The sequence below is a fragment of the Mus musculus genome, chromosome 11 (assembly GCF_000001635.26).
Source record: "Mus musculus strain C57BL/6J chromosome 11, GRCm38.p6 C57BL/6J".
In the NCBI taxonomy this organism is placed as follows: Eukaryota; Metazoa; Chordata; class Mammalia; order Rodentia; family Muridae; genus Mus; species Mus musculus.
Window position 1 is genome coordinate 4,344,994 of NC_000077.6, and position 144,179 is coordinate 4,489,172.

At 42.4% G+C, this 144,179-nt stretch overlaps 2 protein-coding genes across 14 annotated transcripts in view; both read right to left on the reverse strand.

The window, feature by feature from the left end:
* Window positions 1-807: 807 nt before the first annotated feature.
* On the reverse strand, window positions 808-96,205 carry Hormad2 (HORMA domain containing 2). Of its 7 annotated transcripts, XM_011243777.3 has the most exons (12): window positions 96,088-96,205; window positions 95,884-95,947; window positions 90,009-90,096; window positions 82,251-82,392; window positions 79,763-79,826; window positions 79,278-79,314; window positions 76,596-76,616; window positions 75,711-75,737; window positions 67,220-67,287; window positions 64,014-64,165; window positions 63,597-63,850; window positions 808-1,673 (listed from the first exon to the last, which is right to left on the reverse strand). In XM_011243777.3, the coding sequence occupies exons 3-12, from the start codon at window positions 90,057-90,059 to the stop codon at window positions 1,569-1,571; spliced, it is 921 nt and encodes a 306-aa protein (XP_011242079.1). In that variant the 5' UTR covers window positions 90,060-90,096; window positions 95,884-95,947; window positions 96,088-96,205; the 3' UTR covers window positions 808-1,568. The 7 variants fall into 7 exon arrangements, with proteins under 7 accessions (XP_011242079.1, XP_011242082.1, XP_011242081.1 ...); XM_011243780.3 differs by lacking the exon at window positions 95,884-95,947; XM_011243779.2 differs by lacking the exon at window positions 95,884-95,947 and having other exon boundaries at window positions 96,023-96,092.
* Window positions 96,206-135,873: 39,668 nt separating this feature from the next.
* Window positions 135,874-144,179, reverse strand: part of Mtmr3 (myotubularin related protein 3) — a 113,997-nt gene continuing 105,691 nt past the window's right edge. For 3 of the 7 annotated variants that reach the window (XM_006514845.4, XM_006514846.4, XM_017314807.2), the window contains 5 exons: window positions 142,241-143,639; window positions 140,886-140,996; window positions 140,370-140,458; window positions 139,678-139,704; window positions 135,874-137,946 (listed from right to left, as the gene is read on the reverse strand). In XM_006514845.4, the coding sequence (XP_006514908.1) occupies window positions 137,775-137,946; window positions 139,678-139,704; window positions 140,370-140,458; window positions 140,886-140,996; window positions 142,241-143,639 (1,798 nt within the window). In that variant the 3' untranslated portion in view covers window positions 135,874-137,774. Of the gene's footprint in view, window positions 137,947-139,572; window positions 139,705-140,369; window positions 140,459-140,885; window positions 140,997-142,240; window positions 143,640-144,179 lie in introns of all 7 variants that reach the window. The other 4 variants (XR_003949519.1, XM_006514848.4, NM_001373897.1 and 1 more) reach the window with 4 other exon arrangements.

Below are 144,179 nucleotides of genomic sequence, written 5' to 3' on the forward strand. Positions count from 1 at the left end.
CCTCTTGATGCTTTCCCCAAATTGGTCTCAGATCTGCCCTCTGAAGAGACACAAAACAAGCCTAATCCCTCTACTAGACATCCAACCCCTTTATGTGACTCAGGCTACACTTCCATCAAGGATCTAATAAGACCAATTACCTTTCCCCTCCTGCTCCTTTCAGTGGTAGACCAGGCTTATATGGATCCACTTTAATATGCAGGCAGGGAAAACCCAATCCCCTCTTCTCCCACAGTCCTACTTAGTGCTTCAGTCAGTACTCAGTCCTGGGTCCTCAGAAACAGAGGAGAGCCCAGCAAAGAGCAGCGCAGCGCTAGGCAGGCAGGCTACCCTGACTTTCCTGTTATGTAACACACACTCCTCCTGCAGACTAAGGGACACCTGGCCCAGAGATCCTCTTTTGTTAAAGCCACAGAATCTCAACCTGTGAGTCAGAATCATGAGACTTTCCCCCAGGACAGTTTGATCAGTTCCAGTTAAGACAGAATGTGTGATGGGCACTCCAGGTGCTGACAGCCTCATTACCCTTAGGAACATTCATTTAAGTGAAAAAATTACAAAGTGCAAAGTTTGATGAGTAAAAAGTATCTTGCAGGCCCAGTGGGATAAGGGGGCTTGCTGCCAAGCCAGAGGACTTAAGTCCAATCCTCAGAACCCACATGATGAAAGGGGGAGAACCAACAAGTTGTCCTCTGATTATCACACATGCATCTGAAATACACACGCACACAGTGCACAACATATTTAGTATCTAACTTATTTATCACATCCATTTAAGTTCAATTATTAAACCCCATGTTACATAAATTATCAAACAATTCTGTAAGTCATTTATTATTCATATCACATTAGTACAAAAGCCTATCAAAATTCTTCCAGAATATGGAGGGGACAAATAGCATCACCTGCAAGTTACAGACAGATAAACTCAAGTATTTTGGAGAAAATACACAACATAGGTCTTACAGGGGAACCAGGCTCCTGAACTGCATGTCAGCTGTTTGGGATTGGCCAACAGCACAGGGCCTGGGGCAGGGCCTGGGGCAGAGCTGAGGAACTGCACAGGGAGGGAGGGCATCTGGATTCACATGCTGCTGATCAACTTTGTGACTGAAATCAACATATAAATCATGCCTGGCTAAGCACCTCCACACATATCCTATGCTGCGCTGTGTGAGTTTTAGTAAAGCTATAGAAGGATTCCAACTCACAGGTTCTAACAAGTCAGAGTATTTCACAGAGATACCTGGAGAATTTAATTATGTAAAGAAAAACCCTTTACTTGAAGAACAGCAGCTTATTTCTTTCCAAACTAACTGCTGTGGTTTTTTGCAAACACAGAGCGTGTCTCCTCTCTAACTCGGCCGCGAGGTCATCCCATCCCAAGGCAGCTCTGCGATCCAGGTTCCTTCTGGAGAAGTGAACCTAGGGCCTGCTCAATAGCTTAGCCTTTCACAGACTGAGGAGAGAGTGGAGCAAAGCCGTAGGAAGAAAGAAGGCTTGGTCATTATCCTGTTACAGCACTTCATAGATTTTTGCAAAACAGGTGTAGCAAAGGCACCTAAGTTTCATTTTCTGTTAGGAATGAAGACTGTCACTGGTTCGCTGACCTTCTTCTTCTTTCTGGAACTTTCAAAACTTGGCTCAATGTGCACAAAATTCATTCTTTGGACCTGTGAGAGTCAGAGAGAGGTACATTAAAGCGGAGATGTGACACCTCACAAGACATCTATAAAACAGGAAGACCAATCACGCATAACCGATCCAAACCTGCTTTCCTGTGGGCTTGCTTGGCCCAGATCATAACCCTGCTGCCAGTATCAGAATCTGGCATTCCAAGTTTCAGGAGCTCCAGTCCCCTGGAGGCAGCCAGTTTCTGGGACAGTTTCTTGGCTCTCTCTATTGAATTCAGCACATCCAACTCTGGAGGGGAGGGTTGTTGATCAAGGTGTGGGGCCAACAAGGAGCAAGCACGGGTCAGGAGAGATCTAGGGCACTGATTATTTTAGAGGCAGACATAATGTAAGTCCCTCTTCCAGCCAGCAGAGACACACAGCCTTGTCTTTTCTGCAACTGTTTAGACCAACAACTTAAAAAGACAATGACTCCTTTGCTGAAGAAAAGTATATATTATTGATTACAGGGAAGTTGATCGGTGAATTATCACTAATTATCATTCCCATTAGTTAAAGATCTTGGGACTTATTTTGGCTCAACTGAATGAATAACTGGAAGTATATATATCTGTCAGGCAACCTCTGATGCTTGGAGTTCCAAGAAAAGCATAAAAGACATTTGTATATTATTCGGCCACTAGAAAGGAGGAATTTGCCGGGCAGTGATTTTATAAGAGGGCTGAATCTCTCATCTCAGAAACCACAAACTCCCTTTAACCTTAACTAAAACACTGACTAATAAAATAGTGAAAGTAAGCCGGGCGTGGTGGCACACGCCTTTAATCCCAGCACTCGGGAGGCAGAGGCAGGCGGATTTCTGAGTTCGAGGCCAGCCTGGTCTACAAAGTGAGTTCCAGGACAGCCAGGGCCACACAGAGAAATCCTGTCTCGAAAAATAAACAAACAAACAAAAAAAGTGAAAGTTTGCTTATCAAATAACTCATGTGTTTATATGTGCAGAAGTGTGAAATGGCTTGCTCTAAAGAAAAATGAATAGCAACATGAAAACACAAAGCACAAGCCAGCTTTTTCACCTATGAGATGAGTGTGTGTAGTTTGGCTGTAAGAAAAGCATTTGATAAAGCTCATCCTGTCTGGGACGCTGGGACGCTGGGACGCTGGGACGCTGGGACGCTGGGGCTCTGACTCTTCCATCACTCCTGGGAGCTCATGGGAAGAGAGGAACAACGGCTGAACAGCTTTAAACGACCACTTCTCCTGGTGCTTTAACTAAGCTTACTCGTATTTTCTTCTATTTCCAAATAAATGAGTTTTATTTTAAACTGTAGGACTACAATTTTATTTCATGGAGCTAATCAAAATACCTTCAATAATTTATAGTTTTATGGCAACCAGTGAAGCCTGCGGATTCTCAATGGTTTATAGGAAACTGGCATGCTCAAAGGCAAGCATGTTATCAGTCAGGGGCCACTTCCACATAGATAAATGATCTATATGAATTGTATAAGCTAACACATCCACACAATATCCACACAAGGTATATCCGACTGGTTACATTTGTACCTTTGATGCCAAATGCCAACTGGTCAAGCAATTAGGCAGGCTAGATATATCACCTGTAAACACATCAGATAGGAATCAAATGATTCCAAATGCATTTATATTTAATAAAATGTTTGTTTTTATTTGTGTTTGCCTGGATATATGTGTGCACACCACATGTGCACCTGGTTTCCGAGGAGACTGAGGATCTCCTCAGATATACATGAGATATTGCATCAAGAAATCACATATAAGGGTCCTCCAGAGAGACGTCTCCATGGATAAAAGCACTCGCAGAGAACAGCGTTTGGTTCCCAGCACCCATACTATGACTTACAACTGTCAGTGACTCCAGTCCCAGGGTATTTTGGGTGCACATCACTACAGCAGTTGATGTAATACACCTGCACTATGTCCCCAGCCTTGCCATAGTTTAAATACACAGTTCTTAATTTACTTCTTAGCCAGGCATGGAGGCTCCTATCTCTAAGCACAGCACTTGGAAGACTGTGGGAGGACTGTTGTAAGTTCAAGGGCAGCTTGGGCTTCAGTGTCTCAAAGAGACCAAAAATTTTTTTTTTTTTACTTCTCCTTAATATCTCTTTTTTTTTTTTTAAAAAATAGGTATTTTCCTCATTTACATTTTCAATGCTATCCCAAAGGTCCCCCATACCCACCCCCCCAATCCCCTACCCACCCACTCCCCCTTTTTGGCCCTGGCGTTCCCCTGTACTGGGGCATATAAAGTTTGCAAGTCCAATGGGCCTCTCTTTGCAGTGATGGCCGACTAGGCCATCTTTTGATACATATGCAGCTAAAGACAAGAGCTCCTGGGTACTGGTTAGTTCATATTGTTGTTCCACATATAGGGTTTCAGATCCCTTTAGCTCCTTGGGTAATTTCTCTAGCTCCTCCATTAGGGGGCGTGTGACCCATCCAATAGCTGACTGTGATCATCCACTTCTGTGTTTGCTAGGCCCTGGCATAGTCTCACAAGAGAGAGCTATAACTGGGTCCTTTCAGCGAAATCTTGCTAGTGTATGCAATGGTGTCAGCATTTGGAAGCTGATTATGGGATGGATCCCTGCGGTATGGCAGTCACTAGATGGTCCATCCTTTCATCACAGCTCCAAATTTTGTCTCTGTAACTCCTTCTATGGGTGTTTTGTTCCCATTTCTAAGAAAGGGTAAAGTGTCCACACTTTGGTCTTTGTTCTTCTTGAATTTCATGCGTTTGGCAAGTTGTATCTTATATCTTGGGTATCCTAAGTTTCTGGGCTATTATCCACTTATCAGTGAGTACATATTGTGCAAGTTCCTTTGTGATTGGGTTACTTAACTCAGGATGATACCCTCCAGGTCCATCCATTTGCCTAGGAATTTCATAAATTCATTTTTTTAATAGCTGAGTAGCATTCCATTGTGTAAATGTACCACATTTTCTGTATCCATTCCTCTGTTGAGGGGCATCTGGGTTCTTTCCAGCTTCTGGCTATTATAAACAAGGCTGCTATGAACATAGTGGAGCATGTGTTCTTCTTACCGGTTGGGACATCTTCTGGATATATGCCCAGGAGAGGTATTGCGGGATCCTCCGGTAGTACTATGTCCAATTTTCTGAGGAACCGCCAGACTGATTTCCAGAGTGGTTGTGCGAGACCAAAATTTTAAAACCACAAAATGTTTCTTGTACACTCAGACTACTAAGAGGCTACCATGATTAGTTACCAATAGAACCCAAGGAATACAGAATTTACATGGGCCTGAAGGCTTAGAAGATATACTTTCTACTGTATGAGGCTTAACTAATTTCCACTGCTGACTTAGTAACATTCTACTTAAGAAGCCCAAGAACAGGATTTGCCTCATGTACAGATGGAGAGCCACTTCATCTGAGAGTGTGTGGATGGTATTATGGAAGGTCTTTTCTTTATAAATGACTGTTATTATTTCCTCTATAGTCGCCATCTTAAAAATGCTTATTATTTGAATATTGTCCCAGAATTTTCTTTTTGGCTGTCTTTTCTGCTTCCTATTCTCTCTTTCTCTTTCTTTCCCTCTTCCCACTCCTCTCCCTTCCCCCATCTATGAGGGATTTTTAATCTCCTAAGAATCAATTACATTTCATAAGCTAAGAGCCCCACAGTTACACGTTCAATTCAGATCTCTTCTGAACCACACACGTGCATGTGCATGTGCATCCCACTATAGTCTCTACATGGTCATTGCAAAGACAACTCAGCTGCACTACAGCTGAGACTGGAATTTATCACCTGATCCTCTAAGCATGATGCCAGTCATTGGTCTTGCCTAAGGTGATCAAGGTAAAAGTCTGAGATTGGTGGAGAGCTCATGAGGCCTCAACCTTAGGCAAAGAAGTACAGACAACTATGGAATGTTGAGTGAGAGAAATACTTTTCCTTAGAGAAGAGCACACAAATTGGTTATCCAATACCAAATGATCAGCCCTGAAAACACACATACCAACAACAACATATGGACTGAGCAGGTTGTATTTATATATTTAGGAATATACACACACATATATATAATATATAATATATATTAATATAAAAATAATCCTAGTCATTCTTTCAGGATTGAGTCTTGTGAAGAGTCATTAAGCACATGCTACAATATGATGCAATGGTGTGCTGTCCAAACAGACATCCATTCTTTCAGCAAACACTGTGCATAAGACAGATCTAAGTGGACAAGAGATGGGACCCCAGCTAAGGATTGTACAGTCTGCTTACCTTACTTTTTGTCTTAGATTCTTCCAATGGTCTCACACCAGTCATGGATGTCTGCTTGGCAGTGGTGCTCGCCCACTCTGGCAGACTGGGTGAGAGGTTACTGGATCCCTTGAGTAAGGTCACATCTGGCTACAACCATGTGCTTTGATCTCATAGCCTGTCCCTTTCTAATTCTAGTTCTTTGCCTAAAATACTCTTCTCTCTTATATCTTCACTTGTAGATTCTGATTCTGGGGAAAAATTATTTCCCCAAAGAAATTTTGCCTGTGATATTATTATGGACATATATTTAGTTTCTACAGTTTCTAGCTCCTAATTCCTGCCTCAGGGCATGTCACAGAAATTCAAATCTTTGGTCTTTCTGACCTACTTTTTCTGATAGTAGATGCTAGACAAAAAACAGCAGATATTACCCTCATTTTAGAAAATGACCTGCCTCAACTGAGACCAGGGAGACAGGCTGTAACAGCCTCTGTCATCTAGTCTGTTAGCATTACAATCCCGAAAGGACAAATGCCAGAGAGAGCATGGGAGCTCTATGCCCCTTCTCCTATACACCACTCCATGCACCTTCTAACATCCATTATAAACACAGCGTTCACCCCTAAATTTGAGGAGCCAGTCAAACAAATTAGTTGAACTTGAGGGGGTGTGGGAATCCTAAATTGTGCCAATAGGTCAGAGGCACAGGAGAAAGAAACAATGTGCAGCTAGCAATTGGCATCTAAATGTGTGTGCCTGGGGAGTACAGATGGTGCACTGGGGACAACTTTAAGTAGATAGTGTCAACTGAGTTGGAGAATACTGAATTAGTGTCTCCTGTCTTAGAAAGGATTGCTTGCTTTTGGTGAAGAGAAATCCTCATATTTTTCAACATCCTAAAAGTCTTCTTTGTCGGAGCTAAAACATGGCTTAGCAGGTGAAGTGCCTGCTGCTCAGGCATGAGGACATCAGGCCACCCAGCACTGTGTTAGAGCTGGGTACAGTGTCTGCGATCTCAGTTCTGATCCCTGGAGCTCACTGGTCTGCTAGGCTGGCTGAATTGGTGAGGTCCATGTTCTAGAAACCCTGACTCAAAAACAAAGTAGAGAGAGTAACTGAGGGAATAGCAGACACCGACTTTCTGCATGCTGTGTGCACATACATGCTCATGTATACTGGCACACAAATGAACACACATATGCATACATACATACATACATACATACATACATACATACACACATACATACATAATGTACACACACAGAGGGAAGAATAAAAGTCTTTTATGCTGATTGAGTTGTGAGAGCAAAAGGAAAACAATCTGCTTTATTTATCCAAACAATCTCAATTACATTACGTTTCCCAATCACACCATCTACAGAATTCTAGATGGGGAACAAGGCATTTTAGTCACATTTGTATCAGCAGCATCTAGGAAGTGCCTTCCATGTAGAAAAGGCTTAAGAATAAATGAATCTTCAAATAGCACCGTTTGCAATGTAGAAGTGCACTAGGCATGGAGTGGGTGCAGGATGGTGGCTCTCCACATAGTTGTAGTCTGATGATGACTTCAGTGTCAGTGGTGATGGACACAGGTCAAACACGAGCGATAGTTAGAAGTTAGGAGGCCGGCCAATGGGCTATGGCAGTGAAAGGAATTAGGTATGTCAGTGGTAACTCCTAGATTTTAGTTGGGCTAATGTGTAAATGAAGGCGCTATTCTCTTGGCCAAAGAACAATGTGGGTTTTGAACCTGGTGAGTGTAGACAGAGTACCTGCAAAACTTCCTCAGGGACTATACTGAACAGCAGATGGCTGAGTGTCAGGATAGAACTGAGGGTTGGAGATGTAATCTGAGAGTCAGCTGCCTGAATAATTAAGGCCCTGGGTGTGGAAGTGTTCGCCTATTGGGAGAGCAGAGCGTGAGAAGGGAAAGGGGCCAGGACACAGCCTTAAGGAATTCCAACACAGAGATTAGCTGTAAGAGGAGCCAACAAACAGGCTGAGAAAGGAAAAAATGACAGCTAAAATACTAGCAGACTGTTATGTCAAGAAATTCAGGGAAGCAGTGCTAAGAACAGGGAATGGGGCAATCAAAGGCGGTGGTCAGCAGCAGCAGTGTTGCTGACAGGTAATGGATGGCGGGCACTGGTGTGTGCCCTGTTCAGTCAGCTTCCTGGAGGCTACTGGGCACACTGAATTGTGGAGGTAGAAGTCAACTGAAAAGTGAATGACCTCAGGGAAAAAAACTGAACAAAAGTACACAAAGCTTTATGAAAGTCAAAGGCCTGGGGAATACAGAGAACTTAGATGAGAGATATTGATTTCCATCTTGAAGAGTGAGCAGCAGTTTCCAGACAGAAGGTAGTGGTAGACACAGAGGGAGGAGGTCACTTGAGGCAGAGTTCAGCATATTTAAAGTTGCTGAGTTGTGAAAAGACAAAGAAGAAAAGGAAAAAACCGACAAGGAAAGTACATGGGACAATGGGAAACATCCTTCTATCAGAGCAGCTCGCAGGGCTAGGTTTTATATATCCTCCATTATTACTCAATATGATGTTAGTATAAATTAACTTATCAAATGATCTCCCAGTGTCAGCCAGCTGGAAGCCAGGTTTTTGGAAAGAAAACAGACATATTTCCATATAGCAAGAGTGAGCAGTTCAGGCCACGGTAATTATCTTGCATCAGGAGGTTGGGCTGTGTGGGGAAGCAAGGGATGGGCTGCCCTAGGCATCCAGGAAATACACTGAGAACTTTACATGCCTTGGTGAGAGTGCAATGGATTTGAATGTTGTTTACTTCAAACTTATTTTTCAGGTCCTATTTGGCCATATGCCTCTCCTATAAAATGTGATTTCTCTGGTGTCAATTCACAATGAAGCCTTAACTCTAGAGTCTCTGGACTTGTCATTTCCTAGTCACAAAATGCCCTGGTCCAGAGAGTCTATGTCCCTATAAAGAAGTGTGGCATTGACATTTGTTTGATTCTTCTCCCGTTTATCTTTTCTGGCATCATAAAAGGATTAACAGCAATTTAAAATAAATGATATTAACATAAATGTAGACTGTGTTAACATTGTAATGAATGAACAGTCCAAGGCAAATGCTTACAGAGGATGCTTATCTCCAACCTCAGGGGAGCTATGGAAACTGCCTATGTGTAATTTCTCTATTTTCTATCATAAGCAGGGTTCTGAATATGACTTTTTATTTAGGAGATGAATGTGTATTCTTTATAGGGCTATAACTAGATTAATTCCATTTAACTCAAGAAGCTATTATATCAATCATCTTTCTATGTTCCCTAAGATAAAAGTCTCACAGTGAAGTCAGGGGTGGTGGTGCACGCCTTCAATTCTAGCACTCCCGAGCCTGAGGGAGGCAGATATCTGTGAGTTCAAAGCCAGGTCCTACATAACTAGTTCCAGACCAGCCAGGGATTCATGGTGAGACTCTGTCTAAATAAATAGAGTTTTATAAATACAGAAGTTGATAAATGCTTTTTGAGCATCCTTTCTGTTGCAGACATTGATGTAAGCACTACAAATTCAAAACTGATCAAAATGTGCTCTATGTCCTTAAAGCGAGTCGGGGAGGGAGAACAGTCAGAGAGTTGATGGTGGTCATGGTGAAGGCGCAGGACGCACTCCAATAAGATATGAGCCAGTTTTCTTCAGGAGACATGCAAGGCTTCAAAGACATGAAGTCTGAAGTAAGAATTACAGGCAGACAGCGTCAGTAGACACATGGCATAAGAAAAGGGTTGGGGACAAATAGAAAAAAAAAAAAGAATTATACAGAATCAACAAAACCAGGAGCTGGTTCTTTGAGAAAATCAACAAGATAGATTAACCCTTAGCCAGACAAAGCAGAGGGCACAGAGACAGTATCCAAATAAAATCAGAAATAAAAAGGGAAACATAACAATGAAATATATCTTAAAATTACTATTTTGTTTGTTGAATATCAACAGTTGAAAATATTAAAATCATGTCCTACAAACATTGTGGAAATATTATTGATACTTTTCCTCACTGTGCTTGAAATTAGCATTTTCTTAATGTTTAACTTCAAAGAATTTTTGCTATTTTGAAATTTTTAAAATATACTTACTGATAAAATAATTTTTATCCTAGAAACACTGATAATTTTTTTAAGTAAACTGATTGTTAGACACTGTACACAGAGGGCTGGAGAGATGGCTCAGCGTTTAAGAGCACTGACAATGTACACGGATATATAATGTGTTTTAAATACTCTCTCACTGTGTCAGGTGGTATCATATAAGGGCTTTTGAATTTATTTTTTAATGATTCGTTTTTAATATTTTATGCTCTTTTACTATGCTTAATTCCCAAAGAATATTTTGTATGTTTTGAAACAATTTAGTATTCAATATTAGATATAGGATTCTCAGTTATGGATAGTATTAAATATTCATTAATGATATTTTTAGGGTATGAAAGGATATTGAATATAAAAGTTGAACAAAATTTTTATGCATTATTTGATTCTCAAAATATTCAATATCATTAACATGTTTGATGTATAAAATGCATTTAAATAATAGACAAATTTCAGAAAAAAAGTACAGGGTTGCAGAGAAGACATTGCAGACAGCCGGAGCACAGGTACAGGGTAGGAAGCAGCACAGCCACACCCCTGGGGACTCTGAGAATGTGTTCAATGAGACTAACAGGAAGGGGTGCGACGGGCTGAGAATACCATCTCTCAAGTGTGGACTTTGTCCTAACACGGTGTGCAGCTAAAGGGTTGTGAAGACACATGTCTGGGCAGCAGTGTGAAGGGTTGCAGGGAAGGCTGAGCTGAGAAGCAATGATACTGCTTTAAAGGAGGAATGCCTGAGGAGGAGCAAGAGAAGCTGCAAGGTCCTGGCAGAGCAGCGAGGGGCTAGAAGGCTGAAAGAATGACAGCCTCCACTCAAGCCCAACTTGACCTCACTATTCACTGGGAGCAGCACAAGGATGGGAAGCAAAGAACACAAAAGGACAAAGTTACCCATGTTGGTAATGCTGCTGACCAAGACGAGAGCCAAACAAGACTAAGGGTGTGGGGGCCAGACAGAGGTGACTAGGACGGGTGCCATGAGAGTGCTAACGCTGCAAGAGTAGCTCCTGGCAGAGGAATCAGCACTAGGGACAGACACTGAAGGACGTTCTCTCAACAAAGGATGGGATAGTACTTTTCTGACATTTGGAAGTACAGAGATACAGTTAAAGATTTCCTCCTCCTCCTCCTGCTCCTCCTCCTCCTCCTGCTCCTCCTGCTCCTCCTCCTCCTCCTCCCTCCTCCTCCTGCTCCTCCTGCTCCTCCTCCTCCTCCTCCTGCTCTTCCTCCTCCTCCTCCTCCTCCTGCTCCTCCTCCTCCTCCTCCTGCTCCTCCTCCTCCTGCTCCTCCTCCTCCTCCTGCTCCTCCTCCTCCTGCTCCTCCTCCTCCTGCTCTTCCTCCTCCTGCTCCTCCTCCTCCTCCTCCTGCTCTTCCTCCTCCTCCTCCTCCTGCTCTTCCTCCTTCTTGGCTTTGTCTTAACGTGTAGTCTTGACTAGAACTTGCTATTAGCCTGGCCTCTAACTCACAGAGATATGCCTGCCTCTGCCTACCTTGATTATACTTCTTCATTGGTAATGGAGTTATATTAAGACAAATCTTCTATTTACTGAAAATATTCTTAGGTGAAAATGCATTTAAAACACCTAAGTTAGTGAATGTCTCAGCTTAGCTGCACAATATACTATAGAGTATCATCTGACTGCATGGGCATCCAAGAGCTGCAACTCGTGGCCCTGTTCAGCAGCACAACAGAATACAGGGAAAGGAGCCAATAAAAGATATGTAAAAATAATGGCCAGGTTACATCACCTTCAGCCTACTTCCATCTCCCTGGAAATCGGCCTCTTGGTGCAGTCCCAGGGTCCTCCTAGTTCTTCCCTTCTGCCCCCTTTCAGTCTTTCTTTCTAGCCCATCCGCATTCCTTTGTAACTCCCTGTGAACCAGCAGAACTTCTTTGTTTAACAGAGATGCACAACAGCCATACTTGGCTGGGACACACAGAACTGTTACACTTGACTAGGACCCAGATTGGGACAACAGCAACCAAAGGAAGGTATGCATCCATCAAAGGCCACCCACCCATTGAAGGCAAGACCAGATAGCTACACCAAGAAACACCTCAAATATCATAACACCAGATGTCTATGTCCCAAAATCACAAACATGAACCAAGACAATATGCCTCCTCCAAAAGACAACGACACTATTGTAACAGGCCCCAATAAAAGTAATTTAGCTCAAGCACAACACAAGGACTTTTAAATAACAATTATGAGGATGTTCAAGGCCCTTAATATTATTATAAATAAGTGTTTTAATGAAGATTGTGAAAAGGAAATGATGAAAACAATATAAAACATAAAAGCAGAATTCAGTAAGGATATAGAATTACTAAAAGTCAAAGTGGAAAAAAAAATCAAAGTGAAAAACTTAGGAAGCCAAGCAAAAGCCTTGTAGGTAATCCTCACCAATAGATTAAAAGACATGGGGGGGAAATTCAGGTATTGAAGACAAAGAAGAAGAAATGTGTTTTTCAGTTAAAAAAATATTAAATGTAAAAAAAAAATCAGGCACAAAATATCCAAGAAATATGGGACACTATGAAAAGACTAAACCTGTGGGTTAATAGAGAAAGAAGAAACCCAGGTCAAAAATCAATCAATCTATCTATCTATCTATCTATCTATCTATCTATCTATCTATACACATATGCACACATATATTTTAAATAAAAGCATAGAATAAAATTTTTTCCAATCTAAAAAGATACTCGGAAAGATAAAAAAAGATTTAGAGAACACCAAATAGAACCATAAACAAAATTACCCACAACACATAATAATGAAAACACTAAAAGCACAAAGCAAAGAGATGATTTTAAGTAGGAAAGGCCAAGTCACTATAAAAGCAAGCCCACTAGAGTAACATCTGACTTGTTATTGGAGACTCTGAACACCAGAAGCGCTTAGACAGATGTCTTAGGAATTCTGAAAGACCACAGATTACAACCCCGACTAACCAGCTAAACTTCCCATCACAATTGATGGAGAAAGAAAAAAAAAGTTTCAAGGGAAAAAAAAAAACAAATTTAAACAATTTCTGTCCACAAATTAAATTCTACAGAAGGCACTAGAAAGAAAAAAAATCTGTCCGAAATAAAAATTAGTGACACCTGAGAGGGCAAAAATGATAAGCAATCGCAGAACAGTTAATCAAACAAAGAGGAGGGGGATGTGAACTCACCTAAACAAAATAATAGAAATTAATAAACACTGCTTAAAAATAACTTTCAATAACAATTGTCTTAATTTCCTAATTAAAAAAAAGACACAGGAAAACAGGATCTAACTTTTTGCTCTACAAAAGAAACACACCTCACCACCAAAGACGCCTTTATCTTAGGATAAAAGGATGTAAAAAGATATTATAAGTAAAAAGAACCAAGAAGCAAGTAGGCATAGATATTTTAATATCTGAAAAAACAGATTTCAAACAAAAACTAATCAGAAAAGATGGGAAGGATACTACATATACACTAAAAAAAAAAATCCACAAAGAGTATAATTCTAAACATTTATGCACCAAACACAAGGATGCCCAATTTCATAAGTGAAACACTACTACAGCTAAAAATATATATTGATCCTCACAAAGTGATGATGGGTGATTTTAATACCTGACTCTTTGCAGTAGATAGGTCATCCAGAAAAAAACTAAATGTAGAAATGGTAGAGTTAAGTAACATCTAAATCAAATGTACCTAGCAGACATCTACGGAACACTTCACCCAGATATTAAATATGCCTTCTCAGCAGCCTTTGGAACCTACTCCACACTTGATCTTAGGCAAAAGGCAGAGAAGCGATTGGAACCTACTCCAAGACTGCACATATGAGGACACAAACCAAGTCTCAACAGATACAGAAAAATTGAAATAACACCTTGCCTCTTATCTGATTACCTTGGGTATCAACAAGAATCAAAAGAGCAGAGTATACAAACTCAGGGAAGCTAACTTACCACTGAATGAATATTAGATCAAGAAAGAAATCTAGTAGGAAATTTAAACTTTTAAGAACTGAATACAAATGAAAACAACCTAAGGGACACATTGGGAGACAGTTCTAAGAAGCAATTTCATAGCACTAAGTGCCTATATTAAAACAAACAAACCACAAACCCTGGAGAGATTTCATATTAATAACCTAAGCTCTATGAAAAACCAGAAAGACATAATATTCAAAAAGAAGAGATGGGAAGAAATAACAAAACTCAGGGCTGAAATCATGAAAACAAAGAAATTGGGGCTAGAGAGATGACTCAGCAGGTAAGAGCACTGACTGCTCTTCCAGAGGTCCTGAGTTCAAATCCCAGCACCCACATGGTAGCTCAAAACCATCTGTAATGAGGTCTGACACCCTCTTCTGGTGTGTCTGAAGACGGCTACAGTGTACTTTCATATAATAAATAAATCTTTTTAAAAAAGAAAACAAAGAAATTACAAGTAATTAATGAAGAATTGGCTCTTGGAGAAAATCAGCAAGATTAAAAACCTTTAGCCAAATTAACCAAAAGACACAGAAAGAGAATCTAAATCAATATAATTAAAAATGTAAAGACACATTAAAAATGGTGTCATAAAATATTATGACACCAAGGAAATTCTAAGAATCATAAGGATATACTTTAAAAAGTTGTATTTCACCAAATTAGAAAACCTAAAAGAAATGGATGTATTTCTTGATAGATGAAAAAGTTAAATCAAAATAAAATAAACTGTTTAAGCACACCCCTAGTGAAACAGAAGAAATAACCAACCCTAAAAATCCCAGGGCCAGGCGGATTCAGTGAAAGCTACCAGACCTTCAAAGAAGAATTAATGCCAATCCTTCTCAAAGTATTCTGTAAAATAGAAACTGAAGGAAGATTTAAAAACTTATTTTAAATAGATCCATTATTACTCTCATACTAAAACCATGAAAAGACCCAACCAAAAGTAAAATTATAAATTAATATCATTTTGAACAAAAATGCAAAATTTTTCAATAATTCAAGAACATATCAAAAAGATCATCCACCATGATCAAGTGTGCTTCATCCAAGAGATGCAGGAAAGGTTCAATATAAAGTAAATGTAATACACTACATCAATGATTTTAGACCTTCCTGATACTGCAACCCTTTAGTACAGGTCCTCATATATTGATGGCCCCCCAACCATAAAATTATTTTGTTGCTACTTCATAACTATAATTTGTTATAAACAGTAATAGAAATATCTGATATGCAGGATATCTGATATACAACCCACAGGTTGAGAACCACTGTACTACATTAAAAGACAAAAAAATCACAGGGTCATCTCATTAGATGCAGAAAAAGCCTTTGACAAAATCCAACACCCTTCATGATAAAAGTCCTGAGGAGACTAGGGCTACAAGGGGCATACCTCAACACAATAAAGGCAATTTACAGCAAAACCATAGACAACATCACTCTAAATAGAAACTCAAAGTATTCTTGATTAAAATCAGAAACAAGATAAGGATCTCACGCTTTTCATAACTATTCAATATAGTACTTGAAGTCTTAGCTAGAGCAGTAAGACAACTGAAGGGGGTGCAAACAGGGAAAGAAAAGTAAAACTATTCTTATTTGCATATGATGTGAGTTTATATATAAAAGGCCCTCAAAGATTCCACCAGGAAACTTCTAACACTGACAAACACTTTCAGCAAAAGTAACAGGATATAAAATTAACACAGAAAAATCAGTAGCCTTCAGATATACAAATGACTAATAGACTAAGAAAGAAATCATGGAGACAGTATCTTCCACAACAGTCTCAAAAAAAAAAAAGCCATCTTGGGATCTAACAGAGCATGTGAAAGACTTGTGCAATAAAAATTTTAAAATATTGAAGAAGAAAATTGGAGAAGCCATCAGAAGATGACCTCCCATGTTCATAAAGCAGAGGGGTTAATATTTTGACAATGGCCATCCTACCAAAATCACTCAACAGAGTCAACACAATCCCCATAAGAATCTCACTATAATTCTTCACAGAAATTGAAAAAATCAATCACCAACTTCATATGGACACACAAAAACACCAGGATAGCCAAAACAGCCCTAAATAACAAAAGATCTTCTAGGGATATCACTATCCCAGATTTCAGTTGTACTACAGAGCTATAGTAATAAAAATATCATGGTATTGGTGTAAAAACAGACACAGTGATCACTGGAATAGAATGGAGACCCAGGCATAATTCTACAAACTATGGGCACATGATTTTTGACAAAAAGTCCGAAATACACAATGAAGAAAAGACAGCACCTTTAACAAATGGTGCTGGTCACACGAACTGCACATAAAAGGATGAAAATAGACGTAATATCTAACATCCCCAGCCAAACTCCAAATGGATCACACCTCAATTTCAGATCAGACATCCTGAACCTGACAGACAGAAGGTGGGGAATAGGCTTGAACTCGTTGGCAGAGGAAGGACTTTCTGAACAGAACACAAAAAGCACATGAAACAAAAATGCCTCTGCAGCAAGCAACACCATTCAAAGCATCAGCCTACAGAAGAGGAAAACTTTACCAACTATACTTTTGACAGAGGGTTAGTATCTCTAGAATGTATGACAAACAAACAAAACAAGAAACCAAAACCAACCAAACAAACAAAAAAACACCACCAACAACAAAAAACAAATAACCCAACTGAAAATGGGGTATAAACCTATATAGAGAATTCTCAATGATGAAATGACTGAGAACACTTTTTTTTTTTTTAAAGTTCAACATCATTAGGTCTCAGGGAAATAAAAAAACTAATTTGAGATTTTACCTTTCCACAGTCAGTTTGACTAAGATTAATTAATTAAGACAGCACACGCTGGTGAGGGTGGGAAGGGAACACTGGTGGGAGTGCAAACTGATATACCCACTATGGAATGCATGTGTGGAGGCTTATCACAGCGCTGAAACTGGCTGGGTAGTGGTGACAAGTGCCTTTAATTCCAGTGTTTAGGAGGCAGAGGCAGATGGATCTCAGCGTTTGAGGTCAGCCTGGTTTACAGGGTGAGTTCTAGGACAGCCAGGGCAAAACAGAGAAACCCTGTCTTAAAAACAACAACAAAAAAGCTGAGATTAATCTACTGCAACCTAAAGCATTTTTGAGCATATTTCCAAAGGACTTTTCATCTTACTTCAGTGATACTTGCTCACTCATGTTTATTGTTGTTGCATACATAATAGCTAGAAATTGGAAACAGTCTACTACTATATATCCATCTACTGATGAATAGGCTTTGAAAATATGGATATTATTCAACATTGGATATTATGCAACTGTTAAGAAAAATGAAAGTTGCAGCTAAGTGAATGGGATTTAAATCAATCATCCTGAGTAACCCAGACTCCCCAAAACTAATTATTCATATTTTCTCTTTTTGTGTGTTTTAGCTTTTAATCTTTAGACATATGTGTTTTCAATTAGAATAGTCATGGAGATTAGGTAGCTAGTAAGGGACCAGGGGAGAGAAGGGAATCTTTCAAGTAAGAGAAAACAGAATATAGTGTTATAAGGAAATAAAGGCAGAAACTAGGATTAAATGGGGAAGGACTGGAAGGCAAGGTAAAGAACGGAATATGAGAAGAGATAAATGGAATCACCATACAAATGGGGGAGACAATGCCCCAACTAGACATCTTACATCACACATGGTTATTTAGCATTTGCATATCATCTTCTGTGAACTGTTCTTGAGACAATTTATTGACTGAGTTCTTGATTAGGTTTTTAAAAAATTGTTAGTTCATTTGGAATTTGATACAATGTGTTTTGATAATTTTTACACTCCTTTCCATTTCTCTCAGACCAATTCCCTTGTCTGTACAAATCTGTGTCTTTTAAAAAACAAAACAAAACATCAAGTCCAATGTATGCTGGCAACATATACTCTTGGGTGTGTCGCTATCCACTGGAGTGTGGTCACTTTACCAGGAGTCACACCCTTAAAGAAAACCGACTCTTCCTATCCTAGAAGATATCTATTGTAATTAGCTTAGAGGTAAGACTTCATGTTCACATCCCTCTCAATGTTGGGATTTTGTCTAGCTTGAGCTTGTTCAGAACTTGTGCATGCTCTCACAACAGATTTGAAGAGATACCATGACCAAAGCAATTCCTTTTTTGCAGTGACCCCAGAGTCCTGGGAGAAGAGGATGTGATACAATGTCTTATTCAAGAACATTCTCTGTTTCTTGACTAGTCAGTGGGTTTCTTTTGTCATCTACTGTAAGAAAAGTTTCTCTGATGAGGGTTGAGATATGCACAAATCTATGGGAATAAGGATAAGTTATTGGCAGCTGGTTTAATACTTTATCTGTTTAGCAGAATAATAGTGGTAGGTTTTCCTTTAGGGCCTGTGACCTGTCTAGCCACAAGATGCTGGCTTCCATAATGGTGCCAGTTAAATCCAGGAAGAAAGTGATCACTTCCAGGATACTCATGCCGTTTATTGCACCAGAGGGCAAGTCTTGCCGTAACAGCTGAGTAAGCTTCCATCCACTTGTCTCCTCTATTGCATGCATGGAACCCTCCAGGACTGTGAAAGCTAGTCAGTACAGATGAAGATCTCAGGTCAGTATCAGCTTGATTTCTCTGTAAGTCAAGTACATGGTGTCTTCAGCAACAGGGCCTTACCATCAATTTCTGGAAGGCAACCAAGAGCACTGGCAAAAACCTGTAATGAAGAGTTCTGGAATCTATGAGCCCTCACTGGCCAACGACTACAAAAGATGAGTACTCTTAACAACTCTAAAGGAGGAAATTTACCTACCTCTGGCACTGGGCTTTTTGTTAATCTGTGTGTATTGGCTAGTTTTGTGTCAACTTGACACAGCTGGAGTTATCACAGAGAAAGGAGATTCAGTTGGGAAATGCCTCCATGAGATACAACTATCAGGCATTTTCTCAATTAGTGATCAAGGGGGAAAGGCCCCTTATGGGTGGGACCATCTCTGGGCTGGTAGTCTTGGTTCTATAAGAGAGCAGGCTGAGCAAGCCAGGGAGGCAAGCCAGTAAAGAACATCCCTCCATGGCCTCTGCATCAGCTCCTGCTCTCTGACCTGCTTGAGTTCCAGTCCTGACTTCTTTCAGTGATGAACAGCAATGTGGAAATGTAAGCTGAATAAACCCTTTCCTCCCCAACTTGCTTCTTGGTTATGATGTTTTGTCCAGGAATAGAAACCCTGACTAAGACACTGTGGTATCATTATTGTCCTGTTACAGAGTAACACCATTTTAACTCTTTTTCTACTGTGTATGCACATATTTTAGGAAGCATCTACAGTAGTAGGCCTCATTACCTATATTCCTTCCTCTACCCTGCCCTCCCATATCCCACCATCCTTAGCCTTCAATGGCCCATCATTCCCCTTTAGAACAATGCAGTCTATCTCCCCTCCCCTAGAAGCTACACTCCATCCCCTTCTCTTAGAAGCCGCCCATGTCTCTACTTGTTTCCTGACCTCTGTGAGTATTCCAAATGAAACACAAATATTAAAAGATTCAAGCTAACATCCACAACTGAAAGGTGTCATGTGACATTTGTCTTTCTGAGTCTGGGTTACCTTAATCAGAATGGTGTTTTGTTTTTTGTTTTTTTAGCTCTATTACTTGTGAATTTTGTAATTTCATTTTTAACAGTCAAATAATATTCAGTTACATAAAATCCCAGCACCGGGCTGGTGAGATGGCTCAGTGGGTAAGAGCACCCGACTGCTCTTCCGCAGGTCCAGAGTTCAAATCCCAGCAACCACATGGTGGCTCACAACCACCTGTAACAAGATCTGACTCCCTCTTCTGGAGTGTCTGAAGACAGCTACAGTGTACTTACATATAATAAATAAATAAATCTTTAAAAAAAAATCCCAGCACCAAGAAGGAGAGTGCCCATAAAGTCCTACCCCTAACCAAGAAGCTACTTGGCAACTGATACCCGCTGGGAGAGGGAAAATTAGTTCTCTCCAGCAGCACCACCACATCCTGCCAGAGTCCTTGGCTTTTGTGTGTGCTTTTTGTTTTGTTATTTTTCTGTTTTATTGGTTTTTGTTTGTTTAGATTTTTGAGAAAAAAAGAATGAAAACATGAGTTGGGTGGAGGATATCAGAGAAGTTGGGGAAGGGAAAATATGATAAAATATATTGTATAAATTTGTATAAAGTACAAATTTTAAAAATTCCATTGTGTAAATGCATTTCATCCATTCATTGGCTTTGAGTCTTTTTATGTGTGGATGGGTATATTTTAGGAAGCATCTACAGTAGTAGGCTTCCTAATGATTTGTTTCAAAAATCTTTAGTGTTAGTTATCTTTCCCAATAGTCCCTCCTGTTTCTATTTCCTGGCCATTGTAAATACAGCATCAATGAACAGGGATGAGCTAGTGTCTCTATAGTAGAGTTCTTTGGAGATAGGCCCAAGAGTGGTATAGCTAAATCATGGAATAGATATATTTCTAGCTTTCTGAGGAACTTCCACACTGATTTCCATAGTTGCTGTACCTGTCTGCACTCCAACCAGCAGTGAATAGTGTCCCCTTCCTTCAGACCCTTATTCCTTGTGTTGGCCAGTTTTGTTTTGTTTTATCCTACTTGGCAAAAATGAGAGCCCACCTTGAAAGGTGAACCCCAACTGCAAAATGTCTCCTTTAAACTGGCCTGTGTGCAAGTCTGTGGGGGGCATCTTCTTAACTACTAATCGAAGTAGGAATGCCCAACCTTCTGTGATTGCTACCATTGCTGGGAAGGCATTTTAATTGTATAAGAAAATTAGCTGTGGGCTCAGAGGTTAAGAGCACTGGCTGCTCTTCCAGAGGACCTGGGTTTGATCCCAGCATCCACATGCTCAGAACCGTCTGTAATTCCAGTTTCAGGGGGGAATCTGATGCCCTCTTTTGACCCCTCGGGTACTGTACACACATGATGAACAAACATAATGCAGGCAAAATATTCATACATATTTAACACAAATATACAAAGGAAGCAATAGCTGTAAGTCAGAAGAAGCAAGCTAGTAAGTAGCATTCCTCCATGGTCTCTGATTTGGTTCCTACCTCCACCTCTAGCTATGGCTTCATTCAATAATGGATTGTAACCTGTAAGTGGAAATTAACCCTTTCCTCCCCAAACTGCTTTTGGTTATTATGTTTACCAAAGCAACAGAAAGAAAATGAGAACATTCATCTTTGTAGATGTGGAGACTGAAGCTCAGTCTATTAAATAAACAGAATCCAGGTCTCCTGCTATCAAACTCATTGTTCATTATAATTTGCTTCTTCTACCCTAAAGAGGGGGAAAGGTAGGAAATTTTAGGGGAGGTCATCAGAACTCTTTGTAGGTCCTGGGCTTCTACTTGGGATTGGCCCTTTCTTGAGGACTCTACTGTGACCTAAACACAGCTAAAGTGGAATTTTTGCTCTTCTTTTGCACCCGTTTACCTCATGACTCTTAAATGTCTACTCATCATCATTTCCCTGTCATCAGAAGTGGCCTACACAGCATTCTGGTAATGAGTAAACGGAATGACATAGACAGAGCCCCTAAAACGGCATCTCACCCATCAAGTCATTCAGTGACTGACAGCTGCAATCACTCTCACTGCCTCAAGACTCTCCAGCCATACTGCATCCTTATGGCAGGCTAACAGTTGGGTCCCAAGAGATGCCTATATCCTAACTCTTGAAACATGCGAATGTTCCTTTACATGAGAAAGGGGAGGAAGGAGATACTTGCCAATGTGATTAACAATCTTGAGACAGGGAGATTATTAGTCCTTTAATTACTCAGGTGGGTTTAAATGATCCTGTGTACTTAAAAGAAAAAGACACAAAGGGATATGAACACAGAAGACAGCAGTGAGCCACAGGCAGATTGGAGTCTCTATGGAGCGGAGCTATGGTTCTTTTGAGAAGCACTCTCTGTGGATGTCACACAAGTACAACATACATGTAGAGCTTTCTAGGGACACAGTGGTAGCAGAAACATAGACACTATTAAATCATGTTTCCTTAAGACACCAAGATTATTACAAAAACAATTGTTCTCAAAATTAGCTATCATGTTAACATGATCCTGGCCAAAATTCCAATAATATGCATGGTGGAACCCATTACATGGCTTCTAGTAGTCATACATTAGAGAAAATTACCATAAGGACGTTCAGAGAGGAGAATTGTGAAAGGCAAAGAGTTAAACTTCCAGATACCAAAACATACCATAAAATTAGAATAATTTGAGCATGATAACAATATTTCAAGAGTAGATTTATACCAACTATAAAATATCTACTCACACCTAAGAACACGACCTTTCAGTTTTAGCAGGGCAGAGCAGACTGTTCAAATGTTATCAATACAGTGGGGAAAGTCTTTAAACTACGAAAAACTTCAGCTTGCTCAAGGAGTCAAATATTTAAGAAAAGAATCTTAAACAATATGAGAAGTAGATATAGAACATTTTGGTTATAACAGTATTGTGGAGAGGTGAGGTTTTTACTTTGTTTCTTTTTCTTTCTTTCTTTCTTTCTTTCTTTCTTTCTTTCTTTCTTTCTTTCTTTCTTTCTTTCTTTCTTTCTTTCTTTCTTTCTTTTTCCTGGTAAGACAGGGTCTTTCTATGTATCCTTCATTAGCCTGGAACTCACTTTGTAGCCCAGGCTGGCCTCAAACTCACAGAGAGAGATTCCCTATTACATTTGCCCTCACAGTCCTGGGATGAAAGACATGCACCACTATGTCTGGTAGAAAGAGTTTCTTAAGCAATATATGAAACAGTGAAACAATGGAAATATGTTCACATTCATGAGCTGTAAGACTTAATATAATCACTGTCATTACTATAGATTCAAAGCGAAACCTTTCAAAATCCTAACAATAGGCCAATGAGAGCTCAGCTTGTACAGATGGTTGCTGCAAAGCCTGATGAGCCTGGTTGAATCCCTGGAACCAATAAGGCAGAAGGGAAGAGATGAGATGTCATCTAACTTCTACACGTGCACTGTGACACACATGTACCGCCTCCCCTACTAAATGAGTGAAAAGGAACCTAGTAACATTTCTTACATAAATAAAAACAAAAGCTATTCTAAAATTTATAAGGAAGTATAGTGGCATAGTTTAGTAGTGGAGCATCTAGCATAAAGAATATGTACACACCAACGTTTATAGTATAACTCACAACAACCAAAGTGGAAACCACGTACATGTCCACCCCAGTCAGAGTTTCTATCGCTAGGACGAAACACCACGCCTGAAAGCAACCTGGGAGGAAAGGGTCATTTGGCTTACACGTCCTAATCCAATCACTGTCCATAATAGAAGGAGGTCAGGTAAGGAATTTAAAACTGCAGAAACCTGTATGCGGTAGCTGATAGCAGAGAACACGGAGACCAGCATGTATATCTGTATGAGGGTGACAGATTCTCTGGAATATTAGTTGTGAGCTGTCATGTGGGTGTTGGGAACTGAACAGAGGTCCTACTGAAGAGCAGCCAGTGCTCTTAACCACTGAACCATCTCTCCATCCACTCAGTCTGCTTTCTTATAGGGCCTAGGACCACCAGCCCAGGGATGGCACCACCCACAATGGGCTGGACTTTCCCCCATCAATCACTAATGAAGAAAATGCCTTACAGTTAGATCTTATGGAGGTATTTTCTCAATTGAAAGTCTCTCTTTCAGATGACTCCAGTTTGTGTCAAGTTGGCATAAAACTAGCCAGGACAACATTCACAGATGGAGAGATGTTATATATACAATACACAGCATTATTGAGTCTTAAAAGTAAGGCATTTCTTATATGACGGATGGTTTTCAGGGCTGAGGGATGATGGTGAAGACAGGGAAACTACTATTTCATGGAATATTGTTTTTAATAAGGACATCAAAGATGGGTGGTGGTCATGTTTACATTGCAATGTGAATATACTTGTTGCTACTAAACTAGACACATAAAATAATATTTAAGTCTCACAGCATAGGCCTGCAATCCCAGCTACTATGAAGACTGAGTCCTATGGATCACAAGTTCAAAGTCTGCCTGGGCAATAGTGTGAGTCTGTGGCCAGCCTGGGTGGCAGCAAGACCGTCTCGAATATCTTTGTAAAGGCCAAAGGATCTAACATAGTAGTACAGCACCTCCCTAGCATTAGTGAACCCCTTAGCTCAGTAAGTAATCGGAGTTAACTTTTCAGTTTAACAGACTGGTTATTTGACCATCTTCAACTCAAACACAAACGCCCATGATGTGTTTTTAAAGATAGCACCATAAGAGAAAACACATCTCTTGTTGCAGCACAGTTTGAACATGACAGTCTATCAGCTACAGAAACTTCATGAGGGGTCAGTTCTAGAGAAATTATTCCATATGTGCACAGCCATGTTCAAAGACATAGCTAAAGCACTGTTTTTATGAAATAAAATTTTAAATTAAACCATTAATGTATCAATTTTATTGTAGTTAACTTTGAATACACACACACACCTGTCATGGTGTGCAGGCGGAGGCTGAAGAACAACTCTGTGGAGTCACTTCTCTCCTCTACTTTGACAAGTGTTCCGGAGATCAAACAAGCTGTCAGGCCTCTGTGGAGGTGTCTCTACCCACTAAGCAATGTTGCCAACTCAGAAAAGTAAAACAATAGGTTTCCAAAAGCAGAAATCTAAGGAATACTATGTTGCAGTTAAAAGGAAGGCAGTTTATCTAAATATGCTGTGAGGAAAAACTTTCTAAGTAAGTAAAACAAAGTTTTAAAGACATTACTATCTGATTTTATGATGTACAGAAGGCAGCAGCTCTCACTGAACTGAGAGCTCACTAATGCTGCAAGACTAGCTGGGAACTCTGACTGGGTACTGGGGATCTGGGCCCAAGCCCTAATGTGAGCACAGCAAGTATTTTCCTGAGTAGTTCCCTCTCCTGTACCCAAACTAGCCAGATTGTGTGTGTGTGTGTGTGTGTGTGTGTGTGTGTGTGTGTGTGTGTGTGTGTGTGTGAAGTAAAGGGAAAGGTAATGAATGCCCACAGCAGTTGTTGGATAGTCTATAAGAATATGTTCAAGCCTAGGGCTGGAGTAACAGCTCAGTGGGTTGAGACCAGCGGCTGGGATGTTCTTCTAGTGGCCTCAGGTTCAATCCCAAGCATCTCCTTGTGTCTCACGCCATCTGTACTGCAGTCCTGGAGGAGCTGACCCTCTCTTCTGGCCTTCACGAATGCTGCCTCCCAAGTGTTGGGATGCCTCACTATTCGTCTTATTTTAAAGATCATAAGTTATTTCCAAAATGTTTTACTAGATACTTTTCAAGAAAAGTCAGTTATTTCCCTACATTCCAGTAGCTAAGTAATTGATTTTGAATTCTGGTGGTAAAGATGGACACAAAAAGCATATAAACTTATAAAAAAGAAAGAAAAGAAAGAAAGAAAGAAAGAAAGAAAGAAAGAAAGAAAGAAAGAAAGAAAGAAAGGAAGGAAGGAAGGAAGGAAGGAAGGAAGAAAGGAAGGAAAAGAAGAGAAGAGAAGAGAAGAGAAGAGAAGAGAAGAGAAGAGAAGAGAAGAGAAGAGAAGAGAAGAGAAGAGCAAAGCAAGGCTGGTGTTTGGTTTGTGGGATGAACACAAGAAACCTACAGGTGAGGAATAACACAATGACATCTGTGTTACATCTGACGTGTTGCTGATTCTTCTAATAAGAGAGTAAGGTTGGGTGTGGTGCTACAATCCTTTGATCCCAGCACACATGAGGCAAAGGCAAAGTTCACTGTGAGTTTGAGACCAACCCGGTCTACACAGTGAGTTCCAGGACATCCAGCACTACATGGCTAGACCCTACCTCAAAGAGAAAGAGACAGACACTGAAGACAAGTGCTGAAAGACGAGCAGGCACCCAAACAATATTTTTTTAAAAAATATTAAATTACATGTATTGATCGAGGAGGCATGCCAAAGTGCTCCTGTGGAGGTCAAAGGGCAGCATGCAGGAGTAGACACTCTTCTTCTACTGCGTGGGTTTTAGGCTTGGTGCAAACACCTTTATCTGCTGAGCCACCTCACTAGCCCTAAACTTATTTTTTTTTTGAAAAAAAGTATTTATTTTTACTTTATGTGTATGAATGTTCTGCCTGCCTGCATGAGCACGAGCACCCATGGGAGCCAGAAGAGGGTATGGGATGTCCTGGAACTAAAGTCACATTGGGAGCCACCATGTTGGTGCTGGAACCTGAACCTGGGTCTTCTGCAGCAGCTTAAGTGCTGAGCCAGCTCTTCAGACTCACACTCAATATCATATCAAAGTTCCCGACACAAACGAAAGCCAGGCATGGGGGTTCACCATGGGGCAGTGCTCAGAAAAGAGGCAGGGGCATCCTGAGCTCTAGGCCAGAGTAGGATATACAGTGAGATCTCTCTCTCTCTCTCTCTCTCTCTCTCTCTCTCTCTCTCTCTCTTTCTCTCTCTCCCCAACTCTCAGGAGGCAGAGACCTGCCAGCCAGTTTAAGGCTAGCTTGGGCTATGTAGTGAGATTTGGTTTCAAAATCAAAATAAAAACCACATACCACCCCAAATTGAAAGAAAACACTGGATTTTTTTTTTTTAATTAAGTTTCTGGGCTGGAGAGATGGCTCAGTGGTTAAGAGCACTGATTGCTTTTCCAGAGGCCCTGAGTTTAATTCCCAGCAACCACATGGTGGCTCACAACCGTCTGTAATGGGATCCGATGCCCTCTTCTGGGGTGTCTGAAGACAGCTACAGTGTGCTCATATACATAAAATAAATAAATATTTTAAAAAGAATAAAATTTTGAAATAAAATTTAAAACAATTATACCTTTTTCTTGATCAAATTAATACATTTGAATCACTTCATATAATCAGTGGATTTTTGTGCCATTAAATTACTACTACTTAATTTTCCTGTTTAAATTTTTATATTACTTACTATCCCAATAGTACATTTTTGAAGTCTGTAACACAGAGGTAATGGAAAAGTGTGCAGTGAGGCTGGACCCTGAAGTCATTCAACTCCCCTCTAAGAGATGACCATGACTTGACATTGTCAGTTTCTTGAATCTTTGCAGCAAGTACCTGTTCTCAATTTGAAGTCATTGGTACAACTAAAAACTGAAACTGCTATAAAAATCATTTTATTCTCTCCAAATTGTTGACATAACCTGTAGGAGACATGGTAAGTGAGAGCAGTCAAGCGGAGGTTGGAGCAAGCAGTCACTTTTGGTCCTGAGCGGGCAGCTCCCCTCCTGCAGATAGTTACTCCCATGTAGCAACCACAGGGTCTCCTCCTAACTAAAGGAAAGGAGAGAGCCAGAGAGTGGAGGGAAGGGAGGCTCAGAGGGCAGAAGGTTTGGAGTAAAAGGAGCAGGGCACGGTGGCAGCAGGAGAGCAGGAGTTAGCACTAGAGCATTTCAAGGCAGTCAGAAAAAAGACACAGAAGCCACAAACTCTAGCCACATCTAGCACAACTAAAGTGAGGAAAGGGCTAAGAAACAGTGCCCGCAGTGTGCTTTAGGGATGCAGGAGGGCAAGGGATGGAGGAGGACTTTATACCTTAGCCTGGCGCTGGCTGGCCCTGCCTAACAAAGCTTTCCCTGACTCATGAAACGTGAGCTGAGACTATGCCAGAGCAGTGCACAAAGGCTGCAAAGGAAGTCTTTTGGAACCAACATGGAGGGGAAAAAGTCCAAGGAAGCTGCAAAAACACAGAATGCAGAAATAATGATAAGAGAGCCACCACGGTCACAGCTCAGTCACAGCACTGTCCGAGCTGCATGCTGAAGGACGATTACAAGCATTTTCAAATCCTTTACTGTCAGGTTAGCACTAGGCTGCTAGACTCAGCTCAACTCAAGGGACCTCAGTTATACTTCTATGTGTTTTGGTCCTCCAAGCGTGCAGGGATCCAAGCATGGAACCTTGCTGCACAAACATCTCAAAGTTATTTTGCTGCTGCTGTTTGCCCTTCTGAGAATAAACCCAGGGCCTTACAGTAGACAAGCATTATCACTGAGCCTCAGTTCTGGCTTTGAACACTAGTTTTTAACACACACACTTTCTAATCCCAACACTAAGTTTTGACTTGATATACAAAGACCATCCCTTTGGCTAGTATTCCCAATCTAAGAAACACTGTTTGCAATGCTTGGAAAACGTACTTAAAACCCAAGGCTGTTGGATGCGCACTGCAATGCAGCTGTGCTTTCAGAACACAGCCACATTATACACTTCACCATGACATATGTTTTCCAGCCTATAAAGATTTTCCATGATGAGGCAGGGCTGCTCAGTTTCCAGTTAAACACGATTTAGATTCCGAGCCCTTTCACATCAGCAGAGCTGAGAGCTGAGTGCTGCTGCGGGCATGGGACACACTTTGGCTCTGAGGCTTTCAGGATTTACTGGTTCACACTGGGAAGCTTCTCTGATTTCTACCCAATATCTCTCAATTAATTTCCATGACCAAATTCAGCCAAGTACCAACATCTACCAAACGGGGAAAGAACATGACATGGGATGTGAAATGGGTTTCTGTGCCACGATAGTTCACAATTCTGAGTTCTAGGAATCCTGCTGAGGAGTCACCTATCCAAGCGAGATGAAGAAAGGCTTGGCCAGAGGTCTGCGCTGCTCCCTCCCCTCCCGTGCTTCCCACTGACTGCACTGCAGCTGACCTTTTGAGTTTTGATTCTGTGGGTTAGAGCTGACTCCTGGCAAGTTTTATAATTTACTCAAATTTTGGTGAACATTAGTTACTCTTGGATTTCCACTATAGTAATGAAAAGTAACTGGGGAGTTCCTTACAGGCAGATAGCTCAAGAGCTATTACTATCAGCGCCTCCTTTTAAATGTGTGTGTATCACACCATTTCTTTAAAGAATGTAACCTGTTACCTACAGCCGGAGAACGACGAGAATCACTCAAGTCAAAATAGCTTTGACCATAGCAGGAAATCTGTATCCAAAAATGGTGCCTACAATTCATTCTTGGGCACAGCAGAACTGTCAACTCTTAGCTTATCTACTATGGAGGTAAAATTCTTTGGTGATGTGAGGGACATTTAAGTACAGCCTTATTATAATGAACTCCAATATCCAAAACTGTTCTTATTTTGTGTTTGTACCACAGTAAGAGCCAAGATTTTAAGCTCTACTAAAAACAAAACAAAACAAACAAACAAAAAGACTTTATCTACTTATGTTCATTTAAAAAACTAATAGTGATATATTTTAAAATATCATACAGTTAATATATTTGGAGTTATTTAAAATTTATATTGAGAAAAACATGTATTTTCAGTATTGCTGTAGACAAACATCTACGTAAGGCTGTTCAATTGATTGTTGTTTTATATCAGACAACTTTTATAATACTCATTTTTATTGTTACAATATTTTATACATTTTAAAGATGTGATAAAACATGTAAGGTACTGCAGATTTTGAAAGGGGCTTTCCGGGAGGAGTGGGTTTAAAAGGGAAAGAAGAATGTGATGTAAGTCTATTTACTCAAAATATGTTATTAAATGTTAACAAAATTCAGATAAAAAATAAAATAAAATATAAGATAAAAAATGTGTGTGTATGTTTGCATGTTGTACATGTGGAGATCAGGGGACAATTTACAGTTCTATTCTTCTACTATGTGCGTCCCAGGGATTGAACTAACTTGGTAACAGGACCTTTGCTTGCTGAGCCATTTTGACAGTTTTGATGGCCTTACTGCAGATATTTTCACACATAAAAGACTTGATACTTAAAAGATTCTCATGCAATATTACATATGTAAAATGAGATCCTATCTTTGCAAATCTTTGACATAAAGGTTAGTATATGTTGATTATTCAATACAGATCAGTTAGTTACATCTAATTAAACATTATCTCATTTCATTGAACAAGAGGTGAGTATAAAGTGAAGTAAGTTACGAGTTGGTGTGGTGACTTAAACTCAGCTTTACTTTGACATGGGCATGGGGTGTTTGGGTGTGAGAGCATAAGGGATCTCTGAGTAGCAAGGGGAAGTCCATCTCCTGTTCAAAGTTTCTCACTTCCAACTCCAGCTGTGATCTTCTACTTTCCCATAAATACAGCAGGGAGGTGAACTACACATGCCTGAACATGCTGAGCCCACAATGTAGAAAACTCCAAGAGGGGCTGGTGAGATGGCTCAGTGGGTAAGAGCACCCTACTGCTCTTCCTAAGGTCCGGAGTTCAAATCCCAGCAACCACATGGTGGCTCACAACCATCCGTAACGACTCCCTCTTCTGTAGTGTGTGAAGACAGCTACACTGTACTTACATATAATAAATAAATAAATTTAAAAAAAGAAAAAAAAATAAAACTCCAAGAGGAGAACTGAGACTGGAGACACTGAGTGCCAGGCTGCATATGAACACAAACTGGGACATCCATTCCAATCCCACCAGGACACAGGGGACACTGCGAAGCCAGCCCTCTGGTCCTTTTCATGCTATAGTATATAGAGTAAGAATGGGGAGCTGGGTTCCAGAACTGACTTGCAAGTTTCTACACAGAAGGAAAAGAAAAGAAAAAAAAAGCAAGGAGACTCATATTTGCCATGCAGCAAACAGGGATGCTTTGAGGATTAATGACATAATGTCTGAAAAGAGGCTGGAGTTCCTTGGAAAACAGACTCTACATAAATATAAAGTATAATATTTAGGCTTAGTCCACCACGTGAGACCTGGTCTTTGGCTTATGAGGTCATAAGCAGTTTGTAGGATGTGCTCAAGTACCCACCCAGCAGGCTTTCAGGGCCCTCCTAAGTGGACTGCCCAGCTAATATGAGCCACCTGGCTGGAGAAAACCAGAGCCAGTTTTCCTTCTCCGTGGCTCCCAGAGGATACGGATGTGGACTGCTGATCCCATAGAGCAGAAAGGTAGAGCCAAGACAGCACTTCCACAGCATCTAGACCAGTGCTTCTCAGCCTTCCTAATGTTGCCACCCTTTAGTACAATTTCTCATGTTGTAGTGACCCCCAAGCATAAAATTATTTTTGTTGCTACTTCATAGCTGTACTTTTGCTACTGCTACGAATCATAAATGTAAATATCTGCTATGCAGGATATCTGCTATGCAGGATATCTGCTATGTGACCACTAAGAAAGGCTGCTTTATCCCCAAGGCTCCGACCACAGGTTGAGAAGCACTGCTTTAGGATTTCCAAGGAATGCAGCAGGAGTCTGGGTATGTTGTAGATCAGCGGTAAGCAAAATCCATATCATGCTGGATTAAAAGAAAGACTAATTGATTCTCACGAGGAAAATGAGGTAAGAATAAGAATGAGAAAGCTTCTTGAAATGGTTGCTTATACACTGAAAATACATGGAGGCAAACTTAAGGGCATTAGCTTTTTCCTGGGCTTGTTCAATGTCTTTGACTAGAGTACACTCTACTTCCTCAACTCACTCTATACCAAGGTTATCAGGGCTATCTTGTAGACACTTTCATTAATGTTCCAACATAGACATTGATTTGCAAAATCTTGTGGTATAACTGAACAGCAGTTATACATACTATTATGTAAAATAGTTGCATTTCTCAGTCTTAAAAGACAAGGTAAATTGTAGTCCAAAGGCTCCAGACATCAGAGAATACCCTCTTCAAGATGTAAGGTTCATAAATATAACTAACCATTAACTGCTCAATAGTCATTCTGAGACTGTTGTAATGCCACAGTATTTGAACAGAAGGTGAAAAACTACAAAAGAGCCCTTTATTTGCTTGTTTTGTTTCTGCATTTCTTTCAGTTGGCTGTTCTTTCAGCAGTTTGACTTTTCTGATTGGTATGGTATTGCAGACAGACTAAAGTTCATAAACACACAGAGAAAATTAAGGTAAAGGGAACAGAAGTGGTATAGCCTTCTCATGCATTAAAGATGTAATTTCTAAATATAATATTGACCTTAATTCTTCGTCTCCTTCCCAGCCCGTATCTGCCGGGTGCTGAGGTGGTGTGAGATGTATCTAAGCCAGGCAGTCTGCATGAAAGAGAGTGGACCTGAGCAAGAGAGAGATGGGTCCTCACAGAAGGCAGGCTTGCTGTGAGGAGTCATATGGTAAGGAGGGTGTGTCACAAGCAAAGGTGACCACCATCTGGGTATCACAATATAAACAGGATTACGAGGCCTAATCCTCTTTTTTTACTTCTATGGAAAAAAAAAAAAAAAAAAGGCCTAGCTTAGAATGCCAAAGACCCAGCAGGCTAGGGAGGCAATCTGGGTGGAGTCAGGAGCCCTGGGTGGGAGGGGTGACACAGGTATTTGTGAGTATGTATGGAAAAAATGAGCATAGGAATTTGGTTATATTCCAGGGAAGCAACTAAATATGTTATGGATGATAGGAGCCCAAGTTCTCACAGATGGAAAAATTTTAAATATGGAAAGTGAGAAAACCAGAATGATCTTTATAGTATTGGACTGGCAGCATGAAATCATGGACTTCCACTCAGATACGCACATAGAGATGCAAGTGTGTGTTTGTGCTCAAGCACTTGTGCACTGACATATTCTCCATCTCTGTCCACTGAGAGAGCTCACACCTTGTTTACTAAAAGAAACTACTACATATCCAGAGGTTTCAGGAAAAAAATCTGATTCTGGGACTGGAACAGGGAAACTATAAATCTGGAACAGCTTGTCAGGGCAGAATGCAAGTAGCTAGTAAACAATTACAGGGACACTAGAGCCTCCCTGATGGGATAATTACTAATATCAAAAGACTATGAGCATCAAAGCAGACAGCAACGGGTGAATTCACACTGGATTCACAAGTGAGTAAATGAGAAGTTTGATGAAGATAATGTAGAGTTCCAGAGGACTCTATACTGATTAGTTCTAAACGGTTAAAAAAAAAGACTGACTTTATTATAGAGAAGCCTAACAGATACCACCCTATTCAAATCACCAAGGAAAAAGTTAACAATGGGACAAATCAAAATCATTTGCTACTTAAAGTAGTCATTACTCAACACCACTCTGGAGTACTTAAACACACACACACACCCTGAATTTAATCCTGAGGACACATGGGTCAGATGCATACGGGACGATCAGGGAGACAGTTCTATTGAAACATGCCACAATCAGTGCAATCAAGGAAAGACTTCCTAACTAAAGGAGGCTTAAGGAATGTAACAACTAAATAAGAATAAAGTCTTAAGGAATTCACAGATCTAAATCCAAGTATGAGATTAGGAGTCTTTTAACATAAATCTGTCCTCAGCCTACTGGTCATGAATAGTTCTTACATCTTACCCATTTTGGCATAGCAATAAATATAACCTTGGCAATCATTTTGGTAATTTTGCCAATTTTGCATAAGTCAATTAAGCTCTGTCTGACCTGGACCCTTCTGTAATAAGGAACAGTATTAGGAGAGCTGGGGAAACTGGGGTGGAGTCTAAGGGCCACATTACAGTTATTCTACAAGTTTATCCTAGCACGGATGGTTGTACTGTCACTATGGAGGTGAATGGTTTTATTTCTAGGAATTGCTTAAGTTTTCTAGGATAATGAAGCAACTTGTTCAGGGAAAAAAAAAATCTGATTTGTGCTGAACCTGCAGATTTTTCTGCAAACCTGGCATTATTTCAAAATAAAAGTAAACATATAAAAATGTTGATTTTTAGGAAAATATTTTAAGGAAAAGGACTTAGCATTTTCTGCTATATACATATTTTAAATAAATATTTTGGGAGGCACTAACTTGTCTCTAACCTACCTACGACTGCTCTGTGATGAGTAAGTGAGGTGTCAAAAGCACTGTGCCAGGGACAGGAGATGAAAAAGAATGGGAAGAAATCAGAAGGATGTCAGGTCACAGTCTGGGCTGGAGCCTATCAGGGACTCTTCCTCCTCCTCCTCCTCTTCCTCCTCCTCCTCCTTCCTCTTCTTCCTCCTCCTCCTCCTCCTTCCTCTTCTTCCTCCTCCTCCTCCTCCTCCTCTTTCTTCTTCTTCTTTTTTTTTTTTTTCCCGAGACAGGGTTTCTCTGTGTAGCCCTGGCTGTCCTGGAAGTCACTCTGTAGAGCAGGCTGTCCTCGAACTCAGAAATCCGCCTGCCTCTGCCTCCCGAGTGCTGGGATTAAAGGCGTGCGCCACCATTGCCAGGCCAGGGATGCTTCTTTAAAAGATGTCTCAGGTCAACTAAACCAGGCAAGGGCAAAACTAAGAGCAAAGAGATCTCGGAGGTGCCATGTGCTGTCTGTCTGAGTGGCAGCAGTGAGTGAGAAGTGGTTTGATGTGAAATGTACCTTGTGTGGAAAGCAACTCAGTGGACCCCTGATGAGCTAGATGTGGGTTGTGAGTGTGAAGAACCAAGGGTGGCTCCCAGGGTTGCTTGTTTTGTTTTGTTTTTTGAGACAGGGTTTCTCTGTAGACATGGCTGTCCTGGAACTCACTCTATAAACTAGGCTGGCCTTGAACTCACAGTGATCCACTTGGCTCCCAGGATTTTGACTGATGTAACCAGATAAAAGATAGTATTACTTACTGAAAAGGAAAAGATGAAGAGGTGTGAGGTTAGCTTTATTTGTCAACTTGATACAATAAGAATCACTTGGGATGCCAGTCTCAGGGACTGTCAACACTAACCTGGGCAGTGTGCATGCTTTCTCCCCTCAGCTGCTTTCTATCAAGGTATTTTATCACAGCAACAGAAACAAAACTAACATGAGAAGTGAATAATGTTAGGAAAATGAACAGAACTGTGGACTAGACAATGGAGCTGTCGAGATGAAAGTCTGAGTAAACTGGGCTAAAAACAACAGAAAGCAGAGAAGTAGACACAGAAGAACTAAGGGAATTGTCATGCAGGATGAACAGAGTTCGGATAAGTGGTAGAAAAGGCATTTTGGACAAGATAAAATACATTTGCTAAAATAGGGAAGCATAAATGGACTTGACTGTTTTCTCATGCCAGTGAGAAACCAACCTAACTACAGGCAGCAGAACGTGTTGGGCAACAGTGATAAAAACACAGGTCAGGAGGAACCAGACTAGGAGCAGCCTGAAGCTGGGCAGAGGTGTTTAGACTTGATGTAGTAGGAAATGGCAGTCATGAGATCTTGGTGACTAGGGAAGTGATCTGAGGAAAGCTATAGTTATGCTAAAGCAGATGAGCTAGCTGGTGGTGGTACACGTTGGAGAGGAGGCTGCAGATGACGGTCTGGACTTATGTCATGTGTTCTCATTAATATCACACTAGAAAGCAAAGGCTTGGGAAATAAAAGAATATATCACCATCATCATAGAGTAGATGATGATATGTCCTTTTATCTTTAGGAGGGGCCGTCTCAGGAGGGGAGGGCTGTAAGGAGAGAGTCAGCACAGCAACCAGAATGCAGCTAACCAGGGTCACAGGAAGGTTACACTTCTTGTCCCCACTGAATGTTAGACCAGCTTCTTTAAATTTCCCTTACAATTTCCAAGACTAATTTTTGAACAATTTCAGATTTATGTCATAAAAGCAAGTGGAAGAATTTGACTTCTCTGTCCTTAAAAACCAACAAGAAATTATCCCTTTTACTATTTTTTGTTTCAAAATTGAGCTTAGAGTTGTTCTGAAAGCTCTGAAAATATTCTGTAGGAGGGAGAATTTTTTTTTAAGGTTGAAGTCTTTTCAGATAATATAGATTATGCTATCCAGTAGCCTTCTACCCAGAAGACATTTCAAATAGAAGACAATGTATTAATATTGTCTTCTCTGGGCCATTCACACTTACTATCTAAATATATTTGTGTTATTTTTACAGTATTTTGGGGGTAGTTTTCGTGTTAAATTTTATCTAAACTTTGGCAATTCTCAACTCTGTATGAAGCTTATTTATATATTTATTTCTTCAGGTCAAAATGGATAAAAATACTTTATTTCTAGGTCCTCTAACTATTTTTTGAAGTATTTTTTTAGAAATGTATTTACTGTCTTCTGGACAGAATGGTGAGGAAAAACCTCACTAGAATGAAAAGGATAAATTCAGAAAGCAGAAACTTAAAAGGACAGAAAGCCTAAGAAGACACTAGCTGGGCTAGAGAGATGGCTCAGCAGTTAAAAGCCCTGGTTGTTCTTCCAGGGACCTGAGTTCTTCTCCCAGAACCTACTTCAAGTGGCTCACGATTGCCTATATCTCCAGTTCCAAGAGATTGCCTTCTTCTAGCCTACACACACACACACACACACACACACACACACACACACACACACACGACGGGAGGGGCCTTTACATCTCATGTCTGTTTAGCTAAATAGCATACTTTTGTGGACACTGATGAAGAAAAACAAAGACTTTAAAACACAGATGTTGGGAATTCTCCCAAAGATTTGAACAAGTCATTATATAATGAAGGCCACAGCAAGCTTCAGAACTTTTTTAAGTCTCTGAACTCTTAAATGTGAACATAGGAGCTAGAGAGATGAGATAGAGAACAGAAGAAACAAACACTAACACGTGGATGGGAAGGAGGGAGACAGACTCGTAAGCTGGACATAGAGGTATATGGCTGTAATCCCTGAACTTGGGAGGCCAAATTTGAGGTTAGCCCTATTTAAATAAATAATACAAATACAAGAGCCTGAAGACAGACTAACACACACAGAGACAGACAGACATACACAGACAGACAGACAGACAGACAAACACACCCTTTAAAAAACCCTCCTAGACTGAATACATGTAATTAATATTTTCAAAGATAGGAGACAAATCTATAACCACAAACAAGAACAGGATGCTATCAGAAAGCTGTATTCAGAGAAAAACAACAAAGGTCTTGGAAATGAAAATATAGTCTACAAATGAGAAAGAATCCGGAGTGTGTTGAGAGTTCTCTTTCCCCAGGACAAGAACAGTAGAAATATGCAAAACTGATTACAAATCTTTTAACAAACAGAATACCTATACGAAAGATCTGATATCTATATGGGGTTCCACAAAGAAGAAACATGAAATGAACTTGATGAGACATTGTTTTCCTTAAGGAAATAATTCAAGAAGGTTCCCAGAATTGAGGGAGTGCCCTCCCTCAATGAAATGGGTCACTATGTAACCAGAACAAATAATGTATAAAAATAGGCCTACATCAAGGGAAGCTGCTATAAAATTTGAAAACCTTGAGGAACAAAGCTTTCAGACAGGAGTGATCAGATAATGAACAAGGACTTAGAATCAGAAAGGTCTGAAACTTCCCAAAAAGCAGCAATACAGAAAGCTAGACCACAGAAGAACAACGTCCCCCAAATTTACCAAGACAGATAATTAACATGCTAGATTTTTATTTCCAACAATATCCTTAATCAAACATACGGGTAAAATGATATTTCTAGGACATGTAAGATCTTGATATCCAAGACTGGCAGAGTACCCGGAAGCCGGTCAGGGAAGGCTGCAGTGTGAGAGCAACAGCAGGCAGAAACCCTACAAGCTGACCAAAGAGGAACCAGATGGTTTGAGCAGCACTGTGCAGCAGGACTTTCGATGCTGGGAGGCTTTATGTTAATGTTGTCTAACATGGCGGCCACTAGCTAGAGTGCTTCAGAAACGCAAACACAGCCATTAATGAGCTGAAGCCATTACTTTATTGACCTAGCAAAATTGACTGAGCCGATCCTTCTCTGAGGGACATGATTAGTCCTACATTTGTAGCAACTATAAACTGAACTGTAACCATAACACTATGAATTAGGGTTTAAGATGACTGTTGCTCTTCCAGAGAACCCAGGTTTGGTTCCCAGCACCCATATCAGGTGGCCTACAACTGCCTGTTCCTCTGGCTCCTGAGGGTCAGATACCCTTTTCCTGCCTCTGAAGGTACCACACACATGTGCACATGTATTCAAGACACACATACACAAAAACAACCAATCAGTATTTTAAAATAAAAAATACTATGCTTTTACATTCAACTGCAGGCAGATGGATCTCCAAATTCAAGGCCAATCTAGTTTTCACAGAGACTTCCAGACCAGTTAGAGCCACACAGTGAGACCCTGTCTTAAATTCAGTGGCCTTGAGGAAAAACACAATGAAATGAACCATAAAATTAAACTATTTGAAGTGTATATCTCTTTCTGTTTTGATAAATGATAATCATAGCTACAATGATACAGAATATTCATTATGCTAAAAAAAAAGTTCCTATATGTCTCACTATGTAGCCCTGGCTATCCTAGAACTTATGCAGACCAGGCTGTTCTTGAACTCACAAAGAACTGCCTGCCTCTGACTCCCAAGGCCTGGGATTAAAGGGTGCACAACTAGACCAGTCATAGTTTACCTTTTAAAAATTATACTCATATGTTCTTTTGTTTGACTTTATTCTGACTTATAAATCTCATACCTATATTTGCCTGTATCAGTTGTTTCTTTTTCTTGCAAATTATAATTCACTTTCCAAAGACATCACCAATTTGCTTCTTTGATGTACTCATGACATTTGTGTTATTTCCAGTTACTATAAATAAAGTTGTAATGAATGTACACACACAAGCCTTTATGTGGTTATGTGTAAAAGGAGTAAAAATTGCTGCAACATATACTAAGTCCATGTTTAAGAATGCTTGGTGTCCCACAAAGCTTAAGACTCTATGATTTTGGCCTTTTGTTTTGTTTTCTACAATATGCTTCAAATATGTGTCTCTTACTGTACATTACAAATTCACTGAACTATTAATGGCCTCTTATCTGCTAAACCTAGCCAGTAAAGATTTAAAGTTACAAAGATAGTATGTTTAAGATCTATAGTTCATTTTGTGATTCTCTCCTTAACAAACAAAACAGCCGGGCAGTAGTGGCGCACACCTTTAATCCCAGCAGAGACAGGTAAATCTTCAAGGCCAGCCTGATCTACAGAGCAAGTACCAGGACAGCCAGGACTACACAGAGAGCCCTGTTTTGAAAACGAAACAAACAATGAAACACTTTCTATAATTTCCTCATTATACTTAAGTTTTTCTTTAAATCTGTGACCATACTTATAATAGCTTTCTTATTGGTTCATCTTATTGAGATCTAGTCTACATAAAATAAAAATCCTCTGATAATTCTGATAAATGGACACACATTAACAACCCAATTAGTCCTATTAGCCTATTTGTACTTACGCCTCAGATGAAGCTTTCTAATTCATTTCTCTAATTTTCTCTGCAATCTATTGTGTAAGAGATAACTTCTCATGTGTCCATGGAACGGCTCTCCAGCAAAACTGGGAAAACTGTTATTAAGAAGTTAAAGTGAGTTCCAGGACAGCCAGAGCTATACAGAGAAACCCTGTCTCAAAAAAGAAGAAGAAGAAGAAGAAGAAGAAGAAGAAGAAGAAGAAGAAGAAGAAGAAGAAGAAGAAGAAGAAGAAGAAGAAGAAGAAGTCGTCTCAGTCATACTTGGTGGCAATGCTTGTAATCCTAGCCTTCAGAGGCTGAGGCAGGAGAATCACATATTTGATGCCAGGTTAGGGTCCATAGAAAGATGCTGTATAAACAAAGTAAGGTCTACAGAAGTATCACAAGGGTGTACAGCAATGAAACACATTTATTCAAGAGCAGCTACGAGAAATTGCTAAGAATGAGAACAAAACTGGTAGGTACTAGAAACCAAACCATTTTCTCTACCCTCTCATCTCAGTAAAGCGTGGCCTTCATTTCATTCTATCCCATCATAAACTGGTGCAACCAAGAAACAGGGCTCTTTCCTCTAAGCTCTAACACTGGAAGCTGTCATCATAGACAGAAATATCACTTGGTGTAAGCTCCGAGAGTGTACAGCCATGTAGCAGCATCTCTCTCTCCTTTCACCCATCTGACCTGGATGAGCTTTGGGTACAGCATCACTAGAATTCTGCAGCCCGTCTGTTGCTCAGACGTGTGAGGCAGCAACTGCCTCCATGATGATGAGAGGCGAGTCAGGCAGACCTGAGTTTACTGTGCCCACGCTACCTTGCACGGTTCTGCTTTGAATGCAAACACCCTCACAGGGCCCTGGGTTTGAACAGCTGCCGGTCTTGTTTTGGGAGGTTCTGGAGTCTGGCTGGCAGAGTAAGAGTTATAGCCTGGCCCTCCTTTTAGTCTTTCTTTCTGCTTCTTGATCCACCAAATGTGAGGAGCTTCAGAGTATCCCACACCATCACACGTGACATTCCCGGACACTTCAATAATTGTCTTCATCAGAAGCTGGGCCACAGTGATGGGAAATACTAACTCATCTAGCCACTGAAGCATCTTGCTACTTAGAGAGCTTGGTACTGTCCTCACCTCTAGCCCCAAGACTAAGAGGCAGAGACTATTTCAAGTAAGTTAGATAACAGCCAAAAGAGATTGGTCGGCTTACTGGAGCTACAGGTAGAAGACACTGTAAGATGATTCTTTTATGGGAAAACAGATCACTTTTTCTGGGGTCAGGGCAATTTTCAAACATAAAACCCAGAAACATCCCTTCCAATGAGTTCAACTGAACTAAACTACAAATTTGAGATTGAGGGGTGGAGAGCACTGTTAACAGTAATTCAATCACTATCAGTTAGCTGAGTAAATGTAAATTCTGAGTTGAGTAAAAACTGCTCTCATTCCAGGACACCTTTAGTCCTAGAGCTTAGGAGGGAGAGATAGGTGAATCTCTGAATTTGAGACCAGCCTGGCTTTCACAGAAAGTTCCAGGCCAGCCAATGAAACACAATGAGACTATCTGAAAACAAAACCATTGACATCACTGACAATAACAACAGAACAACCCACCATTATCTCAGAGTGACTATGGATAAACCCAAGTAAGAATATCAGAGACAGTACTGCAGATGAAAAGTCCATTTGACTACAATCATCTAGCCAGTCAGTAAACAAACAAACAGCAATAATCAGCCCTGGTGAGTATAGAGTATATATTGAGTTGCTACTTTATCTAAAAGGCCAAATTTCTAACAGAAAGCTGAAACATGCAAGAAACCATGGCCTGACCTGGAAAAGATGCCAACTCAAGCAGATGTCAAATAAAATATAGGGCTTCAAGATGCCCATTATAAATGTGCTCAAAGAACTAAAGGCAACAGAATTATAAGCAAGTAAAATACAACAGCATTGCATTAAATAGATGATATTAATAAAAAGATAAAAATTCCTAATCAAATGCTAATTCTGGAGATAATGGAAATGAAATATTCAACTGGAAAGGCTCAGCAATAGATCTGAGCTGGTGAAGAAAGCGATTAGCAAGCCTGTAGACAGAGCAATATAAATTAGGATATTAAAAAAGAAAGCAGTTTAGAAAACAATGACAAATATTTGGGTGATCCACCAGGTTATAATAGAGCTGTAGCATACCTAGTGAAGACAGGGATGAAGAGAAAAGAAAAGTGCAGGTGAAAAAGAAGCAGCAGCCAGTGAACAATGAACAGTTAGCAAAGGTTTTTGCAGGCTCAAGTTCCTTTAAAAGGTTACGAGCAAAACAAAACAAAACAAGAACTAAAAACCTAGATAACAAACTGAAAGGTTTTCATCAATGAGGAACATCTGTGGAAATATATATAGGAAAATAAATAAAGACAAGGGGCAACAGGTTTAAAAATGATACATACATTTAAAAATGATTTGTGCTTTATGGTCTTTTAGGAAGGATCCTACAGGACAGGGCAGTCACAGGAGTTGGCACTCCAGAGAACTGCTGACCCTGCAGCCCCAGAGAAGAGAGCGCAGTGTGAGAGGATGGCAGGAAGATGTGTATCAGCGAAGCACTGGCACTAATGACCTATGTGGTCCCTAGGCTCATGGACAAGGTTGTGGCTTTGCTTTATTTTGTTTTGTTAGTTTTTTTGAGACAGGGTTTCTCTGTGTAGCCCTGGGGATCCCAGAGCTCACTCTGTAGACCAGGCTGGCCTTGAACTCACAGAGATATTCCTACCTCTCTCAGACGTAGTTTTTGTTTTTGTTTTTATAAACGATGTTTTTAAATTTTATTTATTTTTTTAAAGATTTATTTATTATTATAAATAAGTACACTGTAGCTGTCTTCAGACGCATAAGAAGAAGGTGTCAGATCTCATTACGGGTGATTATGAGCCACCATGTGGTTGCTGGGATTTGAACTCAGGACCTTCAGAAGAATAGTCAGTGCTCGTACCTGCTGAGACATCTCACAAGCCCCTTTATAAATAAGTTTTAAAAATAATAAAAATAAATTTTAATAGAAAAAGTTTCAGGAATATATAGGGGAAAAATCTACTATGTAGTTTATGGATGTATATATTAAACTGAATGTTACTATAAATAAGTTAAAAAGGTTTTTTAAAGTTTATAAAGGTAAATGTTAAAGTAAACTAATTGATCATCCAAAGAAGAAAAAACGTTTTAATAAATTTAGAGTAGTCTAAGTGTAGTGTCAGTCAACAGTAGGCAGAAGGGTGACGACGGGGGTGGGGGTGGGGACTTTCTCTGTCACTCATAGCTCAGGTACTGATACACCAAGAGCAGCCTGCAGCTAGGCACACTTCTTCGTGGAATGGAAATCCACCATTCTAAAATGTGCCACACCATATTCTCACTGTACCTTTTCACATTTGGATACGTACACAGTCCCCACTGTGCTGTAACTGCCTCAGCATCAGAACAGTCCCATCTCGCCTGGCATGTAGCCTGTGACAATAGTAATACCATACTGTTCAGCTATGCTGTAGGCTGCCTCATTGGGGTTTGCTGAAGTAGATTGTGTGATATTCAAACAACAATGAAATCACCTAACAAGAGTTTCATCAGAATGTATGTCCATCTTTTAGCAATACTAAAACAAAACAAAACAAAAACCTTAAGCTAAAAGCAAGAGCCCCAGTTATTTTAAACAATCCAAAGAAAACAAAGAGTATTGTAAAACTGCTCTTGAATTCAAATTTCAAAAGCAGAATAAATGCATATTTTTCTTTCTTCTATTAAATAAGTTATATAAAATAGTATGCACGTGATATATAGTTTTATTTAAAATACAAATAAATGTATTCTTTTGCTTGTACTGCACAAAAGAGCTGTGTCAGTTAGAAAAAGCAATCCTCATGTCAAATAAGCTGAGCTCAGAAAGGCAGTGTCACTGGCTTTCCTCACGTGGGAAGCATGAGTGACAGGAAGCAGAAGAGAAGTACTTTGGAGGAGAGAGGGAGCAGGAAGATGAAGGGGGTGGAAGGAGGAGAACAGTAGTGAATGTGAGCAGCACACAATGAAATGCATTTGTAAATGTCACAGTGAACCTATTACCTTATATGCTAATTAAAGTTAATTCATGGAAAAAAGGAGACACTGGGGGCTGGTACAATGGCTCAGCAGGCAAAATGCTTGTTGCACGAGCATGAGGACTGGTGTTCTAATCCCCAGAACCCATGGAAGAGCCCATACCTGTGAACCCAGCATTCCTGCAGTGTTTGGGAGGAGAATTCCCAGAAATTTGCGAACCACTGGCCATAGCATCAAATGACATGAGACCCCACTTCAAACAAAGCAGAAGAGGGGACTGATATCCAGTATTGTACTTGACCTGTACAAAAGTGTCATGGTACACACACACACTAACACACACACACACACACACACACACACACACACACACACATTAAAGAATAAAAGGCACTGGGAAAAAAGTTGCACTTAGCTAGGGAAATGGCATGGCTACAGAGTAAAGTAGGAAGTGTAATAGTGGTTGTACTTTTAACATTAACCAGTATACTATATATAAAACAATAGTACAAAAAGAGGAAGAATACTGGATCTGTATAAGGGTGACATCGAAATACCACACTGGAATTGTGGTATAAACTAGTATGTGCTTGAAACGGACACTAATCAATTGGTGTATACACACACATATGTATGTGTGTACTTTATATATTTTCTGTATAGTACATATAACCCTAAAGCACTGATTAAAAATAACCCAAAATATTTTGATAACTATAAAGTAAATTTAAATGCTTCATTCACTTCATTGAAAGAAAAATAGTAAAGAATAAATAAATGAGCAAAAAGATATTAACTACACAGGAAAAATTAAAATAGCAATTATAACTACAACTGTATTAATACAAGCATTAAATGCAACTAGATTAAACAACCAATAAATAGTTGTTGACAGTGACCATTACTGGAAATAATAAAGGAAATTTTATGATGATAAAAGAGTTAATTCATTAAACAAATATACATGCACAATAAAAGAATATCAAATTTCAAGGAAACAAAAATGTATACAATCAAGGGGAAAATATGCAATGGAATAGTAGCAATCATAGACCTAGATACTCCAGTTTCAGTAATGAGTAGAATGACTGAACAACTGAAGAGAAAACCACCTCAATATCATAAGCCAACAAGACATCTTCCAGCATAAACTATGTTTGATATTCTTTAAAACAAACTTTGATAAATTTTAAAAAATAGAAATAAAAAAACAAGTTTTCTAACTGCAATGGAATGAAATAATAAACTAATAAAGAATCAAATTTGGGGCAATAAAAAATATGTAGACATTAACTTCATTGAGGGCATGGCACCATGTGTCTGCTGTCATCTCAGCACCTGAGAAGTTGAAGAAAAAGGATTATGAATTTTGAAGCCACTTTGGGCAGCACTGTAGGTTCTAAGCAAGCTTGGCCTACAGAGTGTCATCTAGACTTATACAAAGAATAAATCAGGCTAGGTGGTGGTGGTGGCCTATGCCTTTAATGCCAGAACTCCAGAGGCAGAAGCAGGTAGGAATCTGTGAGTTCAAGGCCAGTCTAGTCTACAGAGTTCCAGGACAGCCAGGGCTACACAGAGAAACTCTTGTCTCAAAAAAAAAAAAAAAAAAAAAAAAAAAGAAAGAAAGAAAGAGAACAAAAAAATCGGCAGATTGGAGAGACGGCTCAGCAGGTAAAGGTGCCTTCCAGCCTAATGACCTGAGAATGATGCCTGGAACACACAAGGAGAAGGAGAAAGCTGCCCCTGCAATTGTCCTCTCACTTTTAAATACACACACACACACACACACACACACACACACACACACACACCAAGTAAAAGTAAAAAGTTAAAATATAAACAAACAAGGCTGGAGATATGGCTCAATAGTAGAATACTTGCCCAGTACGCAGAAGTCTCTGGATTCAATGCCCCGTACTGCAAACAAACAAACAAACAAACAAACAAACAAATAAATAGACAAACAAAACACAAATACAAAATCAACATGCTCCTTTGTAAAAAATCAGTTCTTTGAGAATCGCATACAATAAATTTGATTTACCCTTTCTTAAACTTTTCTCATATATACCTAACCCTTGCTTCCCTTTCCACCCCATCAAAGACCGTTTGTGTTGCCCAAATCTGCAATCAACACTCTTAAATATTTAAATATATCAGAGAGAAATCAGAAAATACTGTGAAGAAAATTAAAATGAAAACACAGCAAAGCTCACACAACTAATACATGACTCACAGGGAAATTTATAGCTGCACATGCAACAGAAATCTCATGCCTTTAATGTATAAATGTGTGGCCTACCAAAATGTGCCTATCATTTTATTTTTTATCATAAAAGAGACAACAAACAAAAAGGCAAGCAAAACCAGGTGCCGGGTGGGATGGGGGGGGGGGGGTAAGGGCGTCATCACCGACACAATGCGGTGTAGCTGTCTCTTACATATGGAAATGTCCTGACAGCACAAAGACAAGAGTCTTTAAAAACACCACCTTCATGATGAACAATGATGACCACATCTGAGATAACCTGACAACTATCTTTTCCCCTTTGGCAGCAGACAAGCTAAATCTCATACAATCAATGCTGTCTTCTATTCCCGCACCCCCTTTTCTTCCTATTTAAGGCTTTTCTTGGTAGTTTGTTCTCTGTATCTCAGTCATTTCTGTACTTGCTAGATCAAAGCTCCCTTGTGTCCAATATGACCCTAGTAACTGCAGGGAAGTACACGGATATGATACGCAAGAGCTGTTTAACTTGGAACCTGAAACTTGATCTCCAGCTGAGCAGTTGCCTGGGTCTTCTCCAGAGTGGCCATCCAGGAAGTTGTCTCCGGATGTCCCCGAGACTGCCAGTTCTTCCACCCTAGAGGCAGAAGTTCCCTCTTCTTTACCCTTTCCTGCACTTGGATGTGGGAGTTGGGCAGTGGAATACTCCACCACTGGGACCTAGTGAAGTTTCTGGACTCCAGCTTTGTCAGAACTCCAGGGTTTAAGTTCTTTTCATCTTTTTCTCATTTAAGACTCTGGTCCCATAAGACCTTCAGAGGGCCAGCCATCTGAGGACGAAAGTCACTGGCTAAAAGTAGTTACTATGTCATCTGACAGGTTCGTGTCTTCAGTCATGGATTGTTGTTTAATGTGGTTTCTTTTCCCTTTTCTCTTCCTCTCTGTTCCTTCTTCCCACTGCTCCCATGTCTTAGAACCCATCTGACTGACAAGAATCCCTTGACCCCTCTCTGAGTCCTTTCAGAACTAGGCCACCCTTTCCAATGCCGTTCCCCTTGCACGACTTGCATGCTTTCTCCATGATGCCGCCGCCTACCACCTCAGGCACCTTGTTTGCTATTCTAATTTTGTATGTAAATTGGATTGTGATTTGGGTTTTGATTGGAATGAGAATGAAATTTAATATCTGTGGGGCTGAAGAGAGAGCTCAAGAATCAGTTATCTGTGGACTTGGGGGATGGCTCCGTGAGTAAACTGCTTTCTGCACAAGCATAAGGACTGAACTTCAGGTCCCCAAATTCCATGGAGAAGCTAGACAGACATGGTGGCCCATTGTAGTCCCAGTTCCTGGGAGGCAGACAGGGAATCCCCTGAGCCAGCCAGCTAGCTAGACTAGTTGATCAGCAATCTTTGAGTGCCACTGAAAAATCCTGCCTCCATCAATAAAATAGAGACCAACTGAGGAGACACACATCAACCCTGGACACACACACACCAACATACACAGTATTCATTCTGCTGGCTAGATTTTAAGACAGCTCCATACAAGCTCAAGTCATCTGAGAGAAAACCTCAATGTCTTCCTAAGATCAGGCTGCAGTCAAACCTGTAGGGCATTTTCTTAATTGGTGATTGATGTGGGAGGGCCCAGTCCATTGTGGGTGGTGTCATGAGTGAGCTGTTGGTCCTGAGTTCCATAAGAAAGCAGGCTGAACAAGCCATGAGGAGTAAGTCAGTAAGCAGCATCCTCCATGACCTCCTGCCTCCATGTTCCTGCCCTGTTTGAGTTCTTTCCCAACTGCCTTTGATGATGAACCATGTTATAAAGTAAAATAAACCCTTTCCTCCAAGGCGGCTTTTAGTCATTGTGTTTGATAACACCTAAGATACCCACACATATGTGAACATATATACATACATGTATTCATTACCTGATAGATTTTCTTAAAACTAGAGAGCCAGGATAGATTCCTTTAGAGAGCCAGCCTGTACCGTCTCAAGCTACTCTTGTCCTGTTGTCACAGATCCATGAACATAGCGTGTGTGTGGGTCATTCCTGGGTTTTATACTACATCCCTGGGCCACTTACTGTGAGTCATTAGATTTACAGGAATCCTGGGCTCTAAAAGAAGGATTCTTTCTCTAAAGAAAAAAAAGAGATAATTGTCTTTGGCTTTGTTTTTGAGATAGGGTCTCACTATGTAGCCCTGACTGACCTGGAATTCAATCTGCAAAGCAGGCTGGCCTCAAACTCACAGAGATCATCTGTTCCTGTCTCCCAAATGTTGAGATTAAATGTGATGGCATATGCTCTTAGTCAGAAAAGATGGCTCCTTAATAGCTTTCTAAATTCTTAAGCCATTTTATATCTGAACTGCTGCTGCAAGAGACAAGAAAAACGGGAAATCTGTACATACAGATTTATGTTTGGTTATCCAAGATCCAAAACTTAAAATAAACAACTATAGCATCTACATAGTTTACAACTATCATTTAAAAACAATCCTTGTTCAGAAGAGATAGGTAGTACATTGTATATGGCCCACCCTATGGCCCACCACCATGGCTGGACTCAGGATCTGCTGACATCCTGTCTCCATAGTGCTTTGCTTCCTCTGCTACCACCACTTCATGTGGCACCACTCCCCTTCTGCCTTGCTCTACTCCAAAGAAGGTAGCCCTTACTTCTCCTGTGGGACTCTTACACAAAACTGGAATCAACTATTGAAATTTTCTCATTTAGGGCCATATCCGATCAGAGAGGTGGGTGGCTTTCATTACAGTATATGTCTTCTTCCCCATTTCAGAGTTAGGACATAAAAAGAAAAAATTGTCAAGCTTTTAGAGAAGTCCAATAAATTCCAGGATGAACTCATAAAAATCATAGTTTCTCCTATCCTTCACCTAATAAAAAATGTAATGATAGCTTTGGTTTGTTGCTCTATAATATCTATAAAGACTAAAACTGAGGCTGAAGAGGCAACAGATAAATTTGTTCTTACTCATCTAGGTCACAGTGTATATAGTGTAGGATCTGCCTTCCAGAATGTGGAGGTTTAAATGAGAATGGCTCCATAGGCTCATGTGTTTGAATGCTAGGTCTCCAGTTAGTGGAAGTATTTGGGAAGGGTTAGGAAGTATGGTCTTGTTGGAGAAGGTGTGGTCTTGTTGAAAGAGATATGTCACTAGGGGTGGGCTTTGAGGTTTCAAACTCAGGCCAGGGCCAGACTTATTCTCTTCCTCTTATGTGCTTATAGATAACATACAAGCTCTTAGCTACTTCTCCAGCACCATGCCTACCTGCTTGCACCATGTTTCTGGGCATAATAATAATATGGTAACCTTCTAAAACTGTAAGCTAGACCCCAGTTAAATGTTTTCTTTTACAAGCTACCTTGGTCATGGTGTTTCTTCACTGCAATAGAATAGTAACTAAGACACAGACAAAAACAGCAACACCCAACTCTAAGTGGGATTACAGCTGTGATGCCCACAGGGAATAAATGTAGCATTTCCCTACGTGTCTTGCCAAGGGTATAAAGAAGTAGGTAATGAAACTAACTTATTAAAGGTCTAAGAGGTTATACAGTAAAGGAATGAAAACCCAGCTCTATTCTTTTTTGTCTGGTTTGCAAAACAGGGTTTCTCTGTGTAGGCTTGGTTATCTTGGAACTCAATCTATAGACCAAGCAGATCTTGAACTCAGAGATCCACCTGCCTCTGATCTCCAAGGGCTGGAATTAAAAGTCCTGTATTACTATACTCAGGTATTTTTCTTTTTTCTTTTTTTAAAAAACAAAAACAAAACAACAAAAAAAAACCCATGTATGTATTGTGTCATTTTCCATGTGGTAGGCCAAATCACTTGACTGTTCACTGATTAATGGATCTGTTTATTCTGTTCTGACTTGACCCACTGGGCTGTTTATCAAACCAAACTTTTTGTCTTGCTTGTGAAATTGGTATTCAGACAACACCCCACCTCTATGACCACATTATATAACTAAGACTGGCCTTGAACTCTTGATCCTCCTGATTAAACTTCACAGCTGGGATTACAGATGTGCACCATCTTGCCTAGATTCCAAGCCAATTTCTTTATGTACTTTCTTTATGTCCTGAAGCACATCACCCCTCTGTTAGTAAGGGATCTATTGACTAAGCAAGGAAGAAGCAGTTCATTAACTGGAAGCCAAATTTGGAGGTTCCTCCAGCCCAGGGAATTCATTTACTATCCTCTTTAAACAGGAGAAGATTCTCTTCTTTGAAGGAGTACTTGATTCAGTGAAGCTCACGCTCTGGGATACCACCAACCCAGGGCATACAATTAGCTGTCCCCAGGTCAGATCAAATTAAAACATTGGGTCCAATACTCTTAGAAAAGATTATCCCATTTAAATCCAAATGTCTTTGTGGAATACAGACCCTATTGAGAAAATTCTTGGCCAGTAGCTTATTCAAGCATGCCAATCTCCAACATAACACTCAACAATCCCACTAAGACACCCTCTGGAAAATATCCCCATCAAAGAATCTCAGGGATATAAGTGAAATTGTTGTTTCCATCTATTTCTATAGGCCAGAAATTCTAGACCTTATTCAAATACCAGCTAAATATTTTATTGTTTTCTTTTAAATGACATCTTACTTTACATACCATTTTACTCATATACATGACTTATCTTTAAATGGAAGAACTCCAAAACTCAAGAAGCTATCCAGTATGCCAGGATAGTATTGCCTTAGGAATTTAGGGACAGTCTACTTGTTTGGTAATGCTTTAGCCCAAGACCTACTAACATTACAATTATAAAATGGAATCCTATCTAAATACAGTGATAATGAGGTATTGATATTACCACTAAGATAAATCAGGCTACTGTATCATAGCTACTTTTTCCTTCTTCTTTTTTCTTCTCTCTTCTCTCTTCTTCTTCATGTGTGTGTGACTGTGTGTAAAGAGCGTGTGTGTGTGTGTGTGTGTGTGTGTGTGTGTGTGTGTGTGTGTGTGTATGTGTGTGAGACAGACAGACAGACAGAGAAACATGTAGACAGAGACAGTCAGAGTCACTCTGTAGTGTGACTGGCTGGTCTGGTACTTGCTATGTAGATCAGGCTGAACTCTAATCTGTTTCTTCCTCTGCCTCCCAAGTGCTGGTGTTATAGGTATAAACCACTATACTTTTAATTTAGTTGCTGATTACCTTTCAAAAAGTTCAGCATGTAGGATTCTTACCCTAGAAGTCTGCACACTAGCCCCCAATGGAAAGCAGGCTTCCATTTTGTTGTCTAACCCCAAGTCTACAAGGCATCTTTGAGGGTTTCTAGGAATTAAAGGCTTTTTGCTGAATATCGTCCTAAATGATATGAAACTAGTGAGAAGCATTAAAGGGGATTAGAAAAAGCCTCTGTGCTGGTCTAAGAAGATCAAAGGGCATTTGACCAACTGAAGACCAAACTAAGTTGCACACCTCCATTTTAGGTCTCCTCGGTTCCTGAAAGCTTCCATGCTTTTTCTATATGGTGTGCCAGGTTTGACTTTAGGGATTTTAGCCTATAAACTATGACACATCCCAAGACCAATGATCTATTCTCTATAAACAACAAGATTTAGTGGCTCAGTGATAGTCATGCTATTTAAAAGCAGTAGCTACCTAAACTACTTTTAACTTTTAAATTCTGCTTGTTTAAAAGGCTTAAAAATTAATTTTGGGGTAACATATGAAACTCAAACTTTACCAAGTTCAGAGAGTTTCAGAAATCAAGAGGCATCACCGAGAACCTATCAAGCCCTGCATGTGTGCTAAAACTTGAAATTCAACTATCATGCTTCCAAGTTTGTCTCCTCTAGATTATCAATATATACAGATCACTAAACCTTTTCCAGCCAATCATATTTAAAAATATGCTTCTGGATAGCTCCAAGGCTGGCTGTTTACAGATGACAATAGTTTTACAAAAGCTATTAAAGGAATAGGCTGATGCTGTAGCTACCTGCCATACTATAGAAGCAAATGCCCTTCCTCTTTATGCCTCAGTCCCCAAAGCAAAATCCCATTGCCCTTACTCAGGCCCTATAGTGAGGCCAAGAAAGACCTTAAGCAGCTACATAGGCTTGATGTAAGAATTCCTACTATCGTATGTCTATGGCTTCTGGAAAAGAATGCTAAAGGCTGAAAGTTCTCCATCAGTATAGCCCTTTACATAAGTGAAAGAACTTACTAAAAGGAAAATTAATAGGATGAATTCTTTTTATTGGATATTTTATTTATTTACATTTCAAATATCCCTTTTCCTGGTCCTTCCTCCCCGCAAAAATCCCCATCCCACCCCCCCAACCCAATAGGATGGAATCCATTTTTGTTTGTTTGTTTGTTTTTTGTTGTTTTTCGAGACAGGGTTTCTCTGTGTAGCCCTGGCTGTCCTGGAACTCACTCTGTAGAACTCAGAGATCTGCCTCTGCCTCCCAAGTGCTGGGATTGAAGGCGTGCGCCACCATAGAATGGATTCTTAACAAGCCAAAGTGACAGATAAGATTGCAAAGCATGTAGCTAAAACCCAAGCTCTCACACAGGATCCCACAGAAGCACATAGTCCCAGATTTTCCTGACCTAATCAGAATGCCAAATGCCCTTGATCAGGTGTACAAAAATGGAGTAAGTGGGGATTCTGTATCAATGGACAAAAGACTGACTGCAGAGGCTAGTCACTCACCAGGGACCTAAGGAAAAGCTACTTTCTTATGAAAAGCACTTATAAAATTGTTAAAGAAGTGTTTGCACCTATCAAATTTGCATACAAAATAAGCAAGCTTTAAACCCACTCAGCGGCTCCACAATTTGAAAAGCCTCTCTAATACCTGGTACCTAATAAGGGGAAATTGGCTATTAGACTTTACTCAAAAACCTCCTAAAGATGGATATAAACATTTATTAGTGTTCACAGATATTTATTATTATTATTATTTTGTTTACAGGTATTTTTATAGGATGGATATGTTTTCCCTACTATATTAAAAAGGCTCTAGAAGTACTGAATGCCTCTTACAAATGCCTTTTACTTAGGCTGTCAATGTCCCTGCTAGGTGATAAGTGGCTTTCTTTTGTTGAAAATGCAACCTTTCCCAAACCCTTGGGGTTAATTATAAACTACATTGTGCCTGGCATTTCCAGGCCTTAGGAAGAGTGGAAAATGTCAACTATTACTTAAACAGACTTTAGACATACTACTCCAGGAAACTCAGGGCCCTGAATTATGCTATCACCTATTGCCTTCTTGAGACTATGAGCCATCACAGGCATTTGCCTAAAATTAAACCCTTCCCAGATGCTGTACAGAAGGCTCTTTTTAACCACCACTTTTTGTTTGAAGACAAACCACACTTGTCATATTCTATAATATACTATTAATCTAGAAAAAAACCAACAGGTTCTTTTAGAGTATAAAAACAAAATCTTGCCGGGCGTGGTGGCACACGCCTTTAATCCCAGAACTCGGGAGGCAGAGGCAGGCGGATTTCTGAGTTCGAGGCCAGCCTGGTCTACAAAGTGAGCTCCAGGACAGCCAGGACTACAGAGAAACCCTGTCTCGGAAAAAAAAAAAAAAAAAATCTTGCCGGATCCTATGTGGGCTGCACACAGAGAACCAAAAGATCTATGAAAGGATTATACCAAATGCTGGCTTCTACCATGATAGGAGCCATTAGTCACTATTAGTCCACTGCTAATTGTTGATCTGTGTGTATTTGATAAACTGTAGTCTTCATTTTCTAGACTCTGTCAATTCCAAGTCAAGCTGATATTCTGCCTGCAGCTTTTAATCCATATTAGATGCCTGATGCAAATACTATGTCCCACTGGAAAAAGACATTCCATTCCTCTAATAGATAAAGCAAACAGTCCCAAATCAGTTCTGAGCAGTTCTGGAGCACAAGCCTCCACTCTTCAGAACTCCCTTAGGACTACAGAGAAAGAAAACCTCAAGGGGGAAGGAAGTAGAAATAGGGGACAACAAACACAGGTTCTCACAGTCCTAATCCACAATTCATAGACCTGTAACCCACCAAGAGTCGCTTCCTCTCTTGCTAATGATAATATATGCCCACCCTTTGTCTCCTTATCATAGAAGGAAAATAGCAACAAACCACTGGATCCAGGGTAATGCTTAGATACCTGCTGTGACAAAGTGATCACTCATCTGTTTACACAGGAAATTCCTTACACTAAAGAAAGAGATCATGTAGAGATTGTGTGTGTGTGTGTGTGTGTGTGTGTGTGTGTGTGTGTGTGTGTGTGTGTGTGTGTGTGTGTGTTGTGCTGTGTGTGCTGCTTAAAGATCAAACTCAGGGTCTGTGCATCTAGGTAAGTGTTCTACCATATCTCAAGTCCTAGTAAGAGATTTCCTCAAAATCCATCCTCATATCTAATGAAAATGGCCAGAGTGCTGATCATTCCAACAATTCAAATACAATGCCTGTTCTTCTCCGTTGCTTGGCAACTGGATATCCTATAGCGAGCATTGTTCCTGTTTTGTAGCCCCCTTTCTCTATCTAGTTAAAAAGACTGCCTGAAAATTAGGTCTCTACATCTCAATTTTATTTCTGATCACCAATACTATAAATACACACATTAAGGAAAAGGGGGGACGGAAAGAGATGGCTTAGTGGTTAAAAGGTGTTCTTTCAGAGGACCTAGTTTGGTTCCTAACACTCACATAGTGCCTCACAGCTGTCTGTAAATCCAGTACCAGGAGATCGGATGCACTCTGATGGTCTCTGCATGCATTTCATGTATGTGGTGCACAAATGTACATGCAGACAAAATACTTACATATACAAAATAAAAATAGATAAATCTTTAAAAAGAAAAAGAAAAAATGAGTTGGGACATGAATGATAAGGTGTATGTTTAACATACATAAGATCCTGGGTTAAATCAATCCACAGAAGCAAAAGGAAAAAAAAAAAAGGAATGGCTGAAAACTGAGGTAGCAGGATCTTCAGGTCAAGGCCAGCCTGGACACACAGTGAGTTACTTCCAGGCAAGCCTGGGTTATACCCAAAATCTCAGCTTAACCTTCTACCTTAACAAACTGAGGAAAAGGCTGAGCATGCTGGGACACACCTTTAGTTCCAGCAACTTGGAGGCAGAGGCAGAAAGATCCTGTAATTTGAGAATAGTCTAACCTACATAGTGAGTTCCAGGGTAGACAGAGCTATATGGTGAGACCATAAAAATAGGAAAACTTTCTGTCATTCACATCGTCTCTAATATTCTCATAACATATACTTGCTGTGTCTTCAGTTAGTTCTCAGAGCAAAAACTACATCTTCTGTATCGTTTTCCTCACAGCAAGGCATCTTTTTTTGTTTGTTTTTGTTTTGTGTTTTGTGAGACAAGATCTTTCCACATGAATCTAGCTGTCCTGGAACCCACTATGTAGACCAGGCTAGTTTTGACCTCACAGATCCACCTAACTATGGCTTCCAAGTTCTGGGATTAAAGGCATGAGCCACCATTGTCTGGCCAAGACACCATTATTTTTTGGTTTTTGTTTGTTTGTTTTCAAGGTACCAGTCTTAATACAGCCCAGTAAATCTGAGCATGAAAGAGATCTCAGAGATCAATTTAGCTCAGCCAACTCCCTGAATCGTTGGTTTTTGTAATATCCTAAAGACAGTCATCTATACTCTATCTTGAACAAAAGCATATGTGCGCATGTATTTTATATGTATATATAATATGTACATATTATATATGTCTATGTATGCATGTAATAGATGTAACCAGAGCTGGTGATGGGGAGCTACCCCTTTTTATCAAGTAGCTATCATTATCAAAAATGCCATCCTTAGGAGGTGGAAAAACTGGAAGTTTCTGAATATTATCATATATTGATAATATTCATCCAAACTCTATACAAATTTCAAAAATATGTATATTTCACTCCTGCTACTGTTAATCCAATAGAAGGTAAGGAAAGGAGGTGTCACACTTGCAAGGTATTTATTGTAATGCTATTTATAATAGCATTATCAGAAATTAGCCTACACATTAGTCAGCTCTTTGTCACTAAGAAATAGTTGATTTATAGCTTTGGAGTTCCTGACTGACTGGCCCACTGCTTTGGGCCTGTGACAAGACAGGACACCATAGTGGGAGTATGTGTCAGGACAAACTGCTGACTTTATCACCAGGAAGCAAAAGGGAGAAGGAAGAAGCTAATTTTCAAAGACATGCTTCCTGGCTACCAGGCCTCTTACTAGGTTCCACTTCCTAAAAGGCTTCATCTGTCCTCAATAGTGCAAGCCTGGGAACCAAGCCATTAAATGTAAAGTACTGGGGAATGCTCAACATTCACGTATGACAACCGAAATATTTAAAAATAGAGAAATGATATGAACCTAAATGAACCAAAAAGTCATTGAACTTTACATATAAAGGCTAGGTAGGACATATTTACAAAATTATTGCTAAATAAAAATGAAATTATATATACCATTATTGAAATAATATACAAATAAATATATCCATTGAAAAATACTGAAAAGAATGGGGCATACAAAGTTAAAATTTGTATTGATAAGATATAAGGACAGTTGAAAGATCTGAATTTTCAATTACTTTAATGTTGTTAATTGTATTGTTTTAAAAAGCTCTTTCAGGCTGTAGCTATAGTCAGTAATAGAACACAAGCCTAGCATGCACAAGGCCTGGTTCCATTCTTACCACCGAAAGCAGCCAAAGAGCTTTATCACATTACCCTCTTCCCTACCTCTGCTCTGCTCACAACTGCTATTTTCATACACTGCATCTTTATGCCTCTTGAAATTACACAAACAATACTATTTGAAGTATTTGAGAATGATAAATACCTTCATTCCTGGCACTCTGAAAGACAGACTGAATGTTAGAGAGACCCAGTCAGGAACTGTAGCTGTTACTCACCAAGAAAGCCTCACGGCCTGAGTCAGCATGGTCGGATAGGGCCGGGCTTGAGAAGTATTTCAAAACAGAGCGGACTGAAACACGATCCAAAAGGATGTGAGGAGTAAGGAGAGGATGGAGGTTAAACATCTTGGTTGTTTGGAAGAGTGGCAGTGCCTAGTGCCACAGATAGTAAGCCTGAGAGGAAAATGATTGAAATTCCATTTAGAGAGTAAAATGAGGGACCTATAGGGAATACAAGTCTGTGCATTGATAGAGACTTGTAGGTACTGTGGTGGTGTGAATGAGAATGGCCTCCATAGGGTCATATACTTGAATGCTTAGTCAGCACGGACTAGCACTATTTGAAAAGAATTAGACCAATAAGTAGGCGTGGCTTTGTTGGAGGAAGTGTCTTTGGGCTTTGAGGTTTCAAAAGCCCATGCCAAGTCTAAAGTCTTCTCACCTACAGATCAGGATGTAGCTAGCTCTTAGCTACTGTTCCAGTGCCTGACTGCAAGCCACCATACTCCCATCAAGATGGACTAAACCTCTGAAACTGTAAGCAAGTCCCCATTTAAATGCTTTCTTTTTACAAGAGTTGCCTTGGTCACAGTGTCTTCACAGTGACTAAGACAGATGTGTACATCTGTACACCAATGGTACTGTGAGGACCCTATAGGTATGCACGTCTGCACATGGGTGGGAAGATCAATGTGTGGTCAGGGAGAAAACAAACAGAAAAGAAACCATGAGTAAAAGAAAAGAGAAGCAATAGATGTGAACAGCACAATCAAAACCTAACTTTTTAAAAAATACTGATTTGGGGCATATATAATAATAAAGGGACTCAAATAAATAGCACCAGATGGAAAAGAGGCAAACAACTACAGAAACATAATAGATTCCCAATCTGTGAAAGCATCATAAATAACTCCAAGTATAGCCAAAAGTGACTGAGAAAAAGGCCAGGTACTCATATGTTCACATGCATATGTGTATATGTGTATATACATGTGTGTGTATGTATATATATATATTTATGGTGATCTTTGTTTCTGTTTCCCTTCACTCCTATCCCAGCACTAAGGCAAACTGAAGCCAGTGTCTCATATGTGCACACTCCACCATAATTAAACAAAACTTCTTTCCCTGTGGTTACTGCTAGGTTACTGTCCCTTTAGAGAAGGACACAGAGTATGCCTCTGTAAGCTCTGGAGTAGACTAGAATTTCTTTTCTTTAAGTATTTAAAAATTATTTTTCTGTGTATGTGTGTGTAGTGCCCACAGAGCCCAAAAAGGGCACTGAACCCTTGTCTAACGAAGGGTCCTTAACAAACGTTTCTTAAGAAGTATTCTAAATACTTTTCATTCTGCTGAATGTCGCTTGAAAAGACTAACAAGTTGAATTCTTCTAAAATTAGAAACTTCTGTTCAAAATTTTGGTATAAATTATTGACCTGTACATTTTTTCTTTACCCTGACTCATTCCTTTCCAGTTCTTGATTACTGATTCAATAGACACCAAGAAAATCATTTCATATTACCAAATGCTATTCAACTGCATATTGTATACTTTGTTGTAAATAATGGTGAACAGCAGTCAAGAAATTGTTTTATATTCCTCTAAAAAAAAAGAACTGTTCATAAAATATCTCTATAAAACAGTGAAAAGGACATTTATGAAGTTAAGATATTTACTATACACTTGTTTTGGAGGATTACTTCTCTACAGAATGTATCTGTAGAATTCCTACACATCAGTGAGTCAGACAAGTGTGCTGACTTTCACTATTCAGAAGGGAAACAAAAATGAAAACCACAACAACTCATCACTGCCACCCACTAGAATGCTTATCCCTAACAAGATGAAATATGCTCAGCATACAAAATATACCTGATAAAAATGATAGAAATCGCCAAAGTGGATGAAGATGCAAAGCAGCTGTGTGGACCTCGGCACAAGCGCTTGGGAAGCTGTACCTAGCCGGGCTAACTGCATGCATGCCCTTTGACTCAGCTGTCCACTCCTTCCAACCTGATTCCCACCGTCAATATGTCCTGACCGAGCACCGAGCACCAGAAGTCTTAGCAGTGCCTGTCCTAGTGACCCCAAGTCAGAGCACATCCAAATGGATACCAGCGACAGCATGAACAAAAAATGCATGCTAACAGAAGGAAGGATGCCAATGCTCTTGCTAACTGGAGTATGAACTGTGAGGTTAAAACTATGTTTCTAAGCAGCTGGTAGTATCCCACCTCTTGATCTGATTGATGCTTTTGTCAGACTATTCAGCAGGGCCAAGATGTGTTGAGACAAGCAAGAACCCAGGGAGAACAACTTAAGGAGGCTCTCACTCTCTCCCCTGGGCATCTTGCTTGCCTGACCCATGTCCCAGCCGTCCCTACTGTTTGGTTTGTGTCTGTTTACTGAGCTGTATCACTAAGTTATTTATTTGTCTGCATGCATAAAATAATTAGACATAAAACTGTAAAGGGGTCTGAGCTACCTCATACCATAAATGAAATCTCACACACACACACACACACACACACACAAACACACAGAGATTATTTCATTTATGGTATGAGGTAGATAGTATATATGTATATATATGTGTGTGTGTGTGTGTATTTTTAATAAAAAAGACCTCATTTTTATTGAATATGTAAGTTGTCACTTCCAAGTGATACTCCATTATGTTCAGAGCAAGGGAACTTTCATCAGGCAAAGGTTACATATTTGAGGAAGCAATTGGTATTCTAATGGAGTCCTTGAATAGCTGATGGTACAGAATTCAACCTGGAGTTGTGCCAGCAAGGATCTGTAACTCTGATGGTCTTGAGTTTTAAATAGAGCTCACAAGAGAAATTATTCTATGTGGTGAACTTCAACACATCTCTCTGTTCTTAGCTAGCATGCCACACAACCATTGCTTTCTGAGGCAACTTCAGCTGGTTCCATGTGTACTGTGCTCACATTCTTGGAATTCCCCAGCTAGGCAGGTGGTGGACAAGAGGCAGTTCTAGATAACAGGTTCTCAGCCTCGGGCATCCCAGACACCACTGGACACAGGGAAGACCTGAGAACAGAATGCCCCCACCCCCAACCCCGGGGGATGGCTCAGTCCAGGGCCAAAGGGAGGAGAGGGTGGGGAGAGAGGGAGGTGCTGTGTGGTTCCCACACAGGCGAGAGTCCTTAGTCCAGTTGGTGGCACAGGAAGGCCTTTCAGTAGGAGGTTAGACGGGGGCTTGTTAGAGGAAAGCCTATCTCATCGTTCAAGCATGGTGGGCCTTGATGAGCAGAGAGACAGTCTATGGTTTTAGAGCTTTATTGTAGAAAGGCAGGGGGAAAGAGAGAAGGTAGAAAAAGGGAGAGAGGCCGGCCATGGCCATGTGGAGAGAGGGGATAAGAGAAAGAGAGAAGGAGGGCTAGAGAGTAAGAAAGGTGAGAGTTTAAAGTGTATATATGTATATTTAAGTAGATAATTTCTTAAGAATGTCAGAATAAAAGATTAGACTACATTAAATGAACAGCCTTTCTTTACCAAAAGACCACTTAAAGAAGATAAGACAAGCCACAAAAACAGACAAATTACTGTAACATAAATAAGTAAAAAAGAATGATTATCAGAATATTTTTTCTTTTAATTTTGTACATTGTGCATATATGTCTGTCTGTCTGCTGTACACACAATACAGGTGCCCTCAGAGGCTAGACAATAGGTCCCTCTGGAGCTGGAGTTACAGGCAATCATGATCCCCCCTGACATGGGTGCTAGGGACTGAATTCAAGGACTCTGGAAGAGCAGTATAAATTGTTACCACTGAGCTATTTTTCTAGCCCCAGAATATTTTTATATGAATAAAGAAAGATAATTCAATGCACCAGAAAACCAGAATGACTAATGAAAAAATGCTCAAGCATCAACAATAAGAAATACGCTAAAATGATGAGGTGCTAGCATACCAAGCAGACACTGAAAACATGAACTCTGCAATAATAAGTGCTTACAGAATATGAGGTCTGTCTTCCACTGTTGGTATAATAAATATGGGTATAGTTCTTTGGAAAACTATTTTGTCCTTTCTAACAAAGTTGAAAATGTGTAAACCTGTGGTGGTTTGAATAAGAGCCCATAGGCTCATATATTTGAATGCTTAGTCATCAGGAACTAGCACTATTTGAGAAGAATTAGATCAATTAGGAGGTGTGGCTTTGTTGGAGTAGGTATGGCCTTCTTGGAAGAAGTTGGAGTGGGCTTTGAGGTTTTAAAACCCCATGCCAAGTCTAGAGTCCTCTCTACTTATGGATCAGGATATAGCTCTCAGAGACTGTTCCAGTGCCTGCCTGTATGCCGCCATCTTCCCTGACATGATGATAATGAACTAACCTTCTAAAACTGTAAACAAGCCCTCAATTAAATGTTTGCTTTTATAAGCTGTCTCGTCACAGAGACACATCATGGTATCTCGTAATAGTAATAGAGCAGTGATTAAAACAAATCTAAAACTACTATTTTCCCTGTAGACACTCATTTGCATGTACCAGTAAGTGTGCGTATAGATGTGGAGGTAGAGCTTTGTGGCTCTTTATGAGTTCTAGGCCAGCCAGACTACAATATCTAGACAGGAGCGACCTTTCAGTGACATGAGAGACTGAAGCATGTCCCCATAGACCAGGATCACTTGAAGTCAGAAACCTAAGATTAGTTTAGGCAACACAGATTCTGTCTCAAAGGAAAATAAGGGTCAATCTAATGTACACAGAGTTAACTCCAGTACAGGAGGAGGGCAAAGCAGGCAGATTTCCATGAGTTCTAGCCCAGCCTTGTCTATAGAACAAGTTCCAGGCCAGTCAGAGCTACATAGTGAAACTGTCTCAACAACAAAACAAAACAAACCCCTGAACAAACAAAACTGAGTAGAATACAGCAGTGGAAAGGAAAAATACACAATAATGAGATCACATTCTTGACAGTCCAGCAAAAGACAGAAATGACAGAGTCTATCTATATATTTACTCAAACTAATACTCTACAAGATGGCAAAACTACAAGGAAGGACTGTCAGAGCTATAAAGAGAACTCTTCTCAAAAATGTTTTAAAGTAATAAAGATGAAAGTTCCTTGTATCTGTGTGTCAGAATGTGGACGTGAGGACTTTCTAGGAGGAAACACGAGGATGGTTTAGTGAGGATGTCAGTGGTACTTGCGTCAATGAATCCTCTCAGCAAGTCCAGACCCTGCCACTCCTCTTTCCCTGGCAGGCTGCTCTGCTTACATGTATTTGGCAAAAGAGAAGGACAATCTGCTTTTTTTTTCTTTTTGGTTTTCTGGTCTCAGATAGCCCAAGTTGACCTCAAACGTATTATCTAACAGAGGCTGCTCATAAACTTCTGTTATCCCCACATTTGCTCCTAAGGTTGGAGACATGTACAAGCATGCCTGCCTTTTTAACTTTGTATAGTCTTGATAGAAAGTATTTACATTTATACACACACGCACGCACACACACACACACACACACACACACACGTGTGAAGGGTATGTGCATATGTGGGTATGCACATATGAGTATGGGTACCCATGGAGTCTAGAGGTGACAGATCCCCCTAGAAGATGAAGTTATTGGTAGTTGTGAACTATCAGACATAGGTTCTGGGAATGAAACTTGAGTCCTCTGCAAGAGGGTATCAGCTCTTAACCACTGAGCCATTTCTCCAGTCCCTTTAAAATCTTTCTTCTTCCTTTAGTTCTTTTTCTTTGTTTTTTTTTAAGATAGGGTTTTTTCTGTGTATCCTTGGCTTTCATGGAACTCACTAGGCTGACTTTGAATTCACAGAGATCTCCCTGCTTCTGCCTCCCAAGTACTGGAATTAATGGCATGCTCTAGTACAGCTGTTAAGTTTTTTCTTCATAATAAAAATAAAAAATAGTCTCATTATTCTCTTATCCACTATTATTGTTGTTATTATGTTTAGCTTTGCCATGCTAACTATGTCTGTTTTGACATGGAATCAAATGAAAAATAATGCACTAGAATCTAGTTATTTTCATGCCCGACACAATGAAAAAGCTTTAAAAAAAAACATTAAAAACCTGTTGTTTGGTTACATTTGTCATAGTAACTGAATTAAGACTAGGATCTCCCTTTCAATATACTAAACTAATGCTGAGCTAAAGATTTAGAAGGCACTTTTAGAAGCTGCCCAGTGTGGTAAGCCATCAAACTCGTGTTGATGTTATTACTGTTATATGTGTGGATATTTTGCCTGCATGTGTGTGCCTGGTACCCATGGAGGCCAGAAGAGGGTGTCAGATCCCCTGGAACTAAAGTTACAGATGGCTGTTAGCTGCCACATAGGTGCTTGGAATAGAACCTGGGTCCACTGGAAAAGCAGCCAGTGCTCTTAACTGCTAAGCCAACTCTACAGCTTCTACAGTCATCTTTTAAAAGCAGGATCTTAAAACAACAACAACAACAACAACAAATATCTTTATAGTTTCCCTTTCCACTAAACAGCCAGAAAATGTTTTTGTTTCAGAATCCTTCACCTACAGTGTTAGCACACAGCAAACATTATTATCCAGACAACTACTAAATCATGGTATGGACCTTCCTACTACAAAACAAAGCCTTAGTAAGTCCACAGTTAAGGTATTATAGAAACAAGCAAAGTCAAAGGCTCTAAGCTCTACTTATCACTGGGACTGGCTGCAAGCTCTCAACCCCTCAGCTCTCCCCAGCAATCAAACCGCAATGCTTGTCATAGATGTTGTTATTTCTTTTTTCTCTCTCTCTCTGATTCAGGTTAATCCATAAAAATGTTCCTCCCTAGCCCTCATGTCCAGTTACTACTAATTAAGAGCTAATGTATACTTCTATTGAGTATGAACAAACCCGATACTTAGAATATTTTTAAGTACTATAAAAACACTCTAGGAATTTTTCTTATTGCTAGACAATCTCATACAACAGCATAGATTTCCTTCTAGAAGGACGGTTTTACTAAAAAGTCCTTGACGTCACAAGCTAGTTTGTTTCAGTTTTCATAGCTGGCATGCTCCACTGGACTCTGTTACTGTGACATGACCTAAATACAAACTGGAAATGTCACCTGTGTTTAAGTAAAACAATGAAGGGTCACTAAAAGTTGGCCTTACTTGACTGCCGCAGGCCTCCTCTTCCTCGTCACAGTCTAGCCCCTGATGAGCTATCTCAGTAGTGCCATCGTCCTGACTGACACTGTTCTCCCCATCGAGCATTCTGGTGGCCTCCGTTGTGACTTTTACTTTCATGCTGTGAAAGCCAGAGGAGACTGAACCCATTCGAAGGCTCACAGGCTCCCCCTCAAACAGCAGGAAGTGTGAATTCACCGCTTCTTTAAAGCCAGGGGGTTGGTAATCATGTGGGGTCACTGCAGAAAGGACAAAAATATTTCAAATTAAGTTTCAATAGAGTACGTGACATAACTACTTCATGTACAGTAAAAACATCTTCCAGATGCCCACAAATCCTTCTACTCATACACAACATCACCTGCGCACTTAACAGGGAATTTAACCAAGGTCTCTACCTACCTGAGTTATAATAATGGAGTTTCATAGTAAGTATAACATCATTCGGAAGGGGTCCAAGATTCTGCATCAGTATATACAATTGACGGATTAGTAGGGAACAGGCTTTCTTAATATCTTCACTGTCTGTCCCACTTTCAAAGCTTGTGCTGCTGCTGTAGTCACAGAAAAATGGCACCTTTCAATCACGTATAACATTCACAGTACACTCCAAAACAACACAACTTTTAGCTATGTCATCTAATAAATTAAACATGAGGACATTTGGTAGACAGTTTTTAAGAGATAACAAGGGAATAATAGTATTTTCTGCAATGTATATGTACAGAATCTCTGAATAGCAGATACTCTTGATGCATTTTAAGTATCATTTTAAATTTTTGACTTTCAAATAGTCACATGTTCTAGTAATGAGAACAATGGATTTGTAATTAGGTGACCTGGCATCTAATATCAGCTGTATGACCTCGGTCAAGTCATTTGCACACATTCTAGGTCAGGTAGCCCATTTGTGAGATAAGCTTATCTCTGCAGCTCTCCAAGCATGAAATCAGTCTCTAGCTCTATGCTTATCTACCATCTGATTGTCTCTCAAAGAAATCCCCTCCTCACTCCGACATAGGTTACTAAAGCATCTAGTCTTCTGGCTTTCTTTTTTTGTCTACACTTGAAGACATTCTCCATACTGCAGGCAAAATACTATTCCCAATAGGAGGGTCTGCTTATGTCACCTTTATGCTAAAGTTTTCTATTACACCTGTCAGCTTTGAACCAAAGGTGAGAGATGGCGCATGTACAACTATTCTTCACCCCCACCCACCCCCACAGCTGTCACCCAGTTTGTTTCAACCACACACATCTGCAGCCGTATTGTACTTTCTGTCTCTCATCCTGATGCTCCCACAGCACCTACCTAGCTCATGGGCCAGCTCCTCGAGAGGTCTCCCCTATATTCTGCACCTCCCCTCCGAAGAATTATCTGTCCCAATATAGACTATGAACGGCTAAATCTTTCATCTCCATAGTACTAGGTTTGGTATTCACCTACTCAATAAAGATTTGCTGAATTAATAAATGAATGAGAGAGCTCGGCTAATCTTCTAACTCAAATTTTCTTGTTTCTGTACAAAGTTTTCTTCCCAATTAGTCTCACATTTGAGTGTCTTCAAGGACACGCTACAATGGCTATATATTTGCAGTACCTTGAACATATTGGCACTTAGAACTGCAAAATAATCCCAAGTTCTTAAACTGTTAGGTCTCTCCCTAATTTTTGGAGGCAGTGAGAGATCACAAAGTAAACAAACATATTAACTGGATTACTTTACCTTTTCTATCAATTTCCATCAACTTTTTAAATCAGATTTTTAATCAGAATGAAGGGGTATAGCTATGTAGCTCATAAAGCCTCACGAAACATCAGAAGATCATATTAAGGACCCTCATTTAAGTAATTTTCTAGAAATTTATACTGCATATTATCTTCTCACCTTTAGAGTATCTGGAAATTTTACCCATTTGCTTTATTGTTTACCTTTCAGCATATGTATCTCTAAAACAAACAAAAAGATTAATCTGGTTGTCCAGAATATGTATATTGGAGTTTTGGAGAGTAAGGATAACTGTTTATGTGGGGGTAGGGGGAAGCATGAAGTATGTCATATACAGCTCGGCACGGTAGAGCACAACCTTGCCTATATGTTAAGTCAAAGTCAGCCTGAGCCACATGAGATGCTGCCTTAAAGACAAAGTACCGCTGGGCAGTGGTGGCGAACACCTTTAATCCCAGCACTTGGGAGGCAGAGGCAGGCGGATTTCTGAGTTCCAGGCCAGCCTGGTCTACAGAGTGAGTTCCAGGACAGCCAGGGCTATACAGAGAAACCCTGTCTTGAAAAACAGAACAAAACAAAAGGCAAAGTACTATACAGCCTGTAAAACGGCATATAAATACTAATTAATTGTGGCTAGTATTTTAAATATCCTTCCTGGAACTGACTTTTCTTTTTATATCTGAGTACTTTCTGCAAGTCTCACAAATGAGAGAATACTTAAGAACTTATTGGAAAGAAGGCATATGGTCAATTTCTCTTCAGAATTGTTCCTTTCAGGGTAGCTATCTCCCCTTGAAGACTTTCATTAGCAGTCTTTTTAGAGACTCTGTGTCATCAACTTCTATCCTGTCTCATCTGCAGCCCTTGGTTCACTATACCCACTGGCTGATCTGAAGCCAAAGCTTCTGAGAGATGAATGACGTTCCCTAGCAAACATCTCCATATGCACTAGGGTTTTCCTTGGTTTTGCTCTTTGACCCATTACTATATCTAAAAATATGGATTTTAAGATTTGATGGTGCCAGGTGGTGGTAGTCTACACCTTTAGGTGGGGAACTTGGAGACAAAGACAAGCAGATTCTGTGTTTGAGGCCAGCCTGGTCTAGAGTGAGTTTCAGGACAGCTAGGGCTACATAAAGAAACCCTGTGTCAAAAAACAAAACAACAAAAGACTTATAGGAAAATAAGTGTATATGAGTTTTCTCATATGACACATAGAAAATGGTATGTGTATATGTATGGATAAGCAACTGACAGCATTTGTGCATATAGGCAAATAATCCAGTAATTTCTTTTCCCTCAGGCTCAGTATTCCTCTATTGAAAATGGAATAAATTGACATCTTTGCACGCCAACAGGGCTACTGGATTAATAGCTAGAGACAGTCATATGGGTTCTTTATCTAACATCATGTTGACAGCCTTATTAACATATTTTTACATTAAATCTTCTGTTCCTTCAAGAATTATTTTTAATTATCTGTAGGTGTGTGCCTGCATGTGGGTCTGTGCATGGGTGCAGGTATCCTCAGAGGCGAGATTCACCTGGAGTTGGAGTTACAGACAGTTGTAAGCCACCTGACTTTGAAATTGAACTCAGGTCCTCTGGAAGAGTGCTTTCTAACCACAGTTATCTCTCCAGCCCTTTATTAATATAATTTTAAGAGCAATGACATCCACCATTGCCTCTACTTTCACCAGCCAAATTTCTTGACCTCAGACCTTAAAACAATTATTATAATTTCTATTTGTGATAGCGAGGTTTTATAGGGCTATGAGAAAATTACAAAAAGATGTAAGATTTCCACTGGCCACATAGAAGCTTATATTTACTGTACTCCTATACATTTCTCATGTTCATTAAACAATTAGAGTCTACCTGTCAAAGTCCATAGTGGTTCCTTTTTTTGTGTATTTGAATCTGAATTGGTATATCTCAGTCACTTTCTAGAAAAACCAAAGAGAGCAGAGAAAGAAGTTAATTTTGAAACAAAACCAGATTTTTACCTCATAAAAGGAACATCTTGTTGACTATTTCCTATGTTTCTTCTGTATGTTTGTCTCGCAGAATTACTTTATCAAGGAGTAGTGGTTTCAGATATAATGATAACGTAATCTCTCTCCTCTCAGCTAAAAATAAGTTAGGTAGCAACTGTTTCCATTAGATATCACCTGTTGAGGAATCATTCATTCATGTAATCAATCTTTTATCAAATTATCTACTTTAAGCTAAAAACCAGAGTCATTGTGGTGAACAAGGCAGAGAAGATTTTTTTCCATAGAATCTACAAAGCTAGCTAGTAAACGAAGAAAACAAGGTAATTTCAGATAGAACTGGTGCCCCGGACAACATAAAACAGATAGTATGGCAGAAAGTGCATAGTGGAGAGAAAGAAGGGCTCATTAGACTTAGAAGGATCAGGAAATTTTTCCTGAAGATATAATATTTTTTGACTTGTAGAGCCCTCCTCCAGCAGAAAGTCAGGGCATCAAGTGAAGGGGGTGGGTTGCCATCCCACAGTCAAAACTCTCACCCATAATTGTTCCCATCTGAAAGAACTACAGGGATGGAAATGGAGAGGAGCCTAAGAAAAGGAAGGTCCAGCAACAGGCCCAAAGTGGGCTCCAGCTCAAGGGGAGGTCCCAAGGCCTGACACTATGACTGAGGCTATGGAGCACTCATAAAGAGACCTATCATGACTGCCCTCCAAAAGACCCAACAATCAGCTGAAGAATCAGATGCAGATATTTGCACCCAATCAATGGACAGAAGCTGCTGAGCCCTGTGGTTGAATTAGGGAAAAGCTGGAGGAAGCTGAAGAGGAGGGCAACCCTGTAGGAGAACCAGCAGTCTCAATTAACCTGGACCCCTGAGATCTCTCAAACTGGACTACCAACTAGGCAGCATACACCAGCTTATATGAAGCCCCCAACATATATGCAGCAGAGGACTGCCAGGTCTGGGTTCAGTCAGAGAAGATGCACCTAACCCTCAAGAGACTGGAGGCCCCAGGGAGTTTAGAGGTCTGGTCGGGTGGGGACATCCTCGTGAAGACAGGGGGACAGGGACGAGGTATGGGATATGGAACAGTTAGAGGGTGGACAAGGGCGGGAAATAAAATCTGGAGTTATAGATAGATAGATAGATAGATAGATAGATTTTTTTTTTAAAAAGGGAGTCAGTCATATGCAGACCTGTGGACAGTGCCTCAGATAGGCAGAACAGTAATGCAAAAGCTCTGGATTGTGAAGGGATGTTTTCTCAGAATCCAAAAAGAAGCCAACTAGATGGAAATGAGAGATGTTGCTGAGACTATGTTGACAATAGTATGGATTTTGGATTTTTGTTTTTGTTTTCCGAGACAGGGTTTCTCTGTATAGCCCTGGCTGTCCTGGAGCTCACTTTGTAGATCAGGCTGGCCTGGAACTCAGAAATCCGCCTGCCTCTGCCTCCCGAGTGCTGGGATTAAAGGTGTGTGCCACCATGCCCTGCTGGATTTTGGATTTTATTCTAAGTTCATCAAAGTCTACTGAAAGTTTAAACAGATCAGTGGTTTGCAGTTTTTAAAGATCTCTCTGTATACCTTGAGAATACAGACAATGGGCTAGAGAGATGGCTCAGCGGTTAAGAGCACTGACTGCTCTTCCAGAGGTCCTGAGTTCAATTCCCAGCAACCACATGGTGGCTCACAACCATCTGTAATGGGGATCCGATGCTCTCTTCTGGTGTGTCTGGAGACACCAACAGTGTACTCACCTACATGAAATAAATAAATAAATCTTAAAAACATACATACACACACATACATACATACAAAATTTAAATAGAACAAACAACAACTACTAAACAAATAAAAAAGAATACAGACAATGTTTTGATTTGAATAAGAATGGCCCTGATAGGCTCAAATATTTGAATGCTTAGTCATCAGGATGGGAGTGGATCTATTTGAAAGGATTAGGAGGATTAGGAGGTACAGCCTTGTTGGAGGAAGTGTATCACTGGTAACACCAGGCTCAGTGTCTGTCTGTCTGTCTATCTTCCCCCATCTAATCATGGCCTACAGATCAGGATGTAGTCATTAACTACTGCTCTAGTGTCTGCTGTGTGCTGACATGTTCTTCACCATGATAATAATAGACTAAACCTCTAAAACTATAAGTAAGTCCCAGTTAAATGCTTTTTCTTGTAAGAGTTGTCTTGGTCATGGTGTCTCTTCACAGCAAAGGAACAGTGTCTAAGACAGACAGGAAGTGTGCAGGTGTGGTGGTTCGTGCCTTTAATCTCAGTACTTGGGAAGCAAAGGAAGGCAGATCAGTATGTTCTAGGACAGCCAGGGCTAAGCAGAGAAATCTCTCAAAAAAAAAAGGAAGAAAGAAAGGAAGGAAGGGAAGGGAAGGGAAGGGAAGGGAAGGGAAGGGAAGGGAAGGGAAGGGAAGGGAAGGGAAGGGAAACGGAGAAGGAAAAAGAAAGAAAAAGAAAAAGGAAGGAAAGAAGGATAGAAGGAAGAAAGGAAAGAAGGGAAGGAAGGACACATTCAGGGAAGCCATGAGGACACCTAGAAAGCCTCTGTGGTGATTTAGAGAAGTAAGGGAATGGAGGAACTAGGGGACTGAATTTTATTTCCTTCACTAGAATCTACTACTGCTATCTGCTCTCATCATTGGTAAGGATGTGATGGAATATAGAGAACAAATTTCCTCATTAAAAACAAACTCAAATAGTCCTTTCAGGCAGATGACATGGCTCAGAGGATAAAAGTGCTTACACTGTAAGCCTGAAAACCCAAGTTTTATCCCAGGAACCCAGAGCAGAAGAATAACTGACTCCTCAAGTTGTTCTCTGATCTCCATACACTTGCCACTCACAACTGCACATGTACAAGCGTGCACGTGCACATGCACACACACAATTTAAAATGCTTTAGCTTAAAAATAACTGTTTACCTAGATAAATTAGGGTTTGCAGACAGAGCTGAAGTTCTAAAGAGAGTATGAATTGAAATCAGAACACAGACTATGACCCTCACTCATCTGACAATGTGGAAATGGGGATGATCAAAAATAGTTTTCACATTCCTGTTACTTATCTCTAAGATCTGAGCTCAAAGCTCTGCTGATCTTTAGTATACAACTTAACCACGGGTGATCAAGTCCTGGAAATCAGCTCATACCTGCCTAAACCTAAGGAGACTGATTATAATGAGTTAGTGTTATAAGAGAATTGCCTTTATAACTAACTGCTCAACCTATTTTCAGGGGACTGTTTTGTGAATACAATAGAAAAAATAGGTCAGATCAGAGGTGGCTGCAGGTGCCTAAGAGCAACAGGTTCACTCCAGATTTGCTAGACATAGTGTCCTCTCTTAGCCAATGCTAAGTATAATTGTCCTGCCAAGCAAACAATGCCTATTCTTCTCACCTGTCCTTGCTTCTAGTCAACTCTAGCCTCTTAATACTATGGGAACGCATTTTGTAAATAAAAGAGATCTTTAAGTAGTTGGTCATATTTTTATTATTTGTTTCCTAAACCAGTGGTTTTACTGTTGAGATATATAACTGTTTTTAAAAAATGTTAATCCCAGGGCTGGATAGATGGCTTAGGTTAAGAGCACTTTTTACTCCTACAGAGGAGTTGGGAGGCTTAAAACTTCCTGGAACTCGTCCTAGGGGATCTGACACCCACTTCTGGATTCTAAGGGCACTGCACATACATGATGCACATACAGTCACGTAGACACAGATGAATACAGATATAAAGAATATTTTAAAGTGTTAATTCTTGATAAGTTCACCATCTTCAAACTGTTTCTCACTCTCTATTCCAAGTCACTGAAAAGACTTCTCAGGTCTGTCTCCAAAGTGAGTCACACATCCATGTGATCTTTATTCTCTGTCCTCTAGCCACGAGTTTTTGAATACAAACCAGGCCAGGTACACATTACATATGCTTCCACTCAGGAAGTGCTACTGAGGAAGCTGAAGCAGGGAAATCACAATTGAAGGCCAACCTGAGTAGCATACTGAGCTAGTCATCTCAATAATGTTATTTTTAAAAAGGGGGGGCAAGGGTCGGGGAGGATCTAGGCAAGGCCTGAGTCCAATTCCTCGGACTACAACAAAAAGAAACGTTCCGAGTACAAATCAAAGCGTGTCACTGCTCCCCGGCCTCTCACTGTCCTTGTGCTAAAGCCTCCTCACCTCTCCTCCACTTAGCTCTTCTGCCATTTCCCTTTTTCACTTATGAGACAGATCCGGGGTCTCTTTTCTGCCGATAAACACTTCCTGACTTGGGGTCTCAGTGTGTCTATATTCCGGATTATGCCACCAACACTCTGAGGTAGCATCATTGTTGTCAGTATTGATGGAGAGAGGACGTGGTAGAGCTGCGGTCTGACTCCAGAACCTGGTGTTGCCCTCAGTGCTGTTCTACCTGTCATTACTGTGGCTTGCCCTTATTCCATCTCAGCTCCAACAGCAGTCTAGCCCCCAGGGATGTTTCCTATGGCTTTGTCAATCTAAAACTGGCATCTCAGCCCTCCTTCTGACCAGCACAACACCTTTCATACTTTCTTCATAGCATTACGACCTTAAATGACTTTTACTAAGTTCTATTTACTCATTGGTTATTCTTCTTCATACAAATATAAGCTTCTAGAGGTCAGAGACTTGGTCTGTCCCCTTTATGTCGGTAAACAGTGCTAAATACAAAACTAACAAAAACACCCAGAGTTCATCTTCAAGAAGAATTTCATCTTACAAGGATTCACTCTTGACATAGAGTTTTTCTGTGCTGTGCAGCTAACCTGAAAGTAATGATCCTCCTGCCTCTCCTGAGTGCTGCAACTATAGGTATGTGCCACACACCTGGTCTTTAATAGACAAACTTTAAAAAAAAAAAAAGTCTCTAGGTCAAGTTTAAACCCAATACTCAGGAGACAGAGGCAGGCAAATCTCTGTGAGTTCAAGGACAGCCTGGTCTACAGAACAACCAAGGCTGTACAGAGAAACTTTAGTCTCAAAAACCCAAAAACAAACAAACACACAAACAAATGAATAAAAACAAAGTCTCTAAACACATATTTTAGGATCACCTATTGTTCAGTGAAACAGGAAGTTAAAATTGTGTGATCACCTCTCATAGGCACAAAAGACTAGACAATGAAACACATGGTAGCACTGCTCATAAAACTCATATATGTAATGTTTTTGTTTTGTTTTGCAAGGCATAGTTTTTCTATGTAGCCCTGGCTGCCCTGGAACTTGCTCTATAGACCAAACTAGCCTCAGACTCAGAGATCCGCCTGCTTCTGCCTCCTGAGAGCTGGGATTAAAGGCGTGTGCGGGACTCTACTGCCCCAACTCCTAACTGTAATTCTTAACGGTTTATCACAAATTAAGACGTGTTTGCTTGATTTGCCCCCACACTTCAGTGTGTGCCTACAGAAAAGCTCGTTGTCGGTCTTATCGCTTTAGTTTTCAGGCTCTCTTTCACGACAGCAGTCAGAACAAAAGTATAAATGCAAATGTGCTACAGTTGTGTGCACGGCTCCTAATTCTGTCCGCTTCGGAATTAGGAAAAACTCTTGGATCTAAGCTGTTCAACTGTTGTGCTTGATATATTCTTCACAGGAGTGCTGCAAATTTTAGTCCCAAGTGGAAAGTTTATTTTTATTCCTAGTAAATATTTTACTGTTATTTTTTGTGCCATTTTGTTTAGGGAAGGTTATCCTTTCAGAGATGACTCAAGCTATTGGCACAGGATCAATAAATGACAGAGATTAGGTTGATCTGAAAAGGTTGTCTCCTGGTTATTTACGAGAATGAGGTCAGAGAGCCCCACAGTTTTCTCAGTGACTTGATGTTAGGCAGCAGCCAAGCCATAAAACAGTGGGACCTTGGGCATGCCTTTCTACACTATGAACAGTGGAGAACTGGCATAGTAGTGAAAGTGTAATAATCACTGCTATGTGATCTGATGAGAAATGTCCCTCAGAACATTTGGACGCTTGGCCCCCGTTGGTGGCACTGTTTGGGGATGTTGTGGAACCTGTAGGAGGAACCTGACTGGAAGAAGTTTGTCACTAGGGTGGACTTTGGTAGTTTATAACCTCATTTCCACTTCCAGTTTGCTCTCTCTGCTTTGGGTTTGTGGTTGAAGATGTGAGTACTCGGTTTCCTGCCCCTGCTGCCTACCTGCTGCTTGCTATGCCTCCTTGCCATGAGGAATTCCTCTCTGGAACTGTAAGCCAAAATAAACGCTTCTCTAAGTTGCTCTTGGCGATGGCATTTTATCAGAGCAGCAGGAAAGTACTAATACAATCACTGACTTTGTTTGGAGTTTTTTTAAAAAGACTCAAATAGTCTACCGTTTTTTAGTAATTAGATGTGTGCTATGAAAACGTAGCACTTAGGGATTGCTTCCACAGAGAAGAAATGGTAAGTGTTCAAAATATTTTTGTTGGGTCATGGATAGCTTGAAACTTATCATACAAAACGCTCTCTTTTCAAAACCACAGTATCTTTTTTTAAAAGATTTATTATTATATCTAAGTACACTGTAGCTGTCTTCAGATACACCAGAAGAGGGCGTCAGATCTCATTATGGATGAATGTGAGCCACCACATGGTTGCTGGGATTTGAACTCAGGACCTTCGGAAGAGCACTCAGTGCTCTTAACCACTGAGCCATCTCTCCAGCCCCCAAAACCACATTATTCTATATGTTAGCATCAAAACTAATTTAGTCACTTTATTCTCATTGTCAGATTTATCCTGAGGTAAACTCAAGTTTTACCTCTAAAACTACTGATTTCTTTTTTAAAATAAAGTTTATTATTTTAAAAAATCTGCAAATAAATAAAAGATCATGCACCAAAACTAACCAGATTTCAAACTAGGAGAGGTGTGTGCATAGGGAAACATAATAAGAATGAGAAAAACAAATCAGTCCTAATTTAAAAAAAAAAAAATTGAAACTTACTAGAAGAAAAAGATCGGGATAGCTGGTAGTAGAGCACAAAGACTGGGTTCCAGCCCCAGGACTCAGTAAACCAGGCATGGTGCTATCTTGTAATCTCAATACTGTGTATACACAACTGGGGCATTTGGTGAAGGCAGCGGGATCTGAAATTCAAGGGGATTCTCAGCTACATAGTGGGTTCTAGAAACAGCTTAAGGGGGAGAGAGATTCAGAAAAAAGGACCTAAGACCAGTTTGGGCATTAAGGAATTGCTATACACTTGTGTGTAGTAGTTATTCTCCTCACCTGCATGGTTATTTTCAATCTTGCACAGAGAAAATACTAAGGATTTAACAATTTAGTTTTGAATGTCGCCAGTTAGACTAAATACACTGGCTTAGAGAAGAAAAATTCAAACCAAGGGGAAAAAAAGAGGAGAAAGCTAGGAGAGAGACAAAACCGGGTGAGAAAACAAAGGGCTTCTCACTCTGTGTTCGTGTCACAGGCAGAAAGGCCATGGAAGTGGCACAGGTAACTATGTCGTATTTAGGCAATGCTAGTCACTCTACAAGCTAGAAAACAACACGCTTCTCCCAGGAACTCCAAATCCTCATCTCCTTAGGAAATATAGGAATCAACCCAGAGGGTTAAACAGGGCTCTGCTTAGAAAGGACTTTAGAAAAAGTAGAAGTTAGTACAGTGAGCCAAAGAGGATTTCACAAAAGATCTGAACAGCAGCAGGGTCCAGGAGTCACTAAGCAAGCTCAGGAATGTAAAGATGAGAGTGAGATGGAACGCTCTCAGCGTCTATGAGAGCATCAACAGAGGGCGTTCAGTGCTCACGAGCTCAGAGTAATGCTGTAGCTTTTACTTTTCCAGAAGATCATAAGCAAATAATTAGATATTTTATTATTATCATACAATAGTAAATGCTTATTAGTTCTACAATATATATTAATAAATTACTTTTATACATTTATGATTAGGAGAATCTTAATATTGACATGTTATAAAAAATAGCCTCAGTTCTTTTTTTTCTTCGAGACAGGGTTTCTCTGTGTGGCCCTGGCTGGTCTAGAACTCACTTTGTAGACCAGGCTGACCTCGAACTCAGAAATCCGCCTGCCTCTGCCTCCCAAGTGCTAGGATTAAAGGCGAGTGCCATCACTGCCGGCCCGGCCCAATAGCCTCAGTTCTAAACTGCTTTTTTTTTGGTTTTTGGGTGTTTCTAAAAACAAAAAAATCTAGTTTCTAAAAATATTTTCATAATAAAAGACTTGTTTCATTTATAATGAAACATAAAGTTCATGATAAATTGCTCTGTTTATGTGGTAGTCTAGTAACATAATTGATAGCCTCATTTCAGATAAATATACTTAAATATAGTATACATACACTACCCTCTTACCTCAGGTTCCTTGGGATTTGTGTAAAGCTGTTTAAGGGAAAATAAAAAGCACTTAATTTCCAGACTTACTAATTGCTGCTCACTGAATGCACTGTCTTTGTGAAGAGTTTAATTTGTACTGTGCTAACTGAGTCCCGAGCACCAGCTAGGCATATTTCTAGCTAGATATAGGATGAGCTCGTATTTTACTAAAAACTCGGAATCTTTACAACTTTCTATGAACACTAAATATAAGGAAGTTTATAACTGATGCATAGTATTTTTGATTAATATGACTGAACTACAAGTAAATTCATTTGTTTGTTTGTTTGTTTGTTTGTTTGTTTGTTTCAAGACAGGGTTTCTCTGTGTAGCCCTGGCTGTCCTGGAACTCACTCTGTAGACCAGGCTGGCCTCGAACTCAGAAATCCGCCTGCCTCTGCCTCCCAAGTGCTGGGATTAAAGGCGTGTGCCACCACTGCCCAGCTGTACAAATAAATTCTTAACTTGTTATGTCATAAATATTTAAATAATTAATATGTTTTATCAATGGTATCTCAATTTTCTACAATCATTTTATACCTATGGGTATATAAAACTTCAAAAAAAAAGTCCACAAAACTTTCAAACAAAAGACTTTGGATCTGTTACATATCTAAAAATATATTTAAATCCTAAGCATTAATATGATATATTCTCTCATATGATATGTTCTCTCATATAATAATATATATGTCAAAGAAATATACTGAACATTTATAATATCTTAAGTTCTGATATATCCAATTTTGAAATGCTAAAATGTCATAAATCTCACGAGGGGAAGCGGGAAAGATGCCTGTTTAATGCTGTACTTGCCAAAAGTTCATGCAGAGACAGAGACTTGGCCTTTAAGTTTGTACTTACTGTTAATACTGCCATGTGTAGCTTCAAGAGAAAAGAAAACTCTGTTATTATATGTTTGTACTATAGTATTGACAATTCTGATGAAGACTAATTCAAATATTACTTCAGAGAGAAAATATTCAGAAGGTCAGAAAAAGGAACTAATTCACCCATTCAAACAATTTCTATTACAAACACTGGCTTTACTGGGACAAAAGAAGGATTATCAAAAAAAAGTTTCTTATTTTCTAATTCGGGAACCAAAAGATATGCAAAACAATCCATTATTGTTCAAAATTAAATGTACCACAAGAATCCCTAATAAGTACTCCTTTTAAAATTTACCAAGCAAGGTAAACAACTTAGAAACTCTGATGTGTCTCACAAACTCGTGCCTTTCTCTATACATCACAAAACTACAAAGACATTCTCTCAGCTTTAAAGAATATTGAATATACAGACATAAATAGAATCAACACTATGATAAATTCTTAAATATAAAACGTGAGGACCATAATTCTGTAGCAGTTGACTAAAACTTTAGTGCCACCTTGTGGCTATTTTAGCATATAACTGATTTTTTTTTTCTTCTTTATAACTGATTTTTATGACCACACAGTAAAACTATTAATAGTTTATTGTCACATTAAAAGAAGAAAGAATATGGCTAGCCGCTGATCTCAAGATGCATGCCGACTAGAAAGGGGAACTAACAGTAAGAAAATCACATGGCCACACTGTTATACTCAGGGTCTGCTGTGAAGAAACAACACAAAGTGTTAGGGGAACCCTCAAATGAGGGACAATTTTAGCGGCAGGACAAGATGGAGCTAGGCAGGCCATGCATAGGGTCTGGACAGACCTTTTTGAGCAAGAGGAACAGTATGTGGAAGATACTGGCATCCTAGAGAGTCTTCGTGTAGCCTGAGCATGGGAGTGAGGGAGGGTGTCTTAGAAAATCAATAGGGACATTCAGGCCTGCTCGATCGTGCAAACAGCTTTGAACACTTTTTTAAATTCCTGGGAAATTTTTAGGCATAAAGGATAACATGATCAGAGTTCAGTTTCTGAAAGAATGTAGTGTGGTTCACGAGCAGGAATTGTGAGAGATGAGAGGGGCAATAGGGGAAGTACCCAGAATTTCATAACTAGTAAGACCATGTTCTTCAACAGGACATCTTCCAAGGGCACTTGCTACTTGAAACCTGGTTTTACTTGAACTACTCTTTGTTTCTTTGGGTTTTCTTGAGACAGGGTTTCTATATAACAGTCCTGGTAGTCCTGGAACTCACTCAGTAGGTCCCACTGGCCTGAAACTCACAGAGACCTGCCTCTACTTCCTGAGTGCTGAGTTTAAAGGCTTGCGTCACCAGTGACCTGCTTTTTTATTCCTCTTCCTCCTCTTCCTCTTCCCCCACTCCTTTCTTCTTTGTAAGAAACAGGGTCTTGTCACCGCGTGGATGGCCTTGATCAGGACTGTTAGCTGAGATCTCTGGAGTGAAAGAGGGTCTTGTCACGCGTGGACGGCCTTGATCAGGTTAGCTGAGATCTCTGGAGCTGCCCTTCTGAAGGATTCAGAGTTTTTGCATAACTTAGTCCCAAGACATACCTGGCGAACCAGGAAATCTCCTGACTGAACTGCTTAGGTAATCGGCCTTCACACAACTCCTACATCAGATAAGAGGTTTTGCTATGCGGAAATTGTCTTGCTAAAAGTGCCTTTTTTGTGTAACAATAAAGAACTTATGAAAAGTTCCTAGGTGTTCAGTACTTCCGAGGCTAATCCATCCCGCTGCGCTGCCGAGAAGCCAAATTCATCCTGCAATGTCTCTTTCTCAACCCAGACCCCAGACAACCAATAATTTAGCAACAGGTACAGCTGAACCAGTAGATAACTAGCAATCATTAGCCCTCATATGAGCAACACTCACCTCCTGCCATGTCTCTAAGCCCTTCCCTGATCTGTCTTATCTTTGTATCCCTCTGTCCCCTGGGTCAAAATGGAATGAATGTGAGTAACTGTTCACCCAAGGTGGGAAGGAGTGAGGGACTCCGTGACTACATTACTGACACAATGGCAAGCCTCTTCACTGCAGCTTAACGTGGAGCTGACGAGTGAAGACTTGGGGGAATGGAGCAAGCATAGGAGCAGGGGTTTCATTCAGGTGCATCGCATCTCTTCAGCCAGACCTTGAGCCTTCATTCTTCACATTCTTCATTCGTGTCTACTGAAGCATGAGAGAGCATACGCACTTAAAATCTGGGCTGTGTCTTTTAAAAGTTCAAAGTTATACACAGGAGTTATAATTAACAAAATAAAATAGAGTAAAACTTCATTATTTAACTATTTCTTCTTTTCCATCTGCAAACCGAGTCACCGCTATTTAGAACATGTTCAACGTGCTAACTACCAGATTCTTGTCTTCCTTAACCCACATCCTGTGGATCTTGTCCAGTGACTTCAGAGGAAATTCTGTGGTTAAAAAAGATATGCGTATATAAAAAGGAAAACGAAGCTTTCGTTTCTATTTGTTGTAAGGGAGACAACAGTGAGGCGACACAGACAAAATAAAAGAAAATCGACTAACAAATAAAAAAGCAAGCACTGCTATACTGTTAAACACTACAAAATAAAATGTCTAAACTTTTTTAAGGAGTAAAGATGAGTCTTTAATTTGGAGGTAAATTTTCAAAAATTCTTACGTATCTCTTTTCCAAAGCATCAAAACAACCTTGAATCCTGTCAAGAAATAATATCCAATGTCACTTTAGCCCATATGAACAGCCAAAAAAATAAATCCAAGTATGTAATTAGTTTGCACTTCTATTTTGCAGTATATAAATTAACAATCATTCTGCCCGTTCTGTTTAACCACCTTTTAAAACCCCAAGCCATTCCCATATATCTATAGAATATTATAAATAACACACAGCTCTGAAGCACAGAAGTGTTCTCTCTCTTCCCAGCACAGAATGGTAGTAAACACAAAGGTATATAGTGAATAATCGCAGTTAGGATTTTTTTTTCTTTATATAAGTCTATTTTCTTCTAAAATGAAATCAATAGTTTAAAATAATACTGAATAATTGCTACAATTTTCAGGAAAGAGGGCTAATAAAGTATTCTCTTTTTAGGAAAAGATTTTAGAAAATAAAGTTTGATGGGCAATTTTACAGAATTTACTTACCATTTAATAATATGTAATGACCCCGGACACTTTTTGTCTTCCCGGAGAATTTTTAAACTGAGGTCTAGAAAAAAAGAAACATCACTGTTATACTGAAAACTTCATGCTAAATAAAGCATTTCCTTTATTTTTTTATTTGTAAAATTTAGTTTTTCAAGACAGGGTTTCTCTGTGTAGCCTTAGCTGTCCATAAACTCACTCTGTAGACCAGGCTGACCTTGAACTCAGAGATCCACCTGGCTCTGCCTCCTGAGTGCTGGGATCAAAGGTGTACACCGCCACTGCATGGCACGTTTTGATGTTTAAACACCCACTTTATACATGAATCCTATGTGGATAGTTCCCTCAGTCCTAGTTCTGGAGCAGTGTAGCAGACTCCCACTCTGGTCTCTTTTCCTTATCCCATTCTCTCTAAATAATCTAAGATGTCACTGAGACCATCTCAACTAACAAGTTAAACACATTCCTAATTTCATTCTTTATTATTTTCCCTCTTAATGAAAAAATATTAAACACAAATGTGTAAGTTATTCTCAAACATCTCCATGTGAGATCTCCCACTTCCCCATATGAAGGAAGAAAGACATAGTATATAAAGAAATCTGTATAAAGTCACTGACCCATGTATGAGTTAATAGAGGCATCTTAAATCATCAGGTGTTTATAAATTTATGGGTTGGCGTACATGTATGTGCAGTAGAAAGGTGTATGCCACAATGTGCGTGTACAAGTCAGAAGAAAATGACTTACTGGGATCTCTCCTCATTATATGGGTCCCAGATCATTAGGTTCGGCAGCAAGTATGTCTATGCCTGTGGAGCCATCTCGCCAGCTCTTAGAGTCCTCCATCTTTTCATATGGTTTTCCTATGCTAAAATTAACATCACTTCTTACCATTGTTGAGGAATAGAAAGTTATTCTACTTTGACAAAATACTTAGACATTGTTAAAAAGAGTGTTATACAAACATTGAGCATTTTGTGACATGTCACTTTAAATACAAATACATTAAGGAAGACTAGCATCTACTAAAACAGTCGCAAGAAAAAAAACTAGGACTCTGAGCAATGCTTTTGCCTCCGTGCCTAGGACAGTGTGAGGCAGCACTCCTGGAGAGAAGCCGTACTTCATGAGGCCGACTAACTGATTAAGGCTTCAGTGGTTGTGGGAAGTTGGGATGTTCCAAGTCCAGAGCTAAACTAAAAATTATGTTGGGCTATCTCTAGTCTCCTCATAGCCAGCTATTGCCTAACTCTGTGTGTGAGCTAACATCCTTATGGATATTAGGTGAGTCCTTTTGAAATGTACCAACAGACTCCCTAGCTTACACCAACACAAAAGCTGGAAATGTCAGCAGACAGCACCCGAGACTGACAGCAGAGATTTCCCCACTTGGCTGTACCCCAACTTTCTATGACTTTCTTTGACCCTATGTCTTTCTTTGTTCTGTTACTGTAAGAACTTCATGAAACTTCCTCCATACTAGATGGAACACCTACAGCAACCTACATCCATGTCCCTGGCCCATGTCACTCACATTTGAACCTAGAATAAACTATCTCTTTTATTTCTTGAAGTAAGAGCTGTGGGTTTTGTTGTTTTGTTTTGTTTTTCAATGTTAGCAGTAGCAACTGAAATACAAAAAGTGCTTAATTTCCAAAGTATGCCTTCTTTTATAGCTCCATGTTCCAAACAGGAGGGGAAACAAACTATATGCTCCCTGAAAACACACTAAATCTTACAGATTTAGCTCCTAAGTTAAAAGGAGTGATTAACACGAAGGAAGGTGTCATGATTACAAGTACCATGCTTCTGTGTTTAGAGCAAACATGCACTCACGGCTGTTCATTTGGAGAATCAATATTGCCTAAGAAAATTAAGTTAGAATGAAGCCATGGTATATAATTAAATATAAACATGAGAAATTTCAAATTAGATTTGGAAAAAATAGCATTTTGCAAGGAAATATGTGCACACTGATAACAATAAAATGAAGAGGTAGGCTATTGTAAAAAAAAAACTTAACTCATTAAAATAACTGTCTAAATATTCATGCTAATCCACAAATGGATTTATGCCTCCCGTGCATATTTATATATGCTAATAGGTGAGATATTTCTCACCTGATTCCTTTGAATTTCCTCAGGGTCAAAATATACCTCAAAGAACAAATTCAACTGAGACACAAAATAATGTAAACCTTCAGCATTAAGGTAGATTTTTGTTCTCACTTTTACAAGAATGGCTTAGAATTACGAGACATAGCTCAACAAGTTTGTTTTTTCATTTGATAGCTAGCTTGAGGTTAATGGTTCCTGTAAGAAAAACCAACACACACGACAAAATTAAAATGCGAAGTGAGTTAGTCAATTGATCTTGAAGGACACACCCATGAGATAGGATTAACACAGTCTGTGAGTGAGGGAAGCTTTGTGTTTCTGAGTAGAAAAGGGACATCAGCCAAAGCAATCATTTAATGCAACTTTACCATCCAAACGGCGGTCTCTGTAGGAGCTCTCTGGAAACAAGCCCCTCAGGTACGTTATACATGAGATACAAGTAGCAAAAAGCTTCTTCACCACCACCAGTGACTCATGCTCATTTGTCACTTGGGACGGGAAAATCGTGTTCTGGAAGAAAATCAAAGATGATAAACATCAGTATTCATGAATATTCAGCCCATCAAACCATGACCACAGATAGGACAGAAACTTTTTAAGACTTCAAATCTGATACATTTCTAGATAATCAAAAGAAAACAGGGCTCTGAATACTGAGTTAAAATAGATCTTCATATAAGCAAAACAAAATAGAAAGGCAGGCAAATACTGGAGTAATTTAGGACGAAAATTTATTTCAATGACCCATTAATCTGAAGCAAAATTGGGAGTTTCCCTATAATTTTATAACCTTATTCCTCTCTTCACACACTCTCTAGACTTCACTGTAATCTGAATTTTTACCCTTGTCTCTTTTATACCGCTCTCTCCAAAGTTACCATGTACAACTTATCAGAGTATGGATCCCCCTTGTCTGGAGCGTTTGACATTGTATCCATATGTCCCCCTTAAGCTGCCTTGACACTGTTTTGTTTTTTGTTGTTGTTTTGGCAGAATTGGAAATCAAACCTAGGACCTTGTTGCATGTTAAGCAAGAACCTTGGTTACTGAGCTCAACTGTTACCTGCTAACACTACTTCAGCTTTCATCTATCCCTACACAGCTGAATGTCACCCCACCCACTCATTCCCTGACTCTCGTTTTTTATGAAACAAGACCTGCCTGTCTCTGCCTCCTAGGATTAAAGGGTGTGCCACCACACCGACCCCATTTCTCTTTTTTTAACCAGCCGTCTTCCCAGGAGTGTCTTCAGTCCTTTTCTCTCTTCACAGTTCTCTTGTCTGTCCTCACATCTTCAGTTATAGTCTATAGAGAAGACTTCAATTTCTAATTTATGTTCCCTGCCTATATTTCTAGTATCTGGGCATCTACTCCTACACTACTTTGTAGACCCTGAAATTCAGTTTGTCTCTGCTAGCAGGCATAAGGCATGGTCCCCAGTTTCATCCCTAGACAAGTAAATCAGCATCGATTCTAGTTACCAGGCTAGAAGCAGCATCACTCTTCTGTGGCTTCTCCCTCTACCAACCATTTCTAATCACCAAATTGTCTCTTTTAATAAACCATTTTTTTAAAGCAAGAAAAGTCCTCTGTGTGCTATGTGTATGCTCCTGTGTATACAGGTACAAATATGTGCAGGTATGCAACCATGTGGGTATACTTATATGGACACCAAAGGGCAACCTCAGGTGTTCTCATTCTCTCTCTCTCTCCCTCTCCCTCTCCCTCTCCCTCTCCCTCTCTCTCTCTCTCTCCCTCTCCCTCTCCCTCTCCCTCTCCCTCTCTCTCTCTCTCTCTCTCTCTCTCTCTTTCACATAGGATCTTACACTGTCCTGGTGAGCCAACCTTGTGAGTCACCCAGTTAGGTTATCAAGCACCAGAGATCACCTCACCAATGCTGGTATTACAAGTGTGCACAGTGCCTGGGATTAACCACATGGCCTCATGCTTGCAGAATGCAGCATTAAAGGAACTAGTCACTTGAAAGTAGAATGGTGAGAAGGAGGCAGCATGGTGGGGAGGTTCAGGGCACAGACTGCATGGGATAACCAGGTTCAAATCACTGTTCTGTTACAAACACAATTTATGATTTGGGTGGAGGTCAGTGGCCTTTTCTAATAGATGCTCAGATAGTGAAATTCTTAGGTTTTGCAGTTCATTCTGGCATTGCAACAAGAAAGAAAATACAGACACATTATAAGTAAAGCTGTTACAATGAAACTCTATTGCTAATAAACTGTTGCAGGTACCTGATTCTGCATAGATCCATCTCTCTGTACCTCACTCAGTCCCTTCATCTGTAAAGAGGGGTAATGAAGACCTACTTGACTGAGGATAAAATAGGCTAAAGTCTATAAAGTGCTTCACATGGTCCCTAGTTCAATCATTTACTGTGTTTTGAGAGGTGTGTGTGTGTGTGTGTTTTCACTTATTATGTGAACACATATTAATTACTCTGTTAATTTGTAAAACATCAATTACAAAGCAAGCTCCAGGACAGCCAGGGCTATATAGGGAAACTCTGTCTGGGGAAAAAAAGAAAAAAGAAAAGAAAACCAAAGATGAACTGAAGAGAGCATGCATACCCTAATGGAGTTCACAACCCAGGTGCAGGCAGGAAAGACTTAGGCTAAAGGGGCAGAGACTGGGGACAAATGAGTGAGGAGAGAGTAGAGGCTACACATGAGAGGCAGGAGCAACTATTCACCTGAGGAGGAAGGCTGTGGGAAAAGTGAGACTAAACTGAGCCCTAAGGATAAATGGCAAAGAAGAGGAAGGACAGCAGAGAGGGTGAGATGCTGTGACATGGGGCTGATCATCATTTCAGAATAACCAATCCTCAGAGTTACACTGGGTAGAGTGAGAGGAAATTAAATAGAAGCCAATGTACAGCAAAGCTAGGGCACCACAGTAAAGAAACTGTATTTACTCTTCACAGCAACAGAAAACCCAGCAAAGTTGAATGATGACTTTCCTCTTGTATCCAATACTTGAGTTGTTGTTTGTTTGTTTGTTTGTTTGTTTGTTTGAATTCTGGCTCTGGGACCAGCAGAAATATTTTAAGGGACGGTAAGCCCTACCAAGATCATGAGCAGCAACATACTAATCCTAAAAGCACAAAATTCTTAAGGCCAAGTCATTCTTAGAACTTTTGTTGTCCCCAAGTCTCAAAATGATAGAGTGGTTAAGGTAGGGAAACTGTAACATTTAGTGACAGAGTAAGCCTTCCCTGTCTTACTGGAATGAGACTACACTGATGGAGTCAGAGCCTTAGTAATAAACAGGCTAAAGAGTTTCTCTTTCCAGGCCAGCAAGATGGTTCTTGTGTAAAGGCACCAAGCCTGATGGCCTTAGTTCCATCTCCAGGATCCACGAAGAGGTAACTGATCTCTGCAAGTACACAGGGTGCACTGCTTACCCCCACTCAGTTTCCTAGTTAGTGTTTCTGTTGCTGCAAAGAAACATGACCACATGCAACTTGGAGAGGAAAGGGTTTATTTGGCTTACACTTTCCACAGCACTGTTCATCACTGAAGGAAGTCAGGACAGGAACTCAAGCAGGGCAGGAGGAAGACAGGAGCTGATACAGAGGCAATAAAGAGGCGCTACTTACTGCCCCCCCCCCACCTGCTCAGATTGCTTTCTCATAGAATGCAGGACTACCAGCCCAGGGATGGCACCACTCACAATGGGCTGGGTTCTTCCCCATCAATCACTAATAAGAAAATGCCCTATAGGCTTGCTTACAGTCCAATCTTATAGCGCTATTTTCTTAATTGAAGATCCCTATTCTCTGCTGACTCCAACTTGTGTCAAGTTGATTTAAAGCTAACCAGCATACCATACACACACACAAATAAATATGCATACATATATTAATAAATAAATTACTGTGATAAAACTTTTAAAGTTTCTCTTTCCTGCCGTGTGTGGTGGCGCACGCCTTTAATCCCAGCACTCGGGAGGCAGAGGCAGGCGGATTTCTGAGTTCGAGGCCAGCCTGGTCTACAGAGTGAGTTCCAGGACAGCTAGGGCTACACCGAAAAACCCTGTCTCGAAAAAAAAACCAAAAACAAAAAAACAAACAAAAAAACAAAAGTTTCTTTTTCCTAATTTTGGTAGTATGAATGAGAATTGCCCCCATAGACTCATATGTTTAAATGAATTGTCAACAATTGATTGGATTGTTTGGAAAGGATTAGTACATATGGCCTTGTTGGAGGAGGTGAACCACTGAGGGTGGGTTGTGAGGTTTCAAAGCTATTCTATGGTCATTCCCTCTCTCTCCCTCCGTCTGTCTGTCTGTCTGTCTGTCTGTCTGTCTCTCTGTATCAAGACATAAGCTCTCAGTAATCATTCCACTGCCATGCCTTCCTATCTGCTGACATGCTCCCTGCCATAATGGTCATGTGGTCACGCTCTGAAACTATAAGCGTCCAATAAGCTCTTCTTTCTATACGCTGCCTTGATCATGTTGTCTTATTACAGCAATAGAAAAGTAACTAAGACATTCATTAAATCGAAGTTAATTAAATCTAATTCTGGAGGCTTTGCATAGTATTTTTAAATTGGGAAGACTTCAGAGCTCATTTAACTCAATGCACTCTTGTCATCGGGTCCTCAGAGGAAATCTAGAAAGATACGTGATTTGCCAGATCATAAAGTTGGCAAGTAACAAATGTCCTTTCAGTATACTATACAGACCAAATGCTATACTTCTAATAATTTTAATAAAGTTACTTAGAGGTAGTTACTACTTGCAAACATATCTTAAGATGAAAAATAACTTCCAAAAAGTTCACATACAGGTGCACACAGAGATACATACACACACACACACACACACACACACACACACACACACACACGCTCCTAAAATGTCTTCAGGATATTCTAGATATGATTTTGCCATATATAAGAATGTATCTTCTTTAGTAGTCTGGATAATGACAATGAGTTATCATTTTATGTTTTTGGCTAATTACATTATATTCAGTTATTTTAAAGCCATTTAGTTTTTTTCTTTTTGAGTCCAGACATGGTTGTTCACTCCTATGATTCTAGTATTAAGATCCTATTATCCTAGAGTTGGAAGCAAAAAGACTGTAAGCTCATGGCCAGCCTGAACTACATAGTGACCTTGGGCTATGCAGTGCACATCTAAAAGGTAAACAGAAAATTTGGGATTTTGAACATATGGATCCTAAGAAATTAAAAGTTTCTTTGACTAACTGGGTAATTGCTGATACAGAATACATGTAATAACTCACTGAAAACATTACAAAAGTAATGCATGAATAACTCACTTATAAAGCTAAATAACTTGAAAGTATAGAGATATTACAGGCACTAACAGGCTATTTATAGTAACAAGGATCAACAGCTGGAAAAGGGATGTTCCTGGAGATGCTGTTGTAAATATCTAATACATGAAAACATCACAGCTTGAAAACAGCATGCATTGCCATGCCTTGGTAGTAAAGTGCTGCGGTGACATGTCAGCCTTGTGTGGCCCTGAGCTGCACACTTTACTCCTCCAAGATTTACTTTCTTCTTCATTTCCAGACAGGGTTTCTCTGTGCAGCCCTAGCTGTCCTGGAATTCACTCCATAGACCAGGGCTGGGGTGAACTCAAACATCTGCCTGACTCTGCCTCCCAAAGAGATTAAAGAAGTGCAGCAGCAGCAGTTTGCTCAGTTTCTTCCTTATTGAGATTTTTAACTGAAATAATGGCATAATGCCCTTGGTACAGCACCTGGCACATAGTTAAATGCTGACTAAAGACTGAGTTCTACAGTTATTATTGGTAGGTTATTTCTCTGTCAGTGAGCCAGTTCAAACCAGATTAGACTGTATTGAAGACTGGTTTATTGAGAAGCTGTTCTCCAGTGGGCAACCTCACTGCCCAAAGGAGGAGGCCAGGGAAGCCACCATGGTGGAGAAGAGGGGGAGAAAGGGCAGAAGAGAGAAGGAGAGGGAGGGAGAGAAGAGAGAGAAGGAGAAGGGGTAAAGAAAGAGGGGGTAAAATGTCTGGATTATATAGGGAGGAGACTCTGCGGTAAGGACAGCCTAGCCCCAGGGCTGGAAAGTTCAGAATTGGGGGCAGAGTATGCAAGGTAGGGACTGAGGGATGCTGGGAGAACCTGGAGGGCAGGTCTGCTTTGATATGCACCTCAGTGCCTTATCCCAGGTCCAAAACTAAACAATTCCCATTGTTTTCAGCATCAGATACCGGAACCGCACTGTCACATGAAATTTACTGGGAAAAGCAGTTCATGTAACTCAAACAACAAAGATCTGGTTGAACCAAAAAGTCAATTTGTTCATTTACAGTGAGAGAAATGGCTGCTCTGCTGACTGCAATTCAGACCCCTACACCCCCACTCAACCCCAGGTGAGAGCACTCCCTTAGGAAACTGGCTGAGATTTGGTGTTGGCTTGAGAAGTACGGTGGGACAAAGCCAGAGAGGTGACTGCTTGCTTGATGCCCAATTTCTCCTTCAACTTCCACTTCTCTTTCTCTCTCTGCTACAATTTAACACTCCTAACACAAACCCATACTCACTCTTCTAAACAAACAAACCTTCTGACTTGGCACTGGCTACAAAATAAAGCATCGGTTCTTTAACCTGGCTTCTAAGATCCAAATTAATCTGTTCCCCAAATTCCTATTCTGGTTTGTTTTCTCCTCCTGGCCAACATGACAGCTTCACAGCTTTACTACAGACAGAGCGGCTTCCCCTAAAACATCCCACGCTTATTTCTGATCCTGAGCCAAGGTATAGGCTAGGTCTCCTCATGAGATGTTCCCTCCTCTATGAGCCTTTTCATCATTTCAGAGTATATAACGATCCTAAGCTGCTACAGTTTGGATTACTGCAATCCTTTGTAGGTTGAGAGGTAGAAGCACCTTCTCGATCTAGCTCAGGGTCACCTGGAACCCACTATGGAGCCCAACTGGTCTCAAGCATGGGACAATTCTCCTGGTCTCACTCTTTTTCACGTGTACGTAAATATAGATACATTGACTTAGTTACCATAAATCTTTTTTTTAAAGATTTATTTATTTATTATATATAAGTACACTGTAGCTGCCTTCAGACACACCAGAAGAGGGCATCTGATCTCATTATAGATGGTTGTGAGCCACCATGTGGTTGCTGGGATTTGAACTCAGGACCTCTAGAAGATCAGTCAGTGCTTTTAACCGCTGAGCCATCTCTCCAGCCCCAGTTACCATAAGTCTTATTTTTCTTAATATGATAACAAAGAAGATAAAGATCAATTTGTATTTTCTCATAAAACAACACATTATTATACATATATTATATACTGAATCTAAATAACTGTATGTGATGCATTAATGACTATTCTGGGATTTATTGAACTAGCCTAAGTAAAGCCAGCAAAGTTTCCTGTCCTGACATAGTTATGTCTGAATCTTAAATGTCCCCTTAAGTTGAAGGCTCAGTCATCAACCTGCTGTGATACTGAAAGACAGCAGAACCTTTAAGAGACAGAATCTAGTGGAATGACACTAGGTTGTCGAGTGTCTCCTCCCCACCCCCACTCCTGGCCTTGACCTCTGTGGTGTGCCGCCGCTCTGCTCTGCCACATGTTTTCCCTGCATGTCTCCATGATGTTCTGTCTTGATACTGAGTCAAAAACAATAGAAGCAACTTCTGAAACTGTGAGCCAAAATAAATCCTCCTTCCTTTTAAGTTTATTATCTCATATATTTTGTCCTCCCCACAGGAAGTGACTAATACATTCTTCCCCAGACTCTCAGCATCAAAGCTTCTTTCAGATATCTCCTCTCTGGTTCTGAAAACTACAAGCTTCCTAATTGCTTCAGGAAGTCCATGCCTAACAAAGAACCTTCTCTTTAAACGTCGTTTTGTTTCTGATTTCTTTTACTCTAGTAAGCAGGAAACAAGTACCCAGTGCATAACTTTATAATTGGTCTTGATTTTCTGAATATCCCCATCCATTAGGCATTAAAATGAAGAAATACTTTCCCAGAGTGTTATGTGCCAATTAGCTGATAAAACTGCTGCTGAAGAAATTTTAAATTAAGTAACTCACTAAATGGTCATTGATTTTTCTATTTAATTCTTAACAAATACCTTAGACGCCTTCAGTGTTCTGGTGTTGTGAGAGAGCTGCGCAGTAGCCATCGTGAGAATGAATCAGGATTCTTTCAACAATTCCAACCTGTTAAAAAAAAAATTAGAGACTTTCCCTAACATAATACTTACTATCTTGTCTTTCCAAAGATGTAAGTGAACCCTAAAACCAAAAATTAAAATCAATTACAGTTAAGTATAGACAATTTCTCAGACTGTCCTGTTACAAGAAAAATTTACCAAGCCTAATTTTGTAAATACAAAGGAAAAACAGAGCTAAAATAGTTCTTCTTAGCCCTATCAAAATTGCAAAAGTGAATCTGAATTAGAAAAATTCTTATTTTGAATTTTCCAAATGAGAGCTGTGTAAGTTAACTGTAATTTTGGTAGCAAATTTTAATAACCACTTGAATTTTCACTATAAGCTTTTACTAAATCTGGCATAAAGTCTCTGCATTAAATTTCATCAACTCAATAAAATCATAAAATAATTTATTCATTCATAAACACATTCTCAGAAGAAAATTAAGTTATAAGTCACCTAAGCCCTCAACAATGTATCCCATTCATCTTTGTTGTGCCCTCAAAGAGGAGCTGTCTTCTTGTGTTCAGCTGGGCTCAGAACATTTTTTAGGTTAACTTCAGACTTGTTTACAAACTCAAAACTTTCTCCAAAAAGGAACATAATAAGCGCTGGTGAAGAGATGGAGAATTAAAATCCTCACCACTGCTGACTGGAATGTAAAACGGCCCAGCAGTATACAGTTCCTCACATTTCTAAGCAGTTACACCGGTATCCAGCATTTCCACTTCTAAGTGTACAGCCAAAAGAAATAAACAGGGAGGAAGGAGCAGGGAGTGCCTCCAACACGTGTACACCCACAGGCACAGCAGCACTCTTCTTCACGGTCAAAGGTGGAGATGATCCAATGCCTATCAGCAGACAAACAGACAAACGAACACACAGCCAAGGGCAGTGGCATGCACTGGATGCCCACCTACAGTGCAAGCTGGGGCAGGGCAATCATTTGAGCACAGGAGTCTGTCAGCCTGGACTAGACCCCATCTCAAAAAAAAAAAAAAAAAAAAAGGAGCAGATAAACAGATAAACAAAATGTGTTTGTGATATTTAAGGGCTACTCAATCTTTAGAAAAGGATGAAATTGTGGTAACATGACACAATGTAAATGAACCTTGCAAGCACAATTCTAGGTTAAAATTAGACAACGCTAGATACAGAAGGACAAATACATGTGCTTACATATGAGAACCTACATATAAGCAAACATATACAGACAAAAAGTAGACGAGAGGTTATCTGGACTCGGGTGGGGATAGAAGAAATGGCAGTTTACTAGGAGAGTTTCTGTTCATGATGATGAGATGTTTTGGAAACTGCAAATGGGTAGCAATTGTCACCTGACAGCTGAGTATGACTAGACTAAACATGGAGAATGGCTGACATGGTCAGTCCCCCAGTATGCACATAGATCACAATGAAGAACACAGTGGAGGTGGGGAAATCCACAACGATACTGCCGAGTCTGGGAAAACATTTTTTATTCACCCTTTTTTTTTGCTTCGGTGGAATTTTTTTAAAGTAAATCTTCCCTTTTCTTTCTGAAGGCCTTAATTTTATTTCAGTCGGAGGCCTTACTTGAAATAACCTGTTTAAAGAAAGTCCATTCTGGCTCACTCAGGGCAATCTGTTACCTGTTATATTATCAATTAAGACAAGATTCTGGAAGATTTTTGCAAATAAGAGGTTAGAATTATTTGGAGACATTGCCACAAGGTGGTGATAGAGACTATAAACAGATACTATTGAATTTCTCTTAGATTATTTCTTCAAGCAGCACTAGGGGACACTAGTACAATATTTCTACAGGAGACTGAGATCTACCTAGCGGTCCTTGAGTAGTCTTTAAAGGCTGTTTTCTTTTAGAGTATAACTGTTGAGTCTGACTCACAGCATCTCCTTTATACTGTAAGAAAGAAGGAAGAAGGAAAGTAGCGATAAGGGTTTAAGTTCCAGTTCTATCCCATTAGAATATAACCTCCTACCGGAGAAGCAGTAATAGAAGGAATAATGGTTTTTAAATCACTTTTTATATTGCTAGGATTTTAGCCAATCTTTTTAGATCATAAGATATTTCCAGGGGCATCCGCCCATGAGAACACCACGTAGTTAGGTACCTGCATTTTTAGAATATATGGATGACCCAGATGAAATTTATAGTACTGAAAAACAATTCTACCAGGGCTGTTGCATCTGAAAAGGAATTTAAAAATATTTATAAAACAAGTAAAATTCAATTTTATGCAACACAAATGGATATGTAAGAAAAATCAGCCAACAATGCAATCTAGCAAAAGTAGGCTTTGTAATTATGAAATTTGGGTTCAAATTTGGATTCTATTACCTAGCAGTTGTATAACTCTGGTTAAATTAATTCCTATGAGATTTGGTTTCTGTTTTTGTAACCATAAATACAGACCCAACTTTCAGGTCTTGCTCACTGTACACCTGGAATAGTAACATAGGCCAGGGTTTAAACACGTGAACTTTCTGAAACAAACTACCTAAGATCACATCTCAGTGGGCAGTTTACTATGTAACCTTGGACAAGATGTGGGCCCCAGTTTCTCCATCTGTACAGAAAACAGTGTCTACTTCACAGTTATTTCAACATTAAATCTATTAAACTAATATGGTACTTAGAACAGTTTTTTATATACACTTCATTAATGTAAGAAAGTATGTTTGCTTTCAAAACAAAGCACCTGCATATTAAGTCTTCCTCTCCTGGTGTTTCCCAGCCTCGGCTCCTCCCACCATCCTCCAGCCTTTTTCTCCTGCCTTTTCCTCCTGCCTCTTTTCCTCCTGCCTTCTTGGGATTCCTCAAGTTTCTGTCCTAGTAGTCTTCTGTTATTTTTTTGTTTGTTTGTTTGTTTGTTTAACGGTTTTTCTATGTGTTTGTTTGTTTGTTTGTTTGATGATTTTTCTATGTAGTCCTGGCTGTCCTGGAACTCACTCTGTAGACTAAGCTGGCCTTGAATTCACAAAGATCGCCCTGCCTTTGCCTCCTGAGTGCTGGGACACAAGGTGTCCACCACCACTGCTCAGCTTTTTTTAAACTTCTAAACATAGCCACTGAACAAACAAATATACTCCCATTATTTCAATTACTATTTCTAGTCTAATGATTTGTGTGTGTATATTCCCAACCCAGGTCATTCTCATGAGTTACTGATCTACAATTCTGCCCATTAGACAATTCCCACTTTGATGGTCTTAGCATGTCCAAATGCTAATTCTTTCCCCTCAAACCCTCTGTTTCCTAGCGAATGGCATCATCAAGTACTTAAGTCACTCAGTCTGAAAATGTATGACTCAACTCTGCCCTATTTCTTTGTTCAGTCAACTTAGTATTTCTCAAATGTGTCAGCTGCTCACTTTTTCCACACTGTTGTCTGCTGATACTGGGGAGGGGTCTTCTTTCCTTGTTATTGTTGAGGCTGCTTTTGTTGTTTTGTGGAATCTCACTACGTGGCTCCAGCTTCCTCAAACTTGCTCTATAGTCCAAGCAGCCTTGAACTTGAGATGATTCTGCTGGCTCCACTTCAGAAATGCTCGGGTTACAGTGAGCCCTTACACTGGGTCTGCCATCTCTACTTTAGATCAGATCAGCCTCATCTTTTGCCTGAATTGTTGCAACCACCCATCTGCCTGTTGCTGTGCTCAGCCATCTCCCTTCTACGTTTCAGCTAGACTTTTCTCATTACTACCTTAACTGTCTTATTATTTCCAAACTGAAGTACTTAACATAGCTCCCCAACTACCCTCAGGAAAAAAATAAAATAAAAACTCTTTACCATTGTTTCAAGATTTGCCTCATGCCCTCCTAATTTCTTCAATCATTTCCCCTGATATTTCTTTTTTTTTTTTTAAAGGTATATCTTTCTTTTTTTTTTTTTTTTTTTTTACGATTTATTTATTATTTTATCTAAGTACACTTTAGCTGTCTTCAGATGCACCAGAAGATGGCGTCAGATCTCATTATGGATGGTTGTGAGCCACCATGTGGTTGCTGGGATTTAAACTCAGGACCTCCGGAAGAGCAGTTGGTGCTCTTAACCGCTGAGCCATCTCTCCAGCCCTCCCCTGATATTTCTTATGCACCAGTCATTTGTACAGCTTTACTTTCTCTTAGCAATATTCTTCTGGTCTGAAACATCCTCTTCTACTTCAAATTACTATCTCCTGGACATGGTTTAGTTTTTCAAGAAACAATGCCCCGATTTCTACTACCACCTCTGCCAAGCTCAAGTTATGTCCTCATTGCAATACATAGTATATTATATCTATTTTGTGTATGTGACTACTTATTGTGAATTAAATTAAGAGTAAAATTATATCTGTTGAGCTTGGTATTTTTGAAGGTTTGTTTGTATGTTTGTTTGTTTTTTTAAGTGCTCCAGCTTCAATGAGAGTTCCTGTCTTTAAAAAAAAAAAAAAAGGGTAAAGGAGCTGGGGAGATGGCTCAGTGGTTAAGAGCACAGACTGATCTTCCAGAGGATACAGGTTCAATTCCCAGCACCCACCTGCAGCTCACAACTGCCTGCAACACCAGACCCAGTAAAGTTGATGCCCTCTTCGGCCCTCAGTAGGCACTAGGCCCCCACATACATAAAGCAAAACACCTATACAAGTTAAAAAATAATAATACAAATAAAAACCATTTTTTAACACTAAGCAAGCAAAGAAGGTAATAGACACTAACATCTGACCTCCAAATGCACACGAATTTCCAGGTGTATGAAAACACAGATGTGCACAGAGAGAAGTAAAATGCTCTGGGCTATATGGCGAGCACCTTTGGGGTGGTACTCAGGAGGGAGGGGCAGGTAATCTCTGAGTTGGAGGCCTGGACAGCAGGGCTACACAAAGACCTGACTCAAACCGGATTTAATAAACGCCTTTAATACCAGCACTCGGGAGGCAGAGGCAGGCGGTCTACAAAGTGAGTTCCAGGACAGCCAGGGCTATACAGAGAAACCCTGTCTCAAAACAACAACAACAACAAATACAAAAACAAACAAACAAACAGACCTGACTCAAAAAGCAAAAACAAAAAAACACGAACAAAAACCATCAAATTTTAATAAAAAAATTGAAGATCAGCAAGAGAATTTGGTTTGCCCAAGTCCTCCCTGTTAAACCTTTTGCTGAGCGTACGTCAATAAATTATTAGCCACCATTTTCACAAATTCCATTTGTCCCTGATAATTCTGCTACTTCATGCTTGCTCGGACTAAGCGGTTCCTACTGTATTAATTAGGTATTTGTTCACGCTCTTTGGTTTTTAAAAATATATTTCTCATGCTAGTTCCATTAATCCATATATTCAACGTTTACTGTGCAATTTGCACTGTTCCAGGTAAAACACGGGATTACAAAAAGTTAAATATGGTCTTTGCCTCAAGAAATGAATGGTCTGATGAAGGAGAAATTAGGCTATCGTCCTAATAAAATCTACCACCTTTTAGGGGCAAGAACCACGCTTACACTTTGCTTTCACTAGGTGAGCAGATAACGTACTACACGGCCCATTCATGCTCCTATCATGTATATGTGCATCTAAATCAGGTTTCCACACACTAGGGAAACCTGACTATGTGTCGTTCTGGGTCTGGCTTATTTCACTTAATTTAGTGATCTCCAGTTCCAACTTTTAAAAAAGGCCTAAATCATTCAGCTATTAAAATGATGGAAATTCAAGGTCTACCAGTTCATTCCTCGCCACCGCATCGCCACCAGCTCTTTGTTTAACGTGTGAAGTTTTTCACCGTCCAGAGTAGGCAACCATGATACCTGAAGCTTCCGGTCCTCGTTGGCCCTCCGCCACGATTACACGATTACACTTCTCCTCAGAGGGCTGGCGAGTTCCACAGATGAACCCAGTCAATTAAAAAGAACAGAGAAGTGTGAACTTGAAGACCCCAGAACCCACCCGAACGCCTTCCTCCGGAGACCCCGCGTGTGAACACGCGGCGAGGCCTTCCCCTCGGCCTTTACCTCAGCAGAGGCCAACGGCTTTTCCTGGCAAAGCCCACCCCTCGGCTTTACGACTTTCCGGCCAGGGCCACAGGAGTCTCCTCATGCCTAAGTCTAAGGTTGGCCCCTCAGCAGGCCTTGCTCTACCTCATGAATATGCAAAATAGGGCAGCAGGCAGCCTACCCACCCGGGCTGTGGGCGGAGCCTGCGTTCCCTTGGTGTGGGGAGCTCCTGGAGCCTTCGAGGACTGCGGACTGTGAGGGGACGCCCACTTGGATCACCTACATAACCAGAACTGAGGAGAGGCAGGGCATGGCTGATGGGAACAGTACACCTGATGGGGGTTCTCCAAGATCTGAGGCTGGAGCCTGGGAGGGCCTGGACTCAAACAGAGCGCTTTGCAGTCCTGGGGGCTTTGCAAGTCTCTTTCCTAGACTTGGACCCCACTGTAATCTTCTACTGTAGTGTTTAATTATGCGGCTAAAACTTGCCTATATTAACCTTTCTTTGTGCTTCACCTATCTTAGCCCCACCCCCATCCCCATCCCCGCCTTTCTCGTGTGTGTGTGTGTGTGTGTGTGTGTGTGTGTGTGTGTGTGTACACTAGGGAGCAAGAGGGAGACATAGCCAGAAGCAGAGACACCTAGGAGAGTCCAGAGTGGTCATGATGACCCTGAGCCATGTGAGGAGAGGGAGCAAGGTATGAGAAAGAGGAGAAGGGGAACCGGGTGCAATGACCAGGAGGCAATAAAAGGGGGGGGGGTAACCAAAATGGTTGGATTATATAGGGAAGTGCACCCCAGCCCGTAGGTGGAGAGTTCAGGGTAGGGACAAGGTTTGCCAGACAGAAAGGCCCTGGTTGGACTGAGAGATGCTTGGGAGAACCTGGTGGCCATGTCTGCTTTAATATGTTAAATAGGCACCTCAGCCATTTGTCTGGGTTTGAGACCTAACATAAACCACAATCCAGGTAAAAATAGTTTAGATTTTTTCAACCTTTGCCATAGTTAGTGCCCCTCCCTCCAATCTTCACAATCAAAATGGTTTCTAGACTGCCAGCAGTCCCTCCTTCCAACTAGGTTCTGCTTGGATCCTGTACTTTCCAGAAGTAACTTTTTATTTGGTTTTAAAGGTCCATTCCAAGTCTCAGAATTAACTTTCCTGGTTGGACCCTCAGACTCCCCTCTATACTGCCTGTCTGTCTTTGTTTTCCTTTGCTGTAGTAAAGACATCATGACCAAAAGTAACTTGGAGGGAGAAAGGGCATATTTTATCATCCAGCTTACACAGCATCTTGAAGAGAGGTCAGAAACTCAAGCAGGACAGAAACCTAGAGGCAGGATCTGCAGGAGAGGCCACAGAAGAACGTTCCTTACTGCCTTGCTTCCTCAGGCCTGCTCAGCCTGCTTTCTTACACAACACAGGACAGCCCACAGAGGGCTGAGCCCTCCCACATCAGTCAAGAAAATGTCCCCACAGACTTGCTCACAGGCCAATCTAATGGAGGCAATCTCTAACTGAAGTTCCCTCTTCCCCAATGACCCTGGCTTCTGTCCATTTGACCAGTACATGCATGCATGCCTGTGTGCCTGCAGACACATGTGCACACACTAACCTAATTATCATATGCTTTGCAGTCTGAGCTCAGCCAATCAACGCCATGTTCAAAGGCCTTCTGTCTTGCCTTTACACTAATGGCCATCTAACATATTCACAGAGCTATTTTCTCACGTTTTTTTATTATTCTATTTCTTTTATGGCATTTAATAATGGGTTTCATTTCTTTCTTAACCTGCTCTATCTAGAATGTGTGTGAGATAAACAAACAAGCTTCATCAGAATATCTCCAGATATTCGGTATAGTACCTGGCAAATGGTAGGCACTTGACAAACATTGGTGGGTCAAATGTGCTGGTGTGTGCCAGGTATTCTCAGCCATTAGGGAAGTTGAGACAGGAGGACCTCTCTGAGTAGGTTAGTAAGTAAGGTCCTGCCAATAAATACATACATATATACATACATACTGTACTGGCTAGTTTTGTGTCAACTTGACACAGCTGGAGTTATCACAGAGAAAGGAGCTTCAGTTGAGGAAATGCCTCCATGAGATCCAGCTGTAAGGCATTTTCTCAATTAGTGATCAAGGGGGGAGGTCCCCTTGTGGGTGGTGCCATCTCTGGGCTGGTAGTCTTGGGTTTATAAGAGAGCAGGCTGAGCAAGCCAGGGGAGGCAAGCCAGTAAAGAACATCCCTCCATGGCTTCTGCATCAGTTCCTGCTTCCTGACCTGCTTGAGTTCCAGTCCTGACTTCCTTGGTATTGAACAGCAGTATGGAAGTGTAAGCTGAATAAACCCTTTCCTCCCCAACTTGCTTCTTGGTCATGATGTTTGTGCAGGAATAGAAACCCTGACTAAGACACATACATACATACATACATACATACATACATACATACATACATACATACATACAAGTGAAAAGAAGCATCATGGCTATATAGCTCAGTAGAGCACCTGGCCCAATCAGCATGCAGCCCTCAGGTGAATCCTCAATATCCCAGAAATAAATAGGGAACACCAGTGAGATGAACCAATCACTTCCCCTCTCTTCCTCCTAAGTTTGTTTTCCGTGTTTCTCCTCCTTGCCATTGCTGGCTCCTTGTAATTTTGTTTAAAGCATGAAGGATGTAGGGCAAGTGCGCTGTGAGGCCAGACAGAAAAACTGGTAAGGCTGAGTGAGCTCAGGCCGGGAACCTCAGAGACTTGAGCTCCTACCCATTTCTGTACCTGCTCTGGAACAGGTAACCATGACAACCCACTGGGAGGACCATGGTGATCAGTCATGTAGCATAAACACCTAGAGTTCTCCATGCTGATGAGGTATCTAGATAGGCCTCCATAATTCAGCCAAGGAGCTGCCCTTCCTGGCCATTCCTTCCTGCCAACGGTATTTAATCCCTGGTTCACCCTGAATAAATGTATACATTCATATTCACCATCAAAGAAACCAGTATGAACAATCACGGATCATTTCATCACTAAAGGCCGATGTAGGGAAGGCCTTCATCTTAAAGAGCCGCTTCTAAATCTCCCTGGCCTTCTCTCTTCCAACCCTTCCATACTCTCAATTCTTACTCAGAGCCAAACCAGAAGAACCACCTGCCCTTCCTCCTCTTTCTCCTCTTCCTCTCACTCTTCCTCCTCCTCGTCCTCCTCCCTCATCCTTTCCTTTCCTAAGTAATGAAAACTAGAAATTGTCTCCACCAGAGCAGAGCATCATCTTGGGAGGTGAGTGTGCCTTGCTTTAGCAATTTTTTTTTTTGAAACATCCTTATTGTCAGAATTTTTCTCTTTGTCAGAAATTGGCAGTTGTTAAAGTTCTGATGGCTGGGGGCCTGGAGAGATGGCTCAGAGGTTAAGAGCACTGACTGTTCTTCCAGAGGTCCTGAGTTCAATTCCCAGCAACCACATGGTGTCTTACAACCATCTGTAATGGAATCCAATGCCCTCTTTTGGTGTGTCTGAAGACAGTGACAGTGTACTCAATAATAAATAAATAAATAAATAAATAAATAAATAAATAAATAAATGTTTGTTTTTTTTTAAAGTTCTGACAGCTGGAAGTTAAATGGCACATGAGACAGATGAAAAGAGGAGTGGGCTATTGGAGAGGGCTTCACAGCCCAACCTTTCTCTCTTTAGAAACATTGGCATCATTGTCTATCAGTCCCTAGTTAGAACCTAGCTCCAGGTCTGCTGTGGAGTTTCTCCTTCCCCGTTAGAAGGAATTTGCTTTATCTCTGCTCCGCTCGATTTCCTTGTCTACAGACATCGCCTGGTTAGCAGACTCATGTGAACTCTTAGAATCTTTCTCCTAAAGCATGTTATGGCATTCTGCATCACAGGAAGAGCACGGGTTACTGAAAGGTAGCTATTTAGACTGCCTAAAACTTTGCACATTACATGCAGTTTAATCTTGGGAATCATTTGAGGGTTCAAAATAGACATCATATTGAAAATAAAGTGTACTCTAAAGAGGACATCTCTAGAGGCACCGTCTCCTCTATATACACAAATGATACCAAATATGGAGGGCGGAGGTTAGCCGCCAGATAGGCAGGGTGGGGGTGGTAATTTGCTTCCAGCCTTCATTGGGTCTCCTGAAACACCACAGCCTTCAGTCCTGCCACTGGCACTGTGGTGTGCTTGTCCTTCCTCTGCAAGCACTCTGGTTGGCTATGGAGATCTGGGAGACAATGACTCAGACTCTGGGATGTTTATAGATTAGTGAGAAAGGTGGAGCTGCAACCACATTAGAAACAGAAAATAGTTTGCAAATCGCAATGGGGTAGAAGTGTAGGACAGTGGGCAAAGAAGGAAAATGGTCCATATCGGCTCTCCAAACAGCTTCCCCGAGAGGAGGCTTTTTAGAAGGAGAGAGTGTATATAATTAATTCCCTGGATCTGTTCTTTGGCAATGGCTTAAGCACTTCAAATCAGAAGACATCTGACACCACAGGACACCAGGAGAGACAAGACGGTGCGCGTTCCTTTCTTCTCAGTGCCGGAAGCAGCGTGCTCCTGAACGCTAAGTGTTGCCTGGGATGTCCCAAGCGCCTCAGTCACGGTTAAGAGCAGAGCTGAGTGGATCAAGTCCCCTGCCATCTTTGTTTTCTTCCTTAAACTGAATGTGGCCCTTTTGTGCTTCCTGTATGCCTTCAAGTCCTCTCATTTCTATACTAGGTTGCTATTTTATTTTTTATTGTATTTTTGTTTCCAAGGATCATTCACTTAGGTTATGGTTTGGATCTTAAATGTTCTCCATATGTTAAAAGCTTAGTGGCCAGCCTGTTACACTGTTGGGAGGTGGTAGAACTTTTAGGAGGCAAGGGTAGATGGAAGGAAGGAAGGAAGGAAGGAAGGAAGGAAGGAAGGAAGGAAGGAAGGTCACTGTGGGGTGGCCTGGGCCTTAGCTTCTCTTCAGCTTCTGTGGCAGAATGTGTGATCTCCCGCTATGGTGCGCTACCTCCCCTTGGGCCCAGAAACAAAAGCGCCAACCAAACAGCTGACATAGGAAGCCAAAACACATTTGTAAACTGCTTCTCTCCAGTACTTCAATCATGGATGGAAAATTAAGGTAAGTGGCCATGCGGTTGATAAGGAATCCTTCCTTGGTGCTCAGGGCAGATTGGGAAGCCAAATAAATGATAAAGAGAACTCAAGTTTTGAATGAAGCCTGCGTGTGTGTGTGTGTGTGTGTGTGTGTGTGTGTGTGTGTGCGCGCGCGCGCGCATTTACATATTTATGATTGCCAACTTGGCTGAGCTTCTGAACTTTCATCCTTTGGCAGCTAAAGAGAAGCCAATCAATATGGAAACAAACTCTCAACTGTTAAGTCCAAATACAAATCCCTGCTCTTTCTGATCCCATCCTGTCAACCTACAAAATATGGCTTCCTATGGAAGTGGAGTATACTGTGGCCTTCGTGCCTACTCAGAGATGCATATCAACTCCTGCCCCCTTGGGGCTAATTCTTCTGACTGGTAGAGGATCTCCAAATGGACTGAGTGCTTCCAGGAAAGCCAGGGTTTAATGAGCTGGGACAGGAAGTGACAGGAGTGGTGAGTGACAAGCTGCTTTGCTGATTGCTTCAGTGCCCAGATTAAGAAATTATGTCAAGGGAGACATCAAGTCTTCCAGCATCTTAGAAGTAATGTTTGCCTACTTGGTTCTGTTTTCTACTGAATATCAAGGTTTGATGACATGTAAAATTATGTTTCTTCTTCATAATTATCACTTAATATGGGAAGTTTTAAATAAAGAAATAATTTTGAAACTGGCTTTCCGTGGTTGGCACTGAGAATATCTGCACTGGTGTTGGAAAATGACAGTTACCAAAAACTGATTTCAAATTCCAGTGAGGCCACATTGCAGCCTCAACCCTCAGAGGTTGTTTTTCTCTCCCCAAGTTCACACTTAACAAGTGATGATTATATTGTAGTCTCTGATTGAGAGGGCCTATAATTTAAGACTTAAAATTCTCAAGATCTTAGCACAGACTGAACATAATAGCATAAGAAACATGGATCGGGCTTTTAAAAGATCTTTTCTGATTAAAGAAACAAGCGTCTATTTCTTTCCTGCCAAGAAAAAGGCTAAGCAACTAGAAACTGGGAACACTCACAGGAAAATTACTGATATCACTTCAGAGTGGGAGGAAAAGACAGTGGTAAAGGCAGTGTTGGGGCATTTGCTGGAGAGACAGTCTTCTTCCTGGAAAGCTAGATGCCCATGGGTGCCCTAGTCCTAGTGCATGCATGTGTGCCTGTGCAAGTGTGTTCATGTAGGTGCACTTGTGTGCATATGTAGACAAAGGCCCCAACGCTTGGTCTCAGGTAGCATGCATTCCTCAGGAGACATCTACCCTGTTTTTTTCAGACAAGGTTTCTTCATTGGTCTGAGACTTTCTAGTTAGGCCAGGCTGGTTGACCAGCAAGCCCCAGGGATGCACCTGTCCCTGCCTCTCCAGCATTGGGGGTTCAGGCACATACCACCACACCTGATTTTTTTTTTTTAATGTGGGCTCTGGAGATGGAACTGGAGTGCCTGTGTGGCAGTTGCCTTACTGGCTGAGCTATCTCCCCACCCCCAGGAGCTGTGCTTTCAAACGTGCCAGGCCCTGTGGTAACTTCGGTTCTGCGAGGACCCTGCATGGAAGGTTATGCAAGAAGAGGAGAACAGAGGGGAGACCTGTACTTTCTAATAACTTATTGATGTCACCCTTTCTTGATGAAGACTGCCTACACATGAGACATGTTGAATAGATGTTTTGTTGTTGGAAGAATCTAAATCCAAGTGATTTTCAGGGTCGTACTCAAGTTAGGCATAATACAATTTATATTTAAAAAGAAATACTGTTAATGTCCCATTTTGATTGTTTATTGTTGTTTTGTAGGTGTTTGCTTTATTTTTACAGTTCTGAAGATTAAACGCCTTGTATATTCAAGACAAGCACTTTATCATAGATCTATTCCCAGGTCTTGTCTACTTCTAATTTTGACTCTTCATGTGTGTGTATGTGCATGTTCATGCATGTGCATGTGTGTGGAAGCCAGAGGTTGAAGTCACATGCCTTTCCCAACTGTTCTTCCCCTTACTTTTGATGTGGGGTATTCACTCATTTATCTAGACTGGCTGGCTAGCAGGCTGCTGGGATGAAGCCTCCTACCGCCAGCTCTTCAGTGCTGGCACGGAAGGTACCACCACACCCAGCTTGTTATGTAGTTGGGGATCTGAACTCGGGTTCTCATGCTTGTGCAGAAATGCTCTACCAACTAAGCCACTTTTCAGCTTTGACTTTTAATTTTTGAGATCTTGTTTCACTTGGGAAGTTAGGCTGACCTTGAACTCACTCTGCAGCCCAGGCAGGCTTTGAACTTGCCATTGTCCTGGCTGAACCTCCCAAATAGGTAGAATTAGAGACTTGTACCACCAGGATTAGATTTTATTTTATTTCTTTATTCATCCTAAATTGAAGCCATTATCTTTTTGTGTGTAACCTTTTTATTTAAGTGTAGCATTCATACGTAAACCCATCTCCTCTTTTGTTGTTTTATTGACCAATTTATGATATGCATTGCTTTGAAGTATACAAATCAAAGATGTTTAACTTAGTCACACACTGTGTAACCATCACCACCTACCTGATTCTATAATAATCTCTCTCATCATCTCCAAGAGAAAGCCCGGCTTACAAATAGTCACTGCTTACTTCTCAGAGATGTTGGCTCTAGACTTGATACGGAGGAGAAATCACAATATGACTTCCTCTGTCTGGCTTCTTTCATGCACTCTAATAATTAAAATATAATTCTCACCCTTGTTGTAACACATATTCCTTATGTAACTAATGTTCAGGTACATACAGCATTTTGTCTGTGTATCCAATTGGTGGTCAATTTGGTTGTTTGCGCCGTTTTGAACAGACGTGTAACTTTGTGGGGGGTGGGGGTCGAGACAGGGTTTCTCTGTATAGCCCTGGCTGTCCTGGAACTCACTCTGTAGACCAGGCTGGCCTCGAACTCAGAGATCCTCCTGCCTCTGCCTCCCGAGTTCTGGGATTAAAGACGTGCGTGCGCCACCACACCCAGCTTACATGAGTGCATGTAGCTGTCTTCAGACACACCAGAAGAGGGCATCAGATCCCATTACAGATGGTCAGGAGCCACCACGTGCTTTCTGAGAATTGAACTCAGGACCTCTAAAAGAGCAGTCAGTGCTCTTGACCAGCCCTTGAGTTACTTTTTAATTGCTGCGTTGTAAGAGTTATGTCACCTGGCAGTGGTGGCACAGGCCTTTAGTCCCAGCACTTGGGAGGCAGAGGCAGGCAGATTTCTGAGTTTGAGACTAGCCTGGTCTACAGAGTGAGTTCCAGGACAGCCAGGGCTATGCAGAGAAATGCTGTCTGGGAAAACCAAAAAAAAAAAAAAAAGTTATGTCTTCTGGGTATAAGCCTGTTAGCCTGTTATCACATGCTTTTTAAATATTCCACTCTTTGGGCTGTCTTTACTATCTTGATGGCGTCCTCTGAAGCCTAAAAGTTTTAATTTTTTTCTGCACTGATTGAACCCAGGGCTCCCACCCGAGGCCAGAACTCTAGGGCTGAGAACACTTCTAGTCTGCAAAGTTGCTCTCCTGGTGAGGCCCTCACCGGATCCCCTCTTCTGACCCGGCTGGCACCTGCCAATGTGCTTGTGGGGCCTTCCTTAAGTCGGATGAGTTGCTTTTCTCTTGCTGTCTTCAAAATTCTCTAGTTATCTTTGACTTTTACAGTATTAATTATGCATTTGTGTCAGGGCAGGGGGAGGGGTACCTGCCACAGTGTGTGTGTGTGGAGACCAGGGAACAATTCGCAGGAGTCAGTCTTCTCCATCCACCACGTGGGGCCCAGGGTAGAAGTTAGGTATGTCTTAGATGTCCCAGCAAATGCCCAAACCCACTGAGCCTTCTCAGCAGCCAGACTTTTGATGTTTTGTATGTGTGTGTGTGTGTGTGTGTGTGTGTGTGGTGTGTGTGTGTGTGTGTATGTAGCCTTATCTGAATCTGTTTGTCCTACTTGGAATCCTTTGAGTGTTCTTGAATTCCAGTGAGATCCTTTCTCTGATGATGTGATGTTACAGGTCATAGGCCATTGTGTATTAGGTGCATTATCTGGGCCCTTTCTATCTTTTCTAGAATTTCCAAAATGCACCTATTGCTATATTTGATCATGCTCTGTAATCTTCATAAGCTGTCTTTACATCTCTTCATTTTCTCTTTGCTCCGTGGTCTTCACTGTCTACCTGCCTAGATTTAGAATCAACAAGAAAAGCAGGGTGTGGTAATACATGCTCATGACCCCAGCACTCACAGGAGATGAGAGTAAAATTCGCACTTCAAAGCCAGCCTAGCCTATATAGCAAGTTTTAGGCTAGCCAGGGCTGCACAGTGAAAGTCTGTCTTTAAAAAGGATACCTGGAAGATAGTAGGGCGTGGCTCTGGTTGTACCTGAAGGAGTCTCCAGAGAAGATTAACTAAAAGAGAAAGCTCCTGAAGGGAGAAAATGCCTTCCATGGGGAAGAGAGTTGGGAGTTCCAGGGTTCTTCTCTTTTCCTGGTGTCCTTCCATGGTGGCCTAAGAATTGCTGTGGTCCACCATACCTTCCCTGATGCGATAGACTAGGTCTTCTGAAAGCATGCCCAAAGTAAAGCTAAGCATTTCTGTCGGGCGTTTTGGTCACAGCAATGAGACGTGATATACTTCTCTCTTTGTCCATCCCCAGTGACTTGCCTGGAGATCACAGCTTGGTGAACTCTGCAGCCAAACCCATCCAGCACAGCCTTCACTTCCGTTATTATATCTGTCAGCTCTGGGATGCTGTCTGATGCCTTTTGTTGATATTTCTCAGTTTGTTCTTTCCTTGTTACCTGTACTTCCTCCAGTTCATTGAGTGCTCTTCAAACACTGTTGAGTTGTTTGTCAGATCTCTGAAGATTTATCTTAGTCCTTTGGACCACATGTCCCTGCCTCCCATATGCATTATCCTGCTGGAGCATGAGCAATCGGAGAAGTACTTTGCCTCGTCTGTCTTTACAGACGTCCACAGTATGAGATTCTTTGTGCCTCTCAACTCCCACTTTTTCTGGAGCTGCATCAGTCTGTGCTTAAGCATCTCTGTTGTGGAAGGGGCTCCAAATTGGAGCTTCTTGCTCCCCCTTGTGTCTGCAGGCAGTGCTGCAGCTAGCTGCGTGAGTCTGATGAGCACAGAGCCGCCAGCGTCTCCTGTGGCTTTTTAAGCTTCTGAGTTTACCCCTTACACTTAGAATCAGACAAGATCAATCAATCTTTGGGAAGGTCCCCAGAAAGCCAGCGGGTTGGGCGTACGTTCCATTCTCTCCTTCCAAAAGAAGAAACAAGAACTGGACACCTTTCCTGGTCGCATGGAGCTGTCTGGCTCATAGGAAGACTGTCATACAGGGAAGCAAGAGAGACGTACCTATGTGAGTTCAGCTGTTCTTGCCTGAGTGCTTTGCTGGGTTCAGTGACTTTCACTTAGTTTTTGGAGTTTTTATTAGAGCTTTATAGACTATATATTGTGATATGGTCAGTCTGCTGCTTTCTAGTCTGCAATCTTGCCATCCTCGCTCTACAGTCTTAACTTTTGGAGTTGTGGTTTACTGATAATTTGGTGAAAGCTGTGAAATTCCTACCTAGAAAAAATACACATACATAAAATGTGAGATATAAGCCAGGTGTGGCGGCTTATGCCTGAACTCCCAGTACTTGGAAGACATAGGCAGGAGGGTCAGGATTTCAAGGCCAACCTCAGCTACATAGTAAATTGGAGATCAGCTTGAGATAAATAAGATTTCCCCACCCAGTGTGTGTGTGTGTGTGTGTGTGTGTGTGTGTGTGTGTGTGTGTGTGTGTGTGATGTGTGTGTAAGAGAGAGAGGGACAGAGAGAGACAGAGTTGGAGACACAGAGACAGGATAGAGACAGAAAGAGAAAAGAGACAGAGACATATGGTGTATATTCCTAAGCATATACTGACTTAGAAACCCTGATAGTCTGCACAGTGAAGAGTTAAATCAGCAGGTTGGAGGTAGTCAGACTGCATATGCAGAAAAGGACTAACCCCACACCAGCACAGGGGGATAGCCTCTGGGATATCCTGCCAGGGGCCTTTATTTGCCTAGGCCACGGGCCCCATAATATACATTTGTTTCCAGGAGTTAAGCCGACATTGAGTCCTACAGTGGTCATTTAATGATGATTCTGCCCTACTGTGTGAACTGTGATAAAATCCTGGACTCTGAGGCTCAAGAAGCTTCCTACTGAGCGGTACTTTGTAGATCATGGCTGAGAGAATCAAGTACTCTCCCTGGGACCAGCAGCGGACAGCTGGAGACTTGTGTCTGATTTCTGCTGGACTTTGCCCATGAACCTTTCTCCTTTATGATCTTAATCTCTACCCCTTCATTGTGCTATACTTTAATGTGAGCAGAGCAACACTTTCTGAGCCCCAATAGCAAATTACCTTATCTTGGGGACCGTTTACACTCTAAGTCTTGTACTCTGAGGTGGCCTCCTGCCAGGCCCTCTGCAGTGCGTGACCTTCCTGTCATTCAGCACTTGCAGCATGTATAAGTTGATCTTAAGAGACCATTACTGTCTACACACTGTAAAAGTCCAGGGATTCTAATGTGAATAGGCTGAGACCTTGGTATCAACCGCCCCAGATTTCTAACCTAAGTGGTAGAACTCTGCGTATGGGCATCCTAGCCTTCTTATTGCGTCCAGACTTTTTTTTCTCACTCAGCACACCATTCTACTAGCGCCTCTTCCTCTTTGCCTGGGGCGGGGCAGTGGTTGCCAAGGCAGAGCCCAGTGTTGGACCCTGCTGCCAGCACTGTCCATGGCGACTGAGCCTCAAAGCTGCACTCATGCCTTTGCGCTTGGAAACAGAACAGCAACTTGTAGTAGGAGGCCGGCCTACATGAACCGGGTATTTCTGGAGGCCAAGCTGGGGCTGAAAGAAAGACTAGACTGTGAGAAAAGAATGAAGCCAAGACAAATTTTTCTCTGATCAAGGCCCTCGAGTTTACTAAGAGAGTGTGCTTATAAGGGGGAAGGCCCATCCTCCTACCCCCCACCCCCCACACCCCCACCCACCCTCCCCCCACACCTCCCACATCCCCCACACTCCACACCCCACACCCCCAGTCCATTCTTGGTGCCTGGAGCCAGCCTGTAGGTGACATGCAGGATAGGATGTGTCTCTGGAAAGCCTCAAGGCTCTCTCAGCAGGTAGCAGAGTCTCGGAGAAGTCCAGCAGTAGTTGACACAACACTATAGCCATCTAAGTTGGAAGGCTACACCCCAGGTGATTTTATATTCAGTCGCAGCAAAGTCTGAATCAGCCTGCTTCAAGGCTGGGGGAGGCTACAGCAACTCAGCACATGGTTCCTCTACGTTGTTTGTGATTTCATGAAGAAATCTGCTCTTATAAGTTTTAGCATCTTTCCCCTATTGAGTGCATGATTTATTTTTCTTTACTTACTACCTCAAGGGCCTTCACCTTCCACCCCCTTTTACCCCCTCTTCCTCCCTGCCCCTACTTTCTCAACTTCTGTCTCTCTCAGCTTCTCTCTGGAGACCTTTCTCGAGAATCAGGAGCGGTCTTGTTTCTTCTACTCTGGTTTTGGAATTATATGGTAACCCCGCTTTTGGGCCAGGGTCTCACTCTGTAGCCCAGGACATCCTGGAATTCACCATGTGTAGCCCACACTCAAATTCCCAGAAGCCCTCTTGCCTGACTCTCTAATCACAGGCCACACTGCCCCGCTTTTCACAGTTGCTTCTTCCCAGTCTGTGCCTTGTGTTCTCATTTGTCTGACAATGTCTCTTGCTAAGAGGTTTCTAGTTTCAGAGGCAGGACGCAGCTTCTACAGATGGATATCCAGCATCATCTATTGAAATTCTCTCCTTCCTCCCACTGACTTATATCAGCACCTTTGTAGAAAACTTATTGCCTCTGTATGTGTGAGTCACTTTTGGCCGCTGTAGTTTTATTAATCTATATGTCTGTCTTTATGCTTTTTCTGATTTTGATTTCCAGAGTTTTACAAGTAAGTCTTGAAAATGTATAGTTTAGTTTCTCCGATTTTGTTCTCTTTCTTCCAGGTTGCTTTGGCTTCAATCATTTTAGGATCAACTTGTCAATCTCTGCAAAATTACCTGCTGGGATTTTGACTGGGTTTGTATTGAGTCTTTAGATCAATTGGAGCAGTTTAATATCTTAACAATTCAAGCCTTTTAATCCATGAGCATGGATTATCTCTCCGTGTATTCAGATCGTCCATCTTCAGTTCTGCTCAGCAGTGTTTTGTAGTTTGTGTTGTATGGGTCTTGTGATGCTGTGTTTAATTAATCCCTAGATGCTTCCTTTATGTTGGCCAGTACTGCCAACACTAGTATCCTTTCATTTCAACTTGTAGTCATTCTTTTGTGGTATAGTGAAGTCCAATAGATTTTGAATTTTTATGCACTTTGTATGCTTTTATTTTTAGATAAAATGGAGACAAGTGACCTCTGAATATGCTAGAGTGACCAAAAGTTCTCATTTTCTTTCTTTGGACTCTGTGTTCCTTAAATTTCACATTCATATGTGTCTGTCCTCTTTATTTTAACAAGCACAAAGGCATCATATAATGCTTAATATTTGACACGAAAAAGCCCTGTTATAAGTACAGTTATTATCTCAATTTAGAGATAAGGGAACAGAAATCTGGAACAATGGATTAATTACCAGATAATAAGTGCCTGGGACTGGGAATTGATTCTGGTGTCTGGCTTTTGAGCCCATGCACTACATCAGAAGTCCTTTTGGTATCTGGACATCTTCATAGTCTTAACAATGACTGAGCCAATGTGTGCACGGAGAGAGGCTGTGCGGCTGTGAAATGTTGATTAAGAAATTGTGGTGGACTTACCCACCAGATTTCTATGCCATTAAGCTCCAGAGTAAAATGGAAACTCAGAGGCAGACTCTTAGATGTGCCGTCCTCCCCTGATAATCCACGAAGGGTATGTCCCAACTACTCCAGCAGAAACCTGGAACTGGGTAGTTTTGAATGCTAGTAGAACTCAGTCTTTGAGCCTTGAATTTTTTATCTTTTCCTAGAAGAGCAATAGACAGTGCAGGGCTCTGTTGAGATGCTGGGCAGAGCAGAGAACCCCGCCTCCAGTCAGTCATGTGACTACAGCAGGCACCAGCCAGTGTGCGGTGCCGCAAAACTCCTTCCTTCCTTAGCATCAGCGCAGCATATTGAATGCATTTTTTGACTTGGGATTTTCCCATCTCACTATGTGTTTATCAGCTCCATTGTGAGCTAAGGAGCATCTGCACTATATCTGCACTATATGCCCTGCAGTGTCGCCACAGGGGTGCCGACCTTCAGCCTTCTATGGTTTATGCCCAGGATGTTTTTGTACTCTGTTCCTGTGCTCTGAGGTCAGGCCAATAAGCAGTAAGTTGCACAGATTCATGCAGAATGCAGTGGGGCTGGACCAGTAGCTCAACGCTAGAGCACTCGCCTAGTGCACATGAGATCCTGGGTCCAGGTCCCAGCACCACAAAACAAACAAACAAAGTAAAAATGGAATGGAATGGTGTGAGATTCCATTACATTGCTCTAAACAGTATTAAAAGTGGAAAAATGTAAAGTTATTGTTTATTTTGGAATTTTGCATTAAGTAGTACTGGACTTAATTGTGGGTAGGTGAAATGATGGAAATCAAAACCATGGGGAAGAAGGACCATTGTTCCTTGACTCAAACTGTACACAAATGTTTTCAGGTATAATTGGCCTACATTCCAAAGTTTTAAAGCTTCTAAATGAACAGGTAGAAGTCAAAGGAAAATATTTTCATGATACTGGATTGAGGTAGGTAAAGATTTTATCATAACACAGAAAGCATTAAACTGAAAACTAAACACTGACAAACGTGGCCTAATAAAAAGAAAGAAATCTGAGCCAGTGAAATGTAAGAAGAAAACCAACTTTCAGAAGTTGTCCTCTGACCTACATAACACACTATGTACACACTCACAGACACACACACAGAGTAAACAAAATAACTGCTGACTATCAAAATATATCATTTTAACATATATTTTTATTTTATGTGTATGTCTGTGTGACTGTGCCAAGTGTGCACAACACGTCCCCAGCAGAGGCCAGGAGAGAGTGGTAGAGCCCGGCAACTGGAATTACAGGAGAGTGTGAGATCTCTGATTTGAGTGTTGAGAGCTGAACTTAGATCCTCTAGAAAAATAGCAAGTGCTCTTAACTGATGATCCAGCTCTCTAGACCCTCAGAAGGTATTATTTTTAAAAAAAAACAAACTAAGTAGAAGGTTTGGAGTGATGATTCAGCAGTCAAGAGTGCATCTTCGCTCTTGTAGGGGACACGAGTTCAGTTCCCAGTACCCACTTGGAGACTCACAACTATCCAAAACTCCAGTTCTAGGGGATTTAATGCCCTCTTCTGGCCTCTCCAGGCTCCCACGGCCCTGTGGGACACATAAAGTCACACAGGCTCTCTTAGACATACACATAAATACAAAATAAAAAGAAAGAAAATGGAAGCAGGAATAGTAGCACAGACCTTTAATCCCAGCACTCAGAGGTGGAGGCAGGGGGACCTCTGAGTCAAGGGCTACATTGTGAGACCTTGTCTTAAAAACACAAAACAAGCAAACAAAAACCAACAAAACAAAACAAATCAAAACAAAACAAAACAGAAGAAAAGAAAGGTAGACTATGGGCTGTTAAAGAATTCATATACAAAATATATAAAAAATTCCTTCAAATCAATAAGTAAAAAATTAGTGCATTACCCACCAAGAGACTCCTACAAAATGTTTGTGCTGGCTCTGTAATTGACTAAATTAGACAGAGTCTAAATATGCAACAAGAGGAAAATAAAACAATTTGTGATATAGCCATATAATGTAATATGATTAGTAATAATAAAAGAAATGGGCTACTAATATACGGAACACAAATGAATCTCAGAAATATGCTAGGAAAAAGCCAGATACAGTGCTGGTGCTGATGCTGGGGCTCGAGCATCTGCCGAGCATGTTCTTCATGCACACTGAGCCTTGGATCAATGCCCAGCCCAAACAAAAGGAAAACACAAAAGAATACGAATACCTGGGAGCTCTGACACACATCTCTATCACGCAAGTGATTGGGTCAGAAGGATCTCAAGTTCAAGGCTAGTCTAGGTAACTTAGCAAGACCCTGTCTCAAAAGAGGATAGGGCTGGAAGCCCTGAAATACATACTACATGGTTTCATTATATATATATCAGACTGGTCACCTCTGTAGGCTGGGCATTGACTTAATGATACACAGATGCCCTACCAAGATGATAAAAGTGATCTGTCCTTAAAGTTAAAGTGGGCACTCCCCACTTTCGTAGTTGGGGCCAACTCATCTATGTCCCACCCTCGATACACACACACACACACACACACACACACACACACCAGGGCTAGCTCTGCTATGCTGCCCAGGCAAGATACATGGCCCTCTCTCCCAAGTGCTGCAGCCGGTGAGGGGCAGGGACATCTCTCCTGCTCTCGTGACCCCAGGTCATGTTAAGGGGTGAGGTAGGGAGGGTATCTCACTTGAATTCAGGCCACCCTACAGCAGATGAGAGTGGCAGGGTCAATTCTCCCAGGTTCATGCCCTTGGGGCCAGCTCACACCCTCCTCCCTGCCAACATGCACCCCTGCCAACAGGGCCAGCTCCACTGTGCTGCCGCTTTGAGAAGTGGGGCAGGCACTCCAGAATGCTGCAGCCAGTGAGGAATAGAGCTGGCTATGCACAGCCCCTGGACATCCACATGGTACCAGGCAGCTGCATAGACCAGGGACGTATGTCCCCATGGTCTCTAGTGGTAATATAGTTATGGACATTGGCATAGACCCCCTGCTACTGCATACCCAGACCTTACTCTCCGAGGCAGCTCGGGCTGGGACCTCACCATGGCCCCAGGTGACAGGGCTGAGCACTCACAGCAGGCTCCTCCTCTCCACCCTGAGTCTCCAGTTCCATCTCTCTTTACAATGCTCAAGCTGCCCCACTTCTCTTTCTCGCCCATCTGTCCACCACATACTTGCACATTGTAATGGCTCCCACTCCATGCAGGCCACAAGGCTGGCAGGTGACCTCTTCTGTCCCCACTGCATGGGCTTGGTGGCTACATCCTACCCATGTGACATGGTTGACTGTGAGTCGGGTCTGTGGACAACCCCCCACTTCACTGAGCCAACTCAATTTTCTTAATAACAATAACAAAAAGCATCAAGCCACATGTGTATACCTGAAATCCCGGCATTTGGGAAGCAGAGGCAGAGGGCTACACATCCTAAGCCAGCCCGAGCTGGTAGCAAGAACCTGTCTCCAAAACAACAAAAACAAAAACCCTCACAGGAAAACTGACATTCAGAGTCTCCTTGGTGAGAAGAGTGACACTATTGTACTTCTTTGCAGATTTCTTTGATGTCTGCCTTAAAAGAATACAGCTGAGTTCAAAAACCTGTGTCTGCATTTAAGTTGTTACAACCTCATATTAACCAGCCTTTGGAAACTCCAGAGTATACTTACGGAGAAAGCAAATGAAGAGACAAATAGCAGGTTAGAATCATTAGGAAAACAGCTTGGACCTCATGACCCTCCGGAGTCTCACTGAAGCGAGGTGGTTCCCCTTTGTGACAGGTTGACCCCTGGCTCTGACTCACCTCCCTTGGCTGCTTCTTTAGCACGTGCCTAGAAAAGGAATTAAAAGATTTTTCAGAGTGGAGTTTGCATTCCTAGTACCTTCCAGAGATATTTTCCTCTGTTCCACTCTTCCCCCCATGACATTTTGAAGGTTTGATGGTTTTGGTGCACAGGACATTTTTTCCTGTCATCTTTTCTTCAGTCGGAGACCATATTCTGACCAGCGGGTAGACAAAGACACAGCATGGCAGAGTCAGTCTCAAGGTGACCTCTGTCTCCACTTTCCTAGGATGATGGCACATCATCTCTATCTGAGAGCACAGCTAGAATTAGTGTTTTCTCATATGTGTTCAGCATCCAATTATAAGATGCAAGTGCAGAAAGATCACTTTTATCCTGCCTCAAACGACGCGCCCTCCCTCTCCCACAGGTACTCAGAAACTCTCCACGTTTTGTTACCTAAAGCCCTGTGAAAAATCTTTAAAGATTTTAATTATTTGAATTTACGTGTCTGTGTGCTTACGACACACACCGTACCAGTGTCACAGGGGTTGTGAGCTGCTCAGGGTGGGTATTGACCGTACCAGTGTCCAGGGGTTGTGAGCTGCTCAGGGTGGGTATTGGGAGCTGAACCGCCCCCCCTCTGCAGAGGCAGCAAATCTTTGAACCACCACCAAACCTCTGCAGCCCCTGAAGCTTGTCTTTAAAGGACTTGGAGAAACCTCTGCACTACTTAGTTAGTCACTAGTCTTAGTTAGGTCATGAACATTCTCCAAAACATCGCTAAACGGTCAGAAGTACGTTAGGGGTTTTCCCCCTCACAGATTATCTTAAGTTGTAAAACAGGAACAGATCTTCAAGCCATGGACCACAATAAAACCTTTTTATTTCCATAACACTTAATTGCATCTTCCTAAGTAACAATATTTTTAACGGCTTTTCCTTGGAGAAGAAAAAGCAGGTTGCCATTTCTCATTTCCACAACAGTGTCGTGAGTACAGGCGTTCAGTGCTCTGGGTAAGGTGAGGAGGAGGACGCTGTGGGGGTTCAGACTTGCTGGGAGCGAGTAAGCCCTGAGACAAGGCCTCTTTCTCAGACAGCTCCATCCAACATCTGTACTTCAGGCAGCTCAGAGCCGCTCAGAGCCAGGAAAAAATCCATCCCATAGTGCTTAATCATACACATCTCCCGGCTTGTAGATAAACTCCATTATCAAGAAAAGGCTCAAGTCCCACTTACTCCCTTCTGTCCCACTAAGGTGGCTTTTTAGTGTTGAGGACCATTCTGGGCACGTCTGTGATGTCCTTGTGCAGTCCTCTCCCTGTGGAGCACACGGATGAGAAACGTGCCTCCCTGTGCCAGAGAGTTTACAACGTCTCCAGTTCTTTTTTATGGAGGACACCAAGAGGATTCAGAGTAAGAGATGGGCAGGGGATGGGGATGGGAAAGGGGGAGGGGGAAACCCGTGGAAGGGAAATTGTCACCTAAGTTAAGCAGTTCTGATGGGAAAGGAGGTATCCTGGCAGTTAGGGAGCCAAGGAATACCACCAAGTCACACTGCACAATAAAACCTCATACAAGAGATTGGGAGGGGAAACTCAGGAGGGCAGCTGCCTCTGCTCAGGTGAAAAACGGCAGAGAATTGGGCAGACAGCGGGGCTTATATAGGATTTGTAAGGAGGTGGAGCTTTCCATGGTAGCAATTTCCAGGGTGAGGAGTGGTGGGGTTTTAGGTCCTGAGCTGCGGGAGCCTGTGGATCAGTGAGGTTTCCTGTTTAGGGATTGGTGGGATTTTTTTTTTCTTGTAAGGTGTGGCCTGGCCACTCTCCCAGGGCTGGACATAATTTTACAGTTACAGCAGTTAGAAAACACCCTTTAGGACTGTTAGGGAAGTCTGGGCTACTGTAGCGTCTCAGGAGGAAGTGGGCAGAGGGTGGCACTGGCCACTTTCCTGCCTTGAGGGTTTACTGTAAGTGTTCCTGCTTGGATGGAAGGGTAACGTGGGTCTTGAAAGTCCAAGAAGCACATAGCTCTGAGAGGACGTTTCTTCAGCAGAGGCAGTGCAGCTCCCAGGGAAGGGACCCCAGCTCAGGAGCCTCCGCCCTGCCCCACTTCTTCACATCTTCCTTTCTTCTCTTCATTGCTTCTTGGCTTCTTCTGATGAGAACGCCACACCAGTCAGCAAATCTCGTGAAAGAGGTTTATTGGCGGGTCCAGGGTATGGAGAAACAAAGACAGGGATGGTTGCCTCTGCTCCTGGGAGCAGATGGCAGGAAGCTGGACGAAGGGCGTGGCTTATATAGGATTGCTTAGGGGCGGAGCTTTTCAGGGCAGAGACTTGCAAATTGAGGACTGATGGGATTTCAAGTCCTGAACTCAGGAGTTCAGGGTGGCAAATCCTTCTCTGCTGAAGGTAGCTTTGGCTGAGGCGTCATCTCTCAAACTGCTTGGGAACTCTGGAGAGGAGGTACTACCACGGTGGACAGCTCCTGGGCGAGCGATCACGCGGTGGTCGTTCATGAGTCAGGAAAGAAGGTGGACAGCTCCTCATGAAGGCGGCAGGCGGAGGCCTTGCTGCTTTGACCCTTGCTGCCATTTTTGCACCTTATAGGGTGGCCTTAGGCTGGGACAGGAAGGAGGGGACAGCTTTTGCCATGCAGTTTAGGGATTACTTTTTAAACAGTTATAAAGCTTACAAAGTATACAAAGTTTACAAAGGGGAGTCCTCCCCCGCTGCTTGAGTTGGGATGAGTATTCTAGGCCTTAGAATACTGAATGCTACTGACCCGCGTAAATCCTAAGGGATGAGGAGTCTTATGCTCACCTTGAGATGATGGCGCCCACACTGAGGGTGAGGAATTAAAGCCCAGAAGGGCTATGTCTCCAAAACCAACTAGTTAGCAGCACTGTCTAACTAAAACTCAGTGCGGTGTTCTTAACTCTGCTCCTTTGCATACCTCAACAGCCATTCTCATTCTAACTCACTGAGTGAGGAACTCAAGTGTCTGAATAGCCTGTGTTCCTTTACAGAAGCCCCTAAAAGGACACCCCTCCCTGGACCTTCCATTTCTGGCTTGCTTTCCTCCCCATCTCCAATGCTGGCCTAATGAGTCCTGGCATATCGCACCTCTCTGACCCTGGCCCCTCTACACATCATCTATGTTAAGGACACAGTGAGGTTGGTCAAGACAGTTTCCCATCTCTGACTGCTCACTGTAATCATCTCTGCAGTCCCATTTGAGTTAGAAAACAGCATATTCAAAGGGTTTGAAGGATTAGGAACTGTTCACCATTGGAAGGCCATTATTCTAACTTCATCAGGTAGAACCTGACCTGTATTAGGATGGCCACAGGGGGCTGAAAACTGCCACCAAGTACTGTCTTCATGGGAACTGGCTGGAGCACCACGGAAAACAGGGGTGAGCACTCCTATTCACACTGTGTCTTCTAGTGCTCCCTAGTCTGTCTAGTGCTCCCTGTTTTTCTTCCTGATTAGGAAGCCAGCCCAACAGAGAGTTTTGCGTGGCAGAACAGAGTTTAGAATGGGAGGTCTGAAGGAATGATACAGCTTTGTAAGCAACAAAGACAGCGGTTTTTAGTGCATGAAGATGCTCCTCCTCTTACGGTGGGGCTGTGTCTCAGCAAACCTATTTTATGCATGGTTGCTTTCTCTCACAAAGGTAAAGATGCCTGGGACCTAGGTAAAATACCTCGGAGTGGCTGAGATGAGCATTCTGTACATCACTAGCCCATAGTAACATTCAGAAGAGAGCAGTTGTTACTCAGTGGGCATCATTTTCACACCGTCATCCTAAAGCTGAAAATGTCAAACCAATGTAAGCTGGGATGGTCTGTGTGTTTAACTGGAAGTTTATAATTCAGCCTGGTAGTGGTAGCACCCGGTGTAGGATAAAAAGACCAAGGAAAGAACACACTGACCTAGACTTGACCCCAAGACCAGGGCTAAGAAACAGAATTCTACCAACCCCTGAGCTTGTCACAGAAACCCACCAATCCCTGAACTCAAAACCCGACTAATTCTAAGCTCACCCAACTCAGGACTTGAAATTCCACCAATCCTCACCCTGGAAAGCTCCACCCCCCACTCCCACCCCCACCCCCAAGAAATCTCACATAAACCTTTCTCTTTGCTCAGCTCCCTGCTGCTTCTCACAAGAACAGAGGCAGCCGCCCTCCTGGGTTTTCCCCTCCCAGTAAGTCTCTTGTGTGAGGTTTGTTGTGTGGTGTGACTTTGTGGTAGTCCTTGGCTCCTGACTGCCAGGATAGCTCTCTGAGTAAAGTGGCAACACTTGAGCAGAGCTTTTGCTGTGCTGCAGCTGAAGCAAAGCTGTGACACTTCTGTAGGGGAAGCCTTTCCCTGCAGAGCTGCAACACGCACATCTAGCATTCAGGAGGCAGAGGCAAGCCTATCTCTGAGTTCAAGGCCAACCCAGTCTACAGAGCAAGTTCCAGGAAAGTCAGAGCTCAAGAAGAAACAAAACAAAACAAAACAAAACAAAACAAAACAAAACAAAACGCCAACAACAAAAACAAAGGAAGGAAGAAATTCATAACTCCAACATGCAGTTATTTTTAAAAACTATAAGAAAAAGTAATCCCAGCTGACTATAGTGGCACACGCCTGCAGTCTCAGCGACTCAAGAAACTAAAGCAGGGAGATTACAGGTTCGAGTCTAGCCTGGGCAACTTAGTGAGACCTGATTTAATATGAAAAAAGAGAGGTGTGTGTGCTGGAGATGCAGTTCAGTGGGAGAGAGCTTGCCTAGCACATGGGAAGCCCTGGGTGTGCCACCCACAGGGTGTGAACAGTAAGCCAGCCCCAGGAACACTCCGCACTGCATAGATCTGCATGTACCATTGTGGCACAGCAGGTCTGTTGACAGCAGCACCAGCCCAAACAGTTGACTAATGCATTGTACAGTGATGGTATGATGACCATGATATAATTAGGCAATAGGAAAATTTCAGTTCCATCCTAATTCCCTGGGACCACTGACACACTCTGTCTGCCATTGCCCAGGATGTCCTTATGCCACACATGACTGCATACAGTGATGAGGGTGGGGTCCCTATAGAGGAGAAAGCACAGATTTCTTAAAAACCAAAATGATGACATTACCAATAAGAAAACCCATGAAGATGGTTTTTATGGGCAGAGGGGTTCACCAAAAGCATGCTGTCTTAGTCAGGGTTTCTATTGCTGGGAAGAGACACCATGACCGCAGCAACTCTTATAAAGGAAAACCTTTAATTGGGGCCAGCTTACAGTTTCAGAGGGGTTAGTCCTTATTGTCATGTGGGAAACATGGCAGGATGAAGGCAGACATGATGCTGGAGAGATAGTTGAGTTCTATGTCTGGATCGGCAGACAGCAGGAGGAGAATGAGACACTGGGCCTGGCCTGGGCCTCTGGAACCTCAAAGCCCACCCCTCAGTGGCCACACCCACCCCAAACAAGGCCACACCCACTCCAACAAGGCTTTGTCTCCTAATCCTGTCAAATAGTGCCACTCCCTCTGAGCCTATCAGCACCATTTTCATTCAAACCACCACAAAAGCCAATGTCAAAAATGGACTCATTTGAGCAACAAAAATGAAGTAGGATGTAAATTTGTTCTTAGAATTAGAAAAGATGGTATGACACAGGGCTATTAAGGAGATGATTATATGTAAAGACAGGATCATCCATCTCTGAAAGACTGGCAGTGTCAGCGCATCAGTCCTGAATGGCAACCCAGGTATGAAGTAAACACCACAGGCATCTATTTTGACTTTAATAAATGACTGTGTAAATCAACAGAGGAAGCAGCAAATCCCCTGTGCAGAGGCACTCCAGACAGACACATCGGTTTTTCTTAGGGCATGGAGACTTTTCTCTGTGACTCCTGCATTAGGGAGGCAGTGATGCCGGATCAGGTGTTCAAGGTCATCTTGAGCTACAGAGTGAGTTTGAGGCTACTCTGGCCTGGGTGAGACCTCCATCACTAAGTATGGGCTTCCAAAGGGAGCGGTGTGAGCTGGGAGTATGGTTGGGGGTGCAATACTTGCTGAGCATGCTCAGTCAAGGCCATGAGTTTGGTTCCTACCCCTGCCCCCAGGACTGCAGGAAATTATTCACAGTTCAAAGCTTCTTTTTTTAGGTGCTGGGGCTTGATCTGAGCACCTTGCAGATGTACTAGCACTAAGCCAAGCCAAGCCTAGAAAGTTCAGAGAGACATTAAGTCACCAGAAAGTTTTCTTCTTTTACAAAAATATATGTGCATTTGAAAAAAATTAAAATGTGACTATTGCTTAGTCCAGAAACACTGTTTTTCATAACTTCCGATTAAAAGAGTCCTGAAGCATACAAAAGAATGTTAGAGCATAGGACAGCAATGGGTCCTCTGTGTACAGGGTGAGTGCTGTCCAGCGAGGGGCATCTCCTGATGATCCATGCATGCCCTTCCTGGGGTGTGCACAGGATTTGTGGATGCTTTACCAGGCAGCTGCGTTACACAGGCCAGCAGAGACTGGACAGGCTTGGTTTGATTTGGTTTGTATTTTTGTCTCTCTCAGGGCTGGGGTCTTATGTATGATAGACAAGAACTCTACCACTGCTGGATAGTGATGGCACACACCTTTAATCCCAGCACTTGGGAGGCAGAGGCAGGTGGATTTCTGAGTTTGAGGCCAGCCTGGTCTACAGAGTGAGTTCCAGGACAACCAGGGCTACACAGAGAAACCCTATCTTGAAACACCACCTCCCACCTACCCCCCCCAAAAAACTCTACCACTGAGACACAAGCTGCCCAGTCTGGTTGGCAGTTTTAATATTTTATTTATTTTGAGATAAATAAAGGCTCACTGTGTCACCTTGTCTGTTCTGGAACTTTCTTTGAAGATTTGGCCGGTCTTGAACTCACAGAGATCCAATAGCTTCTGCCTCGCAAGTGCTGGAATTAAATGTGTGTACCACCACACCCAGTTAGTTTGTAATTTAAGTGGAAAATAAAATACATGCTTTCCATAAATGAAACAAGAAAACACCCCACCCTGCCACACCACAAAAGCAGCCATCCTGAGCTGGCCTCGCCTAACCCACTGAACCCTTAAAAGCCCTGGCACAGAGAAGGCTTTGGTTTCTAAAAGGATTTTAGGAGAGGTGATTTTGCCTTGGGGGAGATCCCTTCATACCGTCTCTGAAGCAAAAGGACCACACTGCAAAGAAAATAACCACCCACAGGACTAGGAGGTCCCTGACCTCAGGGGCGGGGAGCCTAGTAACACCCCAATATCAGCTCCTCTGGTAGAAAACCCTGTTCTAAATTTCCAAACTGTGGTAGCCTCAGAGTAGCGAAGGTCAAAGGTGAACAAATGCATGCTGTTGCTGCTGAGCGGATGGGAACGGTGTTTCTAGGTCACGGGATCCTGTACAGTGAATGGGGACAAGGGTTACAACATGAACCTGTGTGCCATCCTGGGTGGAAGGAGGCACTCCAGGGAGACACTGTGCCCTCCCTCTGGCTGCCAGACTCTTAAAACAATGGATCCCAGGGAGTGGAATTTCCTCAGGAATTTCAATCCAGGAAGGAAGTTTGAAGCCTGGAGCAGCTGAGGAAGAAATTGTCTCCCAGGGAGAGGCTCCTAAACTCTGGTGTGTCAGACCACCTAGCAGCAGAGCCAGGAGTCCAGACATGATGACAGTGGGTCCACACCTTCACCAGCCTAGTTAAGCGCACAGCTAGCCCTCTACATGCCAGCACCCCACAGATGAGTCTAGGTGCCTGGGGCAGGGTGGATGGGTGGGAGGGGGTCACCAGACATCTTTATTTGTTCCTCTTCCCGAAGTGGCCACACTGAACGAATCTTTCTCTGCTTGATGTTTAATCGAGGGCAGGTAGCTTGTTAGGGTTGCCAGGACCCAGGCTCCAGTTGGTAACAAGTCCAGTAACAACTGGGAGGCTGAGGCAGGAGGATCATTTGTCTGAAACCAGCCTGGGCTACAGTGATACTCTGACTCATAAAAGCAAGACACATGTGAATGTGATCCCCAGAGGAAACGGGCACTGCCAGCTGGCAGAACAAGAGAGCTGGTATAGAGGCTAATTGATTATTTGTGGTGGTGGGAAAGCTATGGAAGAGCCCTCACTGTTCAGGCCCAGTGATGGAGTGGGACGTGGCAGACAGATTCCTTCCGTTGTTGATGGGTATATTTCTTTGTGGCTAGAGTTTGTTTAGGTGGGAGCAGGGATGTGGCCTTGCTGGATTTACCAGGAACATGCATTTTTTTTTTAATTTTGGTTTTTGAGACAGGGTTTCTCTGTATAGCCCTGGCTGTCCTGGAACTCACTTTGTAGACCAGGCTGGCCTCCAACTCAGAAATCCACCTGCCTCTGCCTCCCGAGTGCTGGGATTAAAGGCATGCTCCACCACCGCCCGGCTGCATTTTGTTTTTGATTAAAAATAAATCTCCCAGCACTTGGGAGACAGAGACAGGCAGATTTCTGAGTTCGAGGCCAGCCTGGTCTACAGAGTGAGTTCCAGGACAGCCAGGGCTATACAGAAAAACCCTGTCTCAAAAAAACAAAACAACAAAAAAAAATCTCTACACTGGGTCTACACTTGCTCTATACCTCTTCTGGCACCACCTCCAGCTGCTCACAGCTCTGGCCTCAAAGCTCTAGGTGGCCTCTTCTCCCTTACCACCCAGCTCCTCCTCCCTTCCTATCCAGCTCCTCCCTTTCCACCCAGCTCCTCCCTTTTCACCCAGCTCCTCCTTTTCTACCCAGCTCCTCCCTTCCCACTCAGCTCCTCTTTTTCCATCCAGATCCTCCCTTCCTACCCAGATCCTCCCTTTCCACCCAGATCCTCCTTTTCCACCCAGATCCTCCCTTCCCACCCAGCTCCTCCCTTGCGTTTTGCAGTATGTGTTCTTCAGAGGATATGCTTCTTTTTTATTATTATTATTCTTTTACAATCATTTATATATTATGCATATTTTGGTCATTTTGTTCCCCATAGCCCTCCTTATCCCCTCAAAACTCCAGCTTGCCCTCCTCCTTTCCAACAAGCTGCATGCTGTTTTCCTATGTTTGCCTAAGCATGCATATATGCATGCATGTGAGTGTGTGTGTGCATAAGTACATGCATATGTGAGTGTTGAGTGCCTGTGTGTGTAATGTGTGCATATGAGTGTACGTATGTGTGCATACATGCATGTGTGTCTGAGAGTGTGTGCAAACGTGCATGTGTGTGAGTGGATGTGTAAGTGTGTGTGTGCATGTTTATGAGTGTGTGTGTGTGTGTGTGTGTGTGTGTGTGTGTGTATGTGTGTATGTGTGCATGCTTGTTGCAGGACATTCAATCACACTGTGAACCCCAAGATTGTGTTGTTTACTGGAAAAACCTGTTCCTAGATGTGGTGTGGCTCAGCCCTTAGCACACAGCTTTAATTCCTCTGGCTGGAATATAGACATGCCATTAGCAAATACCTTTAATCCCAAACAGTGGAGGTAAAGTTAGTTTGTAGAAGGAAATACTGATGTTTGAAAATGATATATAATTGAGTGACAGACAAAGTAATGAATCAGAGAAAGATTTGATAGAATAGGATCTGCCCAACTCTTATGAGAAGAGAGAGGAAAGAGAAGCTACTTAAGGGGCAGCACAGAAAAAAAAGAAACAAGGCAGTTTTACTGTGACAGTTTACAGAGACATATTGCAAAGAACAAGTTAGACACAGGTGAAAGCAGAATACGGAGTCAGAAGATTAGAACAGACTGCCAGAGTTAGTTTAAAGTCAAGCAGAGCAATCCAGTCAGAGGCCCAAGAGAGAAGCCAGATTGAATCAGTCAGTTTAGAAAGGTGTTTGAGCCAGAACAGCTGAGTTGCCCAGCCAGCCAGAGCTCAGAAAGAATTATAAAAGGGTGTCTCGGAGGCTAAAAACATTCTAGGCCCAGATTGGATTGTATGGATGCCGGAAGCTTCCATGTACTAGGCCTAGGTTAGCAGACAGAGGCCACAAACCTCCTAGATGACAAGTATAGAAAGTGAATAAGTTACCTGTACTCATGTATGTGAGTGTGTGTGTGTGTACATCTGTATGTGTGTGGGTGTGCATTGTGTGTATGAGTGTATGTGTTTGTGTGTGTGCATGTGTGTAAATGTGTGTGTGTGTTTAATTTGGGTTGCTTGCGTGTGGTAGCGTGAGGGGTTATTTACCAAGCATGGGAACTTACCAGTGGCCACACTACTGAAGAAAAGGACTTCCCTCCACCAGCCACTATTAACTGCCAACAGCTCCTCAGAGAAGGGTGGGGTTTCACATGTCTGTCCTCCCCCTATTTGCGGAGGTTTTGCAGGTAACCAAAGCCTTTGTAAGCTCGTGCATGCAATGGCGACACTGTCCAGAAGAGGCAGAGCTGCTGTCTCTTGAAACATTGTAGGTTATTGGTCCTTCCCTGCCTTTCTACGGACTGGCTGCAGAGCTGTTCCCTGTGGTGACTGGCTATAGGTGGTCCAGAGTGCTGCCTCATACCCTGGAGCAGACATGCTAAAGCTGGGTGACCAAGAAGAACCAGAACAGGAGACTGGGTCCCCCTGTCCACAGCCTGCTCCTACCAGCTCACAGATAGCCCGGGCACAGGCCTCCATGGCTGCCTTCTGGAACCTAAGCATAAAAAAGGATCCTTCACCCTGGGTCTTCATGATCTGAAGCCTTCTTGTCATGTGAAACTGGTCAAGTAAACATCTTTCTCCTTTAACCTGTCCGTTGCAGGCTTTACTTTGTCAGATTCAAATATCAAACCTTCAGTAGAAAGTTTGAACTTCTTGCAAAAACCAAGAGAGAAGGAAGATCAGGAGACTGCGGTGTCTCAAGCGCCAGGGAGGGACTACAGATGCTTAGTGTTGAAAACAGAAGGGGGGGGGGGGGTTCCGGGCCTGTGATGAGGCAGGGGCTGTCTGTTTCTCAGGCCCTTGGACACCCAGGCACCACCGGAAGCTGCATAAGAGCTGAGAACAGAGTGGGGACCGGGGAATCCAGGGCTAGGGGTGGGGGGTAGGGGTAGATGGGGAGGGGAGGGGGGAGTGCGGGGTGGGGGAGCTCTGGCTGGCCCCACGGTGGGAGTTCTTGGCTTGTCTGGTGTGCTTGAGCTTGTTTGATGCTATAGCTGGGAGGGCAGAGAGGCCTTCTTTTTTTTTTTTTTTTAAAGATTTATTTATTGATTATATATAAGTACACTGTAGCTGTCTTCAGACACACCAGAAGAGGGAGTCAGATCTTGTTACGGATGGTTGTGAGCCACCATGTGGTTGCTGGGATTTGAACTCAGGACCTTTGGAAGAGCAGTCGGGTGCTCTAACCTGCTGAGCCATCTCACCAGCCCCTCAGAGAGGCCTTCTAAGAAAGATTAGACAGTGACTCTATAGGTGAAGGCCTTCTCCATGGCTCCCCACGGAAGATCCCGATGAAAAGTGGCAGTCCATGGTTTTAAGGCCTTTATTGTCATGGCAGAAAGTGGATGAGTAAAACCATGCCCCACTTCTCAGGGCGGGCCTGAGGTTCAATACCTTTTGCAGGGAGGAGTGTCTGGGAAGGAAAGCTTATTGGCTAAGCCTTATGGTAGCTCATTAAAATGGAGATGTCTTGAGCCTACCCGACCATAGGTAACAGTTCTCTAACTGTAGAGGGGCTTGGGGTGTTGCCCTTATGTGACTGATGGCTGTGGCTAGTCACAGGGGCCTGGTGCCCAGGAACAGGTCTCTGGGGTTTCCAACCTTAGCTCAGCTGGGAACAAGGCTACCTTTTACAGTCCCACAAAACAGGGTCTCACCTGATGGGTTTTCTTCAGTTCTGGGGACTGACCCCAGAGAATGCCAGGCAAGTGCACTACCGCTAAGCATCTGTAGTACCTCCCTGGCGCTTGAGACACCGCAGTCTCCTGATCTTCCTTCTCTCTTGGTTTTTGCAAGAAGTTCAAACTTTCTACTGAAGGTTTGATATTTGAATCTGACAAAGTAAAGCCTGCAACGGACAGGTTAAAGGAGAAAGATGTTTACTTGACCAGTTTCACATGACAAGAAGGCTTCAGATCATGAAGACCCAGGGTGAAGGATCCTTTTTTATGCTTAGGTTCCAGAAGGCAGCCATGGAGGCCTGTGCCCGGGCTATCTGTGAGCTGGTAGGAGCAGGCTGTGGACAGGGGGACCCAGTCTCCTGTTCTGGTTCTTCTTGGTCACCCAGCTTTAGCATGTCTGCTCCAGGGTATGAGGCAGCACTCTGGACCACCTATAGCCAGTCACCACAGGGAACAGCTCTGCAGCCAGTCCATAGAAAGGCTGGGAAGGACCAAAGATAGTTTTAGTTTTCAGGTAGACTTTACAGCAAAGAGCTTCTGATTCCTCTCTGGCTCTGAGGAGAGTGACTTCTGTTTCCATGGCTTGCCTGGGAGGAGGGTGGGAGGGGCACAGGTCAGAGGGGAACTTTGTTTCTGAGGCCACATACACTTTCCAGCTGACAGTCATCTGCCCTCCTTCCTGTCCTCCCTTTTGCCCCCAGCTTTTACTCAGCTTTATGCTTGGCAGGTTCCCTCTCCTTCACACTCTGCCTTGATCCTGCCCCCCTTGATTCCAGAGCTTCCTCAGAGAGCCAGCTGAGAGAGAGAGAGAGAGAGAGAGAGAGAGAGAGAGAGAGAGAGAGAGAGAGAGAGAGCCTTCTTAAAAATGAGCTCCCTAGGGCCCATGTCTCAGCAGGTAAAGGCACTTATACCCGAGTTTGATCCCAAGGGCCTGGAACCCACATCAAGAAAATGAACCAAAGCCCTGATGGGGCCCTGAGACGGTGTTCTGGTCTCACAGCCAGAGGCTTTCCCTGTGGAAGGTTTGCCTCCGAGTGGAAGTTCTGTGTCCCTGAGAATGGCTGTCTGTTCCTCCTTTGGATCCTCCAGGCCTAGGAAGGGTGTCTCTAGATGCATAGACAAGCAAGTTGTGTGGAGGAGCCAGGAGGACATACAGGGGAGAAAGACAGCTGGTGAGGAACAATGGGGAGCGGGTGGGGCGGGAGTGGTGCCGGGATGGCCAGCTGAAGCAATCCAAAAGTTAGGGTTAGATTTTGTGGTTGTAGGCATGCCAACCCACTAAACTCAGTGTGAAGAAACTGAATGGACTGTTAGGTCTTCAACAGCCAGTCTGTGCTGATAATTGGCTCTGTTTTCAGTATTCCATGCCCACTTGATATTAAAGTGCCTCTGGAGGACTATACTCATGGCATCACGCTGCCTGCTGAGAAGGTGAAGGGGTCTGACAATAAGCATTTTACTATAATTCTGCGTTTTTCTTAGCAGGAAATGTTTTTTTAAGTTAGGATTAGGGTTGGGGATTGAACCCAGGGCCCCATGAATACTAAATTTGTACACTGGCACTGAGACACACCCCTAGCCTAGGTTATGTTTTAAACAAGGTTTGGTGAACCGAGCAGGAATTGGCAGAGGTTTGGCGCCCTGGAAGGCCAGTGAGACCAAGTTCTGTGAATCCTCTCCAGAAGGAGCTGAGACCTCGGGGAAAGGGCTCAGTTTTCCCAAGTTGGTGAGAGGTCTTGTTACTGGGTGAGGTCTTGATGGTACCAGGTGGTACCAGGATTTCCTGTGGCTCCTTCCTCTGTCCCTCGGTCCCTCGAGGCACTCCAGACTGTATTTAAGCAGCCTTCCTTCACTACTGGTAACTGAATGGCAGAGCAGCTGAGACAAGCCTCCACTGTAAGCCATAAAGAAACAATTAGGCACAGTTAATGGCCCATAATTTGTTACTCCTATGTTGTGTTCCCAAGGGTTCCCTCCTAAGTTATTACCCAGGAAGAAACATAAAACTGCACATAAAACAGTGTATTTCACAGAAACAAAGGAAGCATATTTTCGCGCTCCCCACGTCTCCCTGTGATTAAAAGCTCTTCCCAGCTGGAAATGACACAGCATCTCACAGAAGGGAGGGACTGTCACTCACTGGCCCATAGTACTGCACTGTGGACATACCTATAGGGACAACCACCAAAATACATGAGGCCTCTCTCTAAAGGTATCAGGATTTGCAGCGCAGACACAGGGTGGGCCACTGCTCAGTGTAAGGGCCCAGGCACTGCAGAGACTGCCTCTGTGAAGTGCTGCTCCTCTTACAGTGGGCTTCACTATTGGTAGGGCTGCTGCAAACACAAGGGGGAAAGGGTCTGGGAAGATGAGGAGAATGAGCTGGCAAGGGCCACTTCTAAGGAAAGAGGGTGGAACGGTGAACTAGTTATTTTCCGAATGTCTGGGACAAAATACTTGAGAACAGCAACTAAGAAAGTTTGCTTCCACTCTCTGTGCTAGGGTCCAGCCTCCTGTGGTGGAGGCGGCTGTCCTGCTGCACCTGCAGTCAGGAGGCAGAGAGAGAACACTGATGCTCAGCCTATTTTATTCAGTTGGGGAACCCTGCTCACACCTCAGGTAGCCCAGGCAACAAACTTCCTTACAGATGCTCCCAGAGCTCTGTCTCCATGTGATTTCATATCCTGCCAGGGTAACAGGCAATACAAACCACCATAGGCGAGTAAAAACACCTACCAGCACACAGGAGAGACGTGGGGGAGGGTATCCGGGAATGTAAGGATTGCGGCTCGGGCCTCAGAGCAGAGGTTCTAGGCAGAGAATTAATTCCATGTTCATTTTTATTTAACCAACCAGTTTTATTTATTGAAGTAGAATGTATCAAGTTTAAATGAATGCCTTTTTTCCCCCATCCCCTCAAACACACCCTTCCCTTTTCTCTACCTGGGCATATTTTTCTTTCCTTTTAAATTTATTTATCAGCCGGGCATGGTGGCACACGCCTTTAATCCCAGCACTTGGGAGGCAGAGGCAGGCGGATTTCTGAGTTCAAGGCCAGCCTGGTCTACAGAGTGAGTTCCAGGACAGCCAGGGCTGCACAGAGAAACCCTGTCTCGAAAAAACCAAAAAAAAAAAAAAAAAAAAAAAATTTTATCTTACGTGCATCGATGTTTCTCTGCATGTTTGTCTGTGAGGTGTTAGACTTTGGAGTTACAGTTGTGAGCCGCCGTGTGGGTGATGGGAATTGAACCTGAGTCCTCTGGAAGATCAGTCAGTGCTCTTAACAGTTGAACCTTCTCTTCAGCCCCGACCTGGGCATATTTTCAGTAACTGTCCAACGGACTGATCACAGCAGACTGTCACAGCTGGCTGCCATCTTTGATTGACCTCTCCCTTCATCTTCTGCCTTCCAGCATTGGTGTAGACGAGCTCCCATGTGCTCGTCTGCCTGTCTCCTACTGATGGCGATCCCAGGTACAGCCTTTGGATCAGGCGGACTGGCGGTAAAACCCTCAGTCTGCCCTATGTGATGCAGATGATCTCCCGAGACTCCGTTCTTCGTCTGTAACATGGGAATGGTGTCTGTCTTAGTGGGCTGCTGTTTGACAGCAATTGTCTTCCCACATTCCTCTTTCTCTCTTCAGCTCCAGGCCTGAGCGGCACTCACTTCCCGAGAGGCCACTTTCCTGACTGGCTCTCAGTATCCTTCTTTCTCCGCGGTCCCTCAAGAGGGCAAAGATCCAAGCTTGCCAGCCTAATGCGGATCTGACGGAAGCAGAGACTGCTATTGCTGTGTGATTGGCAACTTCAATGCAATCAAAGGTAACTGCTAGATGACCACATCGTATAGATAAGCAGCCATGCCTAGACCTTCTTTCTAAAGGTGCTGGTCCTGAAGTGTGGATCGAGATCCCCCACTTAGGAGACTGGGGACTGGTGGCTCATGCCTGTAATACCAGTACTCAGAAGTGAGTTTAAGGCCAGCATAGTCCGTATATAATAAGTTCCAGGCCATACTGGGCTACAGAGTGATACCTTGTCTCAAACAAACCACAAACTCCCCCTGAAATCCCACACCTAGGTCAGATAAGGTCACTACTTCAGACTTGTCTCTGCTCCACTCAGAATTAGACTCCCCATGGAAGGAATGGAGGAGGTATGAGTCCCTGGTTCACTGATCCAGAGTCATCTGGTACTTAGGCTAACTTCAAACTGATAGCTCCCTATGCTGGCTAGTTTTATGTCAACTTGCCACAAGTTAGAGTCATCAGTGAGGTGGAGCCTTAATTAAGGAAATGCCTCCCTAAGATTTCAAGGTAGGCAGGCCTGAAGGGCATTTTTTAAATTAGTGGTTGATGAAAGGTATAGTTCATTGTGGGTGGTGACAGCACTGGACTGGTGGTCCTGGGTTCTACGAGAAAGCAGGCTGAGCAAGCCATGGGGAGCAAGCCAGTAAGCAGCACCCTCCTTGGCCTCTGCACCAGCTCCTGCCTCCAGGTTCCTGCCCTGCTTGAGTTCCTGCCCTGACTTTCTTTGATGATGAACAGCGAAATGGAAGCATAGGCTGAGTAAATCTTTTCTCTCTGAGTTTCTTTGGTCATGGGGTTTCATCACAGTACAGTAACACTAGCTAAGACACCCTCCAACCCGTTTTCTACACTAAGGCCAGTGTTCTGAGAAGTGTCCAGAGCAGGGCTGTGGAGAGGGGTTGTTACTGTCATCTTTGTGAAACAGAGGCACATCTCCAGAGGCCGATGGATGGTTCTAGGTGTATTGATGCCGTCTACCTCCCTGGCCATGGAGCATCCTCTGCTCTCCAGAAACCCCATCCGGCCCCCGAGATCTGCCCATTCCTACTAGACAACCTTGGTCTTAGTGATGTCTGTTGCCATATTCTGTATCCATTACAGAATACTTTTCCTTCCTCATTTTAAGTTTCTTAAGGATGGGATTGTACAATGCATGCTTTCAAACTCTCAAGATTTTCCAAAACCCACTCGTGCAGTCAAGGACTTGCCAATGGATGTCTTTGCTGTGTCTGGCTCATGTATTCTCTATGCCTTGGTGTGAAGCTGGCATTCTGGATTTTTTACAGAGGCAGGAAGAATTTGGAGAGGAGAGGGGAAAGGAAAGAAGCTAAAGTAGCTTGAGGCACAGCGTGGTGGGAGGGGCTTTGTCACAGACATGCAGTGAGGCTTCGGGAGGCAGGGGGACAGCTGCTTTTAAGATTGGAGCAATACGCTCCCTCACAGTTCAAGCCACAGTTCAAGTTGGACAAGCATTAAGTATCACGGTGATGTTACCAGAGGCCAGACCCTACTTCTCTATCCCTTTTGGGGTTCGGTTCAGCTCTGTGTGCCAAAGGCCAGGCAACAGGAGAAAGGAAACACAAACTGGCTATGAGCCATGCTTCTGCTCTCCCACCAGGAGCACGATGGTCACTGGTCGCTGGCAGTTTGGAGGTGAGGTTGCCAGAGTCCTGGCTGTCCCAGGTAATCTCACCTGGGCTGGCAAGTGAAGCCTCTTATAGAGTCCATCTCTTGGGGACTTCCCAAAGCCAGGGAAGAGCTCACTGCCACTGGCAGAAAGCCTGTCTTAGGCAACACCTCCTCCCACCCCCTCCACCCTTTAGCATTCCCTTGCTCTCTGGGTTTGCAGGTATAGTAAGAGGAGTTGCTAGTGTCTGGAGCTGGCAGGCTAAAGAGACGGGCACAGAGACTGGCATGGTGCTGGCCTCACGCTGCCAACCAAGCAGACTTTGCTAAACATAACCTACTTCCTTACTGGCTCTCAGCAGCCTGATTGAACAAGAGACTGCACAAATCCTCACAGATGAGCAATGAAAGCAGAGGGCAGTGGTCAAAGCTACTTGAACTAAGCAATGTAGGAGTCTAAGCAGTAGGTCCCACATACTGGGTCCCAGTCCCTGGCTTCCAGACAGCTCTTTATAGTCACTAGCAGAATCAGTTGCAAACTAATGAGTTTTGTTTGTTTAAAAGCAGGAACTATATATATTTAGTGAATTTGAGTTCCTTAGAGAAAAAAACCTAGCTTGGAAACTGATTTTTAAATATAGACTGGCCCCATTAGTCCTAGAAGTTACAGAAGTGAGCACAGCGCCCCACAAGGAACCAAACAGTTAGTGATTACTTAATTATTTATTGAAATGTGGACTGTTTCACAGGCAACTTAATGCAACTTGCTTCTGCAAATTCAGTGCATTGCAGTCAGTTGTATGTGTGTGTGTGTTAGTGGGGATTGTATCTAGGACCTTGAGTGTGCTAGCCAAACACCTCAACATGTAACACTGTTACAACAGCGTTATAACTCCATCCCTAAACAAAACAAAACAAACAAAACCAAGCTAGGCTCTAAGTTGTCCACGATAGGCAGGCCATGAACTGGCTATCCTCCTGCCTTGATGAATAGAAGCTGGTATTACACCTATACCACCAAGCAGGCCCAGCGTGTTCATACCAGAATTGCTCTTAAGACCCTCCCCTGTTTTAGGCTCTTTACCATGCCAAGGACATCTTACAGCTGTACTGCTTACTTCAGCTTGCCGCCTGTGTCCTGTCTTCTTCTCCGCCCCATCCCACACCCTCACTGGCTGGACAAGAAATTCGTGGGATGTACTACTGCAGCAGGAGCTGTAGTTAACCTGAGCCTGTCTCCATCTCAATTCACCCTCTGTGAGCGTGGGTGGAAGGAGGACCTGTGAGGGCCTGACTGGAGATGCGTTTTGGCATACATTTTTAACACCTTCGCTGCCATTCCTCACTCGAGAGACCTGTGCTCTGGCACTCCTGCCCAGACTCACACTAGCCTAATTTGACTAGACATTTCCATGGGTTTTCTTCTTTCTCTGAGCTATGCTCCCACAGTCAGTAGGCTGTAGAGCACGGAACACTGTCCAAGCAACTCTCCTCTTGAATACCTTCCTGGCCCAGTGCTCACCACTCGCTGCCACCTGTCTCTGACCCCTATCATAAAGCGGTGGCAGAAACTCCTGGTGTGGGTGATGTACACCAGAGCTAACAGTCCCCAAAGCATGTAGCAGTTCATAGGAAAGTGCTCTCATAGGACAGCCACTGGGCAACGGGGATGCGAAGGAGCCCTTTAGCTCTACATAGGGATAACCAGCTAGGTGCTTCATGAAGGGTGATCAGAATATCAAAGTTAAAGGGGTATAGAGGAAAGCAAGACTGAATATCACAAAACTAATCATGAAGAGCTATGTTACTGTGCAATGCATAATTTTGAGAGCTAAACACCTAAAATATATGTTTTGTGCTAACACTCAGCTTGGAGTTGCACGTCCATCTTGTTAAAGAATACTTGCTTTAACAAAGCCCCGGGTAATGGGGCCAAAGGATATAGGTTTCCGTTAGAAGAGCTCCCGAGCTGCTAGTAATGTAATGAACTGTGTTACTGAGTGAGTATCACTCAGATTTTAAATTTTCTCATTACAAAAAGTGATAATTAACTCAGTTTAGCCACACTACAATGTACATACATTCCCCAAACCATGCACATAATAAACAATGCAATTTTCTTCATTAAGCTAAGGGCTGAGGACCCAGTTCAGCAGCAGAGCACCAGCCTAGCTTATGACCTGGTTCCCTCTCCAGCACTGCAAAACAAGACTAATTTTAAAAGAGAATTTTTTTTTTTTTTGGTCAGTTAAGACTTTGTTTGCGGTGGGTGTTGAAGAAATGATTCAACTGAAGAGTACAGGCTGCTCTGCCAGAGGACACAAGTTCAAGTTTCAGTACTTGAAGGTATCTCACAGTTGTCTGTAACTCTGTTTTGGGGGTCTAATCCCCTTTTCTGGCTTCTGTAGGCACCAGGAATACACATGCAAGCATTTATGCTTAGACAGTAACATAAGTTTAGGGAACTAGAGAGACGACTTGGTGGTTTAGAGCACTGAGTGTTCTTCTAGGAGACCTGGGTTTGACTCCAAGAACCTATATGGTGGTCCACAAATGATTCCTTAACTCCAGTCCCAGGGGATCTGAAGCCCTCTTCAGACTTCTGCAGGCACCAGGCATACATGTGGTACAGTCATACATGCAGGTAAAATACATATATACACTATATTAAAATATGCCTGAGTGTATATGTATATATATGCACTGTAGTTTTGAAGTGCTCAATGATGCCAGAAGGCAGAGCTCTATCCTCTGGAACCGAGTTACCGACAATGGCGAGCCACCATTTGGGTGCTAAAAACTGAACTCAGATCCTCTGAAAGAGCAGCCAGTGCTCTTAATCACTGAGCCATCTCTCAAGCCCTCTGATTCTTGCTTGTAAATATAATTTTTATCCTTTGATACTTCATATATGTGTATGTATTTTAATATTACCCTTTTTTTCTCCTAAATCCACCCAGATCCACCTCAACTCTCCCAATTCATACTCTCCCTTCCCAGTTTCATAGCCCAGCTCTCGCGCTTTCCCTCCCCTCTCCATTCTCTCATATAACTCAGAGTTCAATTTGTGTTGCTCATATAAGCACTGGTGTGTTGCCACGCATTGGAGCATGATCAGACTCCAAAGGAGCACAGCCCTGAACAAAGCTGGCTGCCCCTCTGCTCTACTGCCCCCATCCACGTCAAAGGCTCTCAATAAGGCTTGAAGTGATACAGTGTCAAGACAGGATTCCCAGTCTATCTTTTTCATGTTGTTCCTATATGTGGGTACTCCTGCCTTGCTCCCATGTGGAGGCACAATGGTTAGTTCTCTCAATCTACCATGTAGGTTCTGGGGGGATCAAGCTTAGCTTGTCATGCTTATTAACAAGTTCTTACCAGCGGAGGCATTTTGGTGGTCTCGTAAGTACGTGTGTATATGTGTGTGAACTTGTTGACTCAGGTTACTGATGTTAAGAAATGTCCCAACACTGAGCTACCCCTAGCCTGATTGCTCAGTCTTCTAGGAAGCAAGTGTTCCTGGTCAGAGAGCCGGGACTTGAGGACTCGTGCACTAGGGAGCAGCAAGGGTCCAGTACAGGGGCAGCGTCAGGTCTGGGAGCATCAGTGCAGGTGCGCTGTAAGGACAAGAAAGCCAGACGGGTGGGGGTTGGCCCCTGGGGCCTTAAGAACCAGTGAAGGAATGGCATGGGAGTTGGCCTTCTAGGAAAACGAAGGGCAGGAAGACAAGAAGCTCTTCTGGAGGAAGAGGCTTTAAGAACTTGCTTTTCAGGCCTTAGGACCAGGGGAAGGAGCCAAGTGCAACTGGAAGTAGGACCCCACGCCATCTGGTTGATGCTGTCTGTCACTTATCTCTGCATCCGATCCTTGAAGTGGTGAGGCTCCTGACAGAAAAGCCAGCAGTGAGGCTTTGTGGCACTGTATTTACCAAGACTGGGCTGACAGAATGGTGCAGATGACAAAAGTGCTTGTCACCAGGCATGACAATTTTGATCCCCAAATCACATATGGAAAGAGCAAACTGAATGCTAGATTGTCCTCTGATTGCCACACATGTGCCATGTCACAAACAACACATGCACCTAGGCACATAATGAATGACTAAATCAACCACTACGTGTAATACCTGCAATCACATCCTAGGGACTGGACACATTACTATGATTAGGAGCTCACTGCCCGTTGGTTGTTGAAAAATAAGTAAATGCTTAAAAAAAAAATTCCAATGGCTGCTTTCCAGTTCTTAGCTGTGAGCTAGGTATAAACACCCAAGGTTGTAAGCACTGAAGAGGTTCTTAGAGAGCCCCAGGGCAGTCAGCTGCTGCTAGGCTCAGTGGCTTTACAGTGTGCCAGCCTGTGTTAAATGACAAGTTCCCATCTGAAAGGAGACTCTACAGGCTAGAGGTACATTGACTACCATGGATATGCAGTTGGTCCTTACGATGACTGGTGCTCTGCTCTCTCTCAGCTTAGCAGACCTCACAGGCAAATCCTTGAGAAAATGGACTAGAGTGCTTGGACATCTTGGGAAGTCCCTTTGCCAAGGTCTAGAGTTGAAATGTGCAGTTTTCCTTTGCTAAAGGTCAAATTCCCAGCAGTTCCTCAAACCACTGCTCCTATGTAAGGGGAAAAGGGACAAAGAGAGTTTAAACTACAGGGCAAAGAATTAGAACTCGTTCGCAGATGCCACCGTGCGGACACTCAACTTTATTCACTTTATCTATATATTTAACAATTCTAAAGTATTTACTTCTTGCTTTGACAAAAAATGAAAACTATAGGAGCGCTGACTCCTCTTTAGGAGAAAAGGTTCTATGTACAGCTATGGAGTTACGCTTCCTCCTTTACATACAAAGAAAATATTAATAAAAAAGTGCTTCATTGATCAAAAAGGGCTAAGAGCTGCAAGCATTTATTCACACTGTACAACAGACCCAAGAAACCCGTATCATAACCTCTTGGCACCTGTCACTAGGAACTGCACAATCTTCAATTATACCAACCTTTCCCCACCCTAACTCCAGACCACAGAGAGCATGGAGCACGTCACCCTGTTTCACCAAGCTTGGCCCTGCCTGACTTGCTTCTGGAGGGATGAGCAATACTCTGATACTGCAGCCTTCCCTTCAGCAGACTAGGGAAGGCTTCTGCTTTCTTGCATTCATACTGAGGAGCATGCAGAAGCCACCTTCCTGAGACACAGAAGGCCCATGGCCAGGTAACAGCGTCCAGAGGGGCGGGGCAAGGATATAGGCCAGGCTAGAACTGAGCTGTCTCCCAACTTCTCCCAGCCCCCACACTATAATCTGCTCTCTTACCAGTTTGCAGCTCTTAGCAGAGCTAAGCATCACCCTTGGGGGGTGGGGTGGTCACAAACATAGATGCCAACAATTCAAAGCACAAACCAAAACTGCTCTCCACCCTTCCCATACCCACCTCCACCACAGATAACTACTGGTTGAAGGCTCTTTTTGGACCACATCAAAGCTCACTGAGGAAAGGTACCCCGAATCTCCTCCAGGCCATGTCATTTTCTTAGAGCCCTACAATCATCAAGGGCTCTTCACTGATAGATAACAGGAGTCAGACATGTGCCCACTCAGGCAGCCAGAAGCAGGACAAGGGGCTCCTGGGTCCTTCCTGCTGCCCCAGAAGTAGAAGAGGAAGGCTGATTGTGTGCAGAGCTTTGGAACTGTGGGGACTCTGTCCCTCAAGGGGAGATGCATGATTGGTTTGCTTTGGAATAGGAGACTTGTGGAACCCTGAGTCTGGATTTCCCTGTGTTGGCTGAGGAAGAGATTGCTTGTGGAACCCAGAGGGGGCTCCCAGGTGCCTCGCTCAGTGCAGGCCTTGACCACTGCAGGAGGATACTGCTTTCTGGCCAGTCTGTACCTTTCTGTCTAGAAGCCCAAGGAGGCAGAGAGAGCCCTACCCAATCTTGGTCATGTTAAAGTTGGGATCCACATGGGCCAACATCTAGCCCCTCAGTTAACTCAAAAGCAGCACATACCTCTCGTTTCAAAGTGAGGCCTGGGGAGTAGCTCACTGTGTGCTTTCCTCCCAACGCCACCCTGCTTTTTGTCTGTGAGGTGGGATGGCCCTATCCCTCTCAGGAACGTACTCTCAAAAGGGCTTCCAGCCTCCCCAGCAGCAAGGTTTACCAGTCAACTCTGACATAGCTGTGATGTGAAGAATGGTTACCAATGGGAGGCTGACTTTCTGTCCTGCTGTCTCAGGCCTTCATTCTGGCTCCTCCCACAGGGAAGCACTGAGTGATCTCACAGAATGACTGACAGCAAGCGGCTCAGCAGTTATAAGAGCCTGGCAACCTCTGGGCTTCCATTAAAAAAAAAATTAAGACAACTGGGATATTTTTCTTTTTAGAAGGCAAAGAAGAGGATGGAAGGGAAGGGGAGATGAAACAAAAATCAATTTACAATCCAGTGGTACATCCCAATCTCTGTACAGGTTATTCCATGCCCCCATTCCAAAATGTATGGGCCTCTTGGACTGCCCAGGCTGTGTGTGAGCCTGTTAAAGGAACAGCAGCATGGCCTCTGCCACCCCGGGTCACTGAGCTTCAGTTTGAAGTGGCAGCAATAGGCTTATCCAGTTCAAGGTCAATGCTGGAGCTTGTAGGATGGAGGCTGCTATAGCAAGACTTGCACACTCGACTGGGTTCAAAGAGCTGCTGGCTAGGAACCGGAACCTTCTGGTTACAACAACTGGAGCAGAATACATTCCCACAATTCCTTGAGACAAGAAGAAAAAAAAACAACGTTAGTTTCAGCTGTTGGTTTTTGTGAGAGAAAAAAATAACTTCAGAGAGCAGCATTTGGTGTGTACCGTCTGGATGTGCTAGAAACACGTTCATTTCCCCAGGCCAGGCTAGGAAGAAGCTCAATAGGAAGATAAGTCTACCCAGTGCAGTCATTTTCACCTCCACCAAGGATGACATGTGGCTGCCTTACCACTCTGGCACAAGGCTGTCAGGGATGCATAGGAAGATGCTCAGAAGAGCTCTCTGTAGGCAAATGAGCCCCGCACTACAGCAACTGCCAGCTCAGTGCTGAGTACTGGCCCGGGGATGTACCCAGTGGATGCACTAACCTTGGCACTGGCCATCTGGGTAGCCTGAGGTCAAAGGGAGACCAAAGTCAAGTGGAGTCAGCCTGTGGGCCCCTCAAAGACGAGAAACAACTATGCTGCCCAGCTGGGGATGAGAAACTCTGGCTTAACGGTCACTGCCTCAGAGGCAAGTTGGATGCAGACTGCTGACAGCAGCATGCAAAGCCAAAAACCAAAGCAGCACATGACACATGCTCAGCGTGAAAAGGGGATGGAAGGATGAGGCCGTGGAGAAACACATGCATCCCTATTAGACAGTGGTCAGTCAGCTAGGGCTCACTGCCCTGCCCCATGCATCTCAAGGCTTCCTTCTCCTTTCTGCCCAAATTCCTAGTCCTTTGCATCTTTGCAGCACAGGTCTGCCCATACCCTCCAGCCCTCACTCCACCACATACAAACACACACACACACACACACACACACACACACACACACGGAAGGTAATCAACACAGTATTAAGTATCCTACATTTGCTGAGCCCGGAAGTACAAAGCAACCACTGGCCAGCTCAGCACAGGGAACCCCAAGGCACAGCTCTCCAGAGCTGAGACGAGGGAGTTAACATAGCAGAAAGGCTTCCTCTGCACTAACCTCTCAGCCACTCTCTGCAGAATACAGACCACACTGGGGAAGGAGCACTCAGGCACAGGAGGAGCAGATACTAAAGACCACCTGAGACAAAGCAACACTGGAGAAGGGAAGATAGGACACAGGACAACAGGACAGGGAACGAGAACACAAAGCCTTTTGTTCCTAGAATGTAGGAAACACTTTATACCTTTCTAAGAAGCACGAGTCAGCAAGAACTTGTGGTTACACGGGAAATCTTCTGAATGTTTGTACTTGTTAAACAGACCTGCTGAAGTTTAGCTTAAAAGCCTGATATGAGTTTGATCAATTAAGCTTTTCTATCTGACTTCCCTTGGGAGACCCTGAAAGACCTGAGTGGAATCTTCCACACTAAGTGATTCACTTCTGTCTCTATAAAATCTAAACAAGGGAGTGATGCCATATGACCTGAAAGTTACTAGCATCATCCTGGCATCAATGAATAACTGTCACCTCTCCCTGACAAAAAAAGCTCTGAAGCCCACTGGCTTTCCCCAAAGACGAGCCCTGCAGGAGCATCCCTTCTCATCAGGAGTCTCAGAGCCCAGCTGGCCTGGACAGTCCAGAGGGGAGCACACGGCTGCAGCGGACACACCCCTGGCAGCTTCTTCCATCAGTTGCTATGGATCTCCCATGCCCACCTGCCTGCCAAGGCCCAGTGCGTGCAGAAAAGGAACGGCAGCATTAGTGTGGAGAAGTTACTGTGGCTGTGCAGGCATCACAGACAAGTTGTTGTAAATGCTCACCACGTTTGATCGACACAGTCAGTGTCCCTGCAAGGAGGGGAGAAAGAGCTCAGAGAAGCCACTTGGTCTAGGGGTGCAGGTTGGGGGAGACCCATGGTTCTAAGAGTATCATCTGTCTACAGAGAGATTTTTCCATTACTTTCAATACAGTCTCACTTCCACCTGTGGGCTATTGTTCAATTCTGATAAACTCCTATTCTAGGAACACCGAACATCTCCCAGAGAGTCACCACCCCAGCCAGGGCAAAGCAGCCTTAGTGACTCACTCCCCAACCTAGGAAAAAGAAATTGGGAGCAACAAGGACTGGAAACTGTCCTCAGCTGTGTATACGACTCTCCAGCAGCACAGGGAGCAGGAAGTAGAAAGGAGTAGGAAAACCAGGCTCCTCACCTATGCTAAAACTGTTTTCACTCAAAGTAGCCATAACCAGTTTTATGCTGGAAATAAGAAATGAAGATCTGAATGGTAGCTTTTAACTACCAATCTGGGAAACAAAACAAAGTATGTCTACATTTCAAAATGCAATGGTGATCACTGAATTGGAAAAGAGTCCCCAAATACAGTTCCAGAAGGACCAATTTCAGAGGCATAGAAACACAATCCCCAGGGCAGCTCACACAGGGCACTGCTTATAAGACGCCAAGGTTCAGATTCTGTAACCCGTCCCACCCTAAAAGCCACCCAATGGCACCTGCAGTGGTGCTTCCTACTGGCGAGCCAGAAGGCACTGTCACAGGCATAGCAGTGGGCAGCCAGGTGGTCAGGTAGCCAACGAGTCATCTGTAAAACACATGGACCAAGTTAGTAACAAGAGGTGGACCAGTCAGCTGAAGTCAACAGAGCCACACCAGGGGGAGCGAGAGCCACAAGGACTACATGTGCTCCAGTGGTACCAGCCCAGCAGGCCTGCTAACAGTATAAGAGAGGTGTCCAAATTGTTTGCCTGGAGGAGGCGCCAATCTTCTAAGACAAATTGGCCCAGTGGCACCCTGGGTTGTTATGAGAGCTGGCAGAGGCAATGGAGAGAAAAGGGCCAGCTCACTGATGTCCCTGTCTTACAACTGATGGATGTGGGTTCTCTAAAGCCGAGGTGCAGAGGCAGGCTGACTGTGAGTTCTTCCTTGGTCAGTGGCATGGGGAGGGGCTGGAATGGAAAGCTGTAGGACACCTGTGTGGTTGGCACGCAGAGCAGGGGCTGAGCCTGTACCTCTGTGTCCTGTTTATCCACCTGCTCCCAGCTGGCTTCAGAGAAAATCTCTGTGCTGCAGCGAGACACACAGTTCTGATCCAGATTGCTTTCCGAGTCGGGGATTGAAGTCTGTTGGCAAACAAACACAGCTCAACGGAGTGAACCTGTCTCCTCCCAGAGGAGGAGCAGAGAACTGGGGTGGGTCTCTGCGCAGGCCTGAGTGCTAAGGTGCCAAATGTGCAGTCATACCAGCCATCCAGACTTAGGCTGGTCAGATGCAAGAGGGGCTGCACTCAGAAGGACACATGGATTTTGTGAAGTGACATGGCGTGGAAAGATGGGTTGGTTATAGGGTCCAGGAAGCCACTACTGAGCTGAAGGGAGGAGCTCCCTGTGTCAGCTGTTCTTGTGGGCCTGGGGATTCAGTCCAGCACTGAATGAAAACAGTGACTTGAGTGTGCCCTCCTTTCTTCTGAGGGGCTCTTTGGGACAATGAGAAACCAGTATTTAGTATGAAGAAAAAGCCAAAACTTCCTTTGGTTGCAAAGTCACTGAATCTGGGATGATTACTCCAGAACCTGCCTTACACTGTCAGACCCATCAAAGAAGAAAGCCCCTCTGGGGGCCCAGGAACCCTGGTACCCTCATTTCTAGCCACCAAGCCTCATCAGTACTAAGCCCTCAACAATGCTTTAAAAACAAACAAAAATCAACCCCTTCTCTCCATTTCTCTTGCCAGCACCTGCCACAGAGTGGGTACAAACACTTGTTCAAAGAGAGCAAGGCTCTCAATACTCCCAAAGTCTGGGAAAGCAGGCAGCTCACTAGTGGCTCAGGCGGGACAAACACTCCAACATAACAGAATCAGCACTGCTCTATCAATGCCATTCTGAACAGGTGTGCAAGCCCTTCTAAACATACCTAACACATGTGTTTTATTTTGGGGTAGAGTGAACTGAGATAGGTGCTCACTTTGTTGTCCAGGTTAGACCAGAACTCACTATGTAGCTCAGGCTAACCTCAAACCTGTAGAAATGCTCTGCCTCAGCCTCCCTTGATTACAGGCATGAGCCACAAAGCCTGGCTGACACAGGGACCCTCTGCAGAGATTTGATTCCCCTGTCATGCATATTAACTCACCTCTTTTTCTTAACTTCCTACAAGGGAATAAGAAGCCAGCTCAGCAGAAAAGAGGAGGACTGCTGTCTCCATGGCCAAGGCCAACTCCCAAACAATCTCTCTCGACATTGAGACCTTTCTAATCCTTTCAGAAGTCTGTTTCAATAACCATGCACTGGGTGCAAAGGGTTATTTTGCTGGCCTCTGCGTGCCGTCTCCTTGGAAGGCTTCAAAGGAATCCTGACCTAACTTACCACTTCATCTCCAAAGTCTCCATTGAAGCGCAGAGAGCTGGTCAGGTACTGGCTCTCCAGGCGACTCTTCAACTCCTGGACTTGTTTCTTCAAGGTCTCCACTTCCTGCTGGTGACCAGACTCTATCTGTCGCAGGCGCTGTTGGATTGTGTCCGTGTACACAGGCATGCCATCGTCATCCAGGTGGCTGCGGGAAGGCTGGTCAGGGCTGCTGGTAGTGGATGGCCTCCCTGAGTGGCTATTCAGCCACTTGTGGTGCAAGTTCCTCGAGTACAAGTGAGCAGAGCTACAGCTTGTGGCAGACAGCTGGTGGCTCAGTGAGTCCTTGCTCCTCCCAGCCTCCCAATTGGCACAATGCCCATTGGGTGTGGGGTACTTCTGAAGGGTGTCAAACCCTGCAGGCTGTTCTGAGGCCTTGTTTTCAGTCTCTAGGGCACCGTTGCACACAATTCCCTGTCTACATTTATCTAACGGCAAGGCACAAGGAGCCTGCAGCAGGCTAAGGGTGTTGCCAGGGGATGAAGTCCTGTGTAGCACAGAGTCCCACTGGGGCCTCTCAGCAGACCTGGGCTCTGGTGCTACAGGAAGCATGTCCTTGCCACTGAATCTACCACTGCTTGCTGGGCAAGGTCTGTGATGGAGCTGGGGCCCACTTTCTGACTTTACCTTATCTTCGAGTAACATGTGCACGGAGTTGTTGATGTGTGGTCCTCTTGTCTCGAATGGGACTTGGGAAGGCAGCAGAGAACTAGACTGTGAGATACCAAGGCCAACTTTTGCATCTACTGGGACAGCAGGAGCTACATTCTCCCTGTCCTCTGCAATATTCTCTACTTGAGGCTGTTCTACAGGGACCTCCTGGGAGTCCTCTCCCCTGAGAGGAGCTTGGAGTGAACTAGAGAGGACATTGTGCCCATCCTGATGTTCAGGAATACCCTGGGAGAACAAAGAGAGGCTGGGGCCTTGATGGCTTCTTAAAGTAGCGTCATCCAGCTGTGGTTCTTGGTAAAGTACAACGGGGCCCTCGGCCGCCATGCTACTTTCTTTTGCTAGGGGTGCCTCCTCTTTGACCTCTGGCACCTCAGTGTGCCCCCTGTGGGTAGGCTCTTCTACCCCACTCTCCTCTTTGGTGGCCTCTTGCAAAATGTTCTCCATCTGCCCTTCAGCCACTCCGGCTGCCACAGAAAGCTCAGCACCTCCGAGCAGCCTGCTGGGCTTGCGCAGGCTGTCCATAGCAGGCACCTCTTCCCCAGCGCTGGCAAAGCTGCTCAGCTCCAGCGAGCGCCCGTGCTCCTGCCACTTCTCATTCAGGCTGGGGTCACTGCTGCGCCGGCTGGCCAGCGGCACCATGTTTTCGCAGGTTGTGGTCAGATTGTCAAATGATCTAGTCTTGGGTAGCCTAAAAAGAAAAGGGTTTAGGGAAAATGAGAATCTGAGAGGCGATCTAGAGGGCCCCAGAGGACAACAGGTTTTTCATAAGCTACTGTTTCACAACTGGGCCATCGCAGCCACATCTCTAAAATGAGGCTCAGACTCCTAGAGCGTCACGGCTCTCCACAGGTACTGCCTGCACTTCCTCACTGCCAATCCCCACCCCCACATAAGCTACCAGCATACATTATTTCTAGAAGGCATCCTTTTACATTTTCCTCTCTTTATTTTTTTTGATTTTTTTCAGACAAGAACACATGTATTCCAGGTTGGCCTCACACTCTCTATTTGGCCTAGCAATGACCGTGAACTCCTGATCCTTCTGTCTCTACCACCAATGTGCTGGCAGTACAGGAATGTGTCACCAGGTCAGGTTATGCAAAACTGGGGCTCAACCCATAGCTTCATGCATCTGTAGCCTTCACAAGGCATCCCTCGAAATGGTCTACACCTCTCAGGTAGTGGCAAAGGAACTTGCTGGTCCTTTGTACTAGACATTTTAAATTCA

Excerpts from the sequence above, each read along its gene's own strand:
- Hormad2 (XM_011243780.3), bottom strand. The coding sequence starts at position 90,059 with ATGGCTACTGCGCAGCTCTCTCACAACACCAGAACACTGAAGGCGTCT. Across the intron at positions 79,315-79,762 it reads TCATTACATATTATTAAATG|GATTCAAGGTTGTTTTGATG; the intron begins GTAAGTAAATTC and ends ATTTCTTGACAG. Across the intron at positions 75,738-76,595 it reads TACACATGGCAGTATTAACA|CTTTACACAAATCCCAAGGA; the intron begins GTAAGTACAAAC and ends TCCCTTAAACAG.